At 38.2% G+C, this 144,179-nt stretch overlaps 1 long non-coding RNA gene across 1 annotated transcript; it reads right to left on the bottom strand.

The window, feature by feature from the left end:
• Positions 1 to 37,120: 37,120 nt before the first annotated feature.
• On the bottom strand, positions 37,121 to 124,664 carry LOC116575364. Its single transcript, XR_004279734.1, has 3 exons — positions 124,575 to 124,664; positions 123,013 to 123,082; positions 37,121 to 37,143 (listed from the first exon to the last, which is right to left on the bottom strand). It is a non-coding gene; the product is annotated as an uncharacterized LOC116575364 (long non-coding RNA).
• Between the last annotated feature and the right edge of the window lie 19,515 nt (positions 124,665 to 144,179).

Here is a 144,179-nt window from a genome sequence, read left to right as displayed (position 1 = left end):
ATCCATCTTTCCGTGTCCACATTAATCTCTCCTCTTCCTGAAAACCAACTTATCTTGCAATTGGTTTAAAAACCTCCCAGGGCTGCAAATAGGACAGCTGCTAGCAACAAAGGGCCTCTGTGTTAATTAGAAAAAGACGTCCTCTCTGGGTATGAGAATTGCAGAGAGATGCCCCCTTCTGGCAGTCAAGGAGTGGAGGTGCACTTTCTTCGAGGCTGACCCGGGCCCCTGCCTGGACTTAGGGCTCAACAACTGGAGCACAAGCTGGAGTTCAGACGTCACATGCTTCCCCAGTTGGACCTCATGGTACCTACTGGCCATGGTTTCCACACCTCTTCTGTGGCTCACAAGACTGATACTAATTAGTCTTGTAGCTGGAATGTACTTTCTTCTAGCCAAGTCCCCTTGCTGATGCTTGCATTCATAATCCTCTACCCTTACCAAACACTGTATGCTTGGAATCCCCTCAGAAATACTGATAGGCATCAGAACTGAACCAACAGACATGACAACACTGGTCTCTGTTGCACTGCCCTGTTCGGTAATGACTGGCTCTTCAGACACGAATTGTAGATACAAATTCTTGCCAGGCACTCCTTGCCCCATGACGTTCTCTCTAACATTTTCTTTCCACCTGAGAAATGGACTGTATGCTCAAATTCATTTTTTCCTGATACTGGGGACAATGTTCTGTCTTTTCTTTGTCATTAGTTTGTTTCTGATTTTCCTAAGCCATTTTCTCAAATATTGTTTTGTTTCCTTTTTTTTTTAAAATTTTTTAAAATTTATTTGACAGACAGAGATCACAAGTAGGCAGAGAGGCAGGCAGAGAGAGAGAGGAGGAAGCAGGCTCTCTGCTGAGCAGAGGGCCCGATGCGGGACTCCATCCCAGGACCCTGGGACCATAACCTGAGCCGAAGGCAGAGGTTTTAACCCACTGAGCCACCCAGGCGCCCTTGTTTTGTTTTCTTGGTCCTTAAGTATGCCTGCTATCTTAAGGCCTCACCAGCAGCAATGATAGTAATACTAATGCTAGAAAATGAGCATTACCATATACCAGATGCAGGTGCTATTCTAAATGCTTTCTATGGAGTAACTCATTTTAATCATCACAGAATGATTGGCATGAGATTGGCATGATTATTATTCCTGTTCTAAGATGTGGCAACTGAGACAAGATAAGTTAAGTTATTTGCCAAGGTCACAGAGCTAGTGAGCAGTGGAGCCAGGATTGGAGCCTAAATTTAGCAGCTTGGCTCTATAACTCTAAACTATATTGTCTTCATCTATCCATTTATGAAAACTCTGTCCACTTTGCTATCCATTCTTCCATCAGTCACTCCATGTATTCACTTGTTCTACATACCTATATTAAATACCTTTAACCAGGCTCATTATAGGTACAGAGTATGCAACCCCAAGCAAGATATAAACATTAAAATACAGTTTGAGAGTAGTGGGGTGGATAAATAAGTACAAAGATAACAAGGCTGTATAGGGTTTCATAGTAGGTATTTACCTTACCAAGAATGTCCCATCCCAGAGACTTCCCTTTCCCATTGCTCCTATAAAGGAATAAGCCTATGTGCCACATTTATAGCACATGACTACCCTCTGGCCAAAAATGATTGGACCAGAGTAAATACAAGACATGTGTTCCTAACCACTGCCATTAACATAAACTACCGATTAATTCTTATAAGGAATTTGGACTAAGAGACACAGTAGAGTCTCTTAGAAAAAGGCTGGAGTTGGCATTTGAGCAAACACACAAGTTTGGGAATTACATAAGCAAAGACTCTGACATGAGACTGACCACAGTAGCGTACAGACCATTATGGACCTACTTGGCTGCCAGAGAGATGGACTTCATGCTAAGAGTTGTGGCAGATGAGGTAGTTATATATAGCTCAAAATATGAAAAGTAACTTCAAAGAGCCACAAAGGAGTATCAGTCTTGTTGCAGTGTGTGTAGTGGATGACTATGGGAAAAGGTCCTGATAAGGGAGGGTCTTGTGTGCCAAATGAAGATCATGGCGCAGGAGGCTGGTGGTCCTCAAACATTTCTTATTGCAAACTAAATGCCACAAAGCAAGTAAAAGGATAGTTGTTCTGATATAAGCAAGGGTCAAGGTTATACAACCACCATCCCTCCTTTCCAATAAGGTAGTGGTGCCTTCTAGGGTTGTGTTACTCAGAGGTTTTGCTTTGTAAGGTCTTGATCTGAAGAATAGAGGTTAAGAGAAAGATTTTCACCAGAGACTGACAAGGTCAGAATTCCTGGGGGCCCAGTAATCCCCAGGGCTCCTGCAATGGCCTAGAGGTGAGGGGATATGGGCTTGATGTAGCAGAGGGAAGGGCAGAGAAAGGACAAAGCTGCCAGCTACTTTGAAAGGCAGGCTGGTGGTGAAATTTGCTATCTGCATCCAGTTGCTCTCAGAGGTTTGAGGGACTTCTGGTCTTTATCACTCAGTTTGACGACCTTCTTAGCATCTGGGTGGCTCCTTGTGGCCTTAATCTTTATTTAGCATGATTTGAATTATGCAGCCTCAAATAATGGACTCTAACGGCATTCTTAGCTTTGGTTTGATTCACAAAGTTGCCACACTGAAAACAGATGTTTAATGTTTAGTGAAATACTCAATTAAATTAAAGTAATTATAAAGAAATAATTGGTTACACATAATTAACATAGAATAGGATCACAATATTGCTAGATAGTGGGAGAGAATCTCTATTCCTCTTTTGCAGGAGTTTTTAGGCATAATATTTAAGTAAAGGAATGGATCAAAAAAATACAACCATATTTCTTCTACCTCATATCTTGCAACGTAGACATGGCATTAGACAGACATGGATTTCATGAATTCTAGAATTGTAGTTTAATATGGTTGATAGTTGGAATTGCTATATAAACTCCCTCAGCAACAGTCTCTAAAATAAAGAGTATAAAACACACGTCCTAGGATGGTTCTGAAGAACAAAAGAGATGTCATGGGGCAAGCAGTGGTCTCAGTGAGTGACTGGCACCCAGTAGGCACAGTTTCCTCATCGGAATAATGTATAATAGTTGTACACCTTTCACAGGTTTTTGAGACACTGAATGAGTTAACCCAGGCAAGAGCACCTAGCACTCCTAAGACTGATGATATTAAATAGAATAAATGGTTTGGAATGGGTGACCTGAAGTGTAAGAAAAGGGGCAGCACCAAAATCTGAGAAGTAGTTAAAAGTAGACTTTCTACTTCTTTGTAGGTTAAGAAACAACACAGGCAAATTATGACCCAGTCAATACACAGGGAAGCCCAACAGTGAAGAGCAAAGAACTGGGTGATCTGAGGGTTTGGGTCCCAGTTTTGTCCTCCTGGCAGAGAAAGTTCCAGAGAAACCAGAGCTCTGGTGCTATTCTGTTCAGGTGCTTGAGCAGCTGACTCAGTAGAAGGGACCCTCCTGAGTGTGGCTGACTCAAGAACTGTCTCTCTGTGTCAGTTTGCCTACTGGGACAACACAGACTTTGTCTACATAATTTGTTCTCTACCATAAATATTGTTTTAGTGTTGTCTACCAACCATTATTCATTTTATTTATGTTTATTGACTTATTTGGGTTGGTATAGTGTGGTTAGAGTTTGACTTTCTCCTTAAGTATATGAAGTAGCCTACAGTAAAAGGCATATAAAGGAAGTGTCTCGGTCAGCTCAGGCTGGTATAACAAGAATACCAGAGCCTGGGTGGCTTATAAATAACAGAAGTTCCTTTCTCACAGTTCTGGAGACTAGGTAATTCAAAACAAAGGCAGTGGCTGTTTCAGTGTCTGGCAGGAGTCCACTTCCAAGTTCAGAGACAGCCATCTTCTCACATTGTCCTCACATGAAGGGGTGTTGGGGACTAATGCCATTCATGAGGGCTCTACCCTCATGACCTAATCACCTGCCAAAGGCCCCACCTCCTAATACCATCACTTTGGGTGTTAGGATTCAACATATGAATTTGGAGGGGACACAAACATTCACTCCATAACAGAAAGAGACCAGTGATATAGAAGTTTTAAAATGTTGGTGGATATGGGTATAGGTAGAGAATTCAGTGAATGGTACTAAATGGTTTCAAATATCTGACATTATCAAAATCATAAATCAGTATGCCAATATTGCTATTTGTAAATATCTACAATGTCATATTTTGGTTGGAACATCATCATATCATTTTTTAAATAACTTGCTCAATACTATTTTTTTTTAATTTTAGAGAATATTATTGGCTTTAACACCAGAGAGTTTAAAATTGCTGCAAACAGTTAGCTGTTATACGTTACTAATTCAAACAGGAAAAAAGGTAAGCCAGGTAAGCCAGTATGAGAGAATGAAAAAAACACAGAGCAGGAGTACCTTATTATTTATTATTAACTGGTTCTGATTGAGTTAGTGAAATAATGGGATGACTGGGGTAAAACTGTCCACAACAGTATTCAACAAATTCTAGAAAGGAGCACATAATGGAGGTCCAGTAGATCCAGTCTAGTCAAGCATTAACTAGGTACCAAGCACAGTGACAAAGGACATTATCTCATTTGCTCCCTAGAATTGTGCTGGATCAGGTAGTCATTATCCACATGTGGCTATTTATGTTTAAATTTCAGTTAACATCAAATAACATTAAAAATTTGGTTCCTTATTCACATTAGCCACATTGCATACCTACTCAAGTAGCAAGTTGAGTGCTAGAGACCATGGGCATATGTGGGAGATATCAGGTTGTTACCCCTGGCTTTGTCACTTACTAGTTATGTGATCTGGACTTATTCAAGTCATACCCTCTGAGCTTCAGTATTCTCATCTGTAAAATGGGACAAACAATACCTATGTTGGACAACTGCTGTAAGAATTATAAATTACAAGTTTGTGAGTCACCTTGCAGATTGTCTGCTACATAGTAGATGATTATGGTGATGATGATGATGATGATGATGATGATGATGATGATGATGATGATGGAGGAGGAAGAGAAGGAGGAGGAGATGGGGGAGGGAATTCAAATTCTTTCCTCAAAAAGCTTCTGGTGTGACTATTACAACATTTTGGTCACTCCCAAGAAATAAATGTGTACAGCCATGGTAGGAAAACTTCCCTTTCAACACATTTCTAGAATCTCCATAACAAATATCATCCCTCTGTGACACAAGTCTCTTCAGTGCCTCCATGAACTTAGGCTATTGTCCACTTCCCCCTACTTTTCAGGAACAATCTCAACATTTAGTATATAACTTTTAAGATTTTGATGTTACCAAGCCCAAAAGTTTAAAATTGTAACTACAGTCAAATCTAATATCAGTTTGCCCATGAGAAGGCATCCTTAAGTGAAAGACACCAGTCTCCACCTGAAATTCCAAGAACTAGTGAGCACACACTGGGAAGAGTTTTGGGGCATGAGCTAAGCAGCTCCTCCTGAGACTAGTTCTGATCATATCTTTTCTCCTTTTCTGACCTCTTACAGACGAGACCTTGCTTAAAATCCCCCTTGCTGTTAAGAAGCCGAAGCAGCCCCTCCTTCAGAGACCAACACACCTGCAGTTGTTCTGTTTCCTTCTGTCACACCAGCCATTTTGCAACATCTGGATAAGTAGCTACAACGCATCTTTTCCTGTCTTGAGTCTCAGTCTCCCACTGACCACAAGGTCAAGTGTTTTGCTTAATTCCGTGGTCTACCCTGCTGTCTCTTCAATCAGTGCTGTCATTCCCCCCGTTGGAGGGTCAATGACTAGTCTGGACAATAGGTCTGCTATAAGGGAGTCTTAGCCTGGGGTATAGATTACTCATAAATCATATCTTTATAACAGCAATAACATTCCCTGTTGTCTAGCAGGTGTGTTGACTAGTGGTTTGTGATCTGTCTGGACAGTCAGTCTTCTGCCAAATGCATATTTGTGGAACTCTCATAGTTCACAGATCACTGCCAATATTTTTTTTCTTGCTTCCTCAGGCAGACTTTTTTCTTTTTGCAGCCAAAGCTAGCATGAGGGATGTGCAAGTGACTATTGAACAATCCAAGTGCTTGCCAAGACCCTCACCATAGGTTCTCCATATCCCTGGACATCATTGGACCGTCATTCTGGTAATGCCAAAGTACTTTAAATGGAAGGGAAAAGAGACTCACATTTGCTAAGTAAGCCCCTGTGCTGTGCCAAGCACTGTACTCACCCAGGAAATTCTATTTGATCTCTCACCAAACTCAAGAGGTGGGTACTGTCTTTAATGCCATTTCATAGATAAGGAAATTGAAACTCAAAGAAGTGTAATATCAATACCAGCTAGAGGTTATCATGCTCTGATGCCAGGCACAGTGATAAAAGACATGATCCCATTTAGTCTCTAGATTTGCTGCACTGTCCAGTAAGGGAATGACTGGTCACATATGGCTATTTAAATTCAAATGAATTTGAATACAACAACATTTAAAATTCAATTCCTTAGTCATAGTAGCTACATTTCAAGTGCTCAATAGCTGCATGTGGCCAGTGGCAACTTTCTTGGACTGTGCAGGTTTAGGATATTACCATCATCATCCAAAGTGATACTGACCAGTGCTGCCCTAGAGCAAAACTATAGGTAGGTACCGGTACTATGATACTTTGGCATTACCAAAATAACTGTACAATACTGTATGGGTACTATGATACCCATAGTATGGGTGAGAGATAGAGACTTTGACTGGTTATGTGATTTGCTGAATAGCAGGCTCTGTGCATTAGATACAGGCCTGAATCCAGCACGAGGAGCCTTGCTCATAACTACAGCTCTGTTCTGTATACTCAGTGACTTATCTAAGGTCCTGCCACTGGAATGTGATTATGTAGGGCTCCTGGGCAGAGGCCTCCTTCAGAATTCAGGGAGAGCTCTTGTAGCCTCACAGCAGACACTTTGCAACAAGGCTTATCTTTGTTGCAAGGTATGCAGTCCACGTTTCTGGCATTTGTTGATCTGGTTTCACTCTGGTGTTACTAGATACCCTGGGCTGTTTGCCTCCACCAGTTTTGTTCATGTGCACTTTTAAGGGTCTTTTGGCTCTAGGGGACCCATCTCCTGCTCTCACAATGTCATCTCTGTCCTCATGCAGTTGTGTTTGGATTCTCCATCTGCTCTGTCATCCACTTGGGCTGGAGCATTTATCCCTGGAGACTCCCACAAAGTCTTTATCATTCTCTGAATGACCTTGGAGGTGAGCTCAATCCCAACTAGTAGTCTGAGTCTGTGACTCTGGCTTGCTGCAGGGAGCATGAAGGATAGAGAACAAAATGGGTTTCAGATGCTATAATATAAAGCTCTTTTGCTGACTTAGGACCCAAGACTTCCTCTGTGTCCTGAAGAGAGATGTGGCCGGTAGCCAGGTTTCTTCCACTAACTCTAGCCCAGGGCCTCTGCTTTTCTTTTGGGAACCACGTCACTGAGCCAGAACCTCCACTTACTCCAAGGGCTCAGTACTCACCATGATACCTGGGTTTGTCTGAGATGTCTCAGCATTGCGGATGAGGCACAGCAGGAGCTTTATAGCTTGTTGAGTGACCCTGACATATGGGGTTCTGTCCTTGGCGATTTGAGGAAAATAATTAAAGCTTCTTTAGTTATTTAGTAGCCTTTAGTATGTGTCCAGGACTCTGTTGATGTGCATTGTTTCATTTACTCTTCACAGAAATCCTCAAGTGGCAAATATGCTTTTTTACTTTCACTTTACAGGCCAGAAAATCAAGGCACAGAGAAGTAATTTGTTTGGGCTATTTGGAAATCAGTTGAGATGAATACTTAATCATTATGCCACATTACTTCTTCTTTGACGCTAATTCTGGAAATAAGAAATTATTGTCCATGATTGGGTGATGAGAAAAATGAGTCTTATAGATTAAGGATCTTTTTCCAGGAAGCAGGAAATAAGTGGCTAAACTGGAAATCACCATAGCAACATTAGAGTATATGTTAGCTATTTTAAAAGTCCAATTTTAGGCAATTCAGCTGTAAATAGGTGTTTTAAGATAAAGAAGAGTACCTTGTGACATGTAGGCTACTCTACAAATTTAAGGTACTTTCTTTTATGTAACAAGCTCACAATCAATTGTGTTAAATGTTACTTATTGATCATATTCTTTATATTAGGACCACTAATGGCTTATGCTCTCATCAGTGGTCAAAACCCAATAAAAGAAATCAAGTTCATTAGTAAGGATTAAGTTAGACTGCATTAATAGAACAAGGTGGCTTGAACTCAGTAGAAATTCATTTCTCTCTTGTGTAAGAGAGGTCTAGAAGTGAGAAGTCCAGGGTTCATACGGGGGCTTCCTCTGTGGGTCTCATTTTCATGGGCCACGATGGCTGCTAGAATTAGGGCCATTGTGTCCATGTTGAAGAAACTGATGAATTGTTGAACACTACATCTGAAACTAATGATGTACTATATGTTGGCTAATTGAATTTAAATAAAAACAAACAAAAGCAAACAAACAAACAAAAAGAAGCATGGATATCTTTTCCATCAAGAAGACTTTGTTTCTATTTATACCTGTTATAGTAATGGAAGCCTAGAAAATGGAGTCTTCTATGGACTCTGAAAAACAATCTGAGGGTTTTGAAGGGGCAGGGGGGTGGGAGGTTGGGGTACCAGGTGGTGGGTATTATAGAGGGCACGGATTGCATGGAGCACTGGGTGTGGTACAAAAATAATGAATACTGTTATGCTGAAAATAAAAAATAAATTAAAAAAAAAAGAAAATGGAGTCTTTTGTTTATGCAAAGATACATCTAAATAAAAACCTGTGTCTTGTTTCTTCTTCTCCTTTTTTTTTTTTTAAGATTTTATTTTTCATTTATTTGAGAGAGAGAGAGAACATGCGCATGTGCAAGAGAAAGCACAAGGTGGGAGTGCATAGGGAGAGGCAGACTCCCTGCTGAGCACAAAGCCCTACTCAGGGCTCTATCCCAGGACCCATGGCTCATGACCTGAGCCAAAGGCAGATGCTTAACCAACTGAGCCACCCAGGCACCCCCAGGGTCTTGTTTCTGAAAAAGAAGAGTAAATAGGGGTGGTGGGGTTATGGACATTGGGGAGGGTATGTGCTTTGGTGAGTGCTGTGAAGTGTGTAAACCTGGCGATTCACAGACCTGTACCCCTGGGGATAAAAATATATGTTTATAGGGGCACCTGGGTGGCTCAGTGGGTTAAGCCGCTGCCTTCGGCTCAGGTCATGATCTCAGGGTCCTGGGATCGAGTCCCGCGTCAGGCTCTCTGCTTGGCAGGGAGCCTGCTTCCCTCTCTCTCTCTCTCTGCCTGCCTCTCCATCTACTTGTGATTTCTCTCTGTCAAATAAATAAATAAAATCTTTTAAATATATATATATATGTTTATAAAAAATAAAAAATTAAAAAAAATAAAAATAAAAATGAAATAATCCTTAAAATAAATATCTAGTCCATGATCCTGCTTGTACACAAATTAAAAAAAAAAAAGAGTAAATAGATTTGGGGTAGTCAACTAGGCATGTCTGCCACAAGAATTAATGTCCAAAATAATCTACAAGTTTGTTTATCAACTAGGTAATTTAGGCAATGCCTAAATTACCTTCCAGTATGAGTTTTCTGGATAAACCAGTAGGAAGGCCTTCAATGTTACAATGGCACAATTTCCAATTTTGTGAATCTCAGAAACAATATAAATAACATATTGTTTTCTCTTTTCCCTGTTTAACATCTTATCCAAGGTCTTTGTAGGACCATTTTCCTCTAATGAATGATCTTGGGAAATCATAGTTACCTTCCTTGTACTTCCTGTTCTGTAAGTTATCCCGAATTTTTATTTTGACAGTGTATTTGTTAAAAAGCAGGCTTCATCTCTCCAATTTCTTTCCTAATCTTTGCTTCTTGTGTCAACTTGGCCACCATTAGATTTGGGCTTGACAAAATTTGAGTTCAGGTTAGATGTTAACCTTCCAGGGAAGACTTTTATGTTAAGCCATTTATCACCAAATAAGTTGGAACAGCAGCATTGCTGAGTAAAAATCCGTGGAAAAGTGCTTTAATTATTATGTTTAGTTAAAATATCAACTGACTGAACATCGTGGCTTCTCTGGGGCTCAGTTTCCTCACCTTTCAGACAAGGTAGTTTGGAGTTCAATTAAATAATCTACAAAGTCTGTTAGTTCTGAGATCTACAATCCCTTGACCTTGTATTGATAGGACCCAGAAGAGTCAGCAATTGGGATATCCAGGTCAGAGACAGAGGGGCACTGAAGGGAACACTGGAAGAGGCCAAATCTCTTTATAATTTTTTTTTAATTTTTTATTTTTTATAAACATATATTTTTATCCCCAGGGGTACAGGTCTGTGAATCACCAGGTTTACACACTTCATAGCACTCACCATAGCACATACCCTCCCCAATGTCCATACTCCCACCCCCTTCTCCCAAACCCCCTCCCCCCAGCAACCCTCAGTTTGTTTTGTGAGATTAAGAGTCACTTATGGTTTGTCTTCCTCCCAATCCCATCTTGTTTCATTGATTCTTCTCCTACCCACTTAAGCCCCCATGTTGCATCACCACTTCCTCATATCAGGGAGATCATATGATAGCTGTCTTTCTCTGCTTGACTTATTTCGCTAAGCATGATACGCTCTAGTTCCATCCATGTTGTCGCAAATGGCAAGATTTCATTTCTTTTGATGGCTGCATAGTATTCCATTGTGTATATATACCACATCTTCTTGATCCATTCATCTGTTGATGGACATCTAGGTTCTTTCCATAGTTTGGCTATTGTGGATATTGCTGCTATAAACATTCGGGTGCACGTGCCCCTTTGGATCACTACGTTTGTATCCTTAGGGTAAATACCCAGTAGTGCAATTGCTGGGTCATAGGGCAGTTCTATTTTCAACATTTTGAGGAACCTCCATGTTGTTTTCCAGAGTTCAGCCTTTTCCACTTTGAACTTGAAGCAATCATGCCTGAGGGAAGAAGGAGGGGGCACATGTCTTTTCTATGAATTGGAAAGTGCTTGGAGCACCAATATGCATCCCAGTGGGTGAGCAGATGAGGAATACGCTTCAGAAATCCCCTCTGGGTTCTCCCTCTACCTCTGCTTGCTTCCTCTTAATCTTTATCCCTGACACTTATTATTCCATCCCTACATTTCAATGATCCCCAGGGTTTTATAATCTGCACTTTTGACTTCTCACTCATTATACTCTCCGTATCCACCTTATCTACCCAAATCTGTATCTCCAACCTAATTCTTTCTGTTGAGCTCCAGACCCACAAAGTAGCTTTCACAGGCATCTCAAAATAATCTATCTACAGATGAATTCATCCCCTTCCCCACAAAATGTACTTTGTTTCAATATCCCTAGTTTGAAAGAGCTACAGCCCCAACCTACCTACCTGCTTACTTGAAAGCCTGAGAGCCATTTTAGACTCCCTACACTTCTTTCTCCCTTGCAGACCCCCTCACTTCTGTCACCTTCTCCTACTAGCAAGTGCTCACCACTTTTATCTGCACTAATATAATAATTTCTGGCATTCTCTAATTCTTCTATAAAAACTTCTTTTAAATGGGGTGCCTGGGTGGCTCAGTGGGTTAAAGCCTCTGCCTTCAGCTCGGGTCATGATCCCACGGTCCTGGGATTGAGCCTCACATCAGGCTCTCTGCTCAGCAGGGAGCCTGCTTCCTCCTCTCTCTGACTGCCTCTCTGCCTACTTGTAATCTCTGTCTGTCAAGTAAATAAATAAAATCTTAAAAAAAAAAAAAAACTTCTTTTAAATGAAAGGCCTAGTAATAACAGGGCCAGTATTAGCAAAAATAATCACTACAGCTTATTTTTCCCTGGAGGGTGCAAGTGCTTTTTACTTATTCTCTTCAATTCTTATAACAACCCTGTCATGTGCTTATTGTTTTACCCACTCTACAGATGTGAAAACTCAGGCTAACAGAGGCTAGACAATATCTACAATATCACCAAAACTAGTGAGTGGTGGATTTCAATTCTGATCTTTTCCACTTCAGATTCTGTTGTTTAAAAATCCTTCTTGTCCTCCACTGTTCCTCTGCCATTGCCTTCAAGATGAAGTTAAACCTTCTCAGCATGGTATAAGCGGGCCTTGATGACCCAGCTAGTGCTACTCTCCAACTTCATCTACAGCCACGTCTACTCTCTACACCACATTCATTCCTTCAGCTTCAAGATCATTCCATCCCTTTTTGTGTCTCTTGATTTTTCAAATGCTGTTCCTTACCTGGAAAGGTCTTTCCCCATGGACCACATACTGTTTCGGATCCAAACACTTGACTCAAATATTCAAATGTTACTTCCTCTTCAAATTCTCTCTGGCCTTATTTCTTGCAACTCTTCTCTAAGTTTGAAATTATTTCCAAATGAAAAGTTTAAAATGTTAATAAATTCATTTTACTCCTCTGGTTGGGGAGAAATCTGTCTGGCCTTCTGAGTCTGTTACTTCCACTGCCCCCTGAGAAAACCGCTATCATTGTATTTATTATTCTAACTTTTCACTGTTTTCCCTTTCCTTCTTAAGACAGGGATTCTTTTTCCTTTTCCCTGTATTTCTCCTGTGTCTAGAACATTTCATAATGATGATGGTGATCATGATGATTTCATGATGATAATGATGGAGACAAGGCTGATATAGTCACTACAGATGAGTTTGCCCAGGACTTACTCTTGTCTTTCCTTAAGCCCTTTCTAATTTATCCCATCCAACTCCATGGCATTTCATACCGACTTTTATACTGATGAGACTCCAAACATTTTGTCTCCAGGCCTGACTTCTTTCTTGGGCTCTAGATGAATGTATCCAACTGTTTCCTTAATGCCTTCATTTATAAATCTAATAGGTATCTGAACCTTAACATATAGCCACAACAGCACTCTGAAGAATTTCCTTCCTTAACTGCTACTTTTCCAGTCTTTTCCATTGCATTTACTAGTCCCATCTTTTACTTGCTTGCTTTGACTGACAACTGAAACAGTAACCACTATGTCTCTCATACTCTACATCCAATTCATTAGCAGATGTTGTTGGCTTTACTGTCTCCCCAAATAATAACAATCTCCATATCCTACCATTTTTCTCCTTTATCAATGCTCCCACCCACATGCGAGTCAAAGTCATCTTTCAATAACAGGCTCCTAACGGGTCTCCTTATTTCTATGCTTGTCGCTCTACAATTTATTCCACATGGTAGCAGAGTGAACTTTTATAACAGGATCATACCATATCATTACCCTTGTTTGAAATGTCCGAAGGGCATCCTGTCACACCTGAAAGTAAAATATTCTATGTCTCCTACCAGGATCTACAGGACCCTGCTGCCTACTTCCCTGATTTGATCTCTGCCACTGTCTCTTTCTTCCATCAGGCTTCAGCCACGTTGACTTTCATTCTGTGCCTCAAACTGGATCATCCTGGATTTGCTGCAAACCCATGCACTTGCTATGTCTTGGCCTAGAACATACTTGACCCCAGATCTTTGCATTGCTAGTTCCTTTTTGCTCTTCTCTGCTCAGATATCCCTTCCTAAGAGCAGCCTCCTCTGAGCACCCCACCTCAAATAGTCCCACCTGCACCATTGCTCCTTTCTCCATTACCTTTTCTTCATCTCTGTGTTAGCACTGATCATCTCTATCTGAAATTAACTTTATTTACCAACTTAATTCCTCATTTACTTCTACTTTATGATCTATTCTCCCCAACTAGAATGTAAGCTCCAAGAGAATAGGGACTATATGTATATAGCTTTATATTTATAGATATATATAGAGAGAGACATTTAGATTTAGATTTTAGACATGTGCATACATATATGTAAAATCTTCCCTAAACCTCTTAATGATATGAGGGCACTAAGACCACCAACTCCAATAGGTTGGAGAATAAGAAGTAAAAGCTTTCTCATTCTTTTCGGCACTGCCTTAAAAATTCCTCTTCAGAAAATCTATTGCATTTCAACAGCTATTCTCCAAAATAATAAGGCTTCTGAAAAACTAGTGGTATGGAACATGTAATAACATGGATGAACTAAAAAACATCATTCAGAGAGAGGGAAAAATAAAAGCCAGTGAGCAAAGGGTATGTATTAATATGATTCCCTTGATGTAAAATTCACAAATGGACAAAACTGATCAATGGCAATAGAAATTAGAATAGCAGTTACTGGGGTGCCTGGGTGGCTCAGTGGGTTAAGCCACTGCCTTCGGCTCAGGTCATGATCTCAGGGTCCTGGGATAGAGTCCTGCAACGGGCTCTCTGCTCAGCAGGGAGCCTGCTTCCCTCTCTCTCTCTGCCTGCCTCTCCATCTACTGTCAAATAAATAAATAAAATCTTTAAAAAAAAAAAAAGAATAGCAGTTACCTAGTAGAGGGCACTGGCTGGGAGAGATCTAAGGAATCCTTTTGAGTAGTGGAGATGTTCTTGACTTGGACATCAGTGATACAGGCATGTACACATAAAAGCATGTCAACCTATACACTTGGGATTTTTGAAATTTACTCTTTTTCATGTTATACCTCAATCAAATGATCAATCAATCAATCAATCAAGCTATTGGTAGAAGCCAGTTAACCACAATAAGATCAGAAGCCTGAAGGGATTTGATATAAAGTGTTAGGAAAAAAATACTTTTTAAGATTCAGTGCAAGCTTCTCTCTAGGACAAAAAAAAAAAAAAAAAAGAAAGAAATCTCTGGAAAATATAGAAAGATGATGGTTCCAGCACATCATGGTATATCCTTGCTGTTAAAAGGAAAAATCTCCTTAAGCCTTTACATTTATTTGCTCCATTCCCTGTGGCTCCCAAGCACAATGGTGAATGTAAGCTACAATAAAAAGGTCATTTTCTTCTTTCAGCAACAGTAACACAAGTGGCTACATTTCCTGATTCTGGATTAAGTTCAAGATTTCAAATACAACTGGACTCGTTTCTGATTAGAAAGTTTGATATTTATCATAGACTTCCCTGTCTTCCATAACCAGTATGAGAGAGATTGTGAAAAAGTAAACTGAAAGGGACCATTCTTTTATTCAACAATTAACCCCATCTGGGTAAATAATACGGCGCAGGGCACTTGAGCCATTGCTGTTAGGCTCTGAGTTCAGAACTCAACACGGCTTCAAAGCAGCGTCGATGAAACGATGACAAGATGCTACAGAGGTGGCTTTTTATGTGGAATATAATGCACGTCTAGTGTTACATAGTACAGTAACGAGGAGAAGAGGGTTGTAAAGGCGGAGGATAGAGTGTCTGGAAGTACTTACCTGAGGGAAACACAATCTTGGTGTAGTTCAGGCCCTTAGGCCTAGAAACACAGTATATGGTCTAGAAACTTGAATATTCGAAAACAATTTCACCAAGGGTTGTAAGGTTTCCATCACAGGCAAATAAAAACAAAATTCCCTAGCAGTCACCAAGGCAGCCAAGAGCTGAGATGCTTCTGAAAACCTGAGCTTCATTCCCTCTTTTATCAGATAATTTCATTATACAAAGGGGCATATGTCTCTTAAAAGTATCAAACAGCACATTAGAACCGTGAAAGCCCGTCAGTCAACAAATCCTTTTGATAAAGATCGATCGCTCCCTGAATAAGGGGAAAACATAGTCCAGGTCAATCTGTCAGCAAATGCATTCAAAAATCTATACTCTGAATTGAGACAAGGAACTCTAATAAACTGAGATGACTTTCCAAGAAAATATTTGGGTATCCCTACAAGCCCAGGCCTCACACCTGACTGCGTTTGGCATCCCCGGGAAGAATAGGCTAGTGACCCAGGGAGGTGTGCGGGCATCTTTGGTTTCTTCTGAAAGGCAGGCCTCACCTGATTTCCACCCGCCTGTATCACTTTTAGTAAATGGCACAGGGATGGAAATTAGTGAGGCAACAAGCTTGAGACCTGGGCAGCTCCGATTTCTCAAGTAGCTTTTTCTATTGTAATGTGGGTCCTCTGAAGATCACATGAGAAACCCAGGGTCTGGGATCTGCTTCAACAGCAAACTGTTTGCAAAGCCCCTCTGGAACAAAAAGGGTTTGTGCATCCGGTCTGTTAGTTACAGAAGTCTCTAGATAGACCCACGAGGAAAGTAAAACATGGAGAAAACAGATTTGCGTCGTCTTTGTAACCCAGGAAAAACAACTGTCCTTGTCAGTTAGTTGAGGTCCTGGCTCTGCTGCCCAGGGAACACGCAGGGGAAGAAACTCACACTTACAGAGTCCCTATGGTGTATGTTGTGCAGGTTGCAACATTACCTCATTTAATCCCAGCACCACACCGAAAGGCAGATGTCATGTAACCCATGTTACAGAGCTCCTAGGAGGCATAGGGATCCCGCCAGTGTTTTTACCCAAGACATTTAACTAGTGTCCACAGTGCCATTTGGAACCACTGTGTCCTGTGTATCAAGTCTGTCCACCAGGGTGACTGTCAGCCTCTTGCTTTTCCCTTAACCTCATAGTCCAGGGCCACATACCCACTCTTCCCACTGATTCCCTTCTCAGTAGTTGGGCTGACTTCTGGAAAGCAGATAAACTTCCGGTTTTGTTTTGTTCTGTTTGGTTTGCTTGTTTAGTAAAAAACCCTGGCTCAAAGTGTCAGCCACATAAAGAAGGACAGGGGAATCCAAGTTGCACAGTTGGAAAAAACATTGACCAAAGGCCACAGTTTAGAAACCCATGTACTCAATAACTGCTCTCTGGATAGTCAGAGGGTCTACGAATTGGATAGGTGGTCGGAAGCCAAGGGTGAGGAGAACTGCAGAAGGTAGAGACTCTGTGCTAGGGTTAAAGAGACCAATCAGGCCAGTTGGGAAAGACATGACTTAGATTTTAGAAGGATGGGATTAAAATAAGAACGCTGTAGGACTGCTGTAGGACTTGGGGCAAGGTAACTTACCCCACCAAATGCCAAGTTTCATCATCTGCATATTCAGGATAATGGCACCACCTGATGGAAGAAAAGTGAAGATTAAAAAGAATAATGCATAGGAAACACCTAACCCAGTGCCTGGAACACAGCAAGCCTTCAGAAGTCTTAGGTCTCTCCATTTTTCTTTCTTCCTCTTCAGGAAGAGCCAATTTGACAGGGACATTGACCCTACAGCCTAGTATCAGAAAATAAGTAATGGCTGATTGGGCTGACAAATTCAGACACAAGGCATGATGCAGCCCAAAACAGTAGTTCTAAGCTGCAGCCACATATAAGCCATGAGCATCACTACTTGGGAATATATTGGAGCAACCAGGGCTAATCATTTTGGCTTCGTCGCTGCCACGTTGTGCAACAGCAAAGAGAAGGGCTCTGATATTCATCCCAGGTAGGAGTCTGACATGGCACCTGCCTGGGCCCCAACTTTAAACACAGCAGCCCTACTTCCATCACGATTGCGATCCCATCCTAGATGACAGCCACTGTCCCCACTCCCCACCCCACCAGTCCTCCTCCCAGTGTTCCAGGTCATCATCCCTTGGTTTTAGCCTGGATTCCTATTTGGCTTTTCAATGTTATAGCCTGACCTCATGAGCCTAAAAATGAAGAATAAATGGGGATTATACACACTGAAGTAGAGGAAAGAGCCTCAACTTTACATGAGATATGCGTGCATTTTACCCCTTTCTCCTCCTTTTCTCTGAATAGTTTTGCTGGAAAGTGATTGAACCGGAGTCCTGGTCTACTCTCCTCCTTAAGTGGCCTTGGTAAGTCACAGACTTCGGTTTCCTATTAGTAAAATATGGTCATATAAGATACCATCTCTCAAGTTCCTCCTATTCAAGGATTAATGTTCTATTATACAGGTTTATGTATATTATTAAAGAATTACAGGTTAGGAGACCATATAAGAGGTAGCACTAGGCATAGAGTTCTGAGTTCAAGACCAAGGTCAGTCACTAACTTGACATGCTCTTAAATGAGAAACTTTTCCTTTTTTGAGCCTCTGCTCCTGAGCTTAAAAAAGAAAAGTGATATCAGAATTGTTAAGGATTCTTCAAAATCTAATATTCCACAGTAGAGAAAATAAATCCTCATTTTAGGGCATAATTCATATTTCAGACCCTTTGCCAGGTGTTGAAAAACCTTTGTGGGCAAATAACTAAAAACTAACAAGCATGGGCTTTCCTGAAGCTCCCTAGTATTCCTGATAGACAATAGAGGGCACTCTTGGCATGTGTGCATCCAAAGGGTCCCCAGAGACCCTGGCATGAACTACCATGGCATATAGTTTTTCTGGAGCTAAAGTTTTTATGAAATATTACTATAAAGGTTCTATCGGTCCCAGTTGCCTGCCTCTTGCCTATTGAGCCATATTTAATCTCCATTTGGCCCTTGGTTCACCTTCCATGAATTTACTAAATTCTGGTATTTATCGGGAACTAATCTACGGACCAGTTCTCCTATATGCAAATTCTCATGTAATCTGACGTCCATCCTCCTCTTCTGCCTGTGCCCTAAGCATATTTTCACCTACTCTTTTACTTTTACCAGGTTTCACACTGTTTTATCAAATAAAAAAGAGAAATTTAAAAAACAAAAACTGTATGAAATTCCAAAGTTTATCTTGCTCAGATTCAAAAAAGTACAGTAAGTGAATGCATTTGGGGTTAGCAGGATGCATTTCTTAAAACCACATTTGTCTTTAAATGGTACTGTCCACTAAGGGACAAGGGCACAGTTAACTACATCTGCTTTTCAATCAACTAGCCTTGACTGAGTCAGATTCATTAGGCCTAAAACCATGGGGCTCTACTGTGTTAGCTAGGCCACTCCCTTTGTGGACTTCAGTGAATGCCATGAATTGAGTAGCTTCATGGTTTAGGTGATGGGAATCCCTGCTTTGCCACTAACAAATGGCCTGGGGAAAGTTGCTTTCTTTCTCCAATCTTGCTTTTCACATGTTCAAAGTGGGGATAAAACCACCTTCCTTCTGAGTTTTTTTCTGATGATATAATGAGATAGCCCATGAAGGGCCAAGCACACATAGAAAACATTCAATAGGCATTAGCTCTCTTCCCTTCTCTCTTAAAATGTAGGCTTGGTTTCATCCATCTGGATGTCTAGCAGGACTTAGCAGTTATCCTATGCAGGATTCATTAATGTATAGTTAAGGGTGAGGATAAAAGTAAGTAGAGGAAAATAGGTGAGACTTTTAATCTGAGCATCCAAAAAAATGTCCTGGGTTTCTCTAAAACAAAATCATGTTTAAAGGCTTAATTTAGAACTTTGAACCTTTAGTGAAAAAACCAGGAGGCAGCTGTGGGAGTTAACTGCTCTACAAGCACCCTATGGTCTTCTGCTACCCTCTCAGCCAGGGTAACTCAGGGCTATCAGTCTGACCCATTTGCTTGATTAATCCTTTTGGACAGAGATTCACTGAAGATAGATTCCAGCAGACTTTTAGAGCATCCTTATTTGACATGCAAATAGCCTTAAACACCAATTCATCTGGTCTTTCAAATCATATACTTAAATTGTGGGCATAAAGCAGTAGAAGAAAAAACTAAGTAGGTTAGTCTTCTTTGAGTTGAGCAGGTGGAAATACCTAACACTTGGGGCCACTTGTTTGACCTGATGGAGATGACAAGAATGTGCAATGAAAAATAACCCACTAGTTTTGAAATATTTGTTTCTGAAGTACCAAGCATACCCTTTTTAAGTATAGATGATATGAGATATATGATTGAACATACGATGGTGCCAGTAAATTCCCACAGGGATCCCATTTCCTATTGAATTTTGAGTTTCCCACAGAACTAGAATCAATTGTCACTTACAGATTAGAATGTACTTGACAAACAGAATACTGCATTTCTGACAAATAATTTTGGCTAAGTTTCTGCTAAAGAGTGTTTCACTTTAAGGAAAAAAAAAAAGTCTTGACAAATTCAGCACTACTTCTAGCAAAACAGCATGGCAGATTCAATCATGGTTACAATGATGTTAAAATGCAGCAGCATGCAAAGGAGTATGGCTATAGGCCCCAACCAGGTGCCTTAATATACCAGACAGAAAGCCAATGATACTTTTTTTCCCCCCCTGAGGTTGATATATTCCTTGTATTTTTTTCTCTGTGATTCCAAGAGGAAATGCTTATAATTATTTGTTCTCCATGTAATGATTATCACATTTTTTATTTCAGAGCAAACACCCCTGGAAACACATTCCTTGTGGTAACATGAAACCCCCCATTTGGGCAAGATTTTGATTGATTTCAGCAGAACAAAGGGACAATTGCATCTTATTTGAAACCCAGATGAGGTGCTCCATATTTCATTCTAAATTGGGAGTGATGATGGTTGGGTGGCCATAACTTCAAGGGGAAAAATAAAACAACAACAATTTTGAACAGTCCTGGTGTACAGTGGCTGTTTTTTGGGCTGGAACTGGTTAACAAAGAATTGAAAAGTCATCCTCTGGTAGCCTGAACAGGAACCTGCAGTCTGCAAGCACTTATTCCCATCAACACTGCTCCAAGGAGGTGCCGAAATGCAGGGTCCCTCATTCCGATCTTGTGTCTGTCCTGGTATGAATTAACAGAGGGGAACAGGAAATGGATCAACACTGTTCATAAGTAAGGAGGCCAGGCAGGAGGGGAGGTCCTTCTGCTTTCAATCAAGAGAGAGGGTACAATCTGAGGCGTCATCAGTACATCTCAACCATCGGTAAACCCAGGCTTCTGCAGGGAGCTGGGCTTCTTTATGGATGGAATTACACACTTTGTGAGTAAGAATTATTTCTTGTATAGAATACCTGTTAGATTACAGCAAAAATGGGGGTAGAAGGAAACACATGGAGTGGTAAAGTAAGCCACTCAAACAGAGTGGACTTAACACTGAACTAGACAGAGAAATCGTTATCATCACCATTACCAATATTCTTATTAATATTATTTAATAGTGATATTTTTCCCAGTTACTGATCTGGAATACTCAAAAGAGGAAGTTAAGAAAAACTCATTGCCTTTCATGGAGACCTTCAGAATCCAGGAGCTGAGAAAAATTTACTCTATGCCACTGGATTACTCATGTTTTAGTGAGCACTGCTCCTTGCTCTGTTGACATCTTGGGTAGCTCCTATTAAGAGTTGGGAACTAATTTGCTTAATTTCAACCTTACTAATTCAATAAGCTTCCTTGTTTACTTTGCTTGCTCAGCAAGCCTTTGAAAAATGAGACCTTTAAGTGATTTCCTACTCCAGGAAAGATTTGTACATGGGCACTTGGTCTTAATCAGAGAGGGGATGGACTTGTCTGGGTGGATGTGGTTGGAGGTGAAGCCTACCCAGCAGAGGCAGGAGTAGGAAACTGGAAAACTGCCAGCCTCTCCTGAGTCATCTTCACAGCATGACTACAGGATTCCATTTGCAATGACTTCCCCAACACTAAAAAACACCCATATATAAATGCAAGCACAGAAGCAGAAAATACATTCTTTTTTTGGTTATTTGACATTTAATTAGCCACATCCCAGTTTCTCTCCTTTTGTGTATATCAGTGGGAGTTGTGTATGTTTTGAAGAGTATGTTGGAGATGAGCTGTGTCTTGAAAACTCATTTTTATTCAGCAGTTTGGTAGGTCAGTGTCAGAGCCCACCAAGATTCTAGTCAACTCCATGCTATAAATCAGGTGTATCTGAAACTATTACTTATTCATTAAACTACCATGGCCATGGCCATTTATGAAATAGCCCTAGCTTTTTTTCCTCTACAAAGCATAACACAGTATGCAGTATGGTATTTAGAAATATGATAGAAGTGTACATCATACAGAGTGCATCTATCTTCATTAAGATATGCCCCAAGGCTTAGCATAATATTCTTCCAATGAAGAGCAGGCACTTAATAAGCCTTTGCTGAATGAACGATTTGTGCAGACTATTGACAGGACAACTCAACTGGCTCTGAGTAAATGCTTCATGTACTCAGAAAATATCACCAGAACTGTGTTTATACAAAGCCAAAACCACATTTAAAAATTATTCAAACCAATTCTTTGGCAATACTTAAGTAAAACCAATGGACTATTTGTTCCCTAACCAGCACTCAGCCCTGATTTTCAGGGTTTGTCTTTGTATCCTATAAAACACAGACCTGGGGCAGGAGTCCCCATTATTCCCTTATACTTTTGTTTGTTTTCATTATTATTTTCTTTTTGAAAGAGAATGTTTTTCTTGTAGTCCAAATGAAGGGTGGTCCTTTCCATTTCAAACTAATCATAACAGTATGATTGGAGAAGAGTAGCCAGGCAAATTTTATTTTACTGGCCAAAAGATCAGTCCAATGTAAAGAGGAATTTTCTTGATTCTGGGACCACAAAGCTGTGGGGGAACTCTTGGATGAAAGTCATAATCCAGCGGAGAAGGATGAAAGGAATTTAAAGGTGAATTTGGGGACTTTGGAAATTTAATACTGTGATTTGGTATCAGATTTAAATTCCAAAGCCACTGTGAAATCAAGGTGGGGGAGGGGTGACTTACAGAAAGTTGAATGTTATTAAAACTATATATAAAAGTATTTATCAGTCCCTTTTCCTCCCCTAGCTAACACAGTTCTTTAAAATTCTCCATAAAAAGATGACTGTATTTTACTGAACTACACCTTTAAACAAATTAAAGGACTGTTGCATCTAGTACCAAAGATAAAAGTATATATAAATCTGTAAAGCACAAGGATGAACCAAGATGTTATGTTGCCATTTCCTAAATCTGCAGATCCAGCACAACTTGAGGAGCTATAATACCAATGAGGCTGATAGTTGACTGCATTCTTCCATGGCACAGACAAAGTAGCTCTAAGAGGAAGTAAATTCCCAAATGAGCCCCTAAGTGGATGGCTTCCATAGCCTGGAGACATCTATGCTTATGAGAGGCTTGAAGACATCCGCTTGTACTTGCAATGAGATAACCCAGAGAAAGGGAAAATAAAGGAACAGGGCTGCCCTGTAGAGCAATACCTTCAACAGAGTTGCCGATCAAGAGTGCTTATTTTTCCAAAAGCTAAACAATAAGGTAATGTGTTTTCCTCCGAGCAGGCCCCATTAGCCATTCTGATTTGTTAGTTAGTTCAGGGCTGGTAGAGGTGGTTGGTTTCAATGAAGAGAGCCCTCGGGATATAATACCGTCCTACAGGATAATCACCCTGGTTTCCCTATGGTTTATGCCACCAGAGGTCATCTTTCTTAGTTCTAAGCACTCTCCATTTGGAGAGATAATAAACTGTTATTGGGGTTAAAATCGCACAGGCTTCAGAAACAGCTGAAGTTTGAGTCCTGCCTCGCATTTTCACTCTCTCAAAGACTTCATTCCTTTATTGTAAAATGGAGAATATAACACTAATTTGTCTGGCTTACTTTAAAGAACAAATGAGGTAAATGTGGGGAGTGGTTAGGATAGAAATTAGTATAAGTAGGGCAGCCCAGTGTCATTTCAAATTCTCAGGAACCTTAGGGATTTTGATCTTAAAAGTTCATTTGATAACATCCCAGCCAGGTGGTTATCCAGCTTATGGTAAACTGTCAATGGGAAAGTTAAAAATGAAATAAGCAAACAACAAATGTTTAGGCAAGTTTCATAAATAACTTCTGGCAGTTTTTATTTGACATTTGCAATAAATTCTTCTTTCTTTTTCTAAATATTAATTGATGGGGCACCTGGGTGGCTCAGTCATGGTCTTCAGGGTCCTGGGATCGAGCCCCACATCGAGCTCTCTGTTCAGCAAGGAGCCTGCTTTCCCCTCTCTCTCTGCCTGCCTCTCTGTCTACTTGTGATCTCTCTGTCAAATAAATAAATAAAATTAAAAAAAATATATTAATTGATTGGTGGTTGGTTGGCTGGTTGGTTTTGGAGATGCACATATCGCTCAAATGTTTTAATAACTCTGCCTTGACTGATTTATTAAATGGGATGTTTGCTATCAGTGTATTAGTTCATCCATACACAAATATAAAAAGGATCACGAGTTTGCCCTTAACCAACATTAGAGTTAATTTTTTCCAAAGCAACATAATTTGACCTAGAAATTAAATCTTTTCTTTTCGTTTTCAACTTGTTTCTTCATTATGAGATTTTAAACTATGACTTCCTTCCATTATTCCAGTTCCCTCTCTGGAAGCACCTTTAACTCTAAGCTGAGTTCTGTTTCCTATCTTCCATAGTTAGTATGTTCTTTTGAATCATTTCAGTCTTCATTCTTTTTCACTTCAGTCTTTTCTCTTTTCTGTTACCAGTTCACCTTTTCCTCTGGAGTTAACCATCTACTATTCCAGCTTTGCACCATCTGTACAGATCTCAAATGCACTTGTAAGTGTACTTAGGTGCCTTTCTGAATGGAATTAGTTCTAGATTATAACAGAACACAGATTTCAAAGTATTTTCCGCTAAAGGGATAAATCTGTGCAAAGACAAAACAAAAACAAGACAACAGAACCCTGTTTAGGATAAGGAGATAATTTTGTTTCATTTTAAGCATCACTAAAAACTGGAAATATCCCCAGGTTAGCTGAGTGAACAGCTCATACCAACATTCCACATGCCTATGTCCTTGCAAGAGGTTCCCGAGAGGTCACAGCATTCTTTGTCATGGATCCAGTATGAAACCTTCCTCACAGCTCTCCCAGTAGCTACGACCAGTTGGAAGTGGCACATGTTAAGAAATCCATTTGCCACTGCGAATCTATTAACGAATTTTAATTCAACAGTATCAAAATGTGTGATGCAAAATTTGTTCAAGTTTCCAATGGAATTTTTGAGGACCCCTGTTCTTAAGTAGCTTTATATGTCAGAAGCTGACTCTTACATTTGATGTCTGTTGGGCAGTTTTCTTAGGTGTCCCCTCTGAGGGTGGATAGTGATCACAGTGTTCCTCAAATTGCTGTTCCTGATCATGTCTCTGCAATTGAGATCAATTTGTACTTGGGTTCTAATTCATGCTTACAGTGGTTTTCTAGTTCCATCTTCCATCTGTTTTTCTTTAACAATTATTCTGTGGTGCAGGATATAAGACAATTTGGGCACACATAAAAAGTTTATTGAACTGGTTTTAAATAAAAACAAGCAAACAAACATGGAGAGGTAAGAACCACAGAGGCACAGGGAAAACCTGTTTTTGTGGATTTGCCATTTGATAACTCATAAGAGTCACCTGAGTGTTAACTGTGTAGCAGCACTTCTTCTATGCCATCTTGTTTAGTATCTCTGACAATCCCATGAGCTAGGTATAATTATTATTTCCATTCTACAGATGAGGATATTGAGGCTAAGAAAGTCTAAGTTAATTGTCCATGATCACACAGCTATTAAATGCCAGGGCATAGATTCAACCCAGATTTGTCTCATTCCAGAACCCATTCTCTTAACTGCTATGCTTTCCTGCTTAGGATGTCAATAAAAATACTTTCCTTAACAAAAACAAACAGTATTTTCTTATAAGGCATCAAGCCAATAATAATGTCCTTTCATACAATAAGTCAACTTCTGCTGTGGAAATGGAACCTTGGAGTGGTGTGCGTGATAAGACTTTGAATAAACCTGCAAGCAAGGAAGGCCTATCATTCACCCAACAGAAACATACAAGAGAACAAAGAGAGCCTAGAGCAGGGTGGTGTCATATTTTACAGTGAAACAGACTATAGTTATGTGTGTGGTCAGGTAATTTCCATGGCCCCTGTTCCCTACTCTTTTGTCTATTGCACTGACCTAGGAGACAATTCCCCCCATTAAATTTTTAGCTTTGGGCAGGTTGAACTATGTTTTTTCTGAGAGTACTCAAGACCTAGCACAGTGACTGGTACACAGCAGGCATTGAAAAAATGTTTGCTGAAAGCAGGAATGCTTAATGTAAGGGGTGCTAGGGAGAAGGGGAAAAAGAAGAGTGAGGAAAGGAAAGCAAAAAAGGAAAGAAGAAGGAAGAAGAAAGAAATAAATTAACATCCTTTAACATCCTACCCTAGGTCCATAGTGGAACCCTTCTATCTTCAAATTTACCTGCATGTACCTCTGTCTATTGTGGAGTGGCAAACTCCTAAAAGTTGCCTACTCTGGGCTTTTCTGTCCCTTCTGCTTTACCTGCTTTGCAGTTAAGACCTTCTAGTGTTCACTGCCACTTTGCTGGGAAGGGAGCAATAAGGAATGCTGGGGGAGAGGCAGTTGGTAGGAAGTAGGGGGACCTGTCCCACCCCGATCATGCTGCTGTTTAGAACAACATCTGAAACCCCAGACACTAAGGACCCTAACCAGAAGCCCACCTCTAACCAGACCCAATAATCATAGAGGTCCAGTGGTCAGTACTAGCTATACATGGCCAAATGATGGTATCTGCCTCACCGTGACATTTTCTTATCCAAGTGTCACAGCTTAGATGTGGTTTCCTCCCTGTAAAATAGGTCCTCCCACCTCTGACCCACATGAGACCGTCCTTAACCCTTTATCCACTATGAATTAGCTTTGCCTTAAGAAGCAGGTGCTCCGCTTTCCAGACAGATTCCTATAAGTCACACCTGAAATACAGTTTCATTTTTTTGAAGACTTTATTTATTTGACAGAGAGAGATACAGCGAGAGAGGGAACACAAGCAGGGAAAGTGGGAAAAGGAGAAGCAGGTTTTCCACAGAGCAGGGAGCCTGATGCTGGGCTTGATCCCAGGATTCTGGGATCATGACCTGAGCCGAAGGCAAACACTTAACGATGAGCCACCCCGGAACCCCTGAAATACAGTTTTAGATTTTCCCTAGACTCTGAAGCCCCCAAGCTAGCCGTACCTCCATGATGTTCTTTCTTTCTAATGACAGCACCATTCACGTACTTGCTCTGCTATCATTCCTGACTTCTCTCACCTATATTCCATATCCAAACCATCATCAATCCTTTCACAACATTTGAAATGCATTACAAGTCAGACCACCTTTCACCCCTTTTAGTATTATTATCCTAATGCACATCACTGTCGTCATTCAACTACTCCACCGAGTTAGACTTCTAACTAGTCCCATAGCTTCTACTCTTGACCTCTTCAGTCTACTCTCTGTGGGGCAGCAGGTGGCTCTTCTTAAGAAAAAGTCAGATTGTAACACTTCTGTAAAACACTTCTGTAAAACAGCCACTGGTTTCCCTCATCTCACTCAAAGTGAAATCCAAATTACTTAACTTGTCCCACAGACCCACAAGCTATCCTCTATTTACCTCCTTAGACTCCTACCAATGTCCTCCTCACTCACTTTGCTCTTCCACACAGGACCCCTTGCTCTCTATAGACATTCCCACACTTTCTACCTCAGGGCCTTTGTGCTTCTTCTTCTACCTGAAATGCTCTTCCCTAGAGATCTGCACAGTCTTTCACTTAATCTTGTTCATTGTTTGATCATGGTCACTTCATGAGAGGTGACATCCTCTCCCATTCCCTGATCCTGCTAAGCTTTCTTTCAAAGCACTTATCACCATCTGACATGATGTATGTATTAATTTGTTGAACATGCATTATCTCTTCATTGAGAAGAGGTGCAGAAGAACAGGAATTTGGTGGTGGGTACTAGAGCACCTTAGCACGATGCCTGGAGCAGAGCTGGTGTTCCACAAGTATTTGTTCCATGAACAAAAGAATAAACATACAGAAAGATTTCCAGAACACTTAGTGGCAGGCCGGAGTGGTTTCAGAGCATGGGAAGAAGTGAGGCCTGTGGCTCTTACTAGATGCATACCCCCATACTGCTGGACTTCCAGGGCCTGAGCCCCTGCTGGTTAAAATGAATCTTTTGCTGGGTGAAACCAAGGTTCAGAGAGGAAATCCACATGGGTCCATCTATACCCTTGCCCTTTGGTCCACAGGCATGAGCAGATGATTCCTGCTTCACAATCTAACAGTTCTTAGAGTAGTAATAGTAATAATGAGCTCAATCCCTCAAACAGTGAGGCAAGTAGGGTCTTTTAAAAGCTAAACTCAGGGGCGCCTTGTGAGGGGCTCAGTTGATTAAACATCTGACTCTTAATTTTGGCTCAGGTCATGATCTCAGGGTCGTGAGATCAAGCCGTGTGTCAGGCTCTGTGCTGGGTCTGGTGCCTGCTTAGGATTCTCTCTCTCTCCCTCTGACCCTCCCCCCTAAAAAGAAGTTAAACTGAGGCACAAAGACATAATGATGAGTCCAAGGTCACACCAGCAGTTGGACAAGAAGTCAGGATTAAAATCTAGACTTCCCTTCTTTTGGGTGTTGGCTATCAAAAACATTGTGCTTGGAGCTGGTCCAAGATTCATGGATGTTTCATTCAGACAGAAATGAAAGAGAGCCCCTAAAAAATAGACTGGTTTGTTAACTTTCCAAAGTCGTGGTCATTGTGTATGATACAATAGATGAGTTTAAGCGATCAGAACATTAGCAAACCTCCCTTTGGGTTTCTCTGACTGCTGCCCTCTGTTTGCAGACATAATATTCAGTTTCCCCAAAACATCTCTGGTTACTGAAAGTAAATTTTGTGGGAAAATGGTGACGACGGTCAAACAAAGAGTTAACACAACCCAAACAAAAAATCCAGTTTGAAATATTTTTACAACGTTCTTTACACTCGAGAGCGGTGGAGAAAAAACAGGATTTTAAGTGCTGCTCTTTTTCCCATTAGGTTGTCTGCTTTTACAGGTGGCAAGTTTCAGTGAGATCTAAAGGCAAAAGGCTCATGCAGAGATGGTCTGGAGCAGAAAGACCTGACCCGCCTGACCTCCTGCCCATGCAGACAACATAATCACTCACAAAATAGATACTAAAATAATGTTAGCAGCCGCCAGGCCTAAACTAATAAAACTGAGCACGTCGGAGTGAAGGCAGAAAGCCTGTCCTTAACTCACCCCCTTGGGCCTCGGCATTACTTCTTCCCTGGCCTGAATCAACGGAGCTCAAACCAAATGGCTGTTTGCACCTCCCTGCTTTTCCTTGTGTCATTCTGACACTCTTTTTTTCCCCCCCTAACAGGGCCTGACTCAGTGAGTTTAAATGCCCTTCTCTTTCTCACTCACCACATGCAAACTTTAATTAAGGTTGTCTCTACGTAACACCAACATAACTTGTTGAGAAGTGGAATGGCTCGTCAAATCACTGGGCTTGGGGCCATGAGAAGAGGGATAGGGGAAGGTCAGAGGGGGTCAGGAATGACAGCAAAAAACACCCTAGGTGCCCAGATGGGTTCCTTTTCACAACATTTTCTCCTTTGGGCTATAAGCACCAAGCCCTTTCCTTGCATTCTAGAGAATAAACATTTGTTCACTAGGGTAGATGTACATGGCTCGGAAGCCTTTCTGTTCCTTTTGTGCATAAGTTCCCCACACTTTATCATCTCTGTGCTGTCCAGGTTAGCAGGGGAATTGTTGATCTCTCAGAAAATGTTCTCCCTTGTAAGACGGAAATCAGAAGCTCAAAAAGTTGACACCAAGTCCATAGCTTCAACAAAAGATTAATTTTAAACATTTAACTAAATAATAAGTGTAATTTAAAAAATAGACTAATTAAAAATCTTAAAGGCCAAGCGGGGAACTTAACTTACATTTCTTAACTTGAAAGTTACAAAGACATGAATACCAACGGAGAGGTTTTCCAGGTGCTAATCATCAACTAGGTCATATTCGTATGGTAAAGGAACTTTCAGATCCCATTTTTCCATCTTGTAGCTTAAGGAGCTTATACAATATCATGGAAAGAGTTAACAGGGGGGCTCCTTAGCTTTGCAGATTTAAGAGATGTTTATTAGCCTTACTGGGGAGCTTCACTGCCTCAGCTACTGCAGTCCAAGGACACATTTCAAGCTGGGGCTACAACATTCCCTTCAGGCTACAAAGAGAAAAGGCCAAGGCCAGAGGTTGCAGTCAGAGAGAACACAGAGACAGAAAGCATCACAGCATTGAGAAGGGCAACCGAAGCCATTCCTTGGTCTTGTATACATGGTCCAATCACTCTGCTGAATGTCCTGGAGTAGGCAACCCTCCTTGGGAACATGGTTCATGAAATGTTTCAAATAAGATTGACATGAGCAATGGAATGACCCTATCAGTTATAACCCAAACTTGTTGGGCTTTGGCTACAACATGTCCAGCCCCTGAAACAGGACAAGTATAAGGAAAATAACAATTCACTTGCTGCAATAATGATACATATAACAGATAATATTTATTAAATGCATTTGTGCATTTTATATATATTGTCTAATCCTAAATATTGTATTCTTTTTTTTTAAAGATTTTATTTATTTATTTGACAGAGATCACAAGTAGGCAGAGAGGCAGGCAGAGAAAGAGGGGGAAGCAGTCTCTCCGCTGAGCAGAGAACTCGATGCGGGGCTCGATCCCAGGACCCTGGGATCACGACCTGAGCCTAAGGCAGAGGCTTTAACCCACTGAGCCACCCAGGCGCCCCTTTTATTGTGATTGTTATAACCACACTATGGACCACTATCCAGCTATTAAAATGATGAAGTAACTCAACTTGTACTGGCATACAGAGATGCCCATCACCATAATGTTACCAACCAATGTTATCTTTCTTGCTGAATGCTCTTCCTCCGGTCCAACCCCACCAGACTGCAAATTCCATGAGGGTATGGACGACTCCTGCCCTATTCTTCATGACATCCCCAGGGCCTGGACAGATGCCTACCACACAGTAGCCACTTCATTAAACTTTGTTGAATGACTAAATGAAGAGATGAGTAAAAAAAAAAAAAAAAAAAAAAAATACACGAAGTATTTATATGTATATTTAAAGGTCAGAAGCAAATACAACAAACTATTGACAGGGCTTTTCTTTGAAGAGCAGAACTTTAGGAGGAAAGTAAATTTTTGTCTACATTTTTTATTTCTTTATTATTTAAAATATTTAATCAGGGAATGACAAAATATGTTCCCATGTCAAGATTATAAAGACTTCAATGATCCTATGAAAAATGTGTATGGTTATGGGCAGAAACGAGAGAAGAACGTGCAGACAAATGTGGTAATTTTTAGGTAAGTTGTATTGCATTTTCTCTTTTCTAATCCTTTGTTTTTACTCTAATGCTATTGTTTAAAAGTATTTTAAATAGATTATATTTAAGTGTTCTGAGAAATAAACTCTCAAAGAAGGGTACAATGCATTTTCTATAATTATACCATAAGAATATACATTATTGGTTTTATATTCCAAAGACAGTTTTATTACTAAAGTTACAGAGTTCCTAATATAAATTTTGAAAAATGCAGAAAATAAATTTTTAGAAAAATTCTTAGCATTTCAAGGTAATCTACCTCTCAGTTACAATTCTAATGTTATCTAGACAGAGTTCAAATTGAAATGCAAAGAGGATGGAATCCCCAAATTTACAGTTAGGAGATTGGAGAACTCTTATAAAGTTAACAAAGATCATGTCGATTCTACCACAGATACATTAAGCATCACCCTCTTTCAAACTGATATTCTAACTAATCAGCTTGTTACTATCCTAGGCCTAATTGGGCACTCCCTGAAGGCAGGAACTCTATTTATTTTGCTCCTTTTCCTTCATTTTTTAAACCTTAATTTATTACAGAGCCTGGCACATTGTTAGCATTCTATTTGTTTATTTATTTATTTATTTATTTAGATTTTATTTATTTTTTTGAGAGAGAGGCAAAGACAGAGCTTGAGCATGGGGGGAGAGAGAGCATGGCAAAAGGAGAGAGAGATGCAAATTCCTCGCTGAGCAGGGAGCCTGAAGTGGGGCTCCATCCCAGGATCCCAAAATCATTACCTGAGCCAAAGGCAGACGCTTAACCGACTGAGCCACCCAGGTGTCCCTCAATTTATTTTTAAATGAATGAATCATCTTTTGAAATATAAGGAAGACATTTGAAAGTGGAAATAGAAGAGAATGGAGCAAGTGATAAGAAAATAGGAAGAGAGTGAGAAAGGAGGAAAGAAGGAAGGAGGGAAATAAAATAGTTGGAAAGAAAGAAGAGACAGGATGAGTCAGAAAGTGCCCTTTCTGTCCTCTTTTTATTTCTCTTTTCTGAGATTACAGTGGTCAAACAAGAAGTCATGCACACCAGGTCTTTTTTCAGAGGCTGACTTCAGTAGCGGCTAAGGCAACACTTTCAGAATTTATTAGCTTCTGGAAAAAAAGGATGAGACTAGATGAGAAAGCCTAGAACAACATTTATTCTGGACCTCGGTCTAATCTGAAGCCTCACATCTGGGAAGGTAGGAAGTCAAAAGGCCCAATTCAGACTTTCAGCTGTGGCAAAGGGCAGATAGCTTTGAAAATAGCATAAAAAAAAAAAAAAAAGAAGACAGTATCTAGTTAAAACTGATATCCTACTTCTTAACAGGTTAAATAAAACACAGACATAAATCATGCCCAGAATTAATGAGCATGAGCCACAGGTTATTTAGCATAATCATGCATTCTAGATTCTTCCTTTTTTTTCCCATTAAAAAGATGGGAGGAAGAAGGTAAAAGTGAAGGGGAAAGGAGAATAATGAAGTATATTTCTCAAAGGCTTTTGGTTTTCTGTCCACTTTGATCTCCCCCTGACATCCCTGGCAAACCATTTTGGATGGGCAACAGTAAAATTATGCAGCATTTTTGAAGTCAGCCTGATTCTTAAATCCAATAGGATGAAGGAATATGTACTCTCTTGTCAAGTTGTATACTCAGCGTGGAGGTAAGAAGAGTTCTGAAAGAACTGTACAGGAGAGAGAGAGCAAGAGAGAAAGAGAGAGCAAGAGAGGGAGAGAGAGTGTGTGCGTGTGCACGCGCCTGGGTGTCAAGCGATTGGAATGAAATCAAGCTATACATTAGGGATAACCATATCACAGTTTCCCTAGTGTAAAATTCAAAGTCTGAAGTTCAAAGTTCCTTCACCACCTGTCTCCTTCTTGCTAACACAGCCTCATCCTCTCTTTTCCATCCCATACATTTAGGCTGAGCTTCTCACTGCCCTCCCAAGGAATCATGCTCATCCCTGCCTTATACATTTGAACACACTGTTTCCTTTGTGCGAAGTGTTCTTCCTGTCTTATTTACTTGCCTATTTCCATCATATCCTAAGCATGAGTTTACAAACCACTTCTGTTGGGGTTTGTGTTCCCCAAGCTCTGGGGGACTTCTGTTGGAGTGTTCCCCAAGCTTCCCAAAGAGGGTTAGTTGCGGGTTTAGTTGCCTCCTCTTCTGTGATCCCACAGCTCTTTGATCATATGTCTACCACAGAGGTTTATCAAATACAAGTATTTCTTGCCCACTAGACCCTGAGATTCTCAAGGGCAACAGCAATCTTATACTATTCCCAATACTTAAGTAATGCCCAGTATGGAGGAGACACTTAAAAGAGATGTGTCTCATGAAGTACATCGAGAAGTATTCAAACGTGGGCCTTCCAAGGAAGATGGCTTTATGCCACCTAGGCTCTTAAGATGAAGCGGATAATCCTGGGAGAAACACTTAGGCCTGACTGAAGTCTGGCAAGACTGACCATGTAAATAATGAGGAAGAAAACATAACAATCAGAGGCGGTAAAAATCAAAATAAATGGCATGACCCATTTGTACTCCCTATAGCTTACAATTTAGGGGTAAGGGCATTAAAGGACTTGAGAGGCAGCATAGTCCAATAGATAAGTAATAGAATAGACCATGGGTTCAAATTTGTTCCCTTGTTCTCAAGTGAAATAACATGCTTGGGTATGATCACACTTGGGTGTGATCTTGGGGGAAATAAATGAATCTCTGTGCCCATCTTCTCAACTATAAAATGTGTCTGGTGTGAGGATAAAATACATTAACAGGTGTAAATACATACAATAGTTTCTGGCATGGAGATACACAAATTTATAACTCACTGTACCAGTAAAATTCTAAACTCCAAAGTGGCCAAGTTTGGAAGCAATATCCAGCTGAAGGACAAAGTTCAACAACCTCACTCCCAAGCTGGATCTTCTCTGTTTGTTCTCTACCTGATGGCATGGACTTAAACTGTGAGACAACTAAACTTTAAAAGGCAAATTAATTTTTTGGTTAAAAAATAAGAAATGTAGTCACAGACCTGTACCCCTGGGGATAAAAATATATGTTTATAAAAAATAAAAAATTTAATTAAAAAAAAAAGACATGTAGAAAAAATGAACTCTCTGGAAGAGAATAGGTAACATGACCTATTGGTGTTTTGTGGAAGCTTTAATCTGTGCTCTAAGTATATAATAAACTGCAGGCATGATTTGTATGCCTGAGGCTTCCATGGTCTACACGATATTGTTGAGGAACATGGTGGCAGAGACCTCCCAGTAAATGGGAGAATTGCTCTTGCTTCCCCAATACATAAACTGAACTCAAGGCAGTCAAGGTTGACATACTGAATAAGGTTCTGCAATACTTCAAAACCGTTTGTGTTTACACTTCATTGTGAGATTTTTTTTTTTAATGGTTTGAAATGACTCAGAGGAAATTATGTAATGTTTATGGAGACACGTGCTAGAAAATAAACCAGGAACCACAACTGTAGTGTTAGAGGTAGCTCCTGAATAAGCCTTCTCATTTATTTACAAAGTGTGTTTTAAATAACAACCAGGTAATTAGAGAAGTTCCAGTTCTGGTAATGGCAGAATAGCTGGAATAGGAATAACCTTCTTACTGATGACAACCATAAATTTTGGACCCCCCCCCCAAAGAAAAGTCACTTGGAAGGCCTGCAGATAAACCAAAAGCTGGCAGTTGTTGAAGGAGGTATGAACTTTTAAAGATCAGATGTCAATTAGGTTAAGAGTCACATTTATCCAACTTTTCCCCCAAGGGCACTTCCTTCTTTGCATGAGAATAAGGAGTAGAGCTCAGACTCCTGGACTCAGGATTTGAAGGTTAAATTTTGGGTTACCAGTGCAGCTGGGAATTAAGGAAAGATATCCTAGAAAGGAGGTAGCCATGGAAAAAAGAGCACATACCTGTATAAAACTGCACTCAAATTCTTGGCTGACTCTAAAATTATGAATGTACTGGGCAAGACTCAAGGGAGACATCAGGTGAATGTACACCTGGAAGGAAAAGTGTTGAGCAGAGTTGTCAGCACATAAAGTGCTAGGGGAGATAATTTGGAGTTCAAGTTCCACCAAATTAGAGTGAATTAGTAAATACCTCAGCTTCCCATTAAAGCCTTAAAAGGACCATGCCTTTGAAGCAGGGACTATATCTACTAGGACTAAGGCGTGAACCTTTAGGACTGAGGCAGAACCAAAATAAATCATCCCTAATAAATCCCTAAAAACAGGCCTCTGTAGAAATAAATAATTGTATAATTTAGTATTTGCTGACAGAAAACTCTCTCTAAAGAAAAATGAAAAATCTGGAATCTCTATGGTGCTTCCTTAATAATAAAACATATTGATAGGATGAGCACTGGGTGTTATAAGCAACTAATGAATCATTGAACATAACATCAAAATTTAATGATGTACTACTATATGTTGGCCAATTGAAATTAAATGAAAAATAAAATAAAGCATATTGTCTAATCTAAAATAAGAAACTACTTGTTAGGCAAGGAGGCTGGAAAAAATGAACTATGATTTAAGAGAAAATATAGTCTACAGAAGGAGACCTATGAATGATAAATATATTGAAATTAACAGATAAGAATTTTAAAAAATTGATAAATATGTTAAGAAATGTACAGGAAAGGATAAATATAATAAATTATGAACTAGAGAATTTCAGAAAATTATAATAATTCTAAAAAGAAACAATTAGAAATCTTAGGACTAAAAAATAAAATATCAAAACAAAATTGTATTACTATACTAAGTAGCAGATCAGAGATTACATGAGGAAGGAACAGTGAATTTGAAGTCAGGTTAATATTATTCAAATCAAAACACAGAGAAGAAAAAGATAGAAAAAAAAGAAAAAGAGCCTTAATGACTTGTGAGACAAAATAAACTAAACTTTTGTGTGATTAAAACCTCAGAAGGAGGACAGCAGGTAAACAAATGTATTTGAAAATTCCCCAAACTGATTAAAAACAAAAAATCCATTGACCAGGAAGTTAAGTGAACTCCAAGCAGGGTAAGCATGGAACAAAATGTGGAATATTTATGAAAAAGATTATATATTTGGCCATAAAATCAGAGTATTTTCTCTGGCTACAGTGGAATTAAATTTAAAAAGTTAATTAACAGTAAGATATCTAGAAAATCTCCAAATATTTAGGAATTAAAGAACATATATAAATTATCATGTGTCAAAGAAGAAATCACAAGGAGTATGTGAAAACAGTTTTAATTGAAATATAATAAAAACACAATAAATCATAACTTGTGACATGGAGTTAAAACTATGCGTGGAGAAAATTTTTAGCTTTAAAAATGCATGTATAAGAAAAATAGTTAAAAGTTAAACCTAGCAAATATGGGGAAAGGAAAAAAGCAAATTAAACTCAGATTAGGTATATGAGTAGAAATAATAAAGATGAGATTGGCAGCCGATGAATTAGAAAACAGTCCTCTCAAAAATTAGAGACAATCTGGGAAGCTAAAGTTATTTCTTTGAAAAGGTAAATGAGTTAAAGAAATGTCTACCAAGACATTAGAGGGGATGGGGGTTGTGGGAATGGGTTAGCCCCGTGATGGGTATTAAGGAGAGCACATGTTGTGTGGAGCACTGGTTGTTATACACGAACAATGAATCATGGAACACTACATCAAAAACTAATGATGTATTGTATGGTGACTAACAAAATTTTTAAAAAGTGAAAAAAACAAGGTGCACAATACTCATGAAAAATAATAATAAATAACAGAAAAATATCATGAATAACTTTGTCAATATTTTTGACAATAACATTAGATGGAAACACAAATAGATCAAAAATTCCTAGAAAAACACAATTACCACAAGAAGGTATATAAAATCTGAATAGCCCTAAAAAAAAAAAAAGAAAGAAAGAAAGAAAGAAAAGAAAAGAAAATCTGAATACCCCATATGTATTATAGATATTGATTTTATAATGAAAATCCTTCCCCATAAGATAACTCCAGGACCAGATTGCTTTATTGAGGAATTCTACTAAATAATTAAGAAGAAAAAGCAGAAGAGCAGAGAATATTACTTAACTTATTTATGGGTGCAGCATATTCCAGCTACAAAATCCTGAAAAGCACAATACAGGACACAAAATTACAAACCATTATTTTTTCACAAACATAACATGCAATATCCTTAACAAAATATCATCAAATCAGACCCTGCACTATATAAATGTATAAGTACACATATATACACACATAACATAATATTAACAAATCAAATCCAGCAATGTATCAAAAGGATAATAATATGTTGACCTATATCAAAAGCATAATAGCACATTAATTCAAGTTGGCTTAACACTTGAAATCAGTCAATTCACTACACCAATGGAATAAAGTAGAAAATTATATGATTAACTTAATTGAGGCAGAAAAAACACCTGACAAAATTCAACATTCATTCAAGGACTAGAAGGGAACTTTCTCGTATACATACAGTAGAATATTACTCAGACATAAAAAGGAATGAAATCTTGCCTTTTGCAATGACATGGATGGAGCTAGAGAGTATTATACTAAGCGAAATAAGTCAGAGAAAGACAAACACTGTATGATTTCATTCACATGTGGAATCTAAACAAAACAAATGAAAGTAGGAGGGAAAAGAGAGAAAACCAAGAAACAGACTCTTAACTGTAGAGAACAAACTGATGGTTACCAGAGGGGAGGTGGGTGGGGGATGGGTTAAATAAGTGATGTGGATTAAGGAGGACAATTGTGATGAGCACCAGTGTTGTATAGAAGTACTGAATCACTAAACTGTATACCTGAAACTAATATTACACTGTACATTAACTAACTGAAATATAAATAAAAACTTTTTTAAAAGGTAACTTTCTCAATATCAAAAGGACATCTATTAAAAACTTACATATAACATTTTATTTTTATTTTTTAAGGATTTTATTTATTTACTTGAGAGATAGAGAGAAATGCATCCACGTACATGCATGAGCAGGGGTGATGGGGAGGGAAGGGAAGAGTACATTCCCCACTGAGCAGGAAGGCTCAGTCACAGGACCCTGGGATCATAACCTGAGCTGAAGGCAGACATTTAACCAACTGAGCTATCCAGGCATCCTTTACACATAAGATTTTATGTAACAGTATAATATTGACTGGTTTACAATTATATTAAAGGAAAAACAAGGATATCCACTCTCACCACTACTATTCACCATATACTAAAGGTTCCAAGCTAGCAATAGAGGAAAAAAAAAATAAAAGGGGGGGGAAATGAAAGGAAGAAGAAACCCTATTGTTAATAACAGACACACACCAAGGAATCTACAAAGAAATGATTATAAATAATAATTCAGCAAAGTAACAGCATACTGGATCAATTTAAAAAATTTCTCTATATTAATAACTAAACAAGCAGAAAATGAAATTTTATTTTATTTTTTTAAAGAATTTATTTATTTATTTATTTGACAGAGAGAGATCTCAATTAGGCAGAGAGGCAGGCAGAGAGAGAAGAGAGAGGAGGAAGCAGGCTCCCCATTGAGCAGGGAGCCTGATGTGGGACTCGATCCCAGGACCCTGAGATCATGACCTGAGCCAAAGGCAGAGGCTTAACCAACTGAGCCACCCAGGTGCCCCCTGAAAATGAAATTTTAAAATACCATTGATAATTGCATCATAAATAATTATAATTAATTTAAGAAAACTTCAAAGAAACATCTACACTAAAAATTACAAAACATTACTAAGAGATATATCTTTTAACTAATAAATGGAGAGATAAATAATATTTATTATTGGAAAGATTCATTATTGAAATGTTAATTTTCTCCAAGTTATCTTTAGATCCATCCAATTCCATTAAAATCCAAGCATTGTGATAGATATTGACAAGCAAATTCTAAAAGGTATATGGAAATGATAAGAACTCAAGATAGGGAAACAGTCCTGAAAAAGAACAAAGCTGAAGGTCTACTGATTTCAAGAAACACTACACAGCTTCACTAATAAAGACAGTGTAGATAGACACATAGATTGGTGGAGCATAACAGATAGTCTAGAATAGACAGACCCATATAATTTTCAACAAAGGCACTAAGACATTTAAAAAAAAGAAAAATATTTCCAACAAATGATGTTGAAATAACTGGATACCTTCATGGGAAAAGTAAATCTCAATCTCCACTTCACATCATATACAAAAGTTAATTTGAGTTGGAAGATGGACCTAAACATAAGAGCTATAATAATAAAGTTTCTAAAAGAAAATATAGGATAATACTTGTGGGACTTTAGGATATGCAAAGATTTCTGAGATAGGAAAAAGCAAATCAACCATAAAAGAAAAACTGATAAATTGAACTTAATTCAAATTAAAAACTCTTGTTCATAAAAGACTTCATTAATAAAATGAAAGAGCAAGTCCACAGATTGAGAGAAAATATTCGTGATATATATAACTGGCAGTATACTTGAATCCAGCATACATAAAAAAAAACTTGTAAAACCTCTAAAAAAATGATTAAAAGACTTGAACAGTAATTTCACAGAAGATGATATATGAATGATCACCATTAGTCATTGGGAGAATTTATATTAAGACCACAACAAGATTTTATTTAATTAGAACTGATAAATTTTTTAAAAGATTTTATTTATTTATTTGATACACAGAGGAAGTGTGAGTAGGGTAGGGGAAAGGGGAATAAGAAGAGGGAGAAGCAGGCTCCCCACTGAGCAGGGAGCCTGATGTGGGGCTTGATCCCAGGACCCTGGGATCATGACCTGATCCCAAGGCAGATGCCCAACCAACTGAGATATCCAGGCAACCTTAAAATTGATTAAAAAAAATTTTTTTAAGATTGATAATACCAAATGTCGGTGAGAATGTAGAACAACTGAGATGCTTATAGACTGCTGGTGGAAATGGAAGTGGTACAATCATCCTGGAAAACTCATAAACTTATAAATCTCAACATATACATACCTGTTACCCAAAAATTGCACTCATAGATATTTATCTCCCTTCCTTAAATGAAAACATAAGTCCATAAAGAGATTTGAGGAAGAATGTTCCTGTCAGCTTTAATCATGGTCACTCTAAAGGGAAATAACTCAAATGTTCACAAACAGGGGAATGGATAAACAAACTGTGGTATATTACTACTCAGAAATAAAAAAGAGATGAGCTACTGACACACAGAATAATATGGATGAATCTCAAAAACATCCTACTGAGTGAAAAAAGTGAGACGCAAAAGAAGTGCATGACGTAGAACTCCATTTACATAAAGAGGCAAAGCTGAGCTTTGGTAATAGAAATCAGAAGAATGGTTATCTCTGTATGTTTGTGGGCAGGGAGAATTGACTGGGAAGGGGCACAAGGGAGATTTCTAGGGTAACTTAAATATTCCATATCTTAATTGGAGTGGTGGTTAAATGGGTATGTACAATTGTCAGAATTTATCAAATGGTACAGTTACTATCTGTGCATTTTATTGTACATAAACTAAGACAAAAATATCCATAAGGAACAAAACAAAAAATAAAAATAATAACCAGGTAATTAATTAAATAATAATAATAAGGTGATTAATTAAAAGCAAAATAATTTTATTGATTGAGTTTTGAAAGAATGTTTACATGGGAAGATAAAAAAATGATACCAATTCCCTACCATCTCCTCCACAAAATAGAAGCAGAAGAAATACTTTCTAATTTATTTTATGAGGCCAGCATTATCTTAATACCAGAACCATACAAAGACGTTCCAGGAAAGAAAATTACAGACCAATATTTCTCATGAATATAGATGCAAAAATCCACAACAAAATGCTAGCAAATTGAATCTAATAATTTGAGAATTATATACCACAACCAAGTGAGATTTATTCCAGATATACAAGTTTGGTTCAACATTTGAAAATTAATTTATGTCTCATCACATTAACATGCTAATGAAGAAAAATCATAATATAATATCAATGGACACAGAAGAAGCACTTGAAAACATCTAACATCCATTCATGATAAAAACTCTGCAAACTAGGAATAAAAGACAACTTCCTTTATTTGATAGAGAACATCTACACAAACTCTACAGTTGACATCATACTTTTTTTTTTAAGATTTTATTTATTTATTTGACAGACAGAGATCACAAGTAGGCAGAGAGGCAGGCAGAGAGAGAGAGGAAGGGAAAATCCTGAAGAATCAACACTAATAAGAACAAAAAAAACTGCTATAAGTAACAAATGCATATAGCAAGGTAACAGGATACAAGCAAGGTTAATATAAAAAAGTCAACTGCTTTCTTATATAATGGCAATGAATAATTGATATTTTAAATTAAAAACAGGATCCATTTACATTAGCACCCTAAGAAGGTATACATATAACCAAGCATGTACCAGATCCATAAAAGAAAAGATACAAAACTCTGATAAAATAAAGATCTAAATTGGGGCGCCTGGGTGGCTCAGTGGGTTAAGCCGCTGCCTTCGGCTCAGGTCATGATCTCAGGGTCCTGGGATCGAGTCCCGCATCGGGCTCTCTGCTCAGCAGAGAGCCTGCTTCCCTTCCTCTCTCTCTGCCTACTTGTGATCTCTGTCAAATAAATAAATAAAATCTTTAAAAAAAAAAATAAAGATCTAAATAAACAGAAGTTATTCCAAGTGAATGGATAGGAAGACTTATTAAGATGTCAACTCTTCTCAACTTAATCTATAGATACAACTACAATTCCCAAGTAATTTTGTGGTTATTGACATACTGATTTTGAAGTTTGTTTGGCGAGGCAAAAGACCCGCAATAGCTAACAGGATAATGAAGAACATAGTTGGTAGAATGGTACCACCCAAATTCAAGACTTACTATGAGTCACTTATATCTCAAAAATACTAGAAAAAAAAGAGCAATCTACAGATTTAATGCAATCCCTATCAAAATAACAACAGAATTTTCCACAAAACTATAACAAATAATACTAAAATCTGCATGGAACCACAAAAGACTCTGAACAGCCAAAAATGATCATGAGAAAGAACAAAGCTGGAGGTATAACAGTCTCAAATTTCAAGATATACTACAAAGCTATAGTAATCAAAACAGTATGGTACTGGCACAAAAACAGACACAACAGATCAATGGAACAAAACAGAAAGCCCAGAAATAAACCAATGCTTATATGGTCAATTAATCTATTACAAAGAAAGCAAGAATATATAATAGGAAAAAGACAATCCTTTCAACAAATGCTGTTAGGAAAACTGGACAGTGAAAGAATGAAACTGGATCACTTTCTTACACCATACACAAAAATAAACTCAAATTGGATTAAAGACCTAAATGTGAGACCTGAAACCATAAAACTCCTAGAAAAGAACATAGTCAACTATGTCTTTGATATCAGCTTTAGCAACGTTTTTCTAGGTAAGTCCTCTCAGGCAAGGGAAACAAAAGCAAAAATAAACTATTGGGACTACATCAAAATGAGAAGCTTTTGAAAAGTAAAGGAAAACATCAGCAAAATAAAAAGAAAACTTACTGAAGAAGTTTGCAAATCATATATCCAATAAAGGGTTAATATCCAAACTATATAATGAACTTATACAACACCAAAAAAGACTAAAAATAAAAAACCATAATTTAATTTAAAAAAGAGGACCTGGATAGACATTTTTTCCAAAGAAGACATACAGATGGCTAACAGACACATAAAAAGATGCTTGATGTCACTAATCATCAAGGAAATGCAAATTAAAAACACAATAAGATATTACCTTACACCTGTCAAAATGGCTGGAATCAAAAAGACAAAAATAACAAATATTAGTGAGGATGTAGAGATAAAGGAACCTTAATGCACTGTTGGTGGGAATATGAAAAAGGGTTTGAGCACTGAATAATGTATAGAATTACTGAATCATTATGTTGTACATCTAAAAATAATATAACACCATATGTTCAATAAAAAATAAACTGAAAATAAACTTAATAGAAAACTACAGTGATCAAGACAGTGTGGTAACAGTCAAAGAACAGGCAAATAGATCAACAGAATAGAATAGAAAGCCCAGAAATAGACCCATATAAATATAGTAAATTGATCTTTGACAAAGAAGCAAAAGAAAATTAATGAAGAAAGAACACTCTTTTTAACAAATTGTGCTAGAGCAGCTGGGCATGCACATGCAAAACAAACAAACAAACAAAATCTAGACACAGACCTTACATCTGTCACAAAAAATAACTCAAAATGGATCAGACCTAAATGTAAAATGGAATAATACACAACTTTAAGAAAAAAATAAGAGAAAATCTAGATGACCACAGATTTGTCAATAAGTTTTTAGATGTAACTGCAAAAACACAATGCATGAAAGAGAATGATGACTTGGACTTTGTTAATAACAAAGCAAAACAAAACAAAAACAAAAACAAACAACAACAAAAAGAAACCAACTTTACCCTGTAAAAGACATTGTTAAGAGAATAAAACGACAAGCCACAGACTGAGAGAAGACTTTTGCTAAATGCGTAGCTCATAACGAACTTGCGTCCAAAATACACAAAAATCTTATAACTCAACATTAAAAAAACTAATTAACTAATTTAAAAAATGGGCAAAAGATCTGAACTGACATTTCCCTTAAAGAAGATATACAGATGAAAAACAAGCTTATAAAAAGATGCTCAACCTCATATGTCATTAGGTAATTGCAAATTAAAACAATGAGATAATATTACATACCTCCAGGATGGCTAAAGCTTAAAACACTGACAATACCAAATGTTCACGAAGATGTGGAGCAATAGGAGTTTTCATTCATTGCTGATGGAAAAGCAAAATAGTACAGCCACATTGGAATGCAGCCATGCAGTTTCTTAAAAAGCTAATCATACAGTCCAGCAAATCTTTTACTTATTCAAATGAATGAAAACCTATTCCCACACAAAGCCAGCACAAGAACATTTATAGCAGATTTATTCTTAGTTACCCAAACTTGGAAGCAATCACAATGCCATTCAATAGGTGAATGAATAAACAAACTTTGTACATCCATATGGTAGAATATTATTCACTAAATATTATTCACTATTATAGCACTAAAAATGAAACATAGAAGAAACTTAAATGCATATTACTAAATGAAAGAATCCAGCTTCTGAAAAAAAAGTACATACTATATAATTCCAACTACATGACATTCTAGAAAATTCAAAATAATTGAGACAATAAAAACTTTACAGTGGTTGTCAGATATTTAGGATGCTAGGGAAAGAGGTGAATAGGTGGAGAACAGAGGACTTTTAGGGAACTGAAACTATTATGCATGATTCATGGTACATAACATTTGCATTTGTCAAATTTCATAGAACTGTACAATGCAAAGAGTGAACCCTAATGTAAACTATGGACTTTACTAATAATGTGTCAATATTGGTTCATCAATTGTAATAAATGTACCACAATAATGCAAGGTATTAATAATAGGAGAAACTGAGGGGGGAAGGAGGTATATGGGGACGATACTTTCTTGCAATTTTTCTGTAAATCTAAAACTGTTCTAAAACACAAGTTATATGTATTTTTTAATGGAGAGGGTTTTCTCTTAAATAAATCATGTTTGGGAGATGCTGGCCAAATAAAATAAAATTAGTTTCTCTATAGAAGAACTTTATAGAAGAACTTTTCACAGCCTATAATATGCTGATATGCACTGAACTCTCTATGAGAGGCGTGTCTGGGTGGCTCAGTAGGTTAGGCCACTGCCTTTGGCTCAGGGCATGATCTCAGGGCCCTGGGATCAAGTCCCGCATTGGGCTCTCTGCTCAGTGGGGAGCCTGTTCCCCCCCACACCTGCCTCTCTGCCTACTTGTGATCTCTCCCTGTCAAATAAATAAATAAATAAAATCTTTTTAAAAAATGAACTATGAGAGAGAAAATGTATACAGTTTTTCCCAAACTTACTTGACTAAAAAGCTTGTCTTTCCAGAGTATATCAAGAGACTACTGTGCTTTATATCACTGTGGGGAGCACTGTGACACAGCAGTGAATTAATGACTTTTTTTGAATTAATGACTTTTAAAAAAAAGTTTCCTGTGTATGCCTGAAGAAAAAAATGATATTACACATAAGGCAATCTTCCATTTTCTCAATTACAAAAATATAAAAAAATAACTATTTTGACCAACTCTAAACTACCAAATTTTAGAGAATGTAACTGAAAAAAATCAGCTATTGATTTATGACACATAATTTTTAAATTTACTTATATGTATGTAAATTTGGAAGTTGAGATGTATACTGCTCTATCCCAGTCTCATATCTAAAGCACAATTTTATTCAAAATTTTCACATGCATCTTCAACTTTAACCTCTCAGACACTAGGATTTCAATAAGCAAAGTGACTGTAGAAGTAATATGCTGAGGATGGCAGAGACTCTCTGAACCTGAATCTCTGGATGATGCTATGGAGAAGAACCCCCATCAACACACGAACACCAATAAGTACTCTTATGGATGTGAGTCCCATCCTTTGTTACAGCATCATCTCATCAAAGTCCAGATTCTCAAAACCTAAGTTAAGTCCAGGTGCAGTTGAGTCTCCTTGAGTATTCTTCCTTAAGCTGAGCTCCTCAGACATAGTTTCTCTCAATCTGAGTATCTGAACTAAAGAGACAGGTTATCTCCCTGCACAACAAACAGTGGATAACTACTAGAGACACACCTGTTCCAAAAGTGGGAATTGATAAGGCACACAGGGGCCACTGAGCCACAGAATTTTGAAATATAGCTGGGCATATGTTTTAGAAATTACTTATTAGAATTCCATCCTACTTTTGTTTACAAAGGATTCTTCATGACTCTTGGCTCTATCCTTTGAGCTTTGGTTTCCACCCACTGGATCATTCTTTTATGAAAGGAAGTCTGTGTTTTCTGCCGAGTACTTTTCTCAACTTATTTGCTGCCTGTACAAATTTGATGGTCCAAAGACTTCTTTTTATGTCATACTATTTCCATTCCTTTCAAAGTAACACACTTTGTCAACACTTCTTTCTGCAACACACTTCTCTTAAAATCATTGTGGGTTTTCTATGAATATTATTTTTGCTCAGTCATTAAACAGATACTACATCCACAGATCTCTTGGAGATAAGTCTTTCCATATCATGGTTTCTGATGAAATTGCTGATCTTCTTATCAGACATTGAATGGTTTTCTAGACAACCATCTGAAATCCTTCTGAAGCCTTAACAAAGAATTCTTACAGTTATGCCCCACGCTTTATTATTAAAACATGTTTTCTCAGCAATGCCCTGGATTTTATCTTTTCTTAGAAGCCATTTCTTAATTTTAACATTGATATCCAGAGAGATTGGAAAGCTTCATTACCAACAAGTCATAACTTCCTTCTGATGAACATTCTTTTCTTAACCTTATCATTCTTCTCTTATATTTTGCTTTTAGCAACAGGGAAATACCGGGTAGCACCTTCATCACTCTGTGTGAAAATCACCTTATCCATATCATCTACTTCTTTGGTTACGTTTCCGTCTTTCATGTTAATATTGATGACAATGTGGCTAAACTCTCAGTGAGTATATAACAATATGATTTATTGCATTAAAAAAAAATTTTTTAACAATATACACCTCGCATTTCTTTAAAATCTAACCAGCAGCCCTTTCAAAGTTTTTCAAGTTTCTAATGACAGTCTCTTCAGGAAAGTTTAGACTTTCACTGACATTATTCTCAAAGTCCTTGAAAAGTTTACACCCACTGCTCTGTTCCAAAGCTACTCTTCCTCATTCTTTTTTGTTTTTGTTTGTTTATTTATGGACATTCCACTTTCAGGTACCAAAATTTTTGTTAGCTGTTAGGAGATGAATGTTTGTTCCCACCCCCCCTCCAAATTCATATGTTGAAAGTTTAATCCCTGATGTGATAGTATTAGGAGGTAGACTATGGGGAAAGTTCTATCTTCATGATGGAATTAACATCCTATAAGAAGAGACAGGAAGGAATTTACAACTCCTTCCCACTCTCTCTGCCATGTGAGGACACAGCAAGAAGAGGGCAAACCAGGAAGTCAGTTATCACCAGAACCAAGCCGTGTTCACCAGAACTGTAACAAGTAAATTTCTGAGACCTGCTCTATTGCTCCATAACAATTTACCCCAAATTAAGTGACTTAAAACAATAAAACTTATTATTTCACACAGTTTCTTACAGGTCAAGGATCTAGAAGCTGCTTAGCTGGGGGCTCCTAGTTCACTGTCTCTCATGAGGTTACAGAAAAAATGTCATTTGGAGTTGCAGTCAGGTGAAGGCTTGCCTGGGACTGGAGAATTTATTTCCAGCTTGACTTGTTTACATGCCTGGCACACTGGTGAGGGATCTTGAAAAGAGGCTTAATTTCCTCATTTATTTCTAAAGCAGAATTGCCATCTTCACTTCCATCTAATTATTGGAGATAGAGAGCTAGCACTTTTTAGATTTTATATGATATCATCCCTAGAAATTTTGTGTCAAAGCACATGCCTCCCAAACCTTTCATAAAATATTATAATAGATACTATCCTATTTATTCTATTCTATACAAAAAAGCCATTTAATGCACTGGTTTTTAAAGTTTTTTATAAAATCTTGTTTAAAATAACATTTAACATTTGCAATTCTGAAATCATACACAAAGATATAATTATGAAATAACCTATTTCCTCTTGCCATTATGATTCCTTTCACCAATTTTGTCAGGTGACCTTCATAAAACACCCCAAACTAGCACTGATAAGGGCCATTTCAGAATAATGTTTCTTCCCCAAACTATACCTCATTATCTAATAAAAAAATACTTGACAGAGTGACCTGTAATATTCTAAGGTTTTGACTATAAGGCAAGTTCTTTCTTTCTGAGTACTAATTTTAAGATTAAAAAAAATTGCCCTATATTTAGTCATTGTATTAGTTTGCTAGGGCTGCCATAACAAATACCATGGACTAGGTGACTTAAACACCAGACATTTATTTTCTCTCAGTTCTGAGGCACGGATGTCTAAGATCAAAGTGTCAACAGGTTTGGTTTCTTCTGAGGCTTCTCTCTCAGTTTGCAAATGGCTATCTTCTCACTGTGTCCTCACCTGATTTTATCTCTGTGTCTTCATCTTCTCTCATTATAAGGACACCAGTCATACTGTATTAGGGCCCATCCTAACAACCCCATTTTAACTTAACTACCTCCTTAAAGGTCTTATCCCCAAATACGGGTATAATCTGAGGTAATAAGGGTTATTAGGGCTTCAAAATATGGATTGGGGGGACATAATTCTGCCCATAGTGGGCATATATTATATTTATGCTTTGGATTTTTCCAGAAAGGTTTCAAGATGACTCCTAAGAATCCAACAAAAACTGCCTGAATTAAAAACATGATGAAGAGAAGATATACAAAACCAGGATCAAAAACAAGAGTGGGGTCAATAAAAGGGTTCTATCATGACTTGCATAGCAACTTCAAGCACCCCTCTGAATTATCTAAAAGCTTCCAGGTAGTCAACATAAAATGGAAAATCAGGCCAGTAACACAGTTTTGTTTTATTTGTGACAGCCATCTAGAATATAATGCTGTGAGAGTGGCATAATGGGTTTATTTCTATTACTCATATAGCAGATTGATTTATAAACCACCAAAAGGTATGTTGACTCAGAACTTCAGAATGTGATCATATGTGAAAAAAGAAAGGTCTTTATGGGCATGGTTAAGGATCTTGAGATAAGATCATCCTGGATTAGGATGGACCCTAAATCCAAGGACAAGTGACCATGTAAGAGAAAAGAAGAGAAGATGAAGAAGAGAATTTCTGTGAAAACAGAGGCAGATATTGGAGTAATGCATCTACAAGATGAGCCCCAGTGATTTCAGGAAGCCACTTAAAGCTAGGAATGAGGCATAGAACTAAATTTTCCCTCAGAGCCTCCAGAAAGAAGCAACTCTGCTGATACCTTGATTTTAGCCCCTGGCCTCCAGAGCTGTGAGAGCATACATTTCTGTTGTTTTAGGTCCCCCTGTTATTGGTCATTTGTTACAACAGCCACAGAAAACTAATACATGGGACATCATATTCTGAGATGACCATATGGCATTCTCTTTCTCTTCCATTTTCCATATAAATGGTGCTCTCGATGTTAAATGTTGAGGCCCCACATGATCCTAAATCATCTCAAAGAGAAGTCTCTATATTCTGTTTACTGAGGTAGAAAACTGGACCAATGCATTTCATTTTATAATATTTTATCTGTAAAAGCAACATAGCAATATAGCAAGGTAGGAATATAAACAATGGAATTGGCTATAATGCCACTACTTTTGTAACTTGGTTATTTTACATATTTCCATGAAGTTTTACACACATATATGCAAATAGGTATATACTTCATGGATGCCATGATGGAGTGCTCTTAAAAAGTATTCTAAGATAAAGGTTTAACTGAGTTTGCTGCATATGTGTTGAACCTCTGGTTCCTGACTAGGTGAAGATAATTAATTTTACACATTTGATATAAAGAACAGAAACTAGTTTTGATCTAGTCCTTTGAAAATTTCAGATTTCCATTACTATATAGATGAAATATTTATTAATGGAATAGTTGAGGGATATCATATACTTATTAATAAACAACACATGTCCACATTGTCATGTTTCTTTTTAAAAATGCCCAGTTCAAAATAAAATTAGCAGGCAGAGTTGATTATTGAAAATAATTGCATAAAAGATCTGAGTTTTTCTCAACTTAGTAGCCAATTAACATTTCACTTTTGCTGTCAGTTAATTGTGATATATATGGAGAAAGCATTTGCCATAAATTTTCCCCACAGACTAGTATAAAAAAGAGTTTGCTAAAATATGAAACTTGTATTTTGTAGTTCTTTTAGCACTGTCAAAATGAGAAACCCACGGGCTGCAATCCAGCTGTACGTCTTACCATTCATTGACTCTGTTCCCTGTGATACCTGGAAGTAGATTAATAAATCCTCATATATAGTCTTTCAATCTGTACAATGAAATAACTCAGCTGTCTGGCAGGGGTATGCAATCCTATGTGGTCTGTTGTGATTATTCTGTGACTCATCTCAGAACTCTCAATTCTGCTGCCATCACCATGGTCCTGTCCTTCCTGCAATTGTCATCACTCATAGCAATGAATCAGAGTATCAACATAAACTGTTTAGTAAGTCAGACTCATAGCCTTTGCCGCTGGCAGTTCCTGGCCTTAAAAGCCCTTTCTCCTACTTTATTGCTTGGGAATCTGGTGTCTAGGTTCTTCTGGCTCTTCTATGAGGCTTGAAAACATTAACACCAGTCCCTGAGAAGACCTATCAACACTCAGAAAAATCAGGTTTCACTCTATGAGCTGAATGAAATAGAAGGTGACCTCTTCCTCTAGTCACTGATTCAACTGTGCAATAACTAAATATTTTGAAATGATGTTTGAATGCCAGGAAATATGCCAAAGATTTAATTGTGATCTCACTTAATCCTCACAATGACCATGTGGAATTGTACCCATTTTATAGAAGAGGAAAATGGGGCCTAAAGAAGTTTAAGAACTTGGGTAAGATAGAGCTAGCAAGGTACAGAAAAAATTTTGACTTGAGTTTTCTTGCTTTAAAGTCTATGCCCTAGTTGTAACTTTGTGATGGTTTCCCAGTGAGGCAATTAAGAGTCCACCTGAAACCAAATTATCTGTTTATTCTTTCCCATTTTTGTCAGCCAACTTTACTTATAATCATGTAGCTCTTGCTCTGTGAATGAATAGTTGATAAGAAAACTTGCCATAATATACCTTTGGCCAGGTGGGAATAAAAATTTTCTTTACTGAGTCTGATCTTGTCAACCATCTTGAAATCATCTATGTATAAATGTTTCTTCAGAGTTTATAATTAATATCTGTGTACTCTATAAGACTTTTTCATGTTCTATTTGGGAAGGTGATGCATTTTTCCTTAAATATATTGGTCTGGGTGGCTCAGTCGTTAAGTGGCTGCCTTCGGCTCAGGTCCTGATCCTAGGATAGAGCCTCGCATCAGGCTCCCTGCTCAGCGGGAAGCCTGCTTCTTCCTCTCCCACTCCCCTTGCTTGTGTTCCTTCTCTTGCTGTGTCTCTCTGTGTCAAATAAATAAATAAGATCTTTAAGAAAAATTTCTTGGTCTGGTTTGCTTATTTATTGCTTATTGCCCCTTCACTGTAGAAATCTTTTAGGCAGCCCACACCGTATTATAGGTTGGCACTTGACACCATATAAGAATCTGCAACAGAGGTAGCGATTGGTTTTTGAATTTTCCCATGCACAAGTGTATCTTAATCCTGAGCATTAGTCTTTCTTTGTAGGTTTTTGAAGGCTGTCTGATAGCGAAAGCAAAAATGAAGGCTTCATTTCCCCTATAAATATTTGTTCAGTGACCTATGACTGTTGGCCAGCCCGCCTGCCAACACCCCATTAGAAGTCATCCCTTTTACAATCATCTACTATCATTTGATAACCTCTTGGGGTTAAGAGTACAGATGCAAGATCTCAGAGATTTCTGATGGGAATACTTCATATCCCAAGTATGTTTTTCCTTCAAAATGACATCACCACAGGGAAACATTTTTCAAATAATTTGGCCGTCATATTATAAAAGCTTCCTTAGAAATACAAAGAAAGAAGCACTCTGTACCTCAAATAAAATTTTTCAGAATCCATGGATGAAAGGAAAAAAAGAAACACCTTATTGGTTTAATTAGTCTTAGAAGGTCTTGTGGTGCCAAGGTGACAAGGCCAAGGAGGAACTGTGTCATTACAAAAACTGTATTATATGACTTTTGCAATAAATTCTAATGTTATGAAAGCTCATGGTTACTGGTTTAGGCTTGAAAATGGCATTTGTACTCCAGATTGGAGCATAGAGATGATTTAGGGTGAATTATGTGAAAACTTATTTCTAACAACAGAGCAGTCAAGTGGCTGCCCATGGGCTAAGATTTTCATCTCTAGGTCTCCTCCTACCTGCTACTATTTTATGGATAAATGTTACTGAGGGAGCTCTATGGCTACTTCTTTAGCTTAAAGCACTGAATTTATATTTTAAAAAAATGCTCTGTACAGGGCAAAAAAGAACATAGAACAAAGAAGACTGTAGGAGCCTGGACTGTGAAAAAAAAAAATTCCTGTTTGAGGACCAGAAATGGACCACTAGGTTAAAAATAATACCTGTAACATGTAAATTTCTCAGATTCTAGCTCTCAGGGCACATATGTGTGTATGAGTGTATCCCAATGTTAAGTTTTTTTACAATGTGTAGAGTCAGAAAAAATACATTAAAAATTTATTGAGGTGCTAACTAGAAGATATACCATCCTCTAGTTTGCACCCCCATGCAGAGATAGTAGTAACAAAAACTAGAATATATCACATTCACTAAGGAATTACTTCATTCAAAGTTCTGTTCTAAGCACTTTACAGGTAATACCTCATTTGGTTTTTACAATTGCCATATCGTACCATTATTTCCACTATGTAAATGAAAAAAGTGAGGTTCAAAGAAGTGAGGAAACCAAAGAGATGCAACTAATAAGAAATGGAGCCAGAGTTGAAACCCATGCAGCCTAACTTCAGAGTCCACTGTGTCATACAACCTGGCTCATGCACTTCAAGAGCTCACAGTATGCCAAGAAGAGACGCAAACCCAGATTATCTTAGAGATATGCAGAAAACAAGTGGTTACATAGAGGAGGAAGCTATCCATCTTCTAAGTGATCAAGAAAGACTCTGTAGAATCCGAAAAATGGATTTTATCGGATTCTACATGAAACCTGATACATGGAAGGTATAGCCAATACATGGAGGGTGGGTAGCATTTCCAGATGGATGTGCTGAGGAAGGGAGTTTCAGATAAAAGGAACATAGTGGACACAGATGTAGAAATTGGGGTGAAGTGGCAGAGTCACTAAAGTGAGTCAATGACTACTGGACTGTAGGGTACATACAAATGGGAAGCTGGTCTGAGATGACCTGTATGGGTGATGAGTGAGGGCTTTCCTACATGCTATGATCCTATGAAGGACTCTATGCAGGACATTTACATGACCCATTTTTAGTTCAGAAAAATCACCTTATGGTCTGTGTGATGTCAAATTTGAAGGGATTTGAAGGGGTCAGTCCTGTAGGCAGAATAGTTAAGATGCTACAAAACTGTTCATGCAAGGAATCTGGAAACCTAAGGCCAGCCATGGATGGTAACAGGAATGAAGACTTGCTTGAGAAATATTTTGTGCTAGGACTGATTGAATTGAGAGGCTAACTGGATGTAGGTGTGAGGTTGAGGGTGAGGTCATAGTGACTCGCTGGCTGTTAGCTTGAGTTACTGGGTGGATGGTGGTGTTGTCCATTTCCATGAGGTATATGGGATGGAAAGCAGGGGTAGGAAGACTCCAAATTCTGCTTTGCAGCTCCATCCTGACTTCCTGCTCCTCCCCATTCCTCTCTCTTCTGGGCCCCAACATCACCTTTTGATACCATTCTTTGGATCTTTACTGTGTTTTGTACTTGTATGTACCTGTCTTCAGCAGTAGACTATGAACTCCTTGGTAGTAGATTCTATAATATATTTACTGTTCAATAAATGATTGTTAAATTAGTTAATGAAGAACAAACCATTTTTTTCATGAATGGATAATTAATAATTCAAAGGAAACTCTCTCCCCGTAACAGTCAATCCTTTGTCCCTGTTCTGCTTTCAAAATACTTAAAATAACATACATCCTTCTTCCACAAAATATGGGTTTGAAAGCAAAGATTGTACCACAACTCTGACTCTGTTATTCTTCAGTTTGAAAATCCCCAGTCCCTTCAGATATTCCACATACAACATAATTTTCATATACTTTATCACCCTATTTGCCCTCTTCTGGACATGTTCTAGTCTGTGTTCTTCTTTAAACATGATACTCTGCTAATCTGAGCCATACAGAATGTAATGCGACCATTACTTCTGAAAAGGGGTAAAAATAAATCATTTTAAATAACCAAATTCAAAATTATTTTTAAAGGAAGAAACTGTACTTAGGAAATTAAATCAGTAAGTAGTCTGGGGTAGAAGGTGAGACTTTGAAGGCATGGGTTAGGTGGGAGTCAAGTAAGCAAAAGTCTAAATGTTCTTAGAAGCTAACAGAAATTGTGGATTGGGGAAGAGTCAGAGATAGCCTAAGGGCTTAATTTGTTTTGTAAAATTTCATCACAATATAATATATATACTCCAAAGTATACAAATCCAAAGAATATAGCTTCATGAATTCTTAGAAAATGATCACACCGGGACCATGAAATAGAAATGGTATCAATATCTACACACTGTTTTGTCCCCTTCTGGTCATTTACCCTCTTCAAAGGAGATACTGACTACTAGAGGTCCTGTTTCTCTGTCCCCTAGCAATGACCTTCCACTGAGGTCCAAGCCTGGATTCTCCACTCATGATGTCCCTGATGAGCAAGCCTCCCTGTCTAGGGTAAAAGGGATGTAGATCATCAATGATTAATAATCTAGGGTTTCAGAATCTTTCCCACTGTTAGTAGTGTCCTTCCCTCAATGGGGCCCTGTCCCCCAAGCAGCAGGAAACTGTCCTGCCAAGGTTTTGGCTTAGTTTGTAGGCTTCTGTCCCACCCATCTTTGGAATTCAGGAAAGAGACATTCAAACCTCCAGCTTTGTCTCCTTTGTCTCAGGTGAGCACCAAAATATCTCTACTTTCTTTGTCTTTCATCCATGGTACTCTACTCAAGCCAAACCTAGATTCTTGGACTCCATGCCCCACAGGGACAGCTGCAGTTCCTCAACTTCCCTTGGAATATTTCTTCTCTCTCAGCAGTTTTACTCCTTTTCATCTTCAATGTTTCTGAAGTTCTCTGGTTCCTTTAGAATATCAGGAGCCAGCAAACTTTCCTGTTAAGATCAGACAGTAAATATTTTTGGCTTTGTAAGCCATGTGGTCTTTGTCACAACTACTTAGTTATGTTGTTACAGCACAAAACAATACTAAAAAAATGGGCATGGCTGATTTGGCCTGCAAGCTATAGTTTGCCAACCCTCCAAATATATAATTATTGTAACTTGTTTAATATTCCAGCTCTTCAATGAGATAAGAGGTCCATGTGACCTAGTCTATTCTAGCTGAAAGCAGAACTCTACCAGAAGACTTTTAAGAACAAGCATGCCTAATATGCAATTTGAAGTTCTTGAGTAGCTATGATATAAAACTTTTTCTTCATTTTCCCAAACTTACAGTAAATTCTTTTGTATATACAGAGGCATCTGTGAGTAGGATTTGTGTGTGTGTGTGTATGTGTGTGTGTGTGTGTGTGTGTGTGTGTGAGAGAGAGAGAGAGAGAGAAAATGAAGGGGAGAGTTCGATTTCGAGGTTGATGAGTTTTAGTGATTTAGGAGGTCAATAAACAATACTTCTCTTCCCCCGACCCAGTACCAGAAATAATTGAAAGACAGACATAAAAGACATGAAAATTGAGCCCACAATATCACTTTTATTAGTGATAAGCTAGGTGTGCTTTGTTTTAGGTCACACAAGCTTTTTCCTTTCTCTTCCTTCATTTTCTTTTCCTTTGGATGACATGAGAGTTCTTTATGATTCCATTATACCTCTACTATTGACTAATATTTTTGTTGTTTTTTCAGTTAGTTTCAGTGGTTTCTTTAGAACAAGAGACAGAAAGCAAACTATAGCCTGCAGTCCAAATCTATCCCACCACCTTTTTTTTCAATAAATAAAGTTTTATTGGAATACAGCCATATTCATTCATTTATTTATCTCAGTAGATGCTTTTACACTGCAAAGGCAGAAATGACTAGTTGTGACAGAAACCATTTGGCCTACAAAAACAAAAATATTTTCTATCTGGTCCTTGACAGAAAAATATTTGCCAATCCTGTCTAGGGCTTACAATATATACCTTGATTCATCATAGTTCCCCTGTAATTGAGGATTTGTCCCGGGATCTTTTTATTTCTGTCATTTATTGCTTTATGTATGTTGAATCTATGTAATTAGGTACATACAGATTTGAAATTGTGATTACTTCATTTTATACTGATTCTCTTACCATTATAGAATGTCTTAGTTTATCTTTAATAACATGTCTTTTTCCTTAAGGTCCATATTTTCTGATATAAGCATAACTACTCACAGTTTCATTTGATTAATTCTTGCATGGTATATCCATTTCCAAATTTCACTTTTAAATCTCTGGTCTTTATATTTAAAGTTCATCTTTTGTTAAAAGCATATTGTGAAGTCTTGTTTTTTATCTAGAGACTTTTTATCTAAGACTCTGACAATCTTATTATTTTGCTTAGAGTATATCATCTATTTATACTTAATTTAATTACAGATATAGTAAGGCTTATATCTATCATCATATTAGAATTTGGGTTTGTTTCCTTTTTTTTTTTCTATTTAGGGCCATCTGTTTTATATTTACTTTTTTTTTGTCTCCTTGTTAGTTAATCAGATATGTTTTTATTACACCAGTTTCCATTATCTAATTTGTTATATACTTTTTTACTTTTTTTAAGTGGTTTTCCTAAGACTATGGCATGACTTACTAGATTTCCATACAAACTTATACTTTCACCACTTCCAGGATATACTTAGACCTTTCAAACTCAATTTTCCCTTTTCCTTTCTTTTTCACTATTTTTTCATATATTTTGTCATATATTTCAGTTTTATACATATTTGAACCTTAAAAGACATCATAACTGTTTCTGATAGGCTGCCTATCAATCTATCTATCTATCTATCTATCCATCCATCTATCTATCTATCTATCTATCTATCTATCTTATAGCCTATCTATCTATCTATCTAACTTATTTTTCCATATATACACCATTTGAGGTGCTCTATTTTCATTTCTGCTCATACATTTATCTACCTGGAGTCATTTATTTTGCCTGAAGATGTTCCTTGAGTATTTCTTATAAGGAGGACCTCCTGGCGATTAATTTTCCTTGTTATTGTTTTTCTAAAAACATTTACATATTTTACCTTTACATTTGAAGAATACTTTCACTGTCCTCAGTCCCTCATTTATTTAGCACTTTAAATAAATCCATTTTGTTCTAGCTTCCTTCATTTCCTTTCAGAAATCAGATATAAGCCATTTCTGTTTCTTTGAAATTTTCTTTATTTTTCTGGATGCTTCTAAAATGTTCTCTATGTCTTTAATTTTAGAAGTTTGATAAACATGCTTATATGTGGTTATCTGTGCATTCATACTGCTTGAGGTTTGAAGAGTTTCTTAAATCTGCAGATTGATGTCTTTCTTCAGTTTTAAAAAATGCTTGGTCATTACCTCTGACATTCTTTGTCTCCTCCCATTCCAGAATGCCATTTGTACATATATTTGAGCATTTCCTGCTTATCTCTCATGTGATATTTTTATGCTCTTCTTCTTCCCAGTGTTTCAGTTTGGGTATATTTTAATTGACCTAAATCTAGGCCACTATCCTTTTCATCTACTATAGCAAATATGTTTCTAAACCCATCCTATTAGTTTTTCATTTCAGATACTATAGTTTCTAGGTTCTATAATATCTATTTAATTGTTTTGCAGTATAAATCAAATTCTTGATTACATTTTCATTTTTTTGTATATTTTGTCATCTTTTCATTTTTTTGTTAAGTATATTATTTTATTTTGAAGTCATTGTCTGCTATCTAAAATATCTATGTTGCTTCTTTTATTCTTTAATTATCAATAATATTTTCTTGCCTTTTCTCTTAACCAGTTATTTTTATTTCATTCTGCACATAATGCAATCCTAGAGGATATAGACAATATTATATTCCACCAGAAGTGGATTTCCCTTTCTTCCTCTCAGGATAAAGTAATGAGCTAAACTGGGCTGAAATTTAATTTTGGTAAGAGTCTTTCTTTCTCTGGTGAGATTCTAGCTTGCTTCTGTTTTTACTGATGATCTTCCCAGGCTTTTGGTTGAGATCCTAGCATACTTCCATTTCCTCAGTTCTAAATAACTACAGGGGCTTCAGCTACGACCTTCAGAGATTTCTATCCTAGCTCTTCAACCTCCTATACCAAACAGCCTCAAAATCTGGCAAGTGTCTTTAAGAGAGTACCAGCAGTGTGGTTAAAGTAGGTCCCATTCTGAGGAAGCATATTTATTTCCTAAACTCTAAAAGACTACAGGAGATTTTATTGTATATTTTAGAAACATCTGGCCTAGGTTAAAGCCTTCTATATAGCTCTAGAGCTCAATAAAAGGCCCACAGGAAAAAACCTTCAAAATCCTAACTTGTTACTTACTAACCAAAAAAACACTGTTGGGTTTTTTCTCCAAGAAAAGATCCTGATACTCAATCTGTACTCAATATCAATAAATGTCCTCAAGGAAAAAATGGCTTGTGATTGTCATCTCAACTTCAAGCACTTCAGCACCCTCTAGAATTCTAGTGTATCTATTCTTCATAGTTTTCACAGCTCTGAGTGCCTTTAGGTTATAACGTTTGTAATTTATCAGTTGTTACAATGGGAGAATGGATCTGCCATAATCCACTCTATCTTACTTGAAGGTGGAAGTCTCTTAAGAGACCATTCTCAAGAGTGGGTACATTGATACATTATGTTAAATCCAGTGCTTAGTACATATTTGCCAAATACCTTTATATCTGTGAGTAATAGAGAATCTGACTATGGTAGCTTAAAGAAACAAGGTTTCTCCTGCTCATTTAATAAGAATTCAAGAGTTAGAAAGTTACTGATACTGTTTCAGCAGCTCAGTGATGTCAGTGTTGATGATGTCTTTGAAATTCCCTTGGCACTTCCCAAATGTATCTCATGTCAAAGCCACCAGATGGCTATGGTTTCTAATAATATTTCTGCATTCAAGGCAAAAAAAAAAAAAAGAAAAAAAGGGAAGGGCCATGACAGTCAACTATGTTTTTTACTGGGGAAAGCACAGCCATCTAAAACCTCTCAACTAATTCTCTATTTTATTTGATTGACCAGGCTGTATCATACAGCCACCACCAGTAGTAAGGGAAGATGGGGTATTCAGTACTTATGTAGGTAGGATAATCAAAGAGTTGATCAGGTAAAGAGTAACTGAGACAGGTAAAGACTGATCCAGACAAAGAAAAAATAAGTGCAAAAGACAATAGGTGAGAGAACATATCAGACTTTCAGAAGCAAGAAATGGAAAACCAGTATATATCAAGTAATATGTCACTTTTTCTCTCACAGAATAAGATGTCTGAAGAAAGGGTAAAGTAGTTTAATTTAAAGGTTCTACAAAATCATTAAGAATACATATTATTTTATCCTTCTGTTCTGCCATTCTCAATAGTTAGCAGCTCCACTCATGACCATAAGTTGGCTATAGTAGCTCCTGGTACCACATCTTTACACATCCAACTCCAGAAGTAAGAAAAGAAATCATTCTTGCCTTGGATCCCAAGAGCCCTCAGATCCCAAGTGCCCTCAACAGATTTTCTCTCAGTCTCAGTGACCAGATTAGTGTCACATGATTAATGTCAATGATTGGCCTTAAAAAGCCATTTTGAAAAGGTAATGAGTTAACCATTATTTCTTAGAAAAATTAAGATTTATCCCCAGGAACTCAGGAGAGACCCAGTATTCCCCCAAATTTATCCTCTCTAGAACTAGTAAATACATTTAGGGCTCATTAGTAAGAAAGAGTAAGAAAATTACTACTATACTCTCTAAAGTTTGCTGCTGAGAACATGAGACACTTGGGAAATTCAAATAATTCAGTATGTTTAGAATACGAAGGACAAGGTTAGGAGTGAGGTAAATGGAAAAGTAGGGTCCAGCCAGATCACAATGAACCTTTTAAGTCCCAGTACTGACTGCAGACTTCCTCCTAAAGGCAATGGGGACCCACTGAGCACTGAGTCATTTTAAGTAGGGAAAGGATACAATCCACATTTTCAATTTGGAAATAACAGTCTTACTTAATTGTGGAGAATGGACAGATGAGACAAAACTGATAACAGGAAAGCATAAAGAAAATAAAATATGGCTATAAAGTACTAAGATATTTTCCAGGTTGACATTCCAAATAATAATAGCTATCATTGACCTGAGTTAACTCATGAGCCTGTTAAGGTATTTAAAACTTGAAGAAATTGAGATTGGTGAAGGTTAAATAACCTGACCAAAGTTAAACACTAATTTCCAGGGCTGAGACCTGAACTTAAGCAGTCTGCCTCTAGAGATTGTATGCATTACCAATACATTGAAATGATTACTGAGTTATCTTGAAAGTAAGTTTCTGGTAAGTCTCAGATACTACTTTGACCTTAGATGTGTAATTTGCCCAAAGAAACTAGATAAATTTGAAGAGGAGGCATGACTCGGTAGAGTTCTGGATTCCAAACTTGATTCTGGAACGCACTAGCTTCAGCCTTGGCTAAGCTGTAGTTTCCTCATCTATATAAAAGGCCATCTCTACTTTGAAAAGTTGTGAAGATTGAATTAAATGAGGAAATGTTTGTAAAGCTTTCAGCACATGGAAGACCTTAAAATTGTTTGACCCCTTTCTTGTCCTTTGCCAAATATCAATGCCAGGGTGAAGTATGCATTCCAGACTGTTTGACATTCCGGAAGTCAAGAAGTAAGTGATCTCTGCTAATGAAGAAGGAAGGTAGAGAACCAGCACATTCTAGAATGGGGGTTCCAAACATGGGGGTCCATGAGCTTGGGGAAAAAAACACATCATGTTTTTTAGTAACCTCTAATTGAAATTTATCATATGATTCAACTTTGACCATTTACAGCAAACCTAGGTGGCATGAATAATACCTATGCCTTGTTGTCAATAGAAATCAGGTATTTCCATATCACATTTCAGTTATCACCAACCTCCTGAAATGTTTTTACACTTATCACTACTTTGAAATTAAATCAGTTATTAGATATCTGCATTAAATCTTGTTATTTAATGAATTTATACAGAAGTATACACACAAACATACATATGTTTCTATCTCATTAACATTCTGTTTCTATCTCTCATGAATTTAATAGTATGTTGATAACTCGGTATCAAGAAACTTGGTTTCCTTTGTGTCCTATGTATTCTGTCATATCCAAAAAAACCCAACCATTTTGCTCAGTGGGTTAAGCCTCTGCCTTCAACTCAGGTCATGATCTCAAGGTACTGAGATTGAGCCCCCCATTGGGCTCTCTGCTCAGCAGGGAGCCTGCTTTCCCCTCTCTCTCTGCCTGCTTCTCTGCCTACTTGTGATCTCTGTCTGTCAAATAAATAAATAAAATCTTAAAAAAAAAAAAAAAGTAAACTCCTGCACTAAAAGATCTCAGGCAGTGGTGGGGGTGGGTAGCAGAGGGACTAGGGGAATCTGAATCTTATCAGTTGAGTGCACTAAGCATTTGGGGGCAAGAAGTTCCGTGCTCTCCTGCTGTGACCTTCTGCCAATCTGGGACAGGAGGCAGATGACCTGGGCCTGGCAGCTTCTGAGACTTTTTCCTGAGCATTCTTGTAAAACAGCAACCACATTGCCACATGTGCCTGGAATTTGATTTCCAGGCCAAGTGTCAGCTTTTCCGTGCTAAGACTCCCTCAGGTTTTGGCCCAGGTTCTCCTGCTGTCAAGGCCCAGTTCTTTCAATACCTCGACCACCTGCCAGAGAGAACAGATTCATGGAATGTTGGCTGCCACTTCTGAGTCACGTCGTCAGCCACAGGCTTCCACCTGCAGCCTCTGGAGGCCTGGACTGCAAGGTGCCTGAGGAGACAACTGGTCCTGACCTGGCCCTGTCAGGGCAGCATGTCCTTCGCTATGGGCCAGGAGGCTTTACAGATCTGGCCAACTTCCTTCTCCCTGCTCTAAAGAGGCATTTTTTCTCAGAGAATGAGCCTGAGTTTTTCCAGTCTTATCTAGAAATCTTAGTTTTTCTCAAGTTATTCTTTTTTCCTGTAATCCAACAACAAATTTACCTCAGGAAATGGTGGGGAGAAAGGCTTATGCAAGAGGAGGATATTGTTATAAATAGGAGTCCTTGCTGTGACTTGCTTAAATAAACAGGTTGCTAATGTTTCCAGGCAGCGGCAGAGCTACTGTTCAGAGGCTGGTCAAATTGTTTTCCTTGTAGAAAAGAATCAATGTCCTTCTAAACTACTCCTTCTCCAGAAGTGAACTGAATCCCTTTACAACCTTAGTTTGGGGAAATGGTCCTATTTGCCCCAGCTAGATGAGGGAAGGAAGCTAACCTTCTAGAGATGATGGCCTAAGTCATGTATGCTCCAGAAATGAGAAAAGACCCCTGCTGCAGAAAATTTTCTTCCCTCAGCCACACAGCCAAGACCTGAAATGGCATATGTGTGTGGGGGTGTGTGTGTGTGTGTGTGCATGAGTGTGCACGCGTGCACGTGTGTGTGTGTCTCTCTCTCTATATATATCCATTACATACATGTATCTATTATTAAAACTTCTAATGCTTCCAAGAGAGGAATATATAAAAGGGTTTCAATTAGTAACCTCTTTATATTAATTATTTATCTGATCTTTTTCAATTATGGGCCAAGTGATTACAGATAGCAAGAGAGAAGGACAAGTGTCATTAGATCTAGTAAGAGTTTAGAAAGGCTATTGGCAATGAGAAAAAAAAGGAAACAAAATAGAACTCTGGAGAAAATCTCCCTTTTGCTACAAGCTGGATCGAGGAGCTGATGGAGATGACCAGTGCTGGGCAGGTACAAGGCATTAAAATAATATTTATTAAATGAAGTGGAAGTGGGAAGTGGAAAAATAAAACCATTGTTTTGCTTGTTGTTTTTAAGTCCCTAACACCACCCTACCCCCAACTGAGTGGAGCCGAGACTCCAGTAAAACTGGATACATTGGCTATCAGATACATGAAAAAATGTTCATCATCACTAGCCATCAGGGAGATTCAAATTAAAACCACATTGAGATACCACCTTACACCACTTAGAATAGCCAAAATTATCAAGACAGGAAACAACATGTGTTGGAGAGGATGTGGAGAAAGGGGAACCCTCTTACACTGTTGGTGGGAATGCAAGTTGGTGCAGCCTCTTTGGAGAACAGTGTGGAGATTCCTCAAGAAATTAAAAATAGAACTTCCCTATGACCCGGCAATTGCACTACTGGGTATTTACCCCAAAGATACAGATGTCGTGAAAAGAAGGGCCATCTGTACCTGAATGTTTATAGCAGCAATGGCCATGGTCGCCAAACTGTGGAAAGAACCAAGATGCCCTTCAACGGACAAATGGATAAGGAAGATGCGGTCCATATACACTATGGAGTATTATGCCTCCATCAGATAGGATAAATACCCAACTTTTGTAGCAACATGGACGGGACTGGAAGAGATTATGCTGAGTGAAATAAGTCAAGCAGAGAGAGTCAAACCATATGATAATATGATAATATGGTTTCACTTATTTGTGGAGCATAACAAATAGCATGGAGGACATGGGGAGATGGAGAGGAGAAGGGAGTTGGGGGAAATTGAAAAGGGAGGTGAACCATGAGAGACTATGGACTCTGAAAAACAATCTGAGCGTTTTGAAGGGGCGGAGGGTGGGAGGTTGGGGGAACCAGGTGATGGGCATTGGAGAGGGCACGGATTGCATGGAGCACTGGGTGTGGTGCAAAAATAATGAATACTGTTATGCAGAAAATAAATTAAAAATTAAAAAAAAAAACGGGATAGAATCCCTAGATTTGGCCATAGCAAAGATTTTCTGATCTTCGATTAGCTAAAGAATCATCCACTAATAGGTAACTGGCTCAGTAAAAGGTTTATTTTCATAACTGCCTGTCCTTTGTACTTCTTAAAATTTAAAAGTAAGAGTGGGTTGGTGAGTTTAAAACTAGGGGGAGGTGAGAATGAAGGGAAAGGAACAGCATCACTTCTCATAACAACATGAAGCATTATTTCCATTGCAGACAAATGGATTGTACACTACAAGGCAGTTAGGAAACTTTCTTTTCCTACCTGTTTAGAGTCTATTGCCTCTAAGTTTCAGCTTTTCCTCTTCTAGATTAATCTTATCTTTGGCTTTTACTCTCCAAATACGTTTTGGTGGAACATATGACTTGATAGTATATCAAGTGGATTCAATTGAACATGACTTTACATTTTAGATATGTGTACAGAATGTTTAAATCCTCATAATGTAAGCAAATACAAGTTTTTCACATGGTATCTGTGTCTTATGCCATAAAGAATGCCAAAAAGAAAAAAAAAATTAAGTGAACTTAATCACATTTTAATGAGTCCCACATTCTCACTTACATTATCAACAACATGTTCTCAAAAATAAATAAATTAATTAAAAAGGAAGTATAATTTTAGCTCATGTGTGTCAATAAATTTAGGAAATCAAACCAGATAATCACTTTGGGAACTGAATGAACTATCCACTTGGCCTAAATTGATTGAGCTGACCTCTATAATTGCTAATTCTTAACTTCTTTTGCTCTTTAGAATAACTGCTAATGCAGACTTAAATAAACTATGCAAAGGACCAAAGGTCCAATATGGTGTGGTAGAAATGTCTCTCCATTAGCAACTGGGATACCTTCAGTTGAGAGCTAAGCAGAAATGGTTCCTGTCAAACTTTTTGGGTTGCACACAGTTAGGAATTTAGCTCTGCAAATTGAAAATACTTTTTAATTCCTCTTTCCATGGAAAAATTCTAACTTCTGTTTTTGAAAAGGAAAAAACAACAACAACAAAAGATGGAAAACAAGGGCATTCTGATTGTGGTGTTCAATACCCTGCAAATTATACCATACATTGTTCTTCAAAATGTACTTCATGGAGATTAACACTAACTTAAAGGGATTTCATACGGTGTTTTACTTGATGCTATGATTTTCCAAGATTTATAGATGATCTATTGTATTCTTATGAGATACTTTAATGAATTTAAAGGGGGAACTGTTTTGTTTTTTTTTTTTTTTCTAAAATCCTGTATACTATTATACCATTTACAACATTTCTTCTCCTAACTACTTGGGACTTTGGAAACACAAGACTGTGTATAAGGATATTCCCAAATTTATTTTCTAATATTATAGCAGTCATACAAAAGTATAAGGTGTGATTCAATGCAGGGAAAGCTTTAGCATTTGACTTAAACGGCCTTAATGACATTAGAATTTAATGAACTAACAAGGCTCAGACCCTCAATTGGTCATAATGCTTAGCATGTTACCTTCATACGGGCTGAGATTTCAGAGAGGTGAATTTGTCATTCATTACTCTAGTATGCATGTAAGATAAAGTCAGTTCATATCCATCCTAATCATGAGGACTGAGTTATATAGTACTGAAATGGTTTTGCTCTGAGTCCTATAACTGTTAGGTACCAAATTTAGGAATTTATTTCTCAACTAACTGGAAATGGTCTCATTGAAAAATGACATTTTTAATTATGTGTTCTGACTGTTCAAGGAAGAGAATGTTTGCACTTTGATCAAACAGTATTTGGCTGCAGTGTATCATGAGTTCAGGGTTGACCTATAAGTCTCAGCTATTTGATGGTCCCTCCTCACTTGTCCTGGTGGTGGCCCAGATGTAACTTCCTGTTACAGGTCCCTGCGAAGAGGGAAAGGAGAAATTGATACTTTTATCCCAATGACACATTCATTTTCCTTATCCAATTCTTCAGATTTTGAAAGCATTGAACAAAAATTAAAATTCTACTCTTTTATTTTTGGTATGGGAGGGAATGAGGAGAAACTCATAGATATCACTAGCCATTTAAAGAGAACCTGTATCCAAATGTTATTGATGTCATTAATGCTGAGTTTATAGGAAAAGCAAGTATAATTTTTCATCTACTAGGCACCCGACTTAGTTATTCAGGGTAACTTTTTGAGTAGAATGTGGAATGCAAAGGAAAATTCTATAGAGGTACCTGTATATCATAGCTTTATTTTATAAAGAGAAGAAGGAAAATAGAAATAGGAGCCACAACTTGGGTGCTTTCCCACCACTTACCTTTATGATCCTTGGATAAGTCATTTCAATTGTTCAGGAACAGATATTTTTCATCTGTAAAATGAATGTACTCTGCTGGAATAACATTAAGACCCATTACCTCTAAAACACTGTATTGTTTTTTTTAGTATTCTTTGCTTGTTTTTCAGTCTCCTTAATGTAGTTGGAGACTTTAAGGACAAAAAGACATTTTTATAACAGCCAGTACACCTTTATTCTAACTTCTGCACATTATTTCACATAGTTTGAAGCACTCTGTACAACAGAATTAACTCAAAACTGCAAGCCAGGATGAGGAATTGCTGACAGCTCAAATCAGGACCTCAGAGTACTTCTTTGAGAAGAAACAAATATAAACAAAGATAATAGTATGGCTGTCATTAAAACAAAAGTAACAAAAAATCATATGGAGTTATAAGAGTCTTCAGCAACAAATATTCTAAAAGCCACATCTTGGGGCAATTCCTCCATGAAGTGTCTCTTTAGACTTGCATTAATAGCTCTTTTTGATGATTTTTCTTTTATTTTCCACTTCTCTTCCTTGTTTTATCTTTATCTCTCTCTTGCTAATACTTTCTTTCCCCTTCAAATGGGGAAAATTAATTATTATTATTATTATTATCATCATCATTACTATTAATAGAACTTTTAGATACATATGTTTTCTCATCTTAATTTAAAAAGAATAGTCTAAATTGTCTCTTTGAACTGAAATCATATTGCTCTTTACATATATGGTTCTTCACTGCTTGTGGGTGTGTTCTTGACTCTGTAATTCGACTAATCTAACTAGGTTTCTTTGCACTACCACAAATCCTGAAAAAATCTCAAACTTCACTGTGGAAACAAATGAGTAGTAATAGTAATGAAGGTTTTTTTTTTTTTTTCCCCTCCCAAATTGTTCCAAACAATCAGGCTGTGGCATCTTCTTTGCCTCAGAATTTAGGGAAAATGAATAAAACTACATTACTGTTGTACTAAGCACCTTGGATCTTTACATATGTCATGACTCTGTTATGCCTGACAAAAGGCTAATACCTAACTGATTTCACTGGAAAATTCAGTATTTTAGCAAAACAGATTCATCTAAATGTAGCCTGAAACTACAAAGGAACCGAAAAACCAAGAAACTGCCCCTTTTAGTTGAGAAGTACAGATGCCTTTACTTTTCTCATTGGCAAGGGCAATAGTTTTTGCCATTAGATATTTTATTTTCCAGAAACAGCTGTCCAGTTTGGATCTGTCATTTCTGTGACTATGATTAGTTAGAGATGTTAGAAACAGCAGTGACTGAGCAGTGACTCAAAGAGTAGAGCCTACCAAGGCAGGAAGCCCATAACCCAACTCTAAGTATTTGGTGGGGAGGGGATTACTTAATGGAATCTTAGATAATAATTTTCCTTCTGTGAGTGACTGCTTTGATATTTTTCTTTTCTGAATAAAAGCCTATAACAATTAGTAACTATTTTTAGGCATACCATTAATTGCCAAGTGGCCAGGGAACAGGAGTACTTGTTAACTCCTTGTCAGTTCTAAAATTTAGAACAAATGTGAAGCAAGTAATGGCCTTTGTGGCTTTTAGATAATAATGACAATCCCTTCATATTTGTTTTGTTTTGTATTTTATGAATTTATTCTATAATTCTATTGTATAATGTTTTATTTTATCCTGTCTGGTAGGGAGTGAGAGTATCTTTATTCTAACATCACAGATCTTTGTTAGCCCAGGAGTGGGACAGGCCACACATTTCTAACTATTCTGCCTGTATCAATTGCTCCATTCCAACAACTACTATAACAGTTATTAACTATACACACAGATAAATTCTATTTATTCCATCAGACTATTTCATCTGTTTGTCTTGGTTCTTTAAGGAAAGGGACCATGTCTTTTATTTCTTATTTAAAACCAGCTCATAACCAAGGACACAGTAAATCCTCAGTTAACTTCCTATTGGTCATTTGGTTTGACTGAGTCTAAGAAAAGTTGATGTGGAAGCAACTAACAGGCAGAGCTCCCCAAGAATTAATAACCTGATTCATATCTTTACACTTCCCAATCCATACACCACTTACTTTGCCCTATTACTTACCTATATTTGTTATCAGAACACTTATTTTAGGCTTAATTAATAAGCTGCTACAGACCATTTATCAGAAACACTGTGTCTCAGATACGAAAATCCAGCCTCTGCATTCCAAAAAGGCAGAAATGCATAGACAGACTTGGTCAAGTGTTGGGAGTAAAAAAGCCATTTGGGAATTTGGGTATTAGAAATATGCCCAAGATCAAAGTTTGTTCCAAAGTTAACATACTTCACTATACTACAAACACACACACAAACACACAGACGTTCACTCAAACCACAGTCTTTCAATATCCATCCTCCTCTTCTCCCTAGTTTTCAGCTGGGCACAGATGTCACTGAGAATAAAGACTACAATTCTGAATTTCCTTTGTAGCTAGGTATGATCATGTGAATAAGTTCTAGTCAATGGGATGTAAGCAATCATGCCATGTGCTTTCAGGAAATGTTCATAAAAAGAGTACCTTCTTTTACCTCTTCTTGTTTCCTGCTAGTTTGAACACAGGTGTGGCTGAAGTTAGCATTGTTTTGGACAATTATATGGATTCCACTTGCTAAGGGTAGTGAAATAACAAAGTAGGAGTCTGAGTCTCAGACACACAGACACCAGAACTTCTCTCAGTGACCTTTTATTGAAAGAGAAATAAACTTCCATCTTGTCCAAACCACTATTATCTTTTTTTTTTTTTTGTAAATCACTGAAGTTAGAGGGGGAAAAATGAAGAAAAAAAAAGAAGAAAAACAAAAGTGTGTGGGTATTTCCAGTTTAAGTTCAGATATACAAAGAGCTTAGAAATCATCATTCCCATCATTATAACAAGAAAAAACTGGAAAAGCAAAAAACAATGAGTTTTTTTTGACCCATCAGAGAACTGAGGTCACAGAGCAAACTGCCTCCTCAATGTTGGGAGGTACCTCCAGGGAGACAGATGGCTTGAAACTTTGCTCACCTGAAGCAGATGCCTCTGAAACATTAAATTAGAAATTCTGATTATTGCTGGAAGCCAAGTACAGAACAGCATCAGAGCAAGAAGCTTCATTCATATACCACCCATCTGTTCCAGGAACCCCACTAGGTTCCCATAGGGTGAGAATCAGGGAGAATCTGAAAAAAGTTCCCCTTGGGGCCATGGCAGAAGCAGTACAAGATCAGTCATGATAAAATTGCCCAAGGCCCTTCTTCCTTAGGCTTAATCTTCATGGAGGACACTTCCAGAAGGCAACAGTGAAATTTCATTCCAGCTGAAGTTGGGGAATTCTATTCCACTGTAGTTCACCCAAGAAAATAAATCTATAATCTACAGGGGAAAAGCCTTTAAGGATATAAACTGGGAAGACTGGAGTATATCCCCTGCAGTGGGAAGAGATTGCGGGCAAAAGGAAAAATATCTTTATCCTTTGAATAACAGAAACACTTATAAAGACCACACTCCTGAAACACAAGTCCACTTTGCACTCCATTTAATCAGAAGACAAGAGAATCCCCCCAACACATACCCTTACTCTACACAAATAAGCTGCCAGTAGCAAGAGTCATAGAATATAACTGACAGTCCTGCAAGAGACAGATTCTCTCTGATGAACAGCACAAAGAAATAACCCCAAAGCCAAGGAAGGAGACAAAATAAGGCCACTTAGAGGCATTTGAACACCCTGGCACCCATGATTACAACATCAAACATAGCCCAAATCCTGGTAAGCTTGACATAAATCCTCACACTGAAGGTCTGTTTACTCTTTATCTAATTTTCTATACAATTTGTGCCACTACCAACAAAATATTATATGGAAATATTTTATGAAACTTATAATAACAAAATATTATATGGAAAAAAACACAGTCTGAAGAGATAAAGCAATTGTCAGAGGCAGACAAAGATGTGATACAGATGTTGGATTTTCAGAGAGAGATTTAAAATAACCATGATTAAGATTCTAAAAGTTCTAATGGAAGAAGGAGACAACATGCAAGACAGCAGAGACAGAGAAACTATAAGAAAGAACTGAAAGGAGATGCTAGAAATCTAAAAGAGGAACAAATAAAGAATGCCTTTGATGAGTACATGAGTATCCTCAGTGCAACTGAGGAATGAATCAGTGAACTTGAAGACAGGTCAATAGAAATCACCTAAACTGAAATGCCAAGAGAATGAAGGAAAAACAAAACAAAACCATAAAACAACAGAATAGAACATCCAAGAACTGTGAAGTAATATCAAATAGTATAGCATATGTATAACTGAGATACAAGAAGAAAAAAGGGAAAACAGAGCAGAAGAACTATTTGAAGAAATAATGGCCAATATTCTTCAAAATTACTGTGAGATACCAAACAACATATCCAAGAAACTCAGAGAACACCTGGAAGGATAAACACAAAACATATATACATACACTTATACACACACACACACACACACACACACACACACACACATACACTTAGACAATTTGCCAAAAACCAAAGACAAAGAGAAAATCTTGAAGGCAACCAGAATGAGGGGGACAAACCTCTTAACCTATAAAGGAAAAGGATAAGGACTACAAAAATAAAAGTGTTGTCCAAGGTGGATTGTTGGTTTGTGCCTAAATATTTGAGTTGCCAAATACAGTGATAACTTTGGTACTCTTTAAAAGCAAGGACTAGAAACACTTCATAGCCATTATTACTATGAGACATTCTAGTGAATTTAATTGATCAGCAGCTCTCAGGCACTGGATTGCCACTGTAAAACCCTGTAACTAGAAAGTATTCATTTACTCTTTAGTGCTTTAACTGACATTCATCTGTTGATGGCATCCTCTATCTGCTTTATTTTCTGGCTGAAAGTCTTTCCCTGAACCATGGGAGTTGTCATATATTTCCTAAGTAAAGGGTGAAAGGGAATTCATGTTCTGAAACAGAGTTCTTTGGGTGCCTATTACATGATTCTGAAAGGTCTTCAGAAATTCACTAACAATAGAACACATACTCCCTTCTGTTGTTCAGTATAGACTGAAAGGAATGAATGTGTTTGTCAGCAAACAGGCTAGAATCCAGTTTCCAACTGCTTTGTAACTATCCACACCATTCCAATTAAATAACTTAGCTAAAAATATGGCAAAAATATGTTTAGGTTTTCTTGACCCTGAACTCTGCACACAGATCATTGTATCTCCACTTTGTGATCTGAACACCTTTCCTTTATTTATTTACTTACTTACTTACTTACTTATTTATTGAGAGTATTTCTGCAATTCTACAGAATGAGTGGGAACAATAAGGCTTACACCTGAGCAATACTTGTCCCATGGCAAAGGTGGCATTCATGGACTTGTCATCAGCCAGTTAAGGTGCCAACAATCAAAATGAAAGGTTTTCAGGTCTTCTATTTGAAAAGTCTTTTTCATTAATTTTGAGAATTGGAAAATAATTTATTGGAATAGATAATGGAAAAAGCAATTTCTGAACAATGATTTATGCACTGGTGTTCACATATTTGGACACATAAGACTTATTAAGCAGTAGAAAATTCTTCAGGCAGATTGATTTTCATCCTACAAGTAAACGCTGTACTTTGTCCAGACTCAATTTATTCACAGAGAACATTTCAGCAACCTAATTTATACAAGTTAGCTCACTTGACAGGCTCCAGGGAGACTTGGGACAGAATAAAGAGAGAAATCTCAATGGAATAGCATAGAAAGCAAGAAATGCTTGACTATGTGACAAACTAAGCACTCTCCTTTTTCAAAGAAATCAGAGAAAAAATGAATTAATAAACTTGATCCTAAAAAAAAAACCAGCTTTGTGTAACAGAAATATCATAATTATATGGGTTTTACAGAGGAAAGCAAGCATTTAGTGTGCCTATTCTGTGGCAGACAGTATGTTTATATTTGCTCCTCTCCCAACTCTGTCATTAGTTATACATCAGAAAAGCCAATTTTTTTCTCTATTGAGTAAAGCCTCATCTGAAAGATGAAATTCTTCAAGTGGATCTGGAAGGACAAATAAATATCCTCCTGCATGCCAGAGGTAATCCTTCCATAGGGGCTGCCTAAAAAGCTGTGATGACAGGGGCCCCACAGTCACATCCAGACCCAGGTGCATAGTCCATTTGAGCAGCTAAAATAAAATTACCATAAGCTGCATGGCTTATAAACAACAAAAATGTATTTCTCATAGTTCTGAAGACTGGGAAGTCCAAGACCACAGCACTCATTGACAGCCATCTTATTGCTATGACCTCATGTGGTGGAAGGGGCAAGGAAGTTTTCTTGGGCCTCTTTCATGAGGTTTTTAATCCCATTCATGAGCATTCCACCTGCATGACCTAATCATTTCCCAAATGCCCCACTTCCTAATATTATCATCTTGGGAGTTAGGATTCAACATATGAAAGGGGGTGGGGCACAAACATTTAGTCCATCGAACCTAGGGAAGATAAATAAGAAGATGAGAGGGTCACTCATGGGCCCAGGAGTAACAGCTAACATGGCATATATTTCCAGACCCTGAACCAAATGATTTCTAAGGCTGGGCATTATTCAAAGTATGTAAGTGAAAATAACTCAAGCAAAGAAAGTCAATTATCATATGGTTTCACTTATTTATGGAACATATGGAATAGCATGGAGGACATTAGGAGAAGAAAGGGAAAAATGAAGAAGGGGGGAATCATAGTGGGAGACGAACCATGAGAGACTATGGTCTCCAGGAAGCAAACTGAAGGTTTCAGAGGGGAGCGGGTGGGGAGTGGGTTAGACCAGTGATGGTTATTGAGGAGGGCATGAATTGCATGGAGCACTGGGTGTTATACACAAACATTGAATCATGGAACACTACATCAAAAACTAATGATGTACTGTATGGTGACTTACATAACATAACATTAAATGAATGAATGAATGAATAAATAAATAAAAATTTTTAATGGAAAGAAAACAAAACAAAACAAAACAAAAGTGTGTACCAACTGGTATAGCACAGGACTGGCCAATCAGAGTAAACAACTGACCAATCAGCAAGAACATCAACCATTTCAAAAATGGCATGGCCATGCCTATGAATGGGGTGAGATAAAATTCGACTCTGAACCAACATTCAACAGCAACATTCTGCAGTTACAGTAGTAGAGTGTTTAAGAAGCATAGTTAGAATGAGAAAGTCTATGAGGGGCTACAATTTTTTAAAATTATGGATAGGTTTTTGTTTTTATTTTTGTTTTTGTTTTTTTCCTTTAGCAACAGGAGACCAGAATTTGCCTGCAGGGCTGCCTGTGTTTCCATTCTAGGAGTGGCCCTTTCACTGATGCAGTTACCTTTACTTAAAGAAAAAGTAAAAAAACAAATAAAGTAAAAAAAAAAAAAAAGCTAAAGTAGATTCTTATTCTGACATGGAAAGATTGGAGGCACTGAGTATGTCAGGTATTTATTTGCCCAAGGTTAAATATATGTCATTATGGGTCGCATTGCATTCCTGAAACTCATTGTTTATTATAGGAAATTTGCTTTGCTTTTGTTTTTTATAATTTAGATGCTAGATAGGGGAAATCTGTTGGAGGACACTCCCACAGAAAAAGTATCTTGTCCCCTGCAATTTGATAACTGGCGAGAGCTAATAAACCAAAAGGTAAATTTCTAAGGAAGAACTTGACCAGTGTAGTTGAGAATTAATAGTGTCTAGACTCTGATATCTATGTTATATTATGTCGTCGTTGATTTTGTTTCCTGCACTGGAATTCCATTTGTTATCCACAAGATTTTGATAAATTGGTCTTAAACAGTATAGCTTGGTCATAGCTGTTATCTCAGGGGTATTAAGGGTAGGGACTCTGTGCACTCTTGGGCAAAGAGGCAGACAGGGCACCGCAGTTTGAGAAAAGCTGGTTTCTGGGTGAGAAAGGACACCTAGTGAAGTAGAGCAGTGGTCAGGAGCCAGGCCTGAGGGAATGAAGGACAACCAAGAAAGACAACCAAGCTATGGACCTTGAGGACAAGACTTGAGGGAAAAAAACACAAAAAACAAAAAACACCAGGCTTCCTGTCATCAAACGCGAGAAATCACACAATTAGGCATTAAAAGATAGTGTGATTCCTTAAGATTGGAGATGCAAAGAAGTTATTTGTCTAATATCCTCAAGGTGCTCTGTGCACAAGGTCTGGAATAAAATAGACATATTCACACCATTTAGTTTCACACAAGCAAGCAGAAACACTAATGGGGAAGAGGCATGCCATGACCTGGAATGAACCTACCTGGGTTCAGATCTCACCTATGTTCTTACCCACCATGTGATCTCAGATAAGCTTTTTGATATCTCCATGGCTTTTCCTGGACTGCTCAATGAGTACAATCCTATTACCCTCAGTGTTTTAGTGAGCCTCCAATAAGTGAGATTTACACAGTATTTATCCTTCTCTGGCTTATTTCACTTAGTGTAATGCCTTTCGGTTCATCTGTGTTGTTGCAAACGGCAGGATTTCCCTCTTTTTACAGCTGAATAATATTCTACTACATATATATGTATATGCAGTAGAATAGATATATGATTTATGCATTAGATATATGTATTACATTTTCTTCATCCATTCACCTGTCAATGGATATTTAAGTTGTTTCAGTGACTTGGCTATTATAAATAATGCTGCATAAGCATGAGAATGCAGATACCTTTTCAAAATAGTGACCTCACTTTCTTTGGATAAATACGCAGAAGTAGAGTCGCTAGATTATATGGTAGTTCCAATTTTAACTTTTTAAGGAACCTCCATAGTGTTTTCCATAGTGGCTTTACCAATTTACATTCCTACCAATAGGGCAGAAGCGTTCCCTTTGCTCTGCATCCTTGCCAAAACTTACTGTCTCTTGTCCTTTTGATGACAGCCATTCTAACAGGTATGAGGAGATGTGTCATTGGGGTTGATTTGCATTTCCCTGATGATTAGTGATGTTGAGCACCTTCTCATGTAGTTGCTGGCCATTTGTATGTCCTTCTTTAGAAAAATGTCTGTTTAGTTCCTCTGCCCATTTTTAAATCAGATTGGGGTTTTTTTGCTATTGAGTTGTATGAATCCCTTATATTTTTTGGATATTAATCCCTTATCAGATATATGATTTGCAAATATCTTTTCCCATTTTTGTATGCTGCCTTTTCATTTTGTTGATGATTTCTTTTGATATGCAGAAGCTTTCTAGTTTGATATAGTCCCAACTCATTCATGTTTGCTCCTTCGTCATAAATTAATTGATCATAAATGTGTAGAATTTTTTTCTGGGCTCTCTATTCTATTTCATTAGTCTACAAGTCTTGAGGTTTTTAAATTTTTTAAAATTTTATTTATTTATTTGGCAGAGAGAAAGAAAGAGGGAGAACAAGCATGAGAAGCGACAGGCAGAGGGAAAGGGAGAAGCAGACTTCCCACTGAGCAGAGAGCCCGATGTGGGATTCAATTCCAGGACATTGGGATCATGACCTGAGACAAAGGTAGATGCTTACCCGATGGAACTTCTCAGGCACCCCAAGTCTGGTGTTTTTTGTTTTTTTTGTTGTTGTTGTTTTTAAGTCTGTATGTTTGTTTTCATGCTAAAACCATACAGTTTAGATTACTATAGCTTTGGAATGTGGTTTGAAATTGGGAAATGTGATGCCTCAAGCTTTGCTTCTCTTTCTCAAGATTGTTTTAGCTATTTGGGATCTTTTGTGATTCTATACAAATCTTAGAATTTTTGTTCTATTTCTGTGAAAATGCCATTGGAATTTTTTTCCTTAATAATGTATTTTTAAATTTTTTTTTATTTTCAGCATAACAGTATTCATTTTTTTTTATTTTTTTATTTTTTATAAACATATATTTTTATCCCCAGGGGTACAGGTCTGTGAATCACCAGGTTTACACACTTCACAGCACTCACCAAAGCACATACCCTCCCCAATGTCCATAATCCCACCCCCTTCTCCCAAACCCCCTCCCCCCAGCAACCAAGTTTGTTTTGTGAGATTAAGAGTCACTTATGGTTTGTCTCCCTCCCAATCCCATCTTGTTTCATTGATTCTTCTCCTACCCACTTAAGCCCCCATGTTGCATCACCACTTCCTCATATCAGGGAGATCATATGATAGTTGTCTTTCTCTGCTTGACTTATTTCGCTAAGCATGATACGCTCTAGTTCCATCCATGTTGTCGCAAATGGCAAGATTTCATTTCTTTTGATGGCTGCATAGTATTCCATTGTGTATATATACCACATCTTCTTGATCCATTCATCTGTTGATGGACATCTAGGTTCTTTCCATAGTTTGGCTATTGTGGACATTGCTGCTATAAACATTCGGGTGCATGTGCCCCTTTGGATCACTACATTTGTATCTTTAGGGTAAATACCCAATAGTGCAATTGCTGGGTCATAGGGCAGTTCTATGTTCAACATTTTGAGGAACCTCCATGCTGTTTTCCAGAGTGGCTGCACCAGCTTGCATTCCCACCAACAGTGTAGGAGGGTTCCCCTTTCTCCGCATCCTCGCCAGCATCTGTCATTTCCTGACTTGTTGATTTTAGCCATTCTGACTGGTGTGAGGTGATATCTCATTGTGGTTTTGATTTGTATTTCCCTGATGCCGAGTGATATGGAGCCCTTTTTAATGTGTCTGTTGGCCATCTGGATGTCTTCTTTGCAGAAATGTCTGTTCATGTCCTCTGCCCATTTCTTGATTGGATTATTTGTTCTTTGAGTGTTGAATTTGCTAAGTTCTTTATAGATTCTGGACACTAGTCCTTTATCTGATATGTTGTTTGCAAATATCTTCTCCCATTCTGTCAGTTGTCTTTTGATTTTGTTAACTGTTTCCTTTGCTGTGCAAAAGCTTTGGATCTTGATGAAATCCCAATAGTTTATTTTTTCCCTTGCTTCCCTTGCCTTTGGCGTTGTTCCTAGGAAGATGTTGCTGCGGCTGAGGTCGAAGAGGTTGCTGCCTGTGTTCTCCTCAAGGATTTTGATGGATTCCTTTTGCACATTGAGGTCCTTCATCCATTTTGAGTCTATTTTTGTGTGTGGTGTAAGGAAATGGTCCAATTTCATTTTTCTGCATGTGGCTGTCCAATTTTCCCAGCACCATTTATTGAAGAGGCTGTCTTTTTGCCATTGGACATTCTTTCCTGCTTTGTCGAAGATTAGTTGACTGTAGAGTTGAGGGTCTATTTCTGGGCTCTCTATTCTGTTCCATTGATCTATGTGTCTGTTTTTGTGCCAGTACCATGCTGTCTTGATGATGACAGCTTTGTAATAGAGCTTGAAGTCCGGAATTGTGATGCCACCAACGTTGGCTTTCTTTTTCAATATCCCTTTGGCTATTCGAGGTCTTTTCTGGTTCCATATAAATTTTAGCATTATTTGTTCCATTTCTTTGAAAAAGATGGATGGTACTTTGATAGGAATTGCATTAAATGTGTAGATTGCTTTAGGTAGCATAGACATTTTCACAATATTTATTCTTCCAATCCAGGAGCATGGAACATTTTTCCATTTCTTTGTGTCTTCCTCAATTTCTTTCATGAGTACTTTATAGTTTTCTGAGTATAGATCTGTGTCTCTTTGGTTAGGTTTATTCCTAGGTATCTTATGGTTTTGGGTGCAATTATAAATGGGATTGACTCCTTAATTTCTCTTTCTTCTGTCTTGCTGTTGGTGTAGAGAAATGCAACTGATTTCTGTGCATTGATTTTATATCCTGACACTTTACTGAATTCCTGTATAAGTTCTAGCAGTTTTGGAGTGGAGTCTTTTGGGTTTTCCACATATAGTATCATATCATCTGCGAAGAGTGATAATTTGACTTCTTCTTTGCCGATTTGGATGCCTTTAATTTCCTTTTGTTGTCTGATTGCTGAGGCTAGGACCTCTAGTACTATGTTGAATAGCAGTGGTGATAATGGACATCCCTGCCGTGTTCCTGACCTGAGCGGAAAAGCTTTCAGTTTTTCTCCATTGAGAATGATATTTGCGGTGGGTTTTTCATAGATGGCTTTGATGATATTGAGGTATGTGCCCTCTATCCCTACTCTTTGAAGAGTTTTGAACAGGAAGGGATGCTGTACTTTGTCAAAGGCTTTTTCAGCATCTATTGAGAGTATCATATGATTCTTGTTCTTTCTTTTATTGATGTGTTGTATCACATTGACTGATTTGCGGATTTTGAACCAACCTTGCAGCCCTGGAATAAATCCCACTTGGTCGTGGTGAATAATCCTTTTAATGTACTGTTGAATCCTATTGGCTAGTATTTTGTTGAGTATTTTCGCATCTGTGTTCATCAAGGATATTGGTCTATAGTTCTCTTTTTTGATGGGATCCTTGTCTGGTTTTGGGATCAAGGTGATGCTGGCCTCATAAAAAGAGTTTGGAAGTTTTCCTTCCATTTCTATTTTTTGGAACAGTTTCAGGAGAATAGGAATTAGTTCTTCTTTAAATGTTTGGTAGAATTCCCCCAGGAAGCCATCTGGCCCTGGGCTTTTGTTTTTTTGGAGATTTTTAATGACTGTTTCAATCTCCTTACTGATTATGGGTCTGTTCAGGCTTTCTACTTCTTCCTGGTTCAGTTGTGGTAGTTTATATGTTTCTAGGAATGCATCCATTTCTTCCAGATTGTCAAATTTGTTGGCATAGAGTTGCTCATAGTATGTTCTTATAATAGTTTGTATTTCTTTGGTGTTAGTTGTGATCTCTCCTCTTTCATTCATGATTTTATTTATTTGAGTCCTTTCTCTTTTCTTTTTGAAAAGTCTGGCCAGGGGTTTATCAATTTTATTAATTCTTTCAAAGAACCAGCTCCTAGTTTCGTTGATTTGTTCTATTGTTTTTTTGGTTTCTATTTCATTGATTTCTGCTCTGATCTTTATGATTTCTCTTCTCCTGCTGGGCTTAGGGTTTCTTTCTTGTTCTTTCTCCAGCTCCTTTAGGTGTAGGGTTAGGTTGTGTACCTGAGACCTTTCTTGTTTCTTGAGAAAGGCTTGTACCTCTATATATTTTCCTCTCAGGACTGCCTTTGTTGTGTCCCACAGATTTTGAACCGTTGTATTTTCATTATCATTTATTTCCATGGTTTTTTTCAATTCTTCTTTAATTTCCCGGTTGACCCATTCATTCTTTAGAAGGATGCTGTTTAGTCTCCATGTATTTGGGTTCTTTCCAAACTTCCTTTTGTGGTTGAGTTCTAGCTTTAGAGCATTGTGGTCTGAAAATATGCAGGGAATTATCTCAATCTTTTGATACCGGTTGAGTCCTGATTTAGGACCGAGGATGTGATCTATTCTGGAGAATGTTCCATGTGCACTAGAGAAGAATGTGTATTCTGTTGCTTTGGGATGAAATGTTCTGAATATATCTGTGATGTCCATCTGGTCCAGTGTGTCCTTAAGGCCTTTATTTCCTTGCTGATCTTTTGCTTGGATGATCTGTCCATTTCAGTGAGGGGAGTGTTAAAGTCCCCTACTAATATTGTATTATTGTTGATGTGTTTCTTTGATTTTGTTATTAATTGTTTTTATATAGTTGGCTGCTCCCACGTTGGGGGCATAGATATTTAAAATTGTTAAATCTTCTTGTTGGACAGACCCTTTGAGTATGATATAGTGTCCTTCCGCATCTCTTATTATAGTCTTTGGCTTAAAATCTAATTGATCTGATATAAGGATTGCCACTCCTGCTTTCTTCTGATGTCCATTAGCATGGTAAATTCTTTTCCACCCCCTCACTTTAAATCTGGAGGTGTCTTCGGGCTTAAAATGAGTTTCTTGGAGGCAACATATTGATAGGTTTTGTTTTTTTATCCATTCTGATACCCTGTGTCTTTTGACAGGGGCATTTAGCCCATTAACATTCAGGGTAACTATTGAGAGATATGAATTTAGTGCCATTGTATTGCCTGTAAGGTGACTGTTACTGTATATGGTCTCTGTTCCTTTCTGATCTACCACTTGTAGGCTCTCTCTTTGCTTAGAGGACCCCTTTCAATATTTCCTGTAGAGCTGGTTTGGTGTTTGCAAATTCTTTCAGTTTTTGTTTGTCCTGGAAGCTTTTAATCTCTCCTTCTATTTTCAATGATAGCCTAGCTGGATATAGTATTCTTGGCTGCATGTTTTTCTCGTTTAGTGCTCTGAAAATATCATGCCAGCTCTTTCTGGCCTGCCAGGTCTCTGTGGATAAGTCTGCTGCCAATCTAATATTTTTACCATTGTATGTTACAGACTTCTTTTCCCGGGCTGCTTTCAGGATTTTCTCTTTGTCACTGAGACTTGCAAATTTTACTATTAGGTGACGGGGTGTGGGCCTATTCTTATTGATTTTGAGGGGCGTTCTCTGAACCTCCTGAATTTTGATGCTCATTCCCTTTGCCATATTGGGGAAATTCTCCCCAATAATTCTCTCCAGTATACCTTCTGCTCCCCTCTCTCTTTCTTCTTCTGGAATCCCAATTATTCTAATGTTGTTTCGTCTTATGGTGTCACTTATCTCTCGAATTCTCCCCTCGTGGTCCAGTAGCTGTTTGTCCCTCTTTTGCTCAGCTTCTTTATTCTCTGTCATTTGGTCTTCTATATCACTAATTCTTTCTTCTGCCTCATTTATCCTAGCAGTGAGAGCCTCCATTTTTGATTGCACCTCATTAATAGCTTTCTTGATTTCAACTTGGTTAGATTTTAGTTCTTTTATTTCTCCAGAAAGGGCTTTTATATCTCTTGAGAGGGTTTCTCTAATATCTTCCATGCCTTTTTCAAGCCTGGCTAGAACCTTGAGAATTGTCATTCTGAACTCTAGATCTGACATATTACCAATGTCTGTATTGATTAGGTCCCTAGACTTCGGTACTGCCTCTTGTTCTTTTTTTTTGTGTTGAATTTTTCCGTCTTGTCATTTTGTCCAGAAAAGAGTATATGAAGGAGCAAGGAAAATACTAAAAGGGTGGCAACAACCCCAGGACAATATGCTTTAACCAAATTAGAAGAGATCCCAAATCGTGAGGGGGGACAAAGGGGATAAAAAGAGGTTCAAAAAGGAAGAAAGAAAAAAAAAAGAAAAAAGAAAAAGAAAAGAAAAGAAAAGAATTTAAAAAAAAAGAAAACAAATAAGAAAAATATAAAAAAGAAAAAACATATATATTAGATAAACTAGTTAAAAAACGTTAAAAAAGAAAAAGGTAAAAGTTAAAAAATAATTTTACCAGAAGGCGAGAAAAAAAACAAAAAATGAAAAAGAAAAAAATTAAATTAACTGCAAGACTAAAAAAAAATCACAGGGAAAAAGCCCTGAGTTCCGTGCTTTGCTTTCTCCTCCTCTGGAATTCTGCTGCTCTCCTTGGTATTGAAACCGCACTCCTTGGTAGGTGAACTTGGTCTCGGCTGGATTTCTTGTTGATCTTCTGGGGGAGGGGCCTGTTGTAGTGATTCTCAAGTGTCTTTGCCCCAGGCGGAATTGCACCGCCGTTATCAGGGGCCAGGGTGAGTAATCTGCTCGGGTTTGCTTTCAGGAGCTTTGTTCCCTGAGCGCTTTCCATAGAGTTCCGGAGGATGGGAATACAAATGGCGGCCTCCTGGTCTCTAGCCTGGAGGAGCCGAGAGCCCAGGGCCCCACTCCTCAGTGCGCCCTCAGAGAACAGCGCCCAGTTACTCCCGTCTGCCTGACCTCCGGCCGCGCTCCGAGCTCACCGAACCTGCGACCGGTTCAAGGTAACACCGAGCTGTGAGCTTACTGTCGGCTCTGTCTCTGTAGCCAGCTTTCCCGTTCCAATACCTGCAAGCTCTGCGACACTCAGACACCCCCGAGCCTTCTGTGACCCTGCGGGACCTGAGGCCACGCTGACCCCCCGTGGGCTTCGCCCTGGTTTAGCCTCTGGAGCGATGTCCCTCAGCGGAACAGACTTTTTTTTTTTTTTTTAAAGATTTTATTTATTTATTTGTCAGAGAGAGAGCGAGTAAGAGCGAGCACAGGCAGACAGAGTGGAAGGCAGAGTCAGAGGGAGAAGCAGGCTCCCTGCGGAGCAAGGAGCCCGATGTGGGACTCGATCCCAGGACGCTGGGATCATGACCTGAGCCGAAGGCAGCTGCTTAACCAACTGAGCCACCCAGGCGTCCCAGGAACAGACTTTTAAAAGTCCTGATTTTGTGCGCCATTGCTCCGCTGCTTGCCGGGAGCCGGCCCCTCCCCCCGGGGTCTATCTTCCCGTCGCTTTGGATTCACTTCCCCGCCGGTCCTACCTTTCAGAAAGTGGTTGTTTTTCTGTTTCCAGAATTGCTGTTCTTCTTCTCTTCGATCTGCCGATGGATTTTCAGGTGTTTGCAATCTTTAGATAAGCTATCTAGCTGATCTCCGGCTAGCTGAAGTAGTCTCAGCCTGCTACTTCTCCGCCATCTTGACTCCTCCCAGTATTCATTATTTTTTCACCACACCCAGTGCTCCATGCAATACGTGTCCTCTCCAATACCCACCACCTGGTTCCCCCTACCTCCCACCCTCCGCCCCTTCAAAACTCAGATTGTTTTTCAGAGTCCAGAGTCTCTCATGGTTCATCTCCCCTTCCAATTTCCCTCAACTCCCTTCTCCTCTCCATCTCCCCTTGTCCTCCATGTTATTTGTTATGCTCCACAAGTAAGTGAAACCATATGATACTTGACTCTCTGCTTGACTTATTTCACTCAGCATAATCTCTTCCAGTCCCATCCATGTTGCTACAAAAGTTGGGTATTCATCCTTTTTGATGGAGGCATAATACTCCATAGTGTATATGGACCACATCTTCCTTATCCATTTGTCCATTGAAGGGCATCTTGGTTCTTTCAACAGTTTGGTGACTGTGGCCATTGCTGCTATGAACATTGGGGTACAGATGGCCCTTCTTTTCACAACATCTGTATCTTTGGGGTAAATACCCAGTAGTGCAATTGCAGGGTCATAGGGAAGCTCTATTTTTAATTTCCTGAGGAATCTCCACACTGTTCTCCAAAGTGGCTGCACCAACTTCCATTCCCACCAACAACGTAAGAGGGTTTCCCTTTCTCCACATCCTCTCCAACATGTGGAGAAACAACAACATGTTGTTTCCTGTCTTGCTGATTTTGGCCATTCTAAGTGGTGTAAGCTGGTGTCTCAATGTGGTTTTAATTTGAATCTCGCTGATGGCTAGTGATGATGAACATTTTTTCATGTGTCTGATAGCCATTTGTATGTCTTCATTGGAGAAGTGTCTGTTCATATCTTCTGCCCCCTTTTTTTATATGATTGTCTGTTTTGTGTGTGTTGAGTTTGAGGAGTTCCTTATAGATCCTGGATATCAATCTTTTTCTGTACTGTCATTTGCAAATATCTTCTCCCATTCTGTGGGTTGCCTCTTTGTTTTGTTGACTGTTTCCTTTGCTGTGCAGAAGCTTTTGAGTTTGATCAAGTCCCAAAAGTTCATTTTCGCTTTTGTTTCCTTTGCCTTTGAAGACATATCTTGAAAGAAGTTGCTGTGGCTGATATCGAAGAGGTTACTGCCTATATTCTCCTCTAGGATTCTGATGGATTCCTGTCTCACGTTGAGGTCTTTTATCCATTTTGAGTTTATCTTTGTGTACGGTGTAAGAGAATAGTCGAGTTTCATTCTTCTACATATAGCTGTCCAGTTTTCCCAGCACCATTTATTGAAGAGACTGTCTTTTTTCCACTGTATATTTTTTCCTGTTTTGTCAAAGATTATTTGCCTATAGAGTTGAGGGTCCATATCTGGGCTCTCTACTCTGTTCCACTGGTCTATGTGTCTGTTTTTATGCCAGTACCATGCTGTCTTGGTGATCACAGCTTTGTAGTAAAGCTTGAAATCAGGTAACATGATGCCCCCAGTTTTTTAAGACTTTATTTATTCATATTTATTTATTTATTTGACATATTTATTTTATTTTATTTATTTTATATTTATTTATTTATATGACAGAGATCACAAATAGGCAGGGAGATGGGGAGGGGGAAGCAGGCTCCCTGCTGAGCAGAGAGCCTGATGCAGAGCTCTATCCAGGACCCTGAAATCATGACCTGAGCCGAAGGCAGAGGCTTTACCCACTGAGCCACCCGGGCATCCCACCATTGGAATTTTGATACAGATTGCATTGAATCTTTGGATTACTTTTGGTAGTGTGAACATTTTAACAATATTAATTCCTCCCATCCATGATCACAAAATATCTTTCCATGTTGTGTCTTCTTCCATTTCTTTCATCAATAGCATAGATTTCAGTGTACAGGTCTTTGGCTTCCTTGGTTAAATTAAGCCCTAAGTATTTTATTTTTTGATGCAATTGTAAATGGGGTTGTTTTGCAATTTCTTTTTGAATTGCACAAAAAAATATATAATTAGATATACTTTTTCATTTTAAAATTTAACAGGGGCACCTGGGTGGTTCAGTCAGTTAAGTTTCTGACTCTTAGTTTTGACTCTGGTCATGAACTCAAGATTGTGAGATCAGGCCCCATATCTGGCTTCATGCTCGGCACATGGAGTCTGCTTGAGATTCTGTCTCTCCCCTGCCTCTACCCCCTTTCCTGTATACTCTCTCTCAAATAAATAAATAAATATTTTTAAAAATTTATTAATAAATCACCTATAGAGCTTGTACTGCTCTTGAAGAACTAGGGACGTAGTAATGTAGAAGACAGATAAGATCATTTTTCTTATGGAATTTACATTCTTATTCTTATAGTCAACCAGAGGAAGTGTCAATGTTAAGAATAGCAATGACTGGTCTTGTTTAACATTCCTCAGAATAAAAATTTAATTAAGAAATTACATTTTAAAACATGGGAAAGGAAAGAACAGAAAGAAAAATCACACTGTGATCTTTATTCAGTGGTTTAGCTTGGGTGTGGAAGGGTTAGGTCTCTTGGTTGGTAATCCTTTTGTTTGTTACAACATCATCTACCACTCTGTACTTAGTAAAAGTCATTAACAATAACAACAGTGATAAAAATCAGCAAAGGTCAGAGACAATCTTGTTCCATGAAAGCAGTGAAAAGATTTAGGCTGACTTAAAAAGGAAAAAAAAAATATGAATTATTCACAGAGTTTAAGCTCAGATTTCCTGAATGCTCCCCACATGGAGCAGTCAGAACAGATGAAGGGAGGACCAAGGAGGAAATGTACTTTCTAGTGCAAAGGCCTATCAGTAGCTCAGAGCAAACTCAAGGCCAAGCTTGGGAGCAGTAATGAAAATATTTTCCTTATTGAGCAAGTACATATATATTAACTCACTTAATTCTTATAACAACCCTAGAATGTAGCTACTGTCATTATCCCCATTTCACAGATAAGAAAAGCATGTCACAGAAAATTCAAGTGCCAAGGCCACACAAAAAATAAGAGGTGAAGTCGGGATAAGAAACAGGCTGGCCCAAGAACCTGTGTGATTAGCCATTAAGCAGCACTGCCTCTTTTACCTCCCTCTCAACTAAGTTCTCTCAGCTTCCTACCAATGATACTCTGACCAAGTATTCTACCTATTATCTCCTGCCCTGCCAAACCAAATGGTGTACAATGACCATCACCTAGGGGCCCACTTTCTATTTAGGTCACAGAGAATATAACAATTTTTCATTCTAATATAAGACTTCTCTGATTACAAAATAATGCTTCTTCATATAAAAGTTTTTAAAAGTTTTTATATTTCCATAACCTAGATATTTCATATATATATAGCGTGTGTATATACACATGCACATGTACATGTGAGTTTGAGACATTTAGCCTTATGAAATATGTTACAGCAGGAACTCTAACCCTATATTCTATATTCTAATATAGAATCCACACTTATAGATTACAAACTAGGTTATCCCTTCTGAGTAGTTAAACATTTAAGTCAATTAGGATGCACACAGTTCCTTAGGAAAATCCTTATAAGCCCAATAGGACAGGATTTAGGGAAGACATAGAACTGTCAAATATCTTTAAAGCCATACCACAAAGGGACTTCCCGGTCAGTTTACGGTGAAATCTGAACTTGGCATTAGCTCTATCTTTGACCCAGATGAGGTACCCAGTCCCCAAGTTCATGTGGTTTAAACCTAAAGTTATAGTTACATATCAATCAGGGCTCAACTGAAGAAGTAGAACTACTGGAAGAAATACATATCTGATGTAGCACAATTGTGGGAGCAATTTCCTTCACATCTAATGCTAGAGCAGTGATGGGCACCAGTTCATGACAGGCACCATGAGTCACATGGTAATATGGTAGCCTCTAGTCAGTTTCAGTTTTTACTAAAGCCTAGTAATAAGCCAAAAGCTTTTCTCAAAAAGGGAGTATTTATCTTGACAAGACATCATGGCTTTGTTCCAAAATCCAAAGAGTCTGAACTATGATTCATTTACAGAGGCCCATGAGAAGCTCTATACAGCATCCCTATCTGACCTGACATTTCAAGCACCACATTTGTTGAGATATGTAGTTCAGGTGGCAAAGCAGTCTGCATACCAGCCTGGAACTGTTTAGAAGCCTTCTCTTCTCTAAGCCCCACTCAAAACAGGCAGCTCTCCAGGTCATGTGGTAATGGATTGGAGTATTATGCCCAAATATGTTACATACTGCCTTCAGATACCCCCAAAATCAATGAGGTATTATGTATCTTCCTTAGTGGCAGGAGGGGTCCGATGCAGCTTGTCTTTCACCATGGAAGAAATAACTCAACATGCTCTAGACTACTGAAATCCTAGAAATGTTACCAACATGGCAGACCTTTGAATTTTTGTGGTAGTTACTTTCCATTCTATGTCATACAAGTATCTTAATAATACGTCTAGAATAGTTTTTACTTCCTGCTCACCAGGTCAAAACAACGCAATAGCATCATTATAATGGACCAGAATTGTGTCTTGTGGAACAGAAAAGCAATCAAATCCCTGTGAACTGTATTATGACATAGGTCAGGAGAGTTGATATAACCTTGAGGAGACTGCGAAGGTATACGGCTGGTCCCAATAGCTGAAAACAAACAACTCCAGTGGCCTTTACTAACAGGTATAGAGAAAAAAATACTTAGTAGATTAACAGGTACATATGAATTACCAGGGAATGTGTTAATTTGCTCTAGAAATTAATCCACATCTGGAACACCAGTTGCAATCTCAGTCACTACCTGATTAGGTTTACAACAGCTCACTATCATTCTCTAACATCTATTGGTCTTCTGCAAAGACCAAAGACAGTTCATATGAACTGCATGGGGATGTAGTAGAAATCCCCACCACCACATCTTCCAAGTCCTTGGTGGTAGCATTAGTTTCTGAAATTGTTCAAGGAATGCAGTACTGATTGAAGTTAATGATTTTTGAGACAGAAGGAGTTCTAGCAGCTTCTAATTGTCTTTTCCTACCATATTAGTTCTCACTGCACAGGTCAGATGTGGGTATATGTCAATTGCTGAGTGTGTCTTTTAGACACTAAAAGTATGCATTAAAATATTAAAATTATGCAATCAACTATGTATCAACAAGCAAGGATATAACCCCAGGGTAGATTCAGGGATCCAATGGTCTGACTGTGTGATGTACCTGACCAAAACTTCATCAGTCATCTGATCTTCACAAGCCCCTACTATGACCAGTGGGCCACAATGGTATTTGAGTCTCCAGAAATTAGTGTCAGTTTAAAGCAAGTATCCACTCATCCCTCTAAAATCTGATTGTTTCCCCTTCCCCAATGGACAGTCACCTTGGTAACTGGACAAAGACAAGTTCCTTTGGGGAAAGCTCAGAGAAAGATCAACAGGATACATTTTTTGGCAGTGTAGCAGAGTCCTTCCTCAAGAGGGCCAGATTCCTCTTTATTCGTGAAGTTCTAGGTCTATAAACTTGCTCAAATACAACAACTGATTGAGAGGTTGTGAAGTCAAAATCCCTGAACTTCCTTGGTGTGCTGTAAAGAAGTATCCAAGGGTATTGAGAAATTGTTATGTCAGAGTGGGATACTCCCTTCACCAGAGGATACTTCCTTCACTAAGGCCTGGATCACACCCACTGTAAAGGAACAGCTAGTGCATGGGCTGTGATTACTGAATCACAGGAAGAGCTATGAGATAGACTAGTTCCTACAGGTAGAGTCACACAGCAAAGCTAGAAGACAAACTAAAGAGCCAGAGATGTGAACATCTTATCAGAGCCTTCCCATGATATGTGTCCAGGCCAAACTTTTCATACATTATCAGAGTCAGGTGATCACTCTTGTGAGATTTTATTAATGGGTGAACCTAAGAAAAGTTAGAACTATGGTATTGAAGCTTCTCTACTGTTTTCAGAAATTGATTCCAGTATACCAGCTATCAGGCTTAAAGGAGGAAATAAGTGATTCACCCAGTAATAAAGTTTTAGCAAGACCCTTCCTTTGTGCATTTACAAGTAGGGGATGCATTTATCTTTGTTCATCCACAGATAACTTTCCTATCAGCGAACTTGGCAGGCCTACAAGTTACACTCTGACTCAGTGATGAGGAGACAGGTACACCAAACAGGACAGAACCACATCCATCAGAGGTCTGCTGAGGGCTAAAGACACAAAAGATTTAGCAATCAGAACTGACACTATAAAAGGTTATTCATGTCTTACATATTCTATATTTATTCCCCTGTGGTATCTTCAGATTGCTTCCACAATGCCTACAAAAATAAACCTCTCCCTCTCTGTATCTGTCTTCACTCTACCTTTTAGCCCTCTTTCACAATAATCTTTCTCACATACTTATAATTTCTTGGTTTAATACTACTTCCCGATATCTGCTTTGAATTTTCTAGTCTATTTCTGAATACCTATTTATCTTATTATCTATATCAGATAAAAATATTACTAGGGTTCACATTTTTCCCAGGAAAGGAATTTATCGTCTAAAGTTCAGTTTTCTCATTGTTTCCCCTCACCACCTGCCCAACTCAAAATAAAATGGTGTTCACTAAATATAAATAAATAAATAAATAAAAATAAAGTGAGCTCAGAGTATCTCAGAGTTTGGACTCCAGTGGACTTCACTAGATCTTGCATGATACTATTTTAAGGCAGACACCGGCTCCTCATTGTTCAGATATAAATATTCTCTACAGCATGAGCTTTCCTCTTGGGATTAACCTCAGTGTCATTTGCTGAATGTTTTCCAAATCAGCATTTTTCTCTAGGGAGTCTGTGAAATATCATGAGATCTTTTGCAACATTCTAAGCAGAAAGCTGCATGAAATCAAATATTGGGGCACCTGGGTGGCTCAGTGGGTTAAAGCCTCTGCCTTCAGCTCAGGTCATGATCTCAGTGTCCTGGGATCGAGTCCCACATCGGGCTCTCTGCTCAGCGGGAGCCTGCTTCCTCCTCTCTCTCTCTCTGCCTGCCTCTCTGCCTACTTGTGATCTCTGTCAAATAAATAAATAAAATATTTTTTAAAAAAAAGAAATCAAATATTGTATATAACCATTTAAAAGTATAAAAATCACTCTGCTGTGATTAACACTTCTTTACATGAGTCATTAGGTTTTTAACTTCAAATTGTCAATATAGCTAATGTTTGTTTGAATTAAAAATATCCCCCACTCCTGTTGCTTACCTAGTGATAAAAGATTATAATTATGACCAACTATGCAGGCAAAAGGATTTTTGAGTTAAATATAAGTTCTTTACTAGATACCGCTTCAGTGTTAAGTTTGGGGATTTCAAGGACAAATCTGAAGTAACTTAATCACAGAGCATGACTTGACTGATTCTGAAGTAATACTTTTAGTCACTTATCTGCACAGCCACTGCATTTTAAAAAGCAGATGAGATACCACCTTACACTAGTTAGAATGGCTAAAATTAGCAAGACAGGAAACAACATGTGTTGGAGAGGATGTGGAGAAAGGGGAACCCTCTTACACTGTTGGTGGGAATGGAAGTTGGTGCAGCCACTTTGGAGAATAGTGTGGAGATTCCTCAAGAAATTAAAAATAGAGCTTCCCTATGACCTTGCCATTGCACTCCTGGGTATTTACCCCAAAGATACAGATGTCGTGAAAAGAAGGGCCATCTGTACCCCAATGTTCATAGCAGCAATGGCCACAGTCACCAAACTGTTGAAAGAACCAAGATGCCCTTCAACAGACGAATGGATAAAGAAGATGTGGTCCATATACACTATGGAGTATTATGCCTCCATCAAAAAGGATGAATACCCAACTTTTGTAGCAACATGGATGGGACTGGAAGAGATTATGCTGAGTGAAATAAGTCAAGCAGAGAGTCAAGTATCATATGGTTTCACTTACTTGTGGAGCATAACAAATAACATGGAGGACAAGGGGAGATGGAGAGGAGAAGGGAGTTGAGGGAAATTGGAAGGGGAGATGAACCATGAGAGACTATGGACTCAGAAAAATAATCTGAGGATTTTGAAGGTGCAGGGGGGTGGGGTGGGAGGTTGGGGGAGCCACGTGGTGGGTATTAAGGAGGGCACGTATTGCATGGAGCACTGGGTGTGGTGCAAAAACAATGAATTCTGTTATGCTGAAAAGAAATTTAAAAAATGATAAAATTTTTAAAAAAGCAATTGAATAGTGCTCTCATTGCTAAAGCTCATCACTTGGCCCCTATATTCTTTGGGAAATAAATTCTCAAACAGCCAACTTCCCCATCTCTGTACCTAGATAAGGATTTAAGAAGCTACTTGGAACTTCTCCTTTCCTAGATTATCTCTTTAGGTACCACAGTTTTGTTTTTTTGAGAATGTGATACTTATTGGAATGTTCTTATCAGAGACCCAAGGTATTATGTCTGTAAAAATGCAGGAGAGCACCCATGAATGAGGTCTTCAGATGCTTCCTCATCATTTTCTGTACATGGATTTCAAACATGGTTATGTTATGCCAAGTATAGAAATATATCACTGTTTAAAGAACTGAAATCCATTAAGTCAGCCTTTTGTGTTAGATGCAACACACTGGCAGTTGAGAATACACATGTACCTACAATATACATGCATGCACAGCAATCTGAGAACATTGTCCATGAGAGCTATCAACTCCATTCTGGCTGGCCAGAACTGGATATCTCCCAGTCCTGTGGGAGTTCTGGAAACCATTCGCCTTCCTGCTACCTGGCAGGTTGGGCTGGGACCTGCAGTGTTTCTACACATGCAAGCCTCCGTATCCTGCAATGATCAATAGAAACCTTAAGCAGATGTCTCTGTATACCTCCCTCCACTCTGCCGTACAAATTATGGCTGCTTCAACTTCCCTGAACTTTGAGTTTTATCTCCTGACTATGCGTGATCTTCTTCTGATCCCCCTTCCTGACCCAGTCAAAGGTGTCTTTAGGAAGAAAGCTGGGAGGTCATAGGGCTCATCTCTTCAGTTTCCATTTTCTCTGTGTTTCATGTTGTCCAATGTCAGAAAACTATTATTTCATATATTCTGATAAGTTCTCTCTCTCTCTTTCTCTCTTTTAACAGCAGAAGGGAAAGTCTAATTGCAGCTACTATCACGCATAGAAATTTGGGGTACTCTAAAAATATCTCTGTGACCAATTTATGCTCACAGAGATCCTAACTTACTTTCTAGAGATAAGGGTTGAGCTTTGGTGTTTTATTTAGAAGTTCCCCCAGGTTATCCTAATGTTTATTCTGGACCAAGAACCACTGACCAGAGGAAGTTCCTACATCAGTCTTGTAGGAAAGATTGGGTTCACATGGTCAGAATAAGTGGAGGAAGCTGAAGCCAGAGAGTGCTTATCTTCATGAGCAGGTCATCTCTTGGGGATGGGGAGTTGTAAGAGGCATGAGAACAAATAGTTCTTCTTCCTCCTCAAATATGAGTATGAGCTGTTCCCGACATCTCCTTCACATACTCCTTCCTTTTGTTCCCCCTCCCCTTTTCTTTTTTTCTAAGTGGCTGGTTGGAGGGAGGCCCAAATCAGATTTAGATGAGAGTCTCTCACTGGCTGCACAGTGGAAAACCTGGTATATGAGTCAAATCAATTTGTAAGCCCCAAAAGATGCTAGGTCCTGATGATCATGTTAGGATGAGCTCATTGAGATGGGCCCCAATCCAATATGGTTGGTGTTCTTATAAAAAGGGGAAATTTGGACAAGAGACAAACCCATACAGAGAAAAGATGACATAAATGCACATGAAAAAAAAAAAAAGCCATTTGCAAGCCAAGTAATACCTAAGACTACCAGAAGCTGGGAGAGAGACATAGACTAGATTGTCCTTCACATTCCTCAGAAGGAACCAACCATGCTGACCTCTTGATCTCGAACCTCCAGCTTCCAGAACTGTAAGGCAATAAACTTCTGTTGGTTAAGCCACCCAGTTTGTGGTACTTTTTATGGCAGCCCTAAGAAGCTCATACACCCAGCAAGCTTTATAAAATACGTAAGTCCGGCACCAGTTCCAGAGAGTCTGATTTAACTGATCTCAAGAGCAGCCTGAGAAGAGGCATTTTTTAAAAAAGCTTTTCCAGGCGAATATGTCAACACTTCAATTAAAAAATAAATAAATAAAGCTCTGCCAGGTGATGTGCAGCAAGGTTTGAAAACCACTGTTCAGGAGACCTAGGTTGATGTCAATAGAGAAAACTCTTTAAAGTTTATCTCCGCCCTCCTTCATCCCTTCCCAGCAGACACCGATGGATCCCTCCCCCATTTCTTCAGGATCACCAAAGTGGGAAAATCATTGGAACCCTGGTTACAGCTCCTTCCTAGGGCTTCTTTTATAATAAAGCCACCTAGAATCCACTATTTCTAGGCTTCAAGAATTAATATGTAAAATGTAGTCATAGTACAGCTGCAAAAATCCCTCTATTAGCTTTATGTTAACAGAACTTTTCTCATAGTTTTATATGGCCAGGAAACAACTGCCAAATCATTCGCCTCTGTTTTCACTTGAGTGCTGTGTGTACTATTGATGTCCATTGGCTTGCACCCAGAGAGGCCCTGGCTCTTGAAGAGTTGTTATTTTGGGGACACCCTCCTTGACCCTGAGGTCCTGTTTGTGTCTGGGATTCCCAGCCCCTTTCCATTATCTCTGCAACCCCATGCACCTGTGAGGGAACTGAGACCAACATTAACCTTCTCTAGGCTAGGCGATTGAGATTCTACACCTCATTATGTTTAGATATTACTTCTAGGAAATAGCCTTGCCAACGATAAAAGACTAACATGAGTCATGATAGTTTTTCTTTGAGTAATAACTAACCATGGAGACTGGTCATCGTAAGACAGTCAGAGTAGCATTTCCTGTAGTAAAGATGTCCCAGAAGATGTTGCAAGGTAAGAGAGCAGCAGGCCACATGACTAACAAAGAATTGTGCATGTCAGGAAATATTCTGGAATATTAGCTGCTTGTTTTTATATCTGTGGGATGTTCCAGAATGCAATCAAATGTGTACCTCCAAAAAGACAAAATGTGTACCTCAGATATGGCACAAAAACAGTAACTACAATGAAAGTACTTCTGCCTCATGTCCTCCCTACTTCTGTTAGTGGCATTGTTATTCCTCCTGTTGCCCTAGCTTGAACTTCATTTATCTTTGTCTCTGCCATCTCCCTCTATTCTATAGCACAACAAGTATTTGATTCAATTCAACACATATTTGGTGAGCACCAGCTGTGTGTCAGGTATTTTCTAGTGCTAAGGGCACGATTTCATATACTTTAGTTCTTGTGAGGAAACCAAATTATAAATTTATGATATTCTGAGTGTTTATATATGATATGAAAAAGTATATTAAGGACAGGAAATAATGGGAGGATACTACTCTCTTTAGGATGAGCAAGGAAATACTCAGATACGGTAACTTATGAACCAGAGAAATGAAGGAAGTAATGGAGTGAACCAAGAGGATATTGGAGAAAAAGCATTCCAGGCAGAGGAGGCATTGTCAAGGCCTTTTAAATTCCATAAAGAGCAGACACACAGAATCTGCTTATTCATTTTTGCTTCCTCATGCCAACCAGGCACTTGAAGTAGTCAAGTTTTCATTTATGCTCAACATGTTTTCATTCATTTGAAGTGAGAAAAATAAGTAGGTAGGTATTCAATGGTTATACCTACCGTTATCAGTATGACTGTTTTCAGATGGTTAAAGTAAGCTTCCAACCTGATGATTGACTATTCAATGCCCCCTCTGAGTGGTCAGTGCCCAGGCCAAAGCAGTTGTCAAATACTTTGAATGTCAGCCTGCTAATAAGTAGTAATGATACCATAACTGCAGAATATATCCCCTGAGCTCTAAGCCAAGGGTTGCAGATTTAAAAAACAAAACAAAACAAACAAACAAACAACAAAAAAACAAAAACACAAGAATTAGGAGTTCATGCTAGTAGACCAGACCAGGGAATAAATTTGAGAGTTATATATAATAGATAATTCCCTTCTTAAAGAAACTGGGCTGGGAAGAACATAAGAAGGAATAAGACATCTGAGATGTTACAAATTGATCTGGAAGCTGAGATATTTAAAGGAGGAAACCTATCTGAATTGTTAACCTAATCTTCACTATTTATTATTTATACAGTTATTTTCTTGAGTTATGCTTTAATACCTCATATCTCTTCACTATGATTTTAAGGGGAATTGACTGAATTGGAAATTTTAAAAACCTTGGAGTATTGTAAGAATTGGGTAACAGGGAATCAAGTTCCAGCTCTGGTCACATGGTGGTAGTTGTAGAGCCCAGGGTTGAGAAGATCTCTGAGGAAGAATGTGGACATGGGAAAGGGCCCCTTGATCAATTAGTGATGCTGCCAAGGGGCATGAAAGTAAAGCACAGTGGTGCCAAAATCAGATGTCTGCTGTCACAGGCATAGAGCTCCATGAATATCAATGAAAAGATAACTCAGTTCCATGAACTGGTGTAAAATTAGTTCCACAGGGTCAAGCTGTTCTCCAAACCATAACTCTGACTAGACTACAAGTGTCTCGTGACTGCAAGCGACTCCAATGAGGAAGAAATGGCAAAGTAGCTTAAAAATTCATGGCTACACAGAAAACTTTCCAAGTAGTTTAAATTGAAAAGCAATGCACAAAAGATAGAAATAAAGGCACATAACTAAGGATCAACAGAAGAATGCAGCAAGAAGGGTGTCCAGAAAGTTAATACTGGGAATAAGCTCAAACTTTCACACCTGGGAAGAACACCAAGAGGACTTTTAGGGCTGAGGCAAGAATAATATAGAAAGAATAGAACTGTAGTTTTATAGGTGACAGAATGATAGCAAAATTTGTGAAACAGCCATCTCTTCTGCCAAAACAATTGATGTTTTGATTGGAAAGGATGAAACAGATATTGGAAAAAGAGAGTGGAATTGAAGTTCAGTGCATGCTCGGTGCTTGTAAGAAAGAACCTAGATGCTCTGATGGGTTCAGGAATCCTAATTAGAAACAACTACATCAGAGACTAAGAGGAGACTGGCTAACTTCTATCAGTTGTTGCTGTGGCTTCACTAAGAATGGAAGAGTACTTAGAGCCCAAATATTTTCAAATGACAAAGAATACTGATTCTGAAAAGCATAGATCAGTAAATTTGATAGCTATATAAAGCAAGATTCTAGAAGATCTTATTAAAAAAATTAGTCTGAGTTTTCTTAGGGAAAGACTTATTGAAGAGCCTCACTTCACTTTGTCATAGTTTTTCTAGAGTAATAAATCAAGGGAACACATAGCAGTGCACCTGGATTTTAGTGAGCTTCCCCACAGTGTCTCTAGGCATTCTTGAAGACAAAACAAGAAGTGTGCCTAATTAGATGGAATCATAACTGGCTTAATGACTGCTTTTGCTAACTCACTATAGGGAGGCTTCCTGTGACACACAGTAGGTTCTTTCCTCAACCATATCCTATTTTAGAAATGACATACCAATCATTTAGTATAAACAATTAGAAGCTAAGAAAATGACATAATATCGCATGGATGCTGTAAGAACCACAGAAGACTTAACATTATGAGATAAAGGTGGCACAGTTTAGCAGGCACACAGCCTGGTTCTGTATTCCAAAGACGTCCACTGAATGAGAGAGATGAGATCATTACTGACTGTAACTTAGCAGTTAGCACTTACACTACAGTGTCCACCTAGTTATTTGCTTCTTGAAATCTAAGGAATGTGTAGCCCAAATTTGAAAAGTAAGAGTTGAGACTTCTGTCATTTAGAAGCCATCTACTTTCTGTACTTTTTCTCGGGTAATCAGGCAGCCTCCCTAGAATTGTTTGTTCTAAAGGGTTCATTTTAACAAAAGGACACATACATGAATGACAATAAAGCTTCAGACATTAGGATTTGGGTTATTTTTTTAACCAGTGAGTATCTTTTTCACTCCTTTATAATAAATGGGTGATTTAAAAAAATTTTTTAATTAACATATAATGTATTATTAGCCCCAGGGGTACAGGTCTGTGAATCGCTAGGTTTACACACTTCAGAGCACTCATCATAGCACATACCTTCCCCAAAGTCCGTAACCCCACTTCCCTCTCCCTTCCCCCCTGGCAACCCTCAGTTTGCTTTGTGAGATTAAGAGTCTCTCTCTCTCTCTCTCTTTTTTAAAAATTAATTAATTTATTTATTTTCAGCATAAAAGTATTCATTGTTTTTGTACCACACCCAGTGCTCTATGCAATCCGTGCCCTCTCCAATACTCACCACCTGGTTTCCCCAACCTCCCACCCCTCACTGCTTCAAACCCCTCAGATTGTTTTTCAGAGTCTGTAGTCTCTCATGGTTCACCTCCCCTTCCAATTTCCCCCAACTCCCTTCTCCTCTCTAACTCTCCTTGTCCTCCATGCTATTTGTTATGCACCACAAATAAGTGAAACCATATGATAATTGACTCTCTCTGCTTGACTTATTTCACTCAGCATAATCTCTTCCAGTCCCGTCCATGTTGCTACAAAAGTTGGGTATTCATCCTTTCTGATGGAGGCAAAATACTCCATAGTGTATATGGACCACATCTTCCTTATCCATTTGTCCGTTGAAGGGCATCTTGGTTCTTTCCACAGTTTGGTGACTGTGGCCATTGTTGCTATAAACATTAGGGTACAGATGTCCCTTCTTTTCACTACATCTGTATCTTTGGGGTAAATACCCAGTAGTGCAATGGCATGGTCATAGGGAAGCTCTATTTTTAATTTCTTGAGGAATCTCCACACTGTTCTCTCTTACAGTTTGTCTCCCTCCTGATCCCATCTTGTTTCAGTTAAATGGGTGAATATTTTAAAAAAATAATTAAGGGGGCCAAGGGTAGAAAAATATGAAATCCCAGAAGAATTATCCTCTCTTGATGTTTAAGAATCACAAGAATTAACATAATTGATCTGTCACGTTAAAATTCTAACAACTCTTTGAAGTCTTACAAAAGCAGTGCGAGTCATCACCAATTACTAAGATTTCTTCCTTTTTTAGTTAATTGATTAAAGAAATTATTGCAAGGGAATGTCTCATAGAAAGTTACAAACTACAGATAAGTAAGAAAAATAAAATAAAAACACAAGGCATTTACAGGTACATATGTACAAATGTACATATAGGTAGGTGCTAAAATACTTTTTTTTTAAAAATCAGATCATATCAAACATGCTGCACTGTGATCTTCCTTTTCATTTACCAATCTCTGCCTTTTTATACCAGCAAAATGTTACTAGATCTAATTGAGTTTGACCAAATGTGCCAATTGGAGGTAGGTGGTTCAGACCAGGGCCAATCCAGGACTACACGTTGTATATGGTTGTTCTGTGAATTACTTCTCTTCTTATCTAGCACGTTGCCCCAACCAACTGTGTTTTATGACACTCACAGAACTGCTTTCCTGCAGCTAAAGGCTTAAAGGATTCAAGTTAAAGATTTTTGCCTTGAACACATCATAGGTGATGTAGTACATCATAACACAGACGCATCCTATCTGGACGCCTAATTAGAATGTTGAATTTTTGTTTTAAGTGGCGGAGGTTTATGGATAATAAAAGGGTTTTACACTGAAGAAAACATAACATTAACCCAAAAGGAAAAATGGGAAGATTTGAAAAATAAATTTAGTACCAATGACAGAAAAGAGGGTAGGTGGGAGAGGGGGTGGGGCACACAAACAGCCCCTACCTTCTTCGTACGTCTGTGTTAGCAGTGGTGTGTCAGACATCAAACCATCTCAGACAGAACCATCTCAGATTTATCACTGGAAGCAGAGCTCCCGAAGATGAAATAAGAACCCTGAGAAGAATTACGAATGACAAGGACTGTCCAAGCCTGTCCACACAATTTATAAAGAGAGACTGGAATTTTTTTCTCTTTTTTTAATTTTTAATTTTTTATAAACATATAATATATTTTTATCCCCAGGAGTACAGGTCTGTGAATCGCCAGGTTTACACACTTCATAGTACTCACCATAGCACATACCCTCCCCAATGTCCATAACCCCACCCCATTTGTCAACCCCCTCCCCCCAGCAACCCTCAGTTTGTTTTGTGAGATTGAGTGTCACTTATGGTTTGTCTCCCTCCCAATCCTATCTTGTTTCATTTATTCTTCTCCTACCCCCTTAACCCCCATGGTGCATCTCCACTTCCTCATATCAGGGAGATCATATGATAGTTGTCTTTCTCTGATTGACTTACTTCACTAAACATGATACCCTCTAGTTCCATCCACATTGTTGCAAATGGCAAGATTTCATTTCTTTTGATGGCTGCATAGCATTCCATTGTGTATATATACCACATCTTCTTTATCCATTCATCTGCTGATGGACATCTAAGTTCCTTCCATAATTTGGCTATTGTAGATATTGCTGCTATAAACATTCGGGTGCATGTGCTCCTTCGGATCACTACGTTTGTATCTTCAGGGTAAATACCCAGTAGTGCAATTACTGGGTCATAGGGTAGTTCTATTTTCAACATTTTGAGGAACCTCCATGCTGTTTTCCAGAGTGGCTGCACCAGCTTGCATTCTCACCAACAGTGTAGGAGGGTTCCCCTTTCTCTGCATCCTCGCCAGCATCTGTCATTTTCTGACTTAATTTTATCCATTCTGACTGGTGTGAAGTGATATCTCATGTGGTTTTGATTTGTATTTCCCTGATGCCGAGTAATGTGGAGCACTTTTTCATGTGTCTGTTGGCCATCTGGATGTCTTCTTTGCAGAAATGTCTGTTCATGTCTTCTGCCCATTTCTTGATTGGATTATTTGTTCTTTGAGTGTTGAGTTTGCTAAGTTCTTTATAGATTTTGGACACTAGCCCTTTATCTGATATGTCGTTTGCAAATATCTTCTCCCATTCTGTCATTTGTCTTTTGGTTTTGTTAACTGTTTCCTTTGCTGTGCAAAAGCTTTTGATCTTGATGAAATCCCAATAGTTCATTTTTGACCTTGCTTCCCTTGCCTTTGGCGATGTACCTAGGAAGATGTTGCTGCGGCTGAGGTCGAAGAGGTTGCTGTCTGTGTTCTCCTCAAAAATTTTGATGGATTCCTTTCTCACATTGAGGTCCTTCAACCATTTTGAGTCTATTTTCATGTGTGGTGTAAGGAATGGTCCAATTTCATTTTTCTGCATATGGCTGTCCAATTTTCCCAACACCATTTGTTGAAAAGGCTGTCTTTTTTCCAATGGACATTCTTTCCTGCCCTGTCGAAGATTAGTTGACCATAGAGTTGAGGTCCTATTTCTGGGCTCTCTATTCTGTTCCATTGATCTATGTTTCTGTTTTTGTGCCAGTACCATACTCTCTTGATGACAGCTTTGTAATAGAGCTTGAAGTCCGGAATTGTGATGCCACCAACTTTGGCTTTCTTTTTCAATATTCCTTTGGCTATTCAAGGTCTTTTCTCATTCCATATAAATTGTAGGATTATTTGTTCCATTTCTTTGAAAAAAAAAAATGGATGGTACTTTGATAGGAATTGCATTAAATGTGTAGATTGCTTTAGGTGGCATAGACATTTTCATAATATTTGTTCTTCCAATCCAGGAGCATGGAATATTTTTCCATTTCTTTGTGTCTTCCTCAATTTCTTTCATGAGTACTTTATAGTTTTCTGAGTATAGATTCTTAGTCTCTTTGGTTAGGTTTATTCCTAGGTATCTTATAGTTTTGGGTGCAATTTTAAATGGGATTGACTCCTTAATTTCTCTTTCTTCTTTCTTGTTGTTGGTGTAGAGAAATGCAACTGATTTCTGTGCATTGATTTTATATCCTGACACTTTACTGAATTCCTGTACCAGTTTAGCAGTTTTGGAGTGGAGTCTTTTGGGTTTTCCACATATAGTATCATACCATCTGCGAAGAGTGATAGTCTGATTTCTTCTTTGCTGATTTGGATGCCTTTAATTTCCTTTTGTTGTCTGATTGCTGAGGCTAGCTCTTCTAGTACTATGTTGAATAGCAGTGGTGATAATGGACATCCCTGCTGTGTTCCTGACCTTAGTGGAAAGGCTTTCAGTTTTTCTCCATTGAGAATGATATTTGTGGTGGATTTTTCATAGATGGCTTTGATAATATTGAGGTATGTGCCCTCTATCCCTACACTTTGAAGAGTTTTGATCAGGAAGGGATGCTGTACTTTGCAAATGCTTTTTTAGCATCTATTGAGAGTATCATATGGTTCTTGTTCTTTCTTTTATTAATGTGTTGTATCACATTGATTGATTTGCAGATGTTGAACCAACCTTTTAGCCCTGGAATAAATCCCACTTGGTCGTGGTGAATAATCCTTTTAATGTACTGTTGAATCCTATTGGCTAGTATTTTGGTGAGAATCTTCACATCTGTGTTCATCAAGGATATTGGTCTGTAATTCTCTTTTTTGATGGGATCGTTGTCCAGTTTTGGGATCAAGGTGATGCTTGCCTCATAAAATGAGTTTGGAAGTTTTCCTTCCATTTCTATTTTTTGGAACAGTTTCAGGAGAATAGGAATTAGTTCTTCTTTAAATGTTTGGTAGAATTCCCCTGGCAAGCCGTCTGGCCCTGGGATTTTGTTTGTTTGGAGATTTTTGATGACTGTTTCAATCTCCTTACTGGTTATGGGTCTGTTCAGGTTTTCTATTTCTTCCTGGTTCAGTTGTGGTAGTTTACATATCTCTAGGAATGCATCCGTTTCTTCCAGATTGTCAAATTTGTTTGCGTAGAGTTGCTCATAGTATGTTCTTATAATAGTTTGTATTTCTTTGGTGTTAGTTGTGATCTCCCCTCTCTCATTCATGATTTTATTTATTTGGGTCCTTTCTCTTTTCTTTTTGATAAGTCTGGCCAGGCGTTTATCAATCTTATTAATTCTTTCAAAGAACCAGCTCCTAGTTTCATTGATTTGCTCTCTTGGTTTTTGTTTTTGTTTTTGTTTTTTTGTTTCTATTTCATTGATTTCTGCTCTGATCTTTATGATTTCTCTTCTTATGCTGGGTTTAGGGTTTCTTTCTTGTTCTTTCTCCAGCTCCTTTAGGTGTAGGTTTAGGTTGTTTACTTGAGACCTTTTTGTTTCTTGAGAAAGGCTTATATCACTATATATTTTCCTCTCAGGACTGCCTTTGCTCTGTCCCACAGATTTTGAACTGTTGTGTTTTCATTATCATTTGTTTCCATGAATTTTTTCAATTCTTCTTTAATTTCCTGGTTAACCCATTCATTCTTTAAAAGGATGCTGTTTAGTCTCCATGTATTTGGGTTCTTTCCAAATTTTTTCTTGTGATTGAGTTCTAGCTTCAGAGCATTGTGGTCTGAAAATATGCAGGGAATGGTCTCAATCTTTTGATACCGGTTGAGACCTGATTTAGGACCCAGGATGTGATCTATTCTGGAGAATGTTCCATGTGCACTACAGAAGAATGTGTATTCTGTTGCTTTGGGATGAAATGTTCTGAATATATCTGTGATGTCCATCTGGTCCAGTGTGTCATTAAAGGTCTTTATTTCCTTGTTGATCCTTTTCTTGGATGATCTGTCCATTTCAATGAGGGTAGTGTTAAATTCCCATACGGTTATTGTTTTATTGCTTATGTGTTTCTTTGATTTTGTTATTAATTGGTTTATATAGTTGGCTGCTTAGGGGCATAGATATTTAAAATTGTTAGATCTTCTTGTTGGATAGATCCTTTGAGTATGATATAGTGTCCTTCCTCATCTCTTATTATAGTCTTTGGCTTAAAATCTAATTGATCTGATACAGGGATTGCCACCCCTGCTTTCTTCTGATGTCCATTAGCATGGTAAATTGTTTTCGACCCCCTCACTTTAAATCTAGGTGTCTTCGGCTCTAAAATGAGTTTCTTTTAGGCAACATATTGATGGGTTTTGTTTTTTTATCCATTCTGATACCCTGTGTCTTTTGATTGGGGCATTTAGCCCATTAACATTCAGGGTAACTATTGAGAGATATGAATTTAGTGCCATTGTATTGCCTGTAAGGTGACTGTTACTGTATATTGTTTCTGTTCCTTTCTGATCTGCTACTTTTAGGCTCTCTCTTTGCTTAGAGGACCCCTTTCAATATTTCCTGTAGAAATATTCTACAAATATTTGGTGTTTGCAAATTCTTTCAGTTTTTGTTTGTCCTGGAAGCTTTTTATCTCTCCTTCTATTTTCAATGATAGACTAGCTGGATATAGTATTCTTGGCTGCATGTTTTTCTCATTTAGTTCTCTGAATATACCATGCCAGCTCTTTCTGGCCTGCCAGGTCTCTGTGGATAAGTCTGCTGCCAATCTAATATCTTTACCATTGTATGTTACAGACTTCTTGTCCCGGGCTGCTTTCAGGATTTTCTCTTTGCCTATAAGACTTGTAAGATTTACTATTAGGTGACAGGGTGTGGACTTTTCTTGTTGATTTTGAGGGGGGTTCTCTGTACCTCCTGGATTTTGATGCTTGTTCCTTTTGCCATATTAGGGAAATTCTCTACAATAATTCTCTTCAGTATGCCTTCTGCTCCCCTCTCTCTTCTTCTTCTGGAATCCCAATTATTCTAATGTTGTTTCATGTTATGGTGTCACTTATCTCTCGAATTCTCCCCTTGTGGGCCAGTAGCTTTTTGTCCCTCTTTTGCTCAGCTTCTTTATTCTCTGTCATTTGGTCTTCTATATCACTCATTCTTTCTTCTGTCTCATTTATCCTAGCAGTGAGAGCCTCCATTTTTGATTGCACCTCATTAATAGCTTTTTTGATTTCAAGTTGGTTATATTTTAGTTCTTTTATTTCTCCACGAAGGGCTTTTATATCCCCCGAGAGCATTTCTCAAATATCTTCCATGCCTTTTTCGAGCCCGGCTAGAACCTTGAGAATCATCATTCTGAACTCTACATCTGACATATTACCAATGTCTGTATTGATTAGATCCCTAGCCTTGGGTACTGCCTCTTGTTCTTTTTTTTTTTTTTTTTTTTTTTTTTGGTGGTGAATTTTTCTGCCTTGTCATTTTGTCCAGATAAGAGTATATGAAGGAGCAAGTAAAATACTAAAAGGGTGGCAAAGACCCCAGGAAAATACGCTTTAACCAAATCAGAAGAGATCCCAAATTGTAGGGCTGGATAAAGGGGATAAAAAGAGGTTCAGAAAAAAAAAAAAGAAAAGAAAAGAAAAAGAAACAATTAAAAAAAGAAAACGAATAAAGAAAAAATATAAAAAAGAAAAAATATATATATATTAGATAAACTAGTTTAAAAACTTAAAAAAAATTTAGCAGAAGAGGAAAAAAATTGAAAAAAAAATTAACTGCAAGACTAAAGAATCATGGGAAGAAAGCCATGAGCCTGTGCTTTTCTTTCTTCTCTGGAATTCCATTGCTCTCCTTGGTATTTAATCTGCACTCCTTGGTAGGTGAACTTGGTCCTGGCTGGATTTCTTGTTGATCTTCTGGAAGAGGGGCCTGTTGTAGTGATTCTCAAGTGTCTTTGCCCCAGGCGGAATTGCACTGCCCTTACCAGGGGCTGGACTGAGTAATCAGCTCGGGTTTGCTTTCAGGAGCTTCTGTTCCCTGAATGCTTCCCATAGAGGTCCAGAGGACGGTAATGAAAATGGCGGCCTCCCAGTCTCTGGCCTGGAGGAGCCAAGAGCTTGGGGCCCCACTCTTCGGTGCACCTTCAGAGAATAGCGCCCAATAACTCCCATCTCCCTGGCCTCCGGCCACACTCCGAGCTCACCGAGCCTGCAACTGGTTCAAGGTAACTCCGAGCTGAGAGCTCACTCCTTGGCTCTGTCTCTGTAGCCGGCTTCCCCGTTCTAATACCTGCAAGCTCTGAGACACTCAGACACCCATGATCCTTCTGTGACTTGGTGGGACCTGAGGCCATGCATGGGTTTCACCCTGATTTAGCCTCTGGAGCAATGTCCCTCAGCGGAACAGACTTTTAAAAGTCCTGATTTTGTGTTCCGTTGCTCCGCTGCTTGCCAGGAGCCGGCCCCTCCCCCGCAGTCTATCTTCCTGGTGCTTTGGATTCACTTCTCTGCCAGTCCTACCTTTCAGAAAGTGGTTGATTTTCTGTTTCTAGAATTGCTGTTCTTCTTCTCTTCGATCTCCTGTTGGATTTGTAGGTGTTTGCAATGTTTAGATAAGCTATCTAGCTGATCTCCTGCTACCTGATGTAGTCTCAGCCTGCTACTTCTCTGCCATCTTGACTCCCCCCGAGACTGGAATTTTTAAATATAAATTTATATTTATATTTATAAAATTTATAAAATTTTTATAAAATTTTTATAAATACAAATTTTCCCTGATAGTAAAATGAGATGAGAGAGTTGAATAGAAAAGACTTGACATGTAAAGCCAGGACAGAATGACCTAGTAACAGAGGACCAAAGTGTGATCTCATCTTTTACATTCATGCATTGTTTTGTCAGGCAAAAATAATGTTTCCCAAAATACCAGATCAATTCAGAAGAGGTTACAGAAGATGGTTCTATAAACCTTTTTCCATCCTGCAAGCTGCTGTAAACTGCAGAGTTTCAGCAGTTCCCCCTGGAGTCTAGGACAGGACTTGTGTGTGTGGGATAACCAGCCACATGGGGCCTGCATCAAGCTGGGATCATTGTCTCCACTGGGCTGGACTTTATGCTTACATGAATTTCAGCTGCTGACATGGGTTAATAGGAATAGATCCAGGAAGCCAAGAGGAAAGACTGCTGCTGTTTGATCCAAACAGAAAAGTAAGGTAATAGCTACAGTGAGGAGGAAGCAAGAGAAGATAAGGTTGGGAAGAGTGCTGAAAGCCTTACACAGCTCCAAGGCCATGTAACCATTTGTAATGACTCCATAATCTGTGTACCAGAGACACCCCACCTCCCACTTGGAGAAGAGAAGGAGAGCAATATCCCTGGAGGCTCATTGATAGGTGTCTCATATTAGAATCTGGGAATAAGATGCTAATTGTACACTGGTTTGGGGTAAAGAGATGAAATTGTCACAGCAACTGAGATTTTCCCTTCTTAAAAGTTGTGAGCCAGGTATCTCTCATCTTTATTTCCTATTGACATTCCCAGTCTGCTCAGATGCTGTGGCTGACCCCAAAATATTATTTATCTTTCATAAGAAAACGAAACAGATCTCTGCCCCAGATACACAGGGCTGTGGACCCAGGCCTAGGGAATCCAGAGACACCAGGAGGCATTTTTAAGAACCCACATGTACTGGGTGTTGTCCCAAATTAATGAAACAGATGCCACATTTGCCCATGAAGAGGCCACATCTAGAAGCTCATCACAGTATACAGGATTTCAGTCTATACAGTCCATAGGTCACTCATACATCTGTCTGGAAGGGGTTTCATGGGTCTGGGAAGTCATATTTGAAGATTGTGGGTTAATTGTTAAAGATTTTTTAGAACACTTTCAATGTGGTAGGATAGTATTTTTGAAAATATAATGGATATAAAACAAATTTTCTTCTTTATCTTCTCCCTGCACAGCAGCTACGCCATTCTGGTCCTGTGAAATCATGGGAAAATAAGCAAGCAAAAGGATTCTTCCTGGAACTCTTTGCAAAAGCCTCAGCCCTTGGAGAAACAATAAGTTTTCTGTGGACAAATAAAATGTTTGAGAGAAACATCAGGAGAGAGAGAGAAAAAGAGAGAGTGCAGAGTGCTTACTGCCCATCAGACAAAGATGCCCCAGATGAAATGAAGGGTAGGGGCTGAAACAGACAAGGAGGTAAAAAGAACAGAAAGGTGGGTGGACTGTTTGCCAGGAACAAGGACTATGTTAACAAAGGCCTGGGTGGAATGCTTGCTAGAGCAGCCAGGAGCCATGTGGGAGCTGGGTTAGTATCTAGGCCAACCCAGCCCTCACTGCAATGAGTGTTCTGTCTGTTGTAGGGTCTAGGGTAGCTAATCCTTGCATGGGTACTTGCAAAGGACTGCACTTTGACTAGATCTAAAACTTTCCTGGTAATCATCAAACAGAGGTGATGGAAATTCACATCTGAAGAAATTACTCCCTTGTAATTTCCTAGGATGTCTTTCAAAACTGGCAAAGTAAAATGGTGTTGGGGAAAAAGAAGTCTTCAGGACCCAGTCAGGTCCTAAGCAGAGCCAGCTCAAGGGCCAGGACAGTAAAGAACCAGCTGCCTTACAGTTGGGGCTCATCAAGTTAGAAATCTGAGAATCTGTGCGATGTGCATTTTACCATGAGCTTGGTAGCACCCACAGCCTACAGCCAAATACTTCTCTCTCATCTCTGCACATTAGGTATTAGATTGCTAGAAGAACAATACAACAGGATAGAAATCAATCCATTCTACTCATGGGAATTCTTCCTGGTGTGATGGGACTGAAATAAGGTAATTCTAATTAAAATGACTTAAAATGTCCAGTTCTAGGCTAGATATACCAGCAAAGTAGTAAATCAAAGGCAATTTGTTGGTCTACTGATCCTATTGCTAAAAGGACAAAAGAGTAAAAACACTGATATCTTGAAATGTTGACAAGGACATACAATCTGTGTTGAAATTTGTATTATTTCATAATTAAAATGTACAGGTATTAATCAGAGTGCTAAATTAGTTTCTTATGGCTGCCATAATAAATCATCACAAACTTGGTGGGTTAAACCAACAGAAACTTAGGGGCACCTGGGCAAAGCAGTCAGTTGAGCATCTGACTCTTGGTTTAGGCTCAGATTGGGATCTCACGGTCAGGAGATCAAGCCCAGCATTGAGCTCTATGCTCAGCATGGAGTCTCCTTGAGATCTTCTCTCCCCTTCCCTGCCCCTCCTGCTTGTATGCTTTCCACCCACCCTCTCTAAAATAATAAAATAAATCTTTTTTAAAAAACCAACAGAAACTTATTCTGTCAAAGTTCTGGAGGGTAGAAGTCCATGCTCCCTTGAAAACTTTAGAGAAAATTCCCTTCTTACCTCTTCCTAGCATCTGGTGGCTCCCAATAATCCTTGATGCTCCTTGGTTTGTAGCTGCATCTCTCTAATATCTGTCTCTAAGTCTTCACATGGCATTCTTCCTTGTGTGTGTTTCTGTGTGTCCCCTTCTTACAAGGACACTAATTTTTGGATTTAGAGTGTGCCCTATTCTAGTATGAACTCATCCTACTTACATCTGCAAAAATTCTATTTCCAAATAAGGTCCCAATTGGAGGATCAGATGGACATGAATTTTGGTGGGGACGTTATTCAACCCACTACAAGTGGTACAAACAATGGCACTGGAATAGGTTCTCAGGGGCCTTCTTCTCTTCCAGGCATTAACACTTTAGTTATTGTACTGTGGGGAAGTTGAGAGGGGCAGTCTAGGGAGAGGTGTTTATGCTGCTAGGGAGGTAAAGAAGATAGAGGCTGGGTGAGGGACATAGAATATCATCTATTTGCCAACGGGAAATGGACTTTATTCAACATTTGAACAATTTGTACAGCTGTATATTAACCTCAACAATGATATTGCTAAAAATGATTATTAGAGTGCTGGCATCTGGGCTCAAAGCAGACCCTCCACCAATCCTAGTAACACTCGTACCTGTGCTCTAGGCCAGACTTAAGAATGTTGAGAGGTAGAGGTAGCATCAAATAATTTCTTACTTACTTACTAGAAGGGAATGAGAACATTTTTAAAGATATAGAAACCAGATTCAAGTAAGAAATTCAAGTAAGAAAATGTAAGACAGGGTCACCTGGGTGGCTCAGTAGGATGAGTGCCTGCCTTCAGCTCAGGTCATGATCTCAGGGTCCTGGGATCGAGCCCTGCATTAGGTTCCCTGATTGGCAGGGAGTCTGCTTCTCCCTTTCCCTCTGCCACTCCCCCTACTTATGCTTTCTCATGCTCTCTCTCTCTAAAAAATAAATAAATAAATAAAAAAGAAAGAAGGAAAAGACAAGACAAGAAAAGAAAATGTAAGACACAGAAAGAACAAACTGGGTTTATTCTAAGTGAAATGTTTTCTAAGTTTCAGCAGACAGCATCTGACCACTATTCCTATTATTTTCAGTTATCAGAGCCAGCCAAGGTAGAGAAAGAAGAGAAAGGCAAGGCTCACCCTTGATAATGAGGGAAGACAGCTTTGAAAGGAACAAGGGGGTGGTTCCAGCCAAGGTCCTAGTAGTTAGTGATGGGGAAGCACTATCATGACAGCTGATAGGTTCAATAACAGTTTCACAGGTCTTTGAGGAGTGTAGGAGGTTCTTTAAAATTGCTCTAAGAGCCGGTTGCCTGGATGAATAAGTCCCACTTTGATTAGTTATTGTGAAGACCAGGGAACTGGAAAAATTTAATAGATGAGTTTGGGATCCTGGGTATACTTTAAATCATCTGGAAATAGCAAAGGCCCACCAATGTTGTTCCATGTCAGATTTATCCCACTATATCTATTTATCTATTTCCTTGTACCAGTGGGACCCTGAGAGGAGCTAGTGGCAAAAATGCAAGGAGTTGAGCATTAATTGCTACATAGTGGGTCACAAGTTTCCCTATATTCACATCATTTTAGGACAAACATATGAAACACCTCTGATTGAGAGTTTAGGGATGTTAGGGTTATATATCTTACATATTAAAGTATAACATGTACTTCAGCACGTGATATTAAAATGGAAGCTCCTTTGGGGTAATGTAGTCATCAGGGATACAGATATATCTATGCCAGAAGCTAAAATCCTGCGCATGCTATTTCAGTGTTGATTAAAATCCAACTATGATAAATGGTTTTCAGTACTCACTAATACTGTTATATGCTTATCACCCAACATCTATGTACCAATATCTATAAAAAGATGGAAGCAGAAGAAACCCAAGGATGCAATTAAAGAAAACTCCCCTTCTTTTAAAATCCTAGGGCTTTGAATCAGGATGTTTATTGATATTGGAGGAGGAAGAAGAGAAACAGAACTCATAACATTTTCTTCCTCTATGAAATTATCTTGATTGCATTTAGTGTGGAATTGAGTAGAATTGAGTGAATTCTGACCTGAGAGTCAGAGAAACAGATATAGACAGGGACAGAGAAAGAAGATAATTGCATCTAGAAAATATCACAGGGATTCCCTGAGAAATGGGGGATTCTGAGACAGAGATCTGTGAGCAGAAAGCTATTTGGGTGTTCTCAGCAACAACTGTGAAGACAGGCAACATCAAAAGACAGAGTACAAACTGGCATACAGTTGCAGCAAAGACACCATGCAGTGCAATGGGGAGCTCTGACTCTGGGGAGGTTCTGCAGAGATGCCTTCAGTTGAGGGAAGGGGATCAGGCCTTTGTCCTGTGAATCAAACATCACCAGGTGAGAGCTGGCCCTGGAAAGGAAGCATAACCTTGGGCAAGGCAACTCCTCTAGAAAGCAGGACAATTCCTGCAGGGGGAGAGGGAGTATTGGCCATGGTCGCTCACCAGGCAACAGTTCCAGAACCAGGGGGAATGGCATCTCCATCCTACAGACTGGGCAGCACATTATAACAGCCACTGCAGGAGGGAGCTCTTCTTGTACATGGAAGGAGCTGAGTTAAGGTGACGCTCTTGGTCTCTCTTCACATTCTCTCACCTTTCTATGTTGGGGGTTGGAGGGAAAACTCAAGGAGAAACCAGGTATGGATAGCTTAATTCTCTTCCCTTTGGTGGGGGTAGGGGGTTGGGGAAGGTGAGAACTTCCAGCAGGAAGAATGAGGCTGCTTTCTTCTCTACTTTTCTCCTTCCTGTGGGAAGAACTATAGGAAATAGAAAAATAGAAGAGTGAGAAACCCACTCACTGTCTTGTGTTTGTTTATACTTCTGGTGAAAAAAATAAAAGAGAAAGGGATGAGCCAAATTTTAAGAGCCTGTTGGAAAATCTAGATGAAAGAATATCCCACAGTGACTGTCAGAACAGAGGAGGATAGGAACACAAGTAGAAGTTAAAAGTTGTTCATGGGCGCCTGGGTGGCTCAGTGGGTTAAGCCGCTGCCTTCGGCTCAGGTCATGATCTCAGGGTCCTGGGATCGAGTCCCACATCGGGCTCTCTGCTCAGCGGGGAGCCTGCTTCCTCCTCTCTCTCTCTCTCTCTCTGCCTGCCTCTCTGCCTACTTGTGATCTCTCTCTGTCAAATAAATAAATAAAATATTAAAAAAAAAAAGTTGTTCATGTGTTATTGTAGACAAGGAGCCTGTGGCTTGAAATATGAGGTTTGACCTTCTTTTCATAGCCACTGTTACCTCAAAACTGTTACTCTTTCACTCTCAAGTAACATCACTGTTCCTCTGAGGCTGATGGTATCCTGCTATCCCACTCCTGCCTTCACATGATTTCTGACCTCAATTAACCACTTGATCATCCCTCACCTCACTGAAGGTTATAACAACTGATTCGCAGTCTTCCATTACTCTCCCTTACTTTTTGTCTGTAAAATTTCCCTTGACCCCATCACTAAGCTGATAAGCACAGAAATGTCTAAACCTCCTTGAATCAAACAGAAGGACAAAGAGAAGAAAGGTATATGGTGTAGGATCAATATTGGCTGACATTTTTGAAAAATTTTCTATCACATTTCTCTGTTATGAACAAACTTTTATCCCATCATACCCAGCAGGAATCCCCTCAGAAGGCTCTCCAAGATCTCTGTGGCCTACAGTACCTCTCTGAGAGAAGAGTAAGTCACAGACTCTATTGCTAGAGACCTTGAAGTCTAGCTAGAAGACAGCCACTTAAGCAAGGTTACGACAGTGTGATGAGTGTTATTATTTTCATGTGAATACCATACTGTGGAGTATAGACTCAGGAGCTATTTCACTCTGTTGAGGTGGGAGGAGATGTTCATTCTAGAAAGTCTTAACGTGCAAGACAAAGTGAGGTGGGCCTGGAATGATGAAGAGAAGAAAGGTCAAGGTCATCCAGAAAGAAACGAACAAACAACAAAAAAGTGAAGGAAGCCATTGAAGGTATGAAAGAGTTTGTATTGGAGTGTTAATACCAGCAGCTCTGATGTCCCTAACCCTGACCCTAACCTTCCCTAACTCCCCCCAGTCCATGCCTACCACAGCACTTTGAACAGAACAGTTGCTTAATGGAGTTGGTATATTTAATATAAGAGATTTCCTTTATTCTTGACAAACTTGTTCTAGAAAATTCTTCACATATTTGGTCCATAAAGACTATTTCGCATCCCATATGTGAAGTTCAGTAAAGATATGAAGGAAACCAAAAGACTTGACAGCCAAAGAACATTTCTATATTAAAGTCTATCAACAAGGTTGAATAAGTGGGATGGAAAAATGGCTATATGGAGGGGGGTGCAGGAAGGGAGGCAAACCATAAAACAGACCCTTAACTGCAGAGAACAAACTGAGGGTTACTGGAGAAGAGGTAGGTGGGGGGAGGGGTTAAAAAGGTGATGAGGATTAAGGAGGGCACATGTTGTGATGAGCAATGGAAGTCGTATATAAGAGGTGTGGTATATAAGTGTTGAATCACTAAATTCCGCACCTGAAACTACTATTACACTGTATTAACTGGAATTTAAATAATAACTCAAACCTTAAAAAAAAAAATCAAATGGCTATATAAATTATATAATTCAAAGGTTTTCCTTCCACCTGTAAACGAGTGTTGTCATTTGTCTCCCTAACAACTATTCCCTTTTCTTCCATCAATTCTGATTTTTGCATAGTGACTAAGCTGAGTCTTCTCTTTATCCTCTCTTCTATCTTCCCACTCTACTGAGAATTCCCACATTCCTACATTAACCAGTAGGAACTCTACCACAAGCTCTTCCTCTCCAGCTTTGAGAACATAGCAGATGGGGTGGGGGGGGATGGGGACATCAGAAATTCATTTCTCCAGCTCCCTCCCTATAGGGTTATCACAGGCTGGCTCAATCTCCACACTAAAGGAATCAGTTCCTGTCAGTGGCCCTCTCCATGTGGCCTGTCTCCAGGTATTGGCAAATACTCCCTTCTATCATACTTTCAGGCCCAAGGATGTTGACAACCCATGCTCTGACTGGCCAAAAACACTGTGATCTTCACAAGAGTTGTACCTTCACAAATAATTCCTTTTTCAAAATTTTTAAAAAAATTCTTATCAAATTCCTCAATTCAATGTGACTGCTTCATTCTTCCCACACTTTCTGGTCCAATCAGGAACCTAAGCCAATCAGCACATCTTTCACTGGCTGCCATGATGGCTGGGCACATGTCCTTTACAGGTCTGCTCACAGTAAAGGTCAATACTTCGCTGAGAATGGTAAAACAAAGATGTTCACTGTATTGTGCTAGATATGAAGTCATGAAGATGCATACTAGGAGCTGCTAGAAAACATCTTGCAATCATAAGATCAGGTCTGAAAACAGAGCCAACACCTAAGAAGAAAAACCATGAGGTACATATAAGAGTGATAGAATAGTTGTCCCCAAAGATGTCCATGTCCTAAAACTCCACAATTATGACTATGTTAGGTTATATAGAAGTAAGGAATTAAGCTGACCTTGTGATGGGGAGATTAATCTGGATTATCTGAGGAGGCCTGATGTGATCACAAGAGAGACACAAAAGAGGGAACTATAAGATGGTAACATGAGAATGACCTGCTATTGCTGCTTTTGAAGTTAGAGGAACTGGCCATGAGCCAAAGTATACAGACAGCATTTAGGAGCCATAAAATGGCAAGAAAATCAAATCCTCTCCTAGAGCCTACAAAACAAACACAGCCTCGCCAATACCTTGATTTTAGCCTAATGAGACCCATTTCAGACTTCTGACCTCCAGAACCTTATGAAAATAAATTTGGACTGTTTAAGCCACTAAAATTTGTGTTGAATTTGTTATAGCAGAAATAGTAAACTAATACAATAAAGAAATGTAAGCCACTGGAGTCCAGCTTGCTGTTATTGCACTAAAAGAATCTTAATAGTACAATATTAAAACTACATAATATATGGCTAACAAACTACTTACCAATAGGTGTATTCTCCCACTAACCTCCTATGATGCTCTTTCAAAGATTCTAGTTAAACAATGATGTAAGAAGTAAGCAAGACAGTGGTGCCATGTTGGGAAATGGCAGAGATATTGAGAAGATGAGGGAATTAATATTGTATAGAAAAGAGTGAGTGGTGGGTTACCTGCCTGGTTGTGTCTGACTCTTGATTTCGGCTCAGGTCATGATCTCAGAGTTGTGAGATCAAGAGCCACATGGGGCTCTGTGCTCAGCAGAAAGTCTACTTGAGATTTTCTCTCTTCCTCTCCCTCTGGCCCCCCCTTGAAAATAAATAAATAAATCCTAAAAAAAAAAAAAGAAAAAGAAAAGAGAGGATGGTATATTCAAAGTAATAGAAGAGAAGTAGCAAGAAGTTGGGAGAGAAAGGATATATAAAGGTGAATAATATATCACCCTAGGAGTGTCTGGGTGGCTCAGTGAGTTAAGCACCCACCTCAGCTCAAGTCATGATCTCAGGGTCCTGGGATCAAGCCCCATATTGGACTCCCCACTCAGCAGGCAGTCTGCTTGTCCCTCTGACCCTCCTCCCCCCACTCATGCTCTCTCTGTCTCTCTCTCAAATAAATAAACTCTTTTAAAAAATACATTCTCCTGGATGACAGAAGTGTTATATAAGTATTGTAGAATAATTTTAATAATCATTATTATCTTTAGCAATTCCTTATTCTTTAGAAATGTCATCATAACACTTTTCCAAGAAAGCCATAACTCCATTAGAGTAATGAGCACTCTGAAGATCAGAGAGGTTAAGCAACTTGTCCAATAATATAGACAAGCTAACGAATGACAGCTGAAATTAAACACAGTCTCTCTGACCCCACAGTCTGCAGATTTAAATACTTGGCTATCCTGTCAACACAGATACAAGATTCCAAGCCTCAAACATCCAACCATCAGATCCTTACATCTGTACGCAGAGCTCAATAACAATTGTATATCTTCCCATATTTTGCTTACTAGGTTATGATTAACTTAGTGCTTTAGGGAAAGGAATCTCTGGCTGGAAGTTTGACCTCTTCCCTCCATTCCCGCCAAAGGCTTTTTGTCATTTGTGTGGTTTTGAAAAAGTTACTTCACTTCTCTGGGTTTCAATATGTTGTCTTTTCTGGTAAATAGGCTTGCTGATTATAAAGTTCTTTCAGGTTGTTATATCCTCTGTGTTGTTGATATAGCAAAGCTAAAGAATTAAACGTTGAGGTATTTACATTTCACAGAGTAGGCAGAAGGGGCCACCTCCTGAACAGGGCTATGATAAACTATCCGAAAAGAATCATTCAACAGTTGAGTTTAAAATGAAAAGGTAGTTGCTAGAGGTGGGGAGATGAGAGAGAAATTTATAGAATTCATTCACATCCCCTTAGTAGTCCACAATTCATGGACTAACTAGGAGCAAAAAAAGTTTTCCACTGTAGCACCTTCTATATTCCTGGAGGTTCTCCCCCCAGCCCAGTACTCCAAGTACAGAAGCTGTGACAGGTGCTGAGGTGCTGTGAGTCTCTGGGAATAGTTTTGTGTTGAAGCTTTGGAATCCAGCCACATAGGTGAGAAAGTCCAAGCTGGCATTGGCACTACCTACTGGCAGCCAGAATAAGCAGTGATGTTGAGGAGTGGACCACAGGCAGGGTGGAGAATGAAGGGAAGGAAAGAATACAAAGGTAGATTCCTGGGAGCTGTGAACAAAGACACCAAGGCAAGAAGCCAGGTAGATTACTACTATGTGTCAGGGAATGGCAGAGGGACAGTGACACAGCATGGTAGGCAGTCTCCCGCTTGCAGTTTCTGAGCCAACTCTTCTTCTGTTTCACAGAAACAACCCTGAAAATAGTCCAGGGAAATAAAAAGCCTAGATAAATAGGATGGTTTGTGGCTGTCTGTATTACTCTGTCTTTGTCTTCACTGTAATTGGTTTTTCATGGCCTCTTCATGCCTCTAACTAATACACAAAGCCAAGAAGCTAGTCCAATAAATGTGAAGGGCTTCTTGATATCCTACAACAATCACCCTTTGTCAATTAATGTGCATATCTGTGACTAAACTATTTAAAAAATTTATAGAAGTTATGAGAAGTTATGACTAGGAAAAAATAAAGACTAAAGGGATGGGAGACAAATTTGAGTTGAAGTTCACATCATTAACTACAATGAAATAAAAAGTCATTTCAATCATTAAGGGAAGTAATGAGTATTTGGGGCAAAATGTCACAATGGGTCAGTTATTAGCTATTGTTAGTTGAGAACTTCCAAGTTGACCAATTGATGGCATGTTGGATGAGCTGCCCTTCATAAGTTTACAAAGGTCTGGTAGCAAGCCAACCATTCCACAGGTCAATGAAATCTCTGATGACAAGATTCCACAAATCCTTATTGAATCCTTACCCAGAGGATGGCATCATGATGGGAGCTCTGGGGCAATAGAAAATAGAAAAAATATGTGTTCCTAGGACTCAAGAAACTTACAACTGTTAGAGATGATGTTTATCTTCCCTATGGAATTTACATGCTTTTTCTTTATGGGCATATATAGGAATCAGGCAATCAATTGTTTTTGCTTTGACCACTTTAGGAACATTCAAATTAACTTTTAATAAATGTATCAGATTCTGTGGCCTGTAAATCTCCATTTTAATTCTTCCATCTCAACCCCAGATCTTGAGTCCCTAAAAAAGTCATGATATTCTTGAATGTACTATTCATCTATAGCCAGGAAAATAGGAAATAAGTTATGAATAAGGAGGGATGAAACACAGTCATAAAGGTAGAAAGTGTAAGTGCAATAATAGAGGTTTATGTAAGGGGAGAAGTTGGGTTTAGATAAGAAAGATATCAATTTCATCTGGATAGAATCTGGGATGTCTCACAGAGCAGATGACCTTTAGAGTAGAAGTTGCAAACTCAGAAACATAAAAGAGCCTGACAAGCAATGTAAATAAAATAAGAGGACTAGGCAGAGACTGGTGAATCGTAAAGCTCATAGATATTCTACAAGTGACGGTTACTCTGCAGCTCCAACCTTTAAGGCACAATTTACCTACAGATAGATGCTTAAAAATCCCTTAAATTACCCATAAGTGAAAAATAAGCACTGCTAATATCATACATGTGCTAGAACACCAATTTAATTAGACTTTATTAGTTATATCTTTTTTCCCAGTAGTGTGCTTGATGGTGGATCTGGGAAATTAAAAAAAAAAAAAATACATAGTCATTTCCCCTGAGAAGCAAAGAAGTTGGATTCTTTTGAATTAAGGTGCATTATATGGTATTTTCTCAGGTATTCCATCACCAAAGTACAGCTATGGAGCTATACTATGAAGTTGTACTATACTATAGAACATCATTTCATGTGGAAAAATAGCATAGATTGCACTGAATTAATGGATGTCATCTGCCATCAACAGTTGACCATGAGGAGTTTAATATTTTAATCAAGATTGATAATGGTAGAGAGCCAGAAATGTATCAAGTTACCATCAGGCAAATTCTGATAAAAAGTGTCCAGAAATAAACAGAAGAGTAAAGAAAGTAAGAAAAGCAAAGGGAGCCTCAAAAGGATCTTGCTGGCTTACAACAACACTGTGGGTTAAACTGAACCAATAATTGAGATATAGGAAGAAAATTCCATTTTGGCAGCCCGGTCAGGGCCTAAAACGTTCCTTCTAAGTATCAAATTAGCAGTAAAACTTGGTCTCCAATTTCTTCTGAAGTTCCCTCTCCAACGTTTCAGATCTGACTATTTCACTATACCACGGCATTTGGGAAACAGAATCTTCTTGATGGCCTTTCAAGTCTAACATTTTACTCAGATGTGCACAGTACAATTCAGCCAATTGTTTAACAAAAACCCAGTACAAGGGTCAGCAAACCTGGCTCAGCTGTGAGACTACTGAAAAAGTCCAAGTTTATACATTTTTTTAAGAATCTAAAATAAAGCGTGATTGGATTTCAAGGGTTTAAAGGAACTCTACAATAAAGCAATCCAATAAAACCACCTTGAGAAAGAAAAGCAACAGAGGAATCAGAGTTCTCTAGTGATAACTAAAGTCATTTTGTGCCAGAAAGAATGATCCAGTGAAACTGTTAGAATCTAATCAGGACGAACATTTGCATGTTAAAGGGCTCAAATCTACAGCTCCCTTCTGTAAAATTAACATTTTCTGTTTTTTAAAGAGAGTATTGGGTCACAAATGGAATAATAATAAAACTGTCCTTTCTACCCTGTTTTACCCCAACCCTGATCCTCCACATTGTGTTTCTGAACAGAGTCCTGTACAGTGAAAAAGAAAAGTAGGAAGGCTGTGAAAAGACATTCCGTAGCAGGAGAAATTTGCCCAGAGCAAGTCTTGGGGGGTGGGGGGGCTTCTCTTTGCCCATTACAATTGTGTGGTCTGTTTTCAGAAAAGGGAGAAGCTAAAAACACTGAGTTAGTGCTCTGGCATCGGAGAGTGCAAGTCAGATTTCTATGGAACAAGGGAAGGCAACCTATTATCATCTATGTTATTATCAAGCTGCCTGTGAATAGAGACCATACTGGGTCATAAAACAAACTGTGCCAAATCCAAGAACATGAATCTGTGGCACTGGTGGTGGTAGGGGGATGCTCCTTTATACTACTGAGGAAACATCTGTGGCCTGGATAATTTGGTTTAGAAGATTGACTGGCAGTGGTATCCCTTAGGAGTGGATTGATCTCACAAGCAATATATTCATTTTAAGAAGAAGATGTTTACTAAGGTTTCAGACTCCTGCTGCTTTACAAAGTACAGCTCTAAGGGGAGCAGGTACAAATGGAACAGACACAAATAGAACAACCTACATAACTTCAAACAGGAGGACAGGCAGGACTCCAAAAGAACAAGGTGTAGTTGTGGTTTGGCTGCATTTCTTAAATGATTATTCCCACTTTCCCACTTCCTTTCTGGGCTAGGCCACTTAAGAGGGAAATAAAACTCCTTGGTGACAGAGGGGGGTGAAAGGGAGAAATATAAATATCTCCCTAAAGACTGACAGACTAGATGTGGTCAACAAAATTATGCAGGGTTTTGATCATGCAGGCCCCTTTGACTTGGCTTCCTCTTCTTCTGTCTGCCCTTGAGTCAGGTCATTGCTTTTTGTGCCACAACTGGAGAGAAGGCAGAAAAAAACTGGGAGAGAAACCCAGAACTGAAAGTGTGCTCCTGTGGAGCAAATTTGAAGTCTAAGAGGCCTGTGTGGATCTTTTAAGTATTTCCTAAAATCTTCTCTGGTGAAATACGAAGGGAAAAAACAATACTATTACAAACTAGATTTGTATAATAGAAGCAATAATATGATTTCAAAAATGTTAAATCAGAGTATAATTTCTAGAGTCTTTATTCAACTAAAAATGGAGATAATCCACTAGGGATGAAACATATAGTTAAAATTTATCAAAATTCAGGAAAAAAGTGTTCAGTTTCTTTTTTAACAATTACACTGCTGTATTCTGGGTCCTACCCTCTTTTTTTTTTTTATCAGAAACAAATGTGACCTATTAATATATATGAAAGTGCTTTGTAAAATCAGAATTATTAATCATATAAAAGTTTTTTAAAATCATTTTTGGTCAGGTTCACTGCTCTAGTTTCTTATTATCAGCCTCCTAAAACATTTCTGGAAATGATTGTTCCAATTTTCTATGATTCTATGATACTTATTGATCAGTCACTATATTTTGGTTATTGATCTCAGCCTGGGAATACAGCAATGAATAAAAAATAAGTCTTCTGCTCTTGTGGAACTTATACTTGGTTTGTGGAGGAGGAGAGAGAAATATATAAGAAAACCAACATGAGTAAGTTAGATAAAAGAGTGTTTCATGTTGGGGGAACTGGATGGCTCAGTTGGCTAAATGTGAGCCTTTGGCTTAGGCAATGATCTCAGGATGCTTGGATTGAGCCTTGCATTGGGCGCCCTGCTCAGTGGGAAGTCTGCTCTTCTCCCTGCCTTCCCCCTGCTGGTGTTCTCTCCCTTTCTCTCCCTCTTATTCACTCTCTCTCTCTACTAAATAAATAAAATCTTCAAAAAAATAGTGTTTCATGTTATAAGAACATCAAACAGGGTGATGTAATAAAAATGAATGGGAAAAAGTACTTTAGCTTAGCTCTTCAGGGAAGGTATTGGGCTGAGACGTGAATGATATAAAGGGGACATCAATGATGAAAATGAGCTTACTGTTTTGAAAGATAAGTTAATGTGACTAGAATCTATTAAGTGAGAAGGAGGATGCAGAGAAAAATGTTCAGAGAGTTATACAGCAGCCAGATGGAATAGGATCTCCTAATGAGGATAAAGGATTTGGGTTATACCTAAGAGCAATGGAGAAGCCACTGAGCATTTTAAGCATTACGTGATAAGAACTGATTTTGTGCTTTAAAGGTTGTTTTGGTTCCCCTTTTGGCCTACAGTGATTAGGTTGCTTAGGATCAGTTTTCCCACTCAGAACTAAAAAAGGAACAATAACTTGTATTTCCCTGATGCTGGGTGATGTTGAGCATTTTTTCATGTGTTTGTTGGCCATTTGTATGTCTTCTTTGGAGAAATGTTGAAAGATGAATGGATTAATATATGAGATACACACACACACACACACACACACAGAGGAATATTCAGCCATCAAAAAGTGAAATTTTGGGGCATGGGTGGCTCAGTGGGTTAAAGCCTCTGTCTTTGGCTCAGGTCATGATCCCAGGGTCTGGGATCAAGCCCCACATCAAGCTCTCTGCTCCGCAGGGAGCCTGCTTCCCCCTCTCTCTTTCCCTGCCTCTCTGCTACTTATAATCTCTGTCAAATAAACAAATAAAATCTTTAAAAAAATGAAATTTTATCATTTTCAAAAATGTGGATGGAACTAGAGTATTATTCTAAGCAAAATAAGTCAATTAGAGAAGGATAATTATCATATGATTTCACTTGTATATGGAAATTAAGAAACAAACAGGATCATAGAGGAAGGAAGGGAAAAATAAAATAAGACAAAATCAGAGAGGGAGACAAACCATGAGACTCTTAACTATAAGAAATAAACGAGGGTTGCTGGGGGGAGGTTGGTGGGGAGAAAGGGGTAACTGGTTGATGATCATAAGCAGTGTATGTGATGTAATTAGCACTGGGTGTTACATGCAGTGGATAAATAACTGAACTCTATCTCTGAAACTAGCAATACACTATATGTTAATTAATTGGGTTTAAATATAATAAAAGTTTTAAAAAGAAAATAAAAAATAAGGATGGTTTCTACACACACGGAACAATAAGACTAACAGCTGACTTCTCAACAGATGCAAGAAATCTAGAAGACAATAGAATACTTTGAAAATATGAATAGAAAATAGCTGCTATTTTAGATTTACATGATTTACACTTACTCTTATTCTACATAAATGGAACCAACATAAATGGAAACAAGTGTGCATGCACAGATGTTCATAGATGATATTCAGAGCAGTATCCCTCATAATAGTCCAAAACCAGAAATAAACCAAATATCCATTATTAGTGGATTAGATAAATAAATGATGGTATACTCGTACATTGAACACTACAAAACAATGAAACTGAATAAACTTCTGCTATATAAAATGATATGGTTGAATTTCATGCATGTAAAATCCAAAAATGAAGGAAAAATAAAGACATTTACAACAAACAAATATAGAGATAATTTGTTACCAGCTGAAAAACATTTTAAAAAATGCTAAAAGGTATTCTTCAGGAAAAAAGAAAATAGTTGCAGAAATAAGCTCAGAAATGTAATAATTTACACAGAGCAATGAAAACTACAATAAATTCAAATGAATATCTATAGTGTAAGTGGAAATGTTACAATAAATTCAAATCAATATTTATAGTGTTAAATACTAATAGCAATATCTCATGGAGCATACAGTGTATATATAATTAAAATATACCCACTATACTACAATAATCTGGAGGAAATAGAGTTAAGGTGTTCTAAGGATCTTGCATTGCTTAAGAAGAAAAAGAAGGAAAGGAGAAGAAAGGGACAGTAAAAAAAATTTTTTTAAAGAAGTAGGACTTAATTTATTGAACCAAGACTCACTATATAGTTACAGTCATTAATATAGTATGGTATAGTTTCAAATACAAAAAGACAACAGAGAAGAATATAAAATAAATAAATAAAATTTAAAATACCCCTCCAGAAATGTCACTTTGCTGTGAAGACAAGTGATGCTAGAAGAGAATGGGAAAACATGGTAAGACTTGTTATAAAGTGCTTTCAGTGGTTAGGTGAAGAAAGATGACTACTTGGACTCAAAACACATCCATGAATGTGAAGATACTTGATTCAAGATCAAAATGACACTGCAAAGCAGTGGGGAAACAATAGTCCCCTCAGTAAGAGTGTTGGTTCAATTGAAAAACCATAGAGAAAAAAATGAAATTAATCTTCATCTCACACCACACATAAAAATGAATGTTCAGGTAGATTATATACCTAATTTTGAAAGATAAAACAACTAATCAAGACTATAAATAGAATTTATTCATAAATTCAATATAGAAAAGGATTTCTTTAAAAAGATAGAAAAAGTTCTAACCATAAGGACAGTAACTTTAAAAAAAAAAAGGACAAAACTTGATACATTTGACAACATTAAAATAACAATTTTGGTACATATTTAGAATTGAAAAGGCAACCCACAGAACATATTCGTGACACATGCAATTGACAAAAGGCACATATCTAGAATATAAGAGTACCTACTCATCGTAAGAAAATAGATATCCCAACATAAAAATGGACAAGACAGGGGCGCCTGGGTGGCTCAGTGGATTGAGGCCTCTGCCTTTGGCACGGGTTGTGGTCCCAGGGTCCTGGGATCAAGCCCCGCATTGGGTTCTCTGCTCAGCAGGGAGCCTGCTTCCCTTCCTCTCTGTCTGCTTGCCTCTCTGCCTACTTGTGATCTCTGTCTGTCAAATAAATAAATAAATAAGTTTTAAAAAAAGAGATTCAGTTACTTTTCACAAGGTATTCAAATAGCCAATAAACACTTGAAAAATGATCAACTTCATCAGTGTTATATTAAAGCAAATATAATGTATACTGTGGTACCAATACACATCTGCCAGCATGGATGATGTTCTGAGATGAAAAATACTATCTTCATTAGCTCCATTTTACAGATAGGGAAATGGAGACGCTGAGGTTAAGCAAATTTCAAAATGCCCCATAGTTAGAAAGTATGAAAGTTGAGACTGAAACAAAGACAACCTGAAGTCATCATCTTTAACTGCTATGGACACCACCTTCTTAAAAAAAGAAGAGTGAAAGGGAGGAGAGAGGTACTCCAGTTATGCATTGTTGCAAACAATTCAGTGGGTTAACACAGCAATTTTCCTATTATTTCTCACTGTTTCTGCAGGTCAAGAATTCAGGAAGAGATTGCCTGGTCTTCTGGGTCTCTCATGCCATGGTATGGAGCTGGAATAAGTGGGGTGGGGGTGAGAGAAATTAAAGTAGGTGAGGACTGGCCAAACAACTCTATTTCTCCAGGTAGTCTCACGTCCTCTCCCTGAGATCATTCCATGTGAGTTAAACCAGTCTTCTTCACAGCATGGAAGTTTCAGGTCAGACTATTTAAATGGTAGCTCAAGGTTGCAAGAGAGCCACATGAAAGCTATATTCCCTTTTAGGATCTAGCCTCAGAAATTACATAACATCATTACTGTTGTTGTCAGAAGCCCATCCACATACAAGAGGAGGGAACATAGGCTCCCTACTCTTGATGGGAAAGTGTCGACATTACATTATGAGAAAAGCATGTAGGACTGGAGTTATTGTTCTAGCCATCTTTGCAAAACAAAATATGCCAAATGAAGAAAAAAGTGTTTGGACAGGAATAACAGATGCAGAAGAGAAGGGGAAAATGTGTGCATCTAATATAGAAAAACTTCATTCAACAAAGAATTTTCAAACACCCTGTGTGTACTAGACACCACTAAGAATTATGAGTACCTGGTAAGCCAAATGTGATCCTTGACCTAAAGAAGCCAAAATTGTCTAGGTGGGAAAGTTATACATAAAAGACAGAGTGGAAGGGTTTTAGGAGTTCTTACATAAGGATAACAAGAAGATTCATAGGATTTTATGGTAAAGAACAGGGGTCAACAAACTATAACTCATAATGCAAATCCAGCCTACCACATGTTTTTGCAAACAAAGTCTTACTGGAACACAGCCACATCCATTCATTATACATACTGTCTATGGTTACCTTAGACTATAAAGTTATATTGAGTGTTTAGAACAGGTAACATATTGACTCACAAAGCCTAACATATTTACTATCCTGCTCTTTACAGAAAAAATCTGTCTACCTCTGGTGTAGAATATTTCACATCCACTCAGATGAAAAAGAATAGAACTGAAACAGAAAAATAAAGTTCCAGATTTCCAGTATGGCAGAGAGGAATGCACAAGAGCCTTCGATTCAGAAAAATGAAATTACTAGCCAACCACCTGCTAGCCTCATGACCCTGAGAAAGGTTACTTCATTTCTCCAAATCTCAGGTTCCTTTCCTGAAGAAAAATCTTTCTTATCCTTTTGCTGCCCAGGATGACAATGTGAATCAAGTAAGATAATATATGAATAAATGCCTTGTACACTCTGAAATGCTAAACCCATATGCTGCCATCTTTCCACTGCATTTCCTATCAAATAAAGCTTTGTCAATGGTCTTTCATCTCATCTTTATTTTTACACATAGGACATAGTTTTCTCCTTTTATAGTTTTAAATAAGCACATCTTTTCCTATTTTGATCACCAAAAATGTTATTCTCTGATCTTTGGTCCTTTATTGTTTTAAGACACTAGAAACTATTCTTTAAAACTCCTAACTTCTCCAACTACTCTTACTTTTGGAACCTTACTTAATTCTCTAATAGACTCGAGTCCTCACTCTTCTGTCTTACCTTGAAATTCCTTTCTTTACCTTATTCCAACCCATATACCCACTTTTTCACATATTGCTTTTGGGGTGATGTGCTGTTGGAAGGAGACACCGAAATTCTCTGGTTCTTTTTGACAAAGCTCCTTGGCCCACAATTGCTCAAAATTCTCAATGCATTCTAAGAACTTCTGCAAACATCCTTCTATAGAGCTCTTTGGGAATCTCTTTCAAGTCAGTGACTCCATGACTATTGATCAGAAGAATTTAACTCAACTTCATTGATTGCTATGAATATAAACCACATCATCATTCAATGTTGGGCCTTCATTTTCCACATCCTTTCATCATATCACTACATTAGCTGCCAACACCTCCTAATCCAGGGCAAACTGGCATGAGTCTTCTCCTTGTACCTTCCTCTCATTAACATCTTCAATGCAATATTCAATCTCTAAAAGGACTGGACTGGTCAGGAAAATCTGACCATGTGGAATTGGAATAGTTATAAAACTTCCATAGCGAAATCTCCCATGCAAACGGGTAATAACTTCACAACTTGGTTCAGATGAGATTTTGAGCTCTTGTACTCCCAAGCCAGCTGGTCATTTAACACACATTCCATGCACAGGAAATGTCCATTACCAGAAACCTCACTAAATAGCTGTGACAATAAGCTCAAGAATGTTATGTCCAAGGACAAAAACAGAGCAGGAAGATTTCAAGAGTTCTTCCAGGGAGAACCACAATATGATTCCTGGTATTTCATGGCAAAGACTAATTAAGAAACTAACTATGGATGATAATGCAGCAGGAGAATTCAGGCATTCAGGAGAATGCCTGAATTTAGTCAGCATCACTATCTCGCTAAGGAAGAGAATGTTAACAATGACGTTTTTGCAGACGGTATATAGATATCAGATTAGGGTCACTGGGAAAAAGGTAGTAATGTATCTCTATAAATGAAGTAAAGAAAAAGCATCTAGAAAGAGTTTGAAGGGAAGCCAGATCAGATGCAATGAGTTTTAAATACCTTAAGTAGGAAAGGTATATTTCTACTTTTATAGGTAGAATGTAGAAAGGTATATTTCCAAACATTTATTGTTATAATAATCATATTTATAAATTTCTCATCAAATTATATTAGATGAAACTTGTTCTGGTTCTGGCCATATTACAGTCTTGAGGAAAGCTTTTAACTTGAAGCAACTTTTATGAAATTGCACATCCATTGGACCTTGAAAATGGTCAATTATATGCTTTGTTGAGTGAATGAATCTGTGTCTTGGCAAAAATAAAGACCTAGGCCCAGGATGAGGCATACCAGTGGATCAATGCAATTTCCTTACATGTTTTCCATTTTTACTTCTTTGTGCCATGCTTAGTTATGTCTGTGCATTTTAGTTCTGTATGTCAAGACTCTCCTGCCCAACGTATTCATGAGGGGTACTAGAAGAAGCGTGATTTGATATTAGGATTACTCAATGAATTGTAGATTCTTAGATTTCAAGCAACCTTAGAAATTACATAGCCCTGGTCAGTGCTGTCCAAGATTAAATCCTAACAAGCTCACCAAAAAATGAAAAATAAGGATGATGTTCATGAGTGGGCATCTGCATATGTGTATGTATACATATGCACATGCCTGTACAGTATGTTTGCCAACTCTTATTTCTTATAAAGAACTGTCCACTTTATTATGTTAAAATGCCCTTTCTCTTATGAAGTGCTAATTGTAGCAGATGTTAGTTATTGTAAATGTTTTCATGTCTTGGCAAACTAAAATTATGGCAACACTCTGTTTGCTCTAACCCTCAACACTCCCTCCAAGTTTCTGAAGTTCTGCTGGTATGGTACACGTAATCTGAAAATCCTACTTCCCTTGCCCCCCAAATTATTCTGTCTAACTAAAAGCCTGTTATACTAATAAATAAATCTGGAGAGACAGTTTGGGAAAGAGCCTCCTTTGGTAGTTAGGAGGGAAAAAAATACATGGAATTCTCCCCATTCCTATTCCCTTCTCTCACAAAAAGCAGAATCATTTCCTAAACTTTGAGTCTTCTCCTTTGGAGAAGGTGTGGACACGACAGCCACTCCTTCAGATTTCTAAACTCAGCGGAAGTATTTGTGGGTGGGTAGGAGTCTATAACCTTTCCTGATGAATCAGCAAAGGGGCAATAGTTAAATGGTGCTCAGTCTCCTAAGAGGAAGAAAAGGAAGGCATTTTTCCAGAGCTATTCCAGAGATTAGGTTCAACTGGTATAAAAATTTAAATCCTGGCTGCTTGTGTGGCCCAGGAGGATTCTTGGGCATGTTTACCAAAAGATAGTATTCAAGAGTACTCTCCATGCAAATGAAATACTATGTCATTGCATCCTGCATGATTCAGGGGCTGGAAGGAAGGAAAGAAAATAATATGTTTTACACTGGTTCAATTTCTACCAAGAACCAGCCAACCAATAAGCAGGTTTTTATTTTCACTTATTGAAAACATTTTCAAAGATGATACATTGCTAAGGACCCAAAGGAACATGTCACAGATAACCAGTAAAAGTAAATGGGAGGAAACCCACTCTAGGAGATGATTATCGATGGCCGTTCCTACTAAAGATGACCTTGGTGGACTACTACTAAGTGTAAGTGTGACCAGCCAGAAATTGTTACATACCGTGCTCCATAAAGGTTGCTCTCAGCTTTGTAGGTACAGGTATTGAGCATTCCAACTACACAATGTCCTATCTCTGTTTTGGGCCCACCAAACTTCCCAGGATGCTATTCATTTATGTGTCAAATATTTATTAAATACCTATTATGTGCCACCATATGGTAATGTGAAGATGCATGAGGCACAGTCCTCGCCTTTAAAGATATTTGTCTCCCTGAAATTTATTGATCACCTACTGCATATTAGGTTTCATGGACTGAATTGTGCTGCCTCCAAATTCGTATTTGGAAGCCCTAAGGTTTACTCTGACTATATACAGAGACAGGGCCTTTAAAGAGGTAATTAGAGTTAAATGCCATCATAAGGGTCAGGTCCTAATCTGTAAGGACTGGTGAACTTTAAGAAGAGGAACAGAGGCAGCAAGAGATCTCTCTTCTTCCACACACACACAAAGAAGAGGACATGTGAGCATACAACAAACTGGTGGCTGCCTCCAAGTCAAAAGAAAAGGCCCCAACATGAGACCTACCTTGCCAGCATCTTGATCTTAGACCACTCAGCCTCCAGACAGTGAAAAACAAATTTCTGTTATTTAAGTCCCCAGTCTCTGATATTTTTATGGCAGCTCTAAGCAAAGACACTAGGCAATATACTAAGTACATTACATACATTTAGCATGCCACAAGATACTATCTTGGTTACAATTGTGCCTTAATGTGTGTCCTCAGTCATAATCCAGACTGGAACTAGTTTGGAGAAGAGATATTTTTCTTTTATTTGTTTCATTTCATTTCTACAGGGCCCTCTGGGTGTCTCTTCTGGTGGCTGGCTTCCTTCTATAAAGCCATCCTCAGAAAATTCAGTGGTCTCAAGCTGCTGTGTGGCTACACTGAAGCTTTTCCTGAGATCCCTCTCCTGAGATAAAATGATCCTGTTTCTATATTCTCTCTTCTTTACTTCAATCAAGACTCTATTCAGAAAGGAGTGTAGACAGATTTACCCATTTATAAAAAATGTCGATAAAAGATAACCAGTATTTCTTACCTGAAGATTAAGAGTACACCACTACCTTCCTACTTAAAGCAACAGCCTCACTTGGAATCTTGTTAGAAATGCAGAATCTTGGGTCCTTCTAGATTAATTTGTATGTGCAGTAGAGTTTGGAAAGCTCTGGAATATCAATAGTTAAATAATTAGCTAACTGTGTGTCCATAATCCAGGCAGCACCTCAATGAGACTCAGCTCCATCATCCTTAAAATGGAAGCCACCACTCAAATAATCTTTCACTCTACTGTGCCCTTCTCAGTTAGTCGCCTTATTCCCATGAAATCCATTCTCCTTGCCTAATGTTGTCATGCTGTCATGTGTCCTCCACATCCTTTTAGGAATACTGACTACAAATGACCTAAGGCAGTACAATCTAATGGTTAATGAGTGTGGGAGGCAGGAATAAGACTACTGGAATTCAGTCCTTCATATATCTCAGAAAAATCATGAAAAAATAACTCCTAAAATGTTCTCTCATTTTTTTTTTTAAAGATTTTATTTATTTATTTGACAGAGAAATCACAAGTAGGCAGAGAGGCAGGCAGAGAGAGAGAGAGGAGGAAGCAGGCTCCCTGCTGAGCAGAGAGCCCGATGCGGGACTCGATCCCATGACCCCGAGATCATGACCTGAGCCGAAGGCAGCGGCTTAACCACTGAGCCACCCAGGCGCCCTGTTCTCTCATTTTAAGAGCAGGAGTATTTTGTGAAATATCTGGTTATTGGAATACTCAAAGATGCTGTTGTTTTTCTTAGTTAATGTTGTAGTCCCATGAAAGTTGGTTTTGCTCTAAGAATATGAGAACATTGCACTCCAAGAGTGTAAACATATTATTGGTACAAATGTTAGAGCATAGTGGCTCACAGTATGGACCTGGTTATCAAACACAATAAAAATGTGCTCTTACATGCAGCCCTAATCTGTGGTAGTCAACCTGCCCAGTATTGTTCTGTGAGGTCCTTGTATCTGAAAGAAATGAAAAAATTGAGAGAAAGGGTAGCTCAAATGTTGGGTAAAATTGATGGAAGTGATAGATAAGTAAAGTTATTATTTCAGTTATCCATTCAACAAATTCAAATTATTCACTGGGCACCTATTAGGGGCCAGGTACTGTGTCTATCAATAAAGCAGTAGAGATAGGCATAAACAAGTAAATCCCCTCCGCAAAAAAAAAAAAAAAAAAAAAAAAACCACACCACTTATATTCACACTGTAGTTAAGTGCTCTGAAGGGAAAAATCAAAATTCTCTATGAACAGAGAAAAACAAGGGAGAACTACTAAGGGAAACAGGTTATAGCAGCAATGGAAAAATCCAGAAAAAGAGACTCTTTTTCATTTTAATAGTTATTCATTCTCCAAAGTGTCTCTAAAGAATACAAGTTCCATGTGGTCAAATCCATTTAGAAAGTTCTTTGAAATTCATCTAGAAGCTTCACAATTCAAATTGTCTTAATCAGTTTACATCCTGGAGAGGCCTGCAGTAAGCAATACTGCTTTAATGAACAAACCTGGTTTGTCTGTTTTCTTCACCCTTTTATCCCCAGAACCTAGAGCAATGCTAAGTATATCAGAGAAATTCAGTAAACACATGTTAAATGAATGACTAAGAAAATGAATGAGAACAAATCACATAACCATTTTTATATAACTCCTACTAAAGCCTTCTAGAACTAATGCCCTGAGTAATACATGGTGGGGAGGTGATTGCGGGGGGCAGGTAGAGGGGAAATACTTTAATAGAAGGAAAACACAGGCCAGTCCTTACCACAATTCATGCACTTCTAGATTTAGATGAATAGGAGAGAGGCACAAGTGTCATGACTAAGTCTAGGGGAGAGGAGTGAAACTAAAGACTTCTTCCCCCTTTTGTTTTGATCTTGTACACAGATATTATAAGATCTCTGTGGTTAGGACTTAGAAGTCTTCAGTATGCATACCCTCCCCCATTCTTCATCCAGTTTTTATGTTTTCCCAATGTTATTTTGATGTCTTCTTCCATTCTGGTTGACTTCATTTAAACTACCCTTGATGGCTGTTTTTAGGTCTTCAACCGTTCCTGGGAGGGATTCAGAAATTTTCTTTCTCACAAGGTTCAAATTGTCAGATGTTAAATCTGAGTTTCAAGGAAGCTGGACCATATCACATCCAGGTCCAATCCATCATGCATTGAATTAGTCACCAAGATATTCTCTAAGAGCACAATGTGCTAGTGCCAGCCTGTTGCCAGATAGTTGTGGCTTTGAGAGCTTCATCACTCAGCTCTGGAGCAAACCACATTCAGGAGTTTGTTCAAATAAGTAGCATTGTTGACACTTCTATCTAAAAATTATGGCCCTTCTGTAGAGACAGAAAGCACATTAATAGTTGCCAGAGGCTGAAGTAATGGGGAAATGAGAAATGACTGCTTAATGGGTATGGGGGTCTCCTCTGGGAGTGATGAAAATATTTTGGAACTAGATAAAGGTGATGGTTGCACAACATTGTGAATGTACTAAGTGAAACTGAATTGTATGCCTTAATATGGTTAATTTTATGTTATGTGAATTTACACCTCAATTAAAAGAAATATGGCCCTAGAAAACACAAAAAGGAGAATGTTCCATTAACAGAGACTACAATTTCATGCTCCTATAATTATCAGACACCCTGAACTATAGATCACACCCCGTTCCATTTCAGTGACCAGAAGGAAGATGGAAAATTTGTCAGTAGGACTTTGTTACTCACTTGAGATATATGAACGTATCTATTTAATGCACATTCCTAGGGGCTCCTGGGTGGCTCAGTCAGTTAAGCATCTGCCTTCAGCTCAGGTCATGATCTCGGGGTCCTGAGATCAAGCTCTGCATCAGGCTTCCTGCTCAGTGGGGAATTTGCTTCTTCCTTTCCCTCTGCCCTCACCCCCCACTCATGTTCTGTCTCATTATCTCAAATAAATAAATACAATCTAAAAAAAAAACAAAAACAAAAACACCTTCCTGATCTCAAGATGGAATTGTAGTAAAAGGGCACAGTGTAGCATGAAGAGAGCATAATTTTTTAAGATCTAGTATTTTTTAAAAATGCTTCTGAAAGTCTAGAATTAAAATATGTATGGGTAATATATAGGAGAGAAATTGCTAGGGTGGGAAAATAAAGCTGTGAGGAATGGAAAAGAAAAAAGGAGAAATGATTATTTCTTTAAATATATCCACTAATCACAGTTCAGATGCAACTTAAGGTAGGAAGCCACAGCGCTGTGAAGGGGATGACAGAAGGAGATCATGATTATTATTTTTTTTAAATATTTATATTAAATCATTACTGAAAGTAGAGAACCAGACTAAGAATTTGTAGCTGGCAAAAGGGCAAAGAAAACTTTTTTTTTTGTCCCTATCCTTTTAAATGGATGTGTTAAATGGGTCTCCAACTAGGTCAAAGTGGGGCATCCTCCAGCTGGAAGTAGGAGGTCTGAAAGAGAAGGCTAGTTTGTCTACCTGTCACTTTAAAATATGCTCCTTCTCCCTCAGTGTAGGAACCTCTTGCAAAGTAGAGAATTTATGAAAACAGGAGAAAAGAACAACCGGCTTCCTTCCTAGGCCACTTTGATTTCTCAGCTTCAAAAAACACCATGGATTTTGTAATATGATGTCCTTTTTTTATTCCTCTGGGGGAAGAAGTATCAACATTCTTGACATTCTTTGGATGTTAGACATGGTTCTTCTTTAGAGCAAAGAATTCTAACTTCTCAGATTAATTTGTGTATCCCAGAACCTGACACAATGGCACATTTTATGGATGGATAGATGGAAAGAAAAAGGGAAGGATGGAGAAATGGATGCGGAGATACTCTCAAGAAACCAGGACCAGGTATGCATTGGAAAGAAGAAAAGAAAGTCTCCACTAAGCCACCAATTATTCCACTTTATGAGAAGATATTAGATCTACCATCTTACTCATGAAATAATGTTGGATTATCAGGAAAAACAATAGCTTTGACAATCTCACAGACCTGGTTTCAAATATTGGTTCTTCCATTTCTGGCAATGTGACTTTGAATGAGCAGCTTCTGAATCTCAAGTTTCTTTTTTTTTTCTTTTTTTAATTTTATTTTACTCTTTTTTCAGTGTTCCAAGAGTCATTGTTTATGCACCATACTCAGTGCTCCATGTAATCAATACATGCCCCCCTTAATATCCACCATCAGGCTCCCCCAACCCCCAACCTTCTTCCCCTCCAAAGCCCTCAGTTTGTTTCTCAGAGTCCACAGTCTCTCATGGTTCATCTCCCCCTCCAATTTCCCCCAACTCACTTCTCCTTTCCAACTCCCAATGTCCTCCGTGTTATTCCTTATGCTCTACAAGTAAGTGAAACCATATGATAATTGACTCTCATTGCCTGACTTATTTCACTTAGCATAATCTCCTCCAGTACCATCCATGTTGATACAAAAGTTGGGTATTCATCCTTTCTGATGGAGGCATAATATTTCATTGTATATATGGGCCATATCTTCTCAAGTTTCTTATCTACGAAATTATAATTATGATAACAAAAATCTTGCAATATAGTTGTGAAATTTAAACCAGATGGTATAAGTAGAGTACTTGGCATATAGTTACTTTTTTATATGTTTATATTTTTTGTTTTATTTTATATTTTTATATTTTTTGTTTCAGGGGCACAGGTCTGTGATTCATCAGTCTTACACAATTCACAGCATTCACCATAGCATATACCCTCCCCAATGTCCATCACCCAGCCACCCTATCTCTTCTACCCCACTCCCCTCAAGTAACCCTCAGTTTATTTCCTGAGATTAAGAGTCTCTTATGGTTCCTCTCCCTCTCTGGTTTCATCTTATTTCATTTTTCCCTCCCTTCCCCTATGATCTTCTGTCTTGTTTCTCAAATTCCTCATACCAGAGAGATCATATGATAATTGTCTTTCTCTAACTGACTAATTTCGCTTAGCGTAATACCCTCTAGTTCTATCCATGTCATTGCAAATGGCAAGTTTTTTATGGCTGCATAATATTCCTCTGTGTGTGTGTGTGTGTGTGTGTGTGTGTGTGTGTGTGTGTGTATGTGTGTGTATACCACATCTTTTTATTCATTCATCTGTTGATGGACATCTAGGCTCTTTCCATAGTTTGGCTATTATGGACACTGATGCTATAAACATAGAGTTATTTAAAAAAAACCAATTATCTCAAAGTTATGTACAGTAGTATGCTAGTTATGTTATACCAGCACATGAGAGCCAATTGTGTGCATCTCGTGCATCTCTTCTCAACTCTATGCTCAGTATTATCAAGTTGGTAGCTTCAAATTAGCCATGGTGGGAGCACTTACACTACAAAAATTGTTGAAGATAATGATTAGGATTTTTTTTCTAAAAACCCAGTTGTTAAAGATTTGCCAGTACAATACTGACTCACATTCTAAACTGAAGTATGGATGATAGAAAGAATTCTGATTTGTGGGTCAGGAGAACTAAGTGTTAATCCAAGTATTGCAAAATGATATTTGCATGATTTTGGATAATTTACTTGACATTATGGTCCTAAAATTTCTTCATCTCTAAAATGAGAGGGTTGAAATAGATCAGGTTTCTGTTTTTGATAATGGTGAGTTACTACTTAGAGAAAGCCATCCCACTAAAAACTAAAAATGCTGGATAAAATATATAAAAATACAGAACCACCAAAAACCTAACAAGAAAATCACAAATCAAGATAAAACTGAGGGAAAAACAAAAAAACACAAAACAAAAAACAAAAACAGTGCAGTAAGCAGGAGAGGAGTCACTTTTGCCTTAAGGGAATTTACCAATTCAAAAAAATTTCTATTTTTATTTTGCCGACCTCCATGGCAGATAAAATTTTAAGTTTAATGTGAGACATGAGGGATGCCTAGGTGGCTCCGCCAGTTAAGTGTCTGCCTTCAGCTCAGGTCATGATCCCAGGATCCTGGGATCAAGTTGCGCATCCGGCTTCTTGCTCCGGGGAAGCCTACCTCTCCTTCTGTCTGCCACTCCCCCTGCCATTACTCTCTTTCTCTTTCTCTGACAAATAAATAAAATATATTTTTTTTAAAAAGTGTGTTTAAAACATTAGTGGAAGAATCTCTCCACAGTAAACAAACTACTCTCTCCTGTTCTTGGAATCCACTTTCTATGGTTCAGGAAATCCGAAGTCTTAAACTTAGATGAAGTTGGTCTGGGACTTTAGTATGTTCATATGCCTGTGAGAAGCAAATAAAAACCTCTAAGGAAGAAAATGCCTTTATCCTAGGCCTTCCAAGCATTTAGGAAAAGAGGGTACCAGAAATCTGATAAGCAGCAGAAATAACAGAAAGAAGATCCACAAAAATTTCAAATACTAGATTTACTTATCAAGTGCAAACTATAGAACAACCATACTCAAAAGGTAAGTTTGAAAATACATGCAAGGAATAAGGAAACTATAAAAAGTAAAATAGCAGATTTGTTTTTAAGAAAAAACAACAACTTAGTTCAACTTCTGGAAAGAAAAAAGTAGAATAACCAAAATTAAGGGGGAAAAAAGATCTTAAGTTATAAAGCTCAATGGCCAAATCTAGCCTGAATTCAAATGGGGGATTCTGAAGTTTTGGCCTGTAACATTTAAATAAAATCTTGAACCAATCTTTAAAGATAAAAAGATTTCACATAAAATTCAAATTTTGAGCTTCTCATAAAATGAGCTCTGGCAACATTGAGCCAATTCACATGAGACAACAATCTGCTAAAACGGAGCTCACACTCCAGTTTGCCACTTTCCCCAACATTTTCTATCTCCCCATCACTGAGGGCTGGGCAAGCTGTCATTTATCTCAAGTTGGTAAACTCCTTCAATAAATGGCCATATAGTAAATATTTTAGGCTTTGAGGGCCATACGGTCTCTGTCACAAGTATACAACTTGGTCATCATATCAAGAAAGCAGTCATAGACAACAAATAAGCAAATAAATACTGTTGCATTCTCAAAAAGAAAAACAAACTGACTTACAAAAACAGGGAGCAGGCTGAATTTGGCCACTGGGCTATATTTTATTGACCTCTGCTATATACCTTTTTACTGCACTACTATTTTTGTCAGAGAAATATCTCTCTACTCATGATACTGTCAACAGTAGGGAAAAGATATACATCCTGGGAGGACCACTTGTTTTAAGAAAAATAGGTAAGATCATGAAATTGGCCTTCTCCATTTATTTGTATTACCTCTCTGGCCTCTTCAGTCCTCTGTATTTGTATCACCAAGCCTAAAGGATCTCTACAATTCCTTCCAACTATATAAATTTATGGTCTGATGACAATTATCAATGTGGCCAGAAGTCAGAACTCCTGGGCATTGCGTCCTCCTCATTCCTCTTATCAACTACCAAGTTCTTCCTAAGGTCAAATGTTTTCAGGTTACAACAGATAACAAGACCAGGCACTTGGGAAAGGTGCAAAACAGTACTTCCTTATGTTCAGAAGTGATTGATGAGGGTAAAAATTCTCATTTCTCCTACTTTTGTTTCCTCTGCTATGATCTAATTTTTATAAGGTTTTTTCCTTACCAACTACAAAATAGAGGGATAGATAAAGATGAACCCTACTCAAGTTTTGGACTGTCTGGTAATTTTTAAAAGTATTACTACTTGAAGACAAAAATAGATTAATTCCATAGTTTAAAGCCAACTTCCAATCTGAAATTTCATTAAAGGCAGGATTTTGATTCAGTTCAAGTTGTTTTAATGGCTTTGCCCTTTCCCTTGACTCAAATTATAGTGAAACATTTTTTATTATCTTTTTAACAAAATCACAGTTTCAATAAAAATGAATACAGAGAAGAAATAAACCAGATTCTCTCTATGACTATTTCCTGAGCTTATTCAGAAACAGAATTCCATGTATACAATCCCTTTATAGGTAAAGACATCCTATTTTCTTCAGGCTCTTAAGCCTTTTGGATAAGATTAAATAATTAATAATTATTTAATCTCAGATCTTCTCTAGAGTAAACTACATTATAATATTAGCATATTTTATCCATTTCAAGAGGTACATGTTTTCACATTTTAATGTGTCCATAATTAAAGTGACTCACAATTACTGTTATGTAACAGTTGCAATGTAATTGTCATTGCAGGCATATGAAGAAGTTTAATTGTCAATCTTGGTGGAATGATTGAATAATGCCAACTCCTCAACAGTTTTAGTTAACAAACTGCTTAAGAACTATTTGAAGAAGGAGTTTTACAACTTTATAAGAAAACAAGCAACACAAAAGTGGACAAATTGGGGCACCTGGGTGGCTCAGTGGGTTGAGCCTCTGCCTTCAGCTCACGTCATGATCTCAGGGTCCTGGGATCAAGCCCCACATCAGGTTCTCTGCTCAATGGGGAGACTGCTTCCTCCTCTCTCTCTGCCTGCCTCTTTGCCTACTTGTGATCTCTCTCTCTGTCTGTCCAATATATAAATAAAATCTTATTTTTTAAAAAGTGGACAAATTATCTGAATAGATAGTTCACCAAAGAATATATATAAGTAGCTATTAAATGTGCAAAAATGCACACAGTATCAGTCATAGGGAAATGCAAATTAAAATTACCATAAGATACTACTATAACCACCAGAATGACTATAATAAAAAAAGAATACTAATAAAAAGTGTTGGTGAGGGACGCCTGGGTGGCTCAGTTGGTTGGACGACTGCCTTCGGCTCAGGTCATGATCCCGGAGTCCCGGGATCGAGTCCCACATCGGGCTCCCAGCTGCATGGGGAGTCTGCTTCTCCCTCTGACCTTCTCCTCGCTCATGCTCTCTCTCACTGTCTCTCTCTCTCAGATAAATAAATAAAATCTTTAAAAAAAAAAAGTGTTGGTGAAGATGAGGAGAAACTGGAACCCTTTTACACTGGTGATGTAAAATGGTATATACAGCCATATTGAAAAATTTTGGCAATTGCTAAAAATTAAATATAGAATTCCCATATAGGTAAACAATTCCATTCTTGGGTATATATGAAGATAAATAAAAGCATATGTTTGGAAAATTTTGTACATGAATGTTCATAGCAGCATTATTCCTGAGAGACACAAATTGGAAATAACTCAAATCTTTTAAAAACAAAACCTGACATATCTACATACATGCCACATGATAAATCTAGAAACATTATGCAAAGTGAAAGAAGCCAATCACAGCAAAACTACATGTTGTATGATTCTATTAATATGCAATTTCCAGGAAAGACAAATTCATAGAGACAAAAAATAGATTATGGATTGCCTCAGGATGGGATTGGAGCACAGATTGAATGCAATCAGGTACCAGGGACCTTTATGGATGACGAAAATGTTCCCAAACTGCATTGTAGTAATGGTTGCACAATTCTCTACCTTTTCTAAATATCACTGAACTTTACATGTACACAGGGTGAATTTTATGGTATATAATTGATACCTCAATTAAGCTATGTATACACAGGAAGGGAAGACCATGAAGGTAATATAATTTATTCCAAATCACAGAGCTAGTTTCATGGGAATCAGAACCATAAATAAAACCTCCAAGCCAATGGACTTTTCCCTATAAAGGTTCTAGGGTATCACATAAAATGATTGAAAAATAATTCAAATGGATAACTGCCTTAAATCATTTTTGGAAAAAAAATGTGAAGTATAAATTGGTAATAAGTGAGTAGAAGTATTAATAAACATATATTTTAGACATTCAACATCAGTAAAATTTAGTAACTTATATTCAAATATATGTTTTATTATAGGACCTTTATGTTCCAAAATATTTACTCTCTTTCAAGAGTTGTTCTGACTTGCTGCATGTGTAGAAATATGATTTCCCAACTCACACTGGAAGCTCTCTATCCTTTTAGACTATGGTTTCCCTACATGGGGGTGCCTTTCTCAGCCTGCTGCCATGCACAGAGAACTGCCTTGATAAGCACCTGGGTCTTTCACAGCTTTCTATAAAGTCATCTCCACTATGTCCTCCATTCAGCTATTACCTCTTTGTAGTTACTGGAATTCCTAATAGGTTGGCCAACTTAATCAAAAGCACCACTTTCATCTGACTCCAGGAAGGTCTCAAGATTGTCAAGAAAATAAGTATCTCAAGTTCATATAAACAAAAATGATAAAAGGTTATAATATTTTGATTTTCTAAATCTCCATAAAGGACATAAAACTGCCTTATGAAACATAGAAGCAAATTTTTCCATGTATATATATATATGTGTATACACAAATATATATACATATATGTATATATACAAATATATAATATCTATCTATATATATATATATATATTTTTTTTTAATGTAGGGGAGTTGAATGGAAACCCATGTTTTTGCCTTTAAGCTGTGGTATTTGGCTTGGACATACCAGATGAGAAATTTTTCTTAAATACCAAGACTAATCTCTTTTCTGACTGTATTCAAGAAAAAATCTGGAGCCCTCTGGTGGTAGAATTACCATACTCACTATTAAGTTCCCGAATATAAACCTCTCCTGGTAATCTGATGGTAAAAACTTATATTTCACAACCAGAAGTTATCTTCAAAGGGACGTTTTATTAAAACAAGTGCAGGTTTTTACTTTATATTATTCTTTGTGGTATGTGTGTTTTCCTGGCAAAAGTTTTGGAGCTAATAAATATTTAAATCCATGGAATAGCACCTTATATCAAAGTAAAATTAGAAGTTAGAAATGAGCTCCAGAATCACTCTGATGACTAGAAGGTCACTCTGATAGTCCCTAACTCCTTTAAATGTAAAATGTTTCAAATGTCAAAATCTTTTTCAACTAACGTGGTTTATTTGGAAATTTTACTGCATCCTATATCCAACATTTAAATCTCTTCATTGACAGATGAAACTGTTCTTTTGTATTACACCATGTAATATATAATTTATACAATGCAATAGGTTTCTTGGGATAAATGATGCTATCACTTGTTTTAAGAGAGCAAGGAAGAAGGGTAAAGAAGGGATTATTATTATATATTATATTATATTATTATAAGGAATTGGCCCATGTGATAATGGAGGACAAGTCCCAGGATCTGTAGGATGGACCAGCAAGCTGAAGATCCAGGAAAGTGCTGGTTCATCAATCTGAGTCTGAAGGTCTAAAAACGAGGAGAATGGATGTAGAGTTCCTTTCTGACCGCTGGCAGGTATGAGTCAGGAGACAAAAAGCCAATGTCCCAGCTCAAAGGCCATCAGGCAGGAAGAACTCTTTCTCACAAAACAATACAAAACAAAACAAAACCAAAAAAAAGAAAAGCCTTTTTTGTTCTCTTTAGGCCCTCAACTAATTGGAGAAGGCCCACCTACATTAGGGAGAACAATCTGCTTTACTCAGCCAATCAATGTAAATGTTAATCTTATCCCAAAACACCTCACAGAAATACCCAAAATAAGGTTAGGTGAATTATCTGGGGACCCAGTGGTCCAATCAAGCTGACACATAAAGTAAGCCATCCCAGAGTCAGAAGGAAAAAGAGACATTATTACATATAGAAGAAAAAAATTACAGTAGGCTTATCAGAATTCACGCAAGCACAAGATAACAAGCATCTTCAAAGAGCTAAAGAAACTGTCAATGTGTAATTTTATATGCATCAAAAAATGCCTCTCAGAAATGAAGGCACTGACGGGCTCAGTGATTCAGTCCATTAAGCGACTGTCTTTAGCTCAGGTCATGATCTCAGGGTCCTGGAATCTAGTCCCACATCTGGCTCCCTGCTCAGCTGGGAGTTCTGCTTCTGCCTCTCCCTCTGCCCCTCCCCCTGCTCATGCACGCTCGCTCTCTCTCTCTCTCAAATAAACAAAATCTTAAAAAAAATGAAGGCACTGGTAACATGAATCCATATGTGGTAAAAAAATTGTGTAAAGCTACACACACACACACACACACACACACAGACAATAATGGTACCTGTTTTATAGGATGCCTTCTAATCCCTAGGAACTGACCTACAGCTTTTGGACCATAAATCCAGTTGGCTTTGGTAGTTGATGGGAAGTAAGAAAAACTACCCTTTGGTCCCCACATTTTCCCCCCACTCACTATAGAAAAACAAGAAAACACAAATGACAGAAACACAATCATTAGCAGTGAGAGTCTAACTGCTTAGTAGAAAAAAGAAGAAGAAAGGTAAAAATTGCTTACTTGGACTCTGAAGGTTTTTATTTTATTTTTTAATCATCTAGGGCTCAGTTTGAAATATGTTGACTCATCCAGTATCATTCACAGGGTATCAATTCCTGCCAGAGCATATTTGCTTCAAAGGCTCTTCTGAGAAGCAGTATTTGGTAGGGTGAAAGGTCAGAAGTGGGTTAGATGTGTACATTTTACATAGCTCACCACATCAGCAAAATTTACCTAACCACTTCTTGGGTTATTTCCTTAGAGCTTGCACTGGATAGCTCTCGGACTTGTGTTTTATTTTCAGAAAATCAAATGTCTCCTCTCCTCTTCAGATTCAGTCACACAAATTGCATCAGTTCTTAAAGAAAGCCATACCTCAAGACCTCACAAAGAGGTATCTATTACCAGGAGCTCTAAGCAAATGTTCTTTTAATTAGCTACATTTATCTTTAATCCCTGTTTTGACAGAAACTCTAACATAAACATACATTACCAATACATAAAACTCAGCTCAAAGTATGGTTAATTTTTATATTTGACAGAGCCAGTTGGAAAAAATAACTTTGACCTTTCTCCGTCTTTGTGTGATGTCACTACGACCTAGTCTCAGGACCTAAAACAGAAACAGTGGCATCTGCAGCTAAAGTACAATAATGATTCTTAAACTGCTCCTTAAAAGTGGCAATAAAAACCCTAATAAGACCTCTGGGCCTTATGTCGAAGCAGCTGCAAAATCAAGTTAAATAATTTCTGCAAGGACTACAGTAATTATAAAACTGATTAAAGTTTACCTACACTTCATTCCTAGAGGGTTTTCACCAAGGACTTAGAAACCAGATGGTTCAAGACTATGCATGATGGATATGTTCCATGAAGCATGTCCGTTGTCATGGAAACAACAAAAATAACATTATCTTTTCTGTCTATTCCTTCACAGAACCATGTGTTTAAGAGTTGCCGCCAATTCAAGCAAAATCCAAATGAATACTTAGGTATCAGGTAAAAAACCAGTGCCTCTACCCACTTTTAATACTAAAGCCCAACTATTGAATTCACTAAAATGACTTCAGTGAGACTATTTACTTTCTACAGGGCATAAGTACAGCCATCATAGTATTTAGAACTTTAATACTCCGGAAAGAATCACAAAGACTGAGGATACTGAGGAATTGGAGAGGGGGCTCAGAGATTGCGCCCCTGCTGGAAGTCGGAATGGTCAAGGAAAGAACCATCCTTCCCTGTTTCCCCTGAGGAAAAGCCAACCCGTCCAGCTACACCCTGGACTTATCCCAACTCTCCTGCTAAGGGAGAGTTTTGCCAAACCTCTTCTCTTCTCTTCAATGTTTTCAACCTCAATCATAATGACAATAACAATTGAACATTTCTTGATTACTTGCTATGTGCCTAATATATATCCTGCCATTTCATCCTTACTGCTACTATATTACCATTATTATTCCTATTTTATAGATAAGGGAACTGTGGCCTAGAGCACAGCTTCTTAAATTACAACTTACATATGGATTATCTAGAGATATTTTCAAAATACATAGGCCTGGGGCAAGAACCAAGAACCTGGATTTCTAACAAATTCCAGGTGATGCTGGTCCATAGACCACACTTTGAGTAGCAAGGATTATGATGGTTAAGAAATTTGTATCCAGGGGCGCCTGGGTGGCTCAGTGGGTTAAGCCGCTGCCTTCGGCTCAGGTCATGATCTCAGGGTCCTAGGATCGAGTCCCGCATCGGGCTCTCTGCTCAGCAGGGAGCCTGCTTCCCTCTCTCTCTCTCTCTGCCTGCCTCTCCGACTACTTGTGATTTCTCTCTGTCAAATAAATAAATAAAATCTTTAAAAAAAAAAAAAAAAGAAATTTGTATCCAACACCCAGCTATTGAGAAGCAGAGCCTGGGATTCCAGCCCATAATTTCCTGACTCTAGAATTCTAGCTCTTAATCGTTCTGCTCTCCTGTCTCCCAATTCCATCAGACACACTGCTGCAGCCTCTCCTTGAAAGTAGTAACAGCAACAACAACAAGACAATTCATAACAACCTGACAACTACTAAACCCTATTCTTTCCCCTCAGCCAAGGTTTTCAAAGCAAGGATTTATATAGGTTTCTGGTAGTTCTATACTGTCCGTTTCATAGCTACTATGAATTCTCACTTGCAAACCTGTGATCTCTCTGACAATGCTGTCTTTTCCTGGCACTGATTGCTCTATGAAAACAGACCTGGTCTCATTTGTGACCAAATTTCATACATGCCTTTTTTTTTTGCATTAGAATTGAGATCTGAGTTGGATTCTTACACATGCAAAATAGGTAAGAAACTGATAAGCTTCTATGATAAGATAAGCTGCTGGTAAGATAAGCTACTACATAGGTAGGGAAATGAACCAAAGAGTAATTTGAGAACTAGGAGATGAGAATCAAGAGAAAAGTCAGCCCAGGAGGACTTTTGTCAGCAAAGGCTTCTGGATAATCTGAAGACTTCAGATGGATGGGGCATGACTCTTTAAACATTCCAGAGATAGAAGATGGAATGCCCCAGGTCTGAAGTGGAGATCCAAGAAGAGAAACCAGACTGATTTGGAAAGATGTAAGTTAGAAAGTAAACTTTTCAGGGAACTAGACCAAGAAGATGTCATGGATCGTGAATGCAACCTTCCTCTCCAACTAGCCTAAGCAGCCATCTGTCACTCCACTGGGTACCTGCAACTTGATGTCTGCTTTTAGAGTTTGTACCTTGAGAATTTTCAGCCAGTAGAAAAATATTCCTGGCCAGGCCAGACATGTACGTAAGGATCATCCCATCAGGAGCAATTTTAAGGAATTCTAGAAACATCTCCTAAACTGTGCCCCTCCAGATATCTGTCCTGTACAGTTCCCTACTCTAAAAATTACCTATGATGGAGCAAGGCTTTGGAGTCAGGCAAATGAAGTCAAATCCCAACTGTACAACTTATATACTATATGCAATATATAGTATATATACACATATACTATACATACACACTCTACAACTATATACTATACATAATCTTGAGCAGGATACTTAACTCTCTTAGGCTCAATTTCACCCACTGTCAAATGGGTGGGTGCAAAAATTTTTACCTGCTGTCAAATATGGTGGGTTAATTTCACACTGCAGGAGTGCTGTGAAAATTAAATGCAAAAAATGTCTAGCACCACACCATGAACCTATGGGGTTGAGCTTTTACTGTTTCTTTCAAGTCTCTCTTTGATGCACCTGAGTCGCTTTCCCTTTGGTTCTGTAACATTAAAAACTCTCTATTTTGTCACACTTCCCTTTTTTTTTTTTTTTTTTTTTTTGCCTTTTACTGATGGTTTTTCCTTTCCACTTAAAACTTCCGGGCATCATTTCCTTATCTATAGGTAGAGTGAGTCTGATAAAAACATCAAAAAATTCTAAGATTCTTACCCTAATGTTCCCGTCCTTTTCTTCTTCCTCACCTAGTATACACAGACACAAAGTTTGCACAAGCCTGTTTGCCCTGGTGGCGCCCAAGACACATCTACAAACCAAATGCTCTAATTGACTCTAGCCCCAATTTCATGTTTCCTAAAGGAAATCTAAATTGAGCCCAAACAGTGGTGCCTGGGTGGCTCAATCGGTTAAGCCAAGACTCTTGGTTTTGGCTCAAGTCATGATCTCAGGGTCAGGAGCTCAAACCCCTCATCGAGCTCCATGCTTGGTGCAGCATCTACTCGAGAGGCTTTCTTCCTCTTCTAC

This window comes from Mustela erminea, chromosome 16 (genome assembly GCF_009829155.1).
Source record: "Mustela erminea isolate mMusErm1 chromosome 16, mMusErm1.Pri, whole genome shotgun sequence".
NCBI classification, from domain to species: Eukaryota; Metazoa; Chordata; class Mammalia; order Carnivora; family Mustelidae; genus Mustela; species Mustela erminea.
This window is presented reverse-complemented; position numbering and strand designations above follow the sequence as displayed.